Genomic DNA, 144,179 nt, shown 5'->3' with positions numbered 1-144,179 from the left:
TTTCTTTTGATAAGATCCTTTTAAAAGTAGTTTAAATTTTAGTTTAATGCACTTAAAAATAAAATTTATGCCACGTATCAAAAGAAAATGTGGGCTGATTGTTAGTTCAGCCTTTGTGCTTGGGTAAATGAGTCAGAACCTTCCAGCACCTAAGCTTTTCTTAGGTGGTAAACTAAGATTCTTGGAAATCATTATTAACTCCTTCTAGCCACAGGAGTGTTGTTCCAAGAAGCTGCCGTCTGAACGCAATAGAGAAGGTGGGAGAGCGCAGAATGCAAACTGATTTTCTCCTCATTCCCTCAGGGAGCAGTTACTCCCCACGCCCATCAGTTGTCAGGGCTTTAGGATCGATGTCAAATACAGACCTCAGGTTTTTTTCTTTTTTAATTGTCATATTATAACTGCATTTAGGGCCAAAACTATATTAAAAACAACTTTAGGTATTTTGTGATCTTAATGATGGTTGATTCTATTCATGGTTCTATGCTGAGTGCCCTGTATACATTATCTTGTTTCACCCTCACAACAATCCTGTGTGATAGGTACTGTTATTTTCTATTCCCTGTGTACAGTGGAGGCAACTGAGGCTCAGAGAAGTCAAGTAACTCACCCACAGTCACACAGCTAGGGGGAGCTAGAATCACACACCATGCTTCCTGACTCCAAGCTCAGTAGATTTAGTTAGCCGCAGTGGTGCTCTACCTGCCACTTGTCAGATTATGAATTTGAATGTTGAGGTTCTGGTGAGGCAGGTGGCCATGATGATACCATTTTCTGATTATGCAATAATTAAGAGTTTAATCTGATACCATATTTAAGTTTTCTAATTTCCCACAGGACCTATTTTTTCCTCACAAAGAGTTTTTAGCGATCAAGAACATTTCTTCTAGGAAATAAAAGGACTTCTCTTATCTCAGAACAACTGATGGCTAATCAGTATGAGTTTGATTTTCAAATACTTCTATTTAAAATAATTTGAATGCTATTTATGTAGAGAAACCCTGCTTATCTCCCTATCAGTCCCGAGGTAGGATATCCTGGGAGTCAGGGAAGCGGAGCTGCCCAGAGGCCAGCGTGGGAGGAAGCGGAGAGGGGAGGAATTGCCCTGAGGAAGATGCACACTGCAATGTGGGAAAACTTTTTAAAATGCAGCTTCAGCATAGATTCGGAAACCCTAGAGTCCCACTCACTGAAACAATTATCTAGCATCCATCATGTGCTAGGAGCAGCGCTCGCTACTTTTATCGGGTTCCCGTCTTCTTGCTGCCCCCTGCCCCACCCCAAGCGTCCTGAGCCGGTCCTAGCCTGGGGTTCTGCGAAGCCTACGCGAGCCTCACGTGTTCCTTGCCTCTACCCAAAGACGTGCATTATTGGGCTCCTACCGGCGGTGCAGAGGGATGCAGCCAGGCCAGCCCCTGAGCCCAGCACTCTGTAGCAAGGCCATTAAATGGGTTTCCATGACTCCATCCCACCTCTCTGCCTGGTCCCCGGCCTGGTATCACCGGAATTGTGTTTCAGGACAGAAGTGGTTGGGGTGAGTGAGGGAAGAGTCCCGGCAAGAAAATTCCTCAACAGCACTTAGGAGGAATAATAAAAATAGTGAGCGCTTGGAATTTATGACCTGCTGGTACACTACGTTTGTAACTACCAGCCCAGGTAAGGTAATATTATTGCATTTCACAGACGGAGAAACTGAAACTGAGCGAGGCTGTGACGTCCACAGACCTGGGGTTGAAAGTCTAACTTGTCTGACTTCTGTCCGACACTCTTTCTACTGCAGGCCTGTGAAGGTGCGTCTGAGGCTGGAATCCGGGAGCTGCCTGCCTGCCTGCCTGCCCGAGTCCCAGGGTTCGTCAGCTCCAAGCCAGCGCGGGAGGGCTGTGACGGGCTCGGGACCTTCCCCCCCCCCCCCACCCCCGCCTTTCAGGAGAATATAATCTCACTTCCTCCTGGGCTGAACTCCAACAATTATTCCTGCTCTTGGTTGCATTTCTTGATCTCTTCTTGCTTCACAGGTTTAAATTTATATTATCTTTAAAAAACAAAAAACCCTTTCCTTGACCTTGCTGTGCCTTGAAGCACCCTCTTTATTTTCTGTTCTTTGTTGCCCAACCTCTTAAAAGCAGTCTATACCACTAAGGGAGGAATGGGGGCTATTGTTTAATGGGTATAGAGTTTCAGTTTTTACAGAATGAAAGAGTCATAGAGATGGACATTATAAATGTATTTAATTCCACTTAACTGCATACTTATACGTGGTTACAATGATACATTTTGTGTTATGCGGATTTTACTACAATGAAATGTATGCCACAGCTCCTGCTGGGATGAATAGCTGCCCTAGCTCTCGGGAACAGAGGGGTTTCCTGAGAGGCAGGGCTTTCGGTGCTAAAAGTGAAGCAATCCTACACCCTCATTTATTCCTCACTGTGGGGCGGGTTCGCATTTAGCGCTAGGAATCTGCCTTTCTCCATCCACAGAAAGAGACGGAACAGCTAACCTAGTGGGCTTGGTTTAATTCTGCAGCATTTGACGGCTGAATTTCTCCTTGATATTTCTTTTTCTCCTTTCTTTACCCTCAGTAGATGACGGTTTTATGATTTCCTTTCTCTTAACAGCTCCTTTCTGTCTTCTTCATGGACTCCTTCTTCTACTGCCAAAGTCTGTCCTCAAACCACGTGAGGTGAGGCAGGTGTGGGTTCAGGTTCTAGTCCGTTATTGAATAAATGTGAGCTCCTTGGGCATGAAAAGTTATTTCATGCCTCCCATGCTTAGTCTATGTAATCCCCCTGAATCTGCAGAATGGAGTTAATGATACCTGTGTACAGTGTACTGTGAGCATTGGAAAGGAATATTTAGAACGTTTAAGGTAGTTCTTGGCAGAAAGTAAGTCCTCGATGAAGGAAAGTTATAGTTAGTACCTCATTGTCTTTTTTTAAAGTTTTTAAAATGTTTTCTTTTTAAAAAAAGATTTTCTATTTATTTTTAGAGAGAGGGGAAGGGAAGGAGAAAGAGAGGGAAACATCAGTGTGTGGTTGCTTCTCAAGCGCCCCCTACTGGGGACCTGACCTGCAACCCAGGCATGTGCCCCAACTGGGAATCCACCAGCGACCCTTTGATTCCCAGGCCCGCACTCAATCCACAGAGCCACACCAGCTAGGGCCTCATTGTCTCGTAGAGCTCCCACTTTTATTTCTCTGCAGCCTCAAGTTCTTGTTCTAGTTCCATGACCATATTCAGATTGCCACTTTGGCCAGGCTGTCTTCCGCCTCTATCCATTCAACACACTTAAGACCACAGTCATCACCTTCCCAACAGACCCCCTCTCAGTGTCTCTTCCTGCTTCTCGGATTCCCCGGGGTCCAGGTTCCTACACTCCTGACGTCTTTGACTCACTCCTCTCTCTCCTCACCCACATCCAGTCAGCTCCAACCTGATGGATTCTGTCTGAGGCACATTCCTCAGGTGTCCTCCTCGCCTTTGATCCCCGGTGCCACAGCTGGGGCTGCTGCCTCCCATCTCATCTTTGCATTTCGTTGCTATGTCTCTTTAATCTTCTCCTTCATGAAACAGTTCCTCAGTCTGTTGTTGACGTTTATGACCCTGTGGCTTTTGAAGATTCCAGGTCAGTTATTTTGTAGAATGTCCTTCAATTTGGTTTTTTTTGATGTTTCCTTGTGATTAGAGTCATGTTGTACATCTTTGGCAGAAATATCACAAAAGCGATGTGTTCTCATTGTCTATCATAAGATGGGGACAATTTCAAGTTGTCCCGTTATTAATGGTTTTCATTATGTGATTAGAGTGGTGCCCGCCAGCCTTCACTGGAGAGGTCATCTCCTCTCCTTGATAATTAATAACTCTGTAAATATCCCACTCCTCTTTAAACTCTCAACTTATTCATGTGTTTACTTACCTCTGTAGGGGCCCATGATCTCTACTTTATGAGATAGGTTATAATTTGCTACTATCGTTACTCAAGTTTATGTTCACGTTCTGTCCGTGGTGGCCAGGGCAGTGCCTCCAGCTTCCTTCTGAGCCTCCAGGTCCTCATTGTCGTTCGAACACTTTCTTGGTTTCTGGTGTAAGATGTTCCAGGCTCCTCTTGTTCTCCCGCAGTCCTTGCTCTGGAATCAGCCACTTCTCCAAGGAGCCCTCATTTCTTCTGGTGGAGAATAGTGTTTAAAAGTTGAGATCTGAGCACTAGGTGTCTGCATTGCTATTGGCCCCAGCAGCCAGAGGCAGGGAATGTACGTATACCTGCATACACATACGTCTACATTTCTTTTTTGTTGACCTATATACACATGAATAACCATACATTTTTGCCATCATATCTAATTGCAGTCCAACACCACAGAATTTATTCTAGTTTTCTCCCTTTCCATAAAAACTTGGTTCTTATTCTCCTTATTACATTTTTTAAATTTGATCAATACAGTTAGAATGTAATGAATCTCTCATTTCTTCCGTCACCTTTTCCCCTACAAAGGAGCCTTCCTCTCCGGTTTGGGATGTGATTCCCTATGCCAGAAGCTCCCCCTGCACAGACACCCTCCTCACCCCTCCTGGGCTCTGAAGGGAGAGATACCCACACCCTCCCTTCATGTAGGAGTCCCATGTGACTCCTGGACTCCAGCTTTGGCTCCCCACGCTGGGCCACTATGGCCCCCTCTCTCCCTAGTCATGGGGGCCTACCATGCTCCATCCACCTAAAAGGAAAGAGGGGAGAGAAAAGGAGGGGAGGGAAAAAGGAGAAGAAAAAAAAGGAGGAGCAATATGTAATGTTTTCATAAAAAAAAAAGACAAAGTCAAATATGGTGATATGTTCAGACTTGATGAAGCTTGGGTAATTAATGGGTATATGAGTGTTTTTTATAGTATGTGTTTTGCTTTTCAAACTCTATGTGCTGAAGCTTTTTCTTTTTAAGGTTCCAATCAACTACAGCTTAACATCTTGTAAATACAATAAAAATGAACATCTAGAGAAATGAAGACCTATAAGACATAGGCCCCTAAAATTTATAAGTAGAGGCAACGACACGGTGCCCCCGGGACACTCTGTGACAGTGCCTGGTGCCTCCCCTACTTCTGCTCGCGCCTCACGGTCGGCCACGGCAGCACCGCTGCGGACCAGCAGCCGCGCCTGGCTGCACCCTGAGCAGCACCACATTCCGGACTTTTCCATGTCGGACATATGACATTGACAAGTAGAATTAAAAAATAAAATGAAACTGAGGGCCCGGCTTCTACTGTGAAAAGTCGCAGGTGTGCTCCTGAATTCGTGGGTGCCGAGGTGAAGCCGCCAGCTCACCTTTGGCAGGCCTTCATTCCACCGTCAAACATCTTGCCGAAATAATGGCATCTGCAGGCTGGTAAGGCTGCTCGGCCCCTGACTTCTGGGAATCCAGAGAGGAAAAGCGGGAGGGAGAAGACCAGAGAAAGAAACGGCAGGAGAGGGGCAGACAGAGCCCTTAGAAAGCCTCTTTCAAAACGCGAGGACTTCTGCGTGGGGGGGAGTGGGAAGCCCTTGTAGCGATGACACTAGAGAAGCTACATCTGTGTCTCTGCAGCTCCCCGAGACAAGGCCATATTCTCTCCAGTCTCGTTCCCAGTTCCCGGGCCTAAGTCCCTTGGAGAGCCCTGGTGTTCACTCTGAAAACACTGCCTTTGGCTCCGAGGTTTGTAGACAGGCCAAATTCCCGGTGTCTTGTCTTTTGTCATCTCTGTGGAGATTAGACAGATGCTGTTGTTTGGGGGGCCCTTGTAAACAATCCCTATGGAAGAGGACAGATAAGGAACAGATGTGATCGCCACAATCTGAAAAACAAAGCAAAGCAAAACGGAAAGCCAACGTAGGGCACCGTGTTCTCCACTGGCCAATAGGAAGAGGGCTGAGGCCAGGATTCTATCGAGTTTGACTTCTTGGCATGGGGGCTCTGAGGGGCCAGTGGGTGGCCCAGCCCAGAAAGACCCGGGTCTCTTCACTGTTTCCTGGGAAGGTATGTGTTTTTAGGGCAGCCTTTTTGATCTGAAAAATGTGTCAGCTTAATGCCATCTCCCCAGGAGCCCCAAAGACCATTTCTTTAAGTGTAAATTTCCCAGCAAAATACTGACCAGATTTTTTTAAAAAACACATTTAACTTGGACTTTTCCATAATAGTTGCAAGTGTTTTTTTTTTTTTTTTAAATGAACTCTTTAGTGCAGCCATGTGGAAAACATTGTCCTCCTTATTTTGTCTGCTGGAAGACTGCATTATCCTTCATGCTAATGGTGTTGCTATCCACGGCTGACACCTTGAAAGAGGTGGGCCTGACGACTTCCTAAAGGCCACGGTGAGAGGCCTGGACACCATGCCTATGTGGTCTGAGAACAGGGTGTTCAGAAGCCAGCGCTTAGCATTCTGCGTCTGGAGTTGTTTCTCAATCCTTTCCTCCGGGCATTGCTGCTTGCTCTGGGAGACTGTTTTCCTTCCACTGTATAAACTGGGGTTTTTGGCTGCATGTGCTCATTAAGAAAATCCATGTCATTTGCCACAAGTGGAGAAAGAACGTTTCAGTGTTCCTGGAAAACTTTCAGCTGGTTCCCATCCATGCCTAGCTTCTCCCTACAGTTTTCCCTATTCCTCTGCTCCCCTGGAGATGCGGGGCAGAGTTACTTCTGATGCAGCGTGTCTGCAGTGTGCGGCCAGGCAGACTGGCTGGGCGTGGGTAACGGATGAAGTCATTGACGTGGATGACTAACCGACATTGTAAAGTTCTGTAGAGGTGGGGTGAGGGGCTCCTGGGCTGGGTTTCTGTGAGTGTGGCCAAAGACAAGATTTATAACAACCTATCAAGGATTTAATACCCTTGTGCAGACATGCTCCCAATGGAGCTAATTAAATACAGAGGCTTATTCTAAAGCAAAGAAACTCGCTTGGTGTAAAAGTAGAGATGGGGATAGGGTTTTGGGGGGCTGAAACCTAGCCTTTATTTCCACACATTTATTCAGGACAGGATTTTTCCTAACGAAACTCCATTTGGATGTAATTTTTCTGATGCTGTTTGAGCACATTTATTATAATTTCTAATTACAACCGAAAATATGTGATGAGATCCTATGTGGCTATGAATTACCCCCAGTTGAGGAACTGAAGTTATTCCATGGTCCTTAAGATTTTACAATCTGTTTCTGTCTCCTCCTTCTACAGTGATTTTGTGAAAGAAGCCAGCACTGGTACTAAAGCAACGGCACAGTGGGAAACCAACCCTAGTGGAGCAGCAAGTATTAACTTGCTTTCAAAATAATATGACTTTTAAGAGAAAGAAAAGACAAGCCACAGCCCAGGAGAAATGCTTTGCAAAACACATTTGATAAGGGGCTTGTAACCAAAATATTTTAAAAAAAAGAATCCAGAAACTCAGCAATAAAAAAAACCAGTCTAATTTAAAAATGGGCAAAAGATCTGAATAGACACCCATCTATGAAGATAAGCAGATGGAATAAGCATATTAAAAAGTAATCAACAACTATGCCATTAGGGAGTTGCAAATGAAAACAATGACGAGATACCACTGTACACTTAGAATGGTGACTATCCAAAACACTGACAACACCAAGCACCGGCAAGGATGTGGAGTAAGAGGAACTCTCACTCACTGCTGGTGGGAATGCAAAATGGTACAGATACTTTGGAAGACAGTTTGGCAGCTTTTTACGAAGCTAACCATAGTCATACCGTATGAACCAGCAGTCATGCTCCTAGGTATTTGCCCAGCTGGAAACTACATCCACCCAAAAACCTGCACAGAAATGTTTATAGCAGCTTTATTTGTAATTGCCCCAAGCTGGAAACAGCTAAGATGCTTTTTGACAGGTGAATGTGATAAACTGGGATACATCAGATGATAAATAAAAAGAAACGAGCTATCAAGTCATAAAAAGACATGGAGGAATTTAAATGTGTATTTCTAAGTTCAAATCAGTCTATAGATCAGGCTATATACTTTATGATTTCAACTACATGACATTCTGGAAAAAGCAAAAGTATGGAGACAGTAAAAAGCTCAGTGGTTATTTGTGGGGTGGCAAGGCTCTTTGATACGATACTGTCATGGTGGACACGCTATAGTGTGCGTTTTGCAAAACCCATAGAGCTGTACAACAGAAAGAGTGAATTCTAATATAAACCACAGCCCTTATTAATAATACTATATCAAAATTGGTTCATCAGTTTTAACAAAGGCACCACACTCATGTAAGATGTTAATGGGAGGGGAAACCACGTGTGTGCATATATGTGTGTGTGTGTCGCGGCAGAGTGGGCGGGATATATGGGAGCTCTCCGTAGTATTTGCTCAGTTTTTCGGTAAGCCTCAGACTGTTTTAAAAAGTAGTCTATTCATTTAAAAAACCCGGTCTGACTCAAATTGGTCAATTGTCATTATGAAGGAACATTCTGCCTTCCACTGCATCTTGTCTCTGTGCTGGTTTATCGAGGACCTTTGGTTTTCTTGTTCGTCACTATATACCCATCCCACATAGTAGGTGCTCAATAAAGGCTGCTGAATGAATATGCTCACAAAGGTTTAGACATTAAAACTCTGCTCTTATGTTGTTATGCTCTATTTGAACAGATAAACCTTGACCAAATGCAAATCATTGTAATCGCAGTTAATATGTTTGGAATATTTCACGTGTGTCAGGTATTTTTCTAGACCCCTGACACGTAGTAATTAATTTACTTCTTATAATAACCCTCTGCAATAGGTACTTGTTTACGGATGAGGAAACTGGCCATGGAGAGTTTAAGTAATTTGTTCAAGATTATAGGACCAATAGGTGATGCAACCAGGATTTGAACCAGAAAGTCTACCTCCACAGCCTTTTGACAACTCTTCTTAAATAGGAGCGGTGGGAATAGAGATTTATCAACAAATAACCTCCTCCTCCAGGAGATTTCACCTCAGGACAGCTAGGCAGGAAGACTACCGGCCACGACGGGGCCTGGGCTCTTCGCTTCGGGATGCTCACGCGGGCCCAGCCCCCGCTGGCACGGCAGGCTCGTGGGTTGTTCATCCGTGTCCTGGGCTCACTTCTCCCAATACACACCATGGTAGTTGGCATTGAAGACTTGTTAACGTTACTTACTGATTGTTCCTTTGTTTGTCTCCCTACAATTAGACTCAAACTGCTTGAGGTCAGGGATCACTTCCTACACTTCACTCTCTGCCAGCCTGGTGGCTGGTTAATAAGTACTTTGGGATTGACTAACTGTTGGAAGAAGACTGACCGCTCAGTCAGAGAACAAACTTCAGTCCGAATTTCAATAAAAATGGAGCTCAAAAGTTATGTGTGTGTTTGCTTATTTGTTTTTAGGATGTTTGGTAGCAAATTTTTACTTCATTAGAGTTGATTAATTGTGATAGTCATAGTGTCCAGTATTAGCCATATCTTTGATAGCTCTTTAGAGGGCAAAGTGTTCGATCCAACCGTTAACATACAGGTAGAGAAGAGGTGACCTTTAGACCTCAGAGTTCAGAGGTCAAGGGTCAGAAACCACCAGGCCTAGCTCTAGCCAGTGTGGCTCAGTTGGTTGAGGCATCATCCAGTAAACCGAAAGGTCTCAGGTTTGATTCCTGATCAGGGCACATACCTGGGCTGCGGGTTTGGTCCCCAGTGGGGGTGTGTATGAGAGGCAACCAATCAATGCTTCTCTCCCTCCCTCCCTCCCTCCCTACCTCCCTTCTTCTCTCTCTAAAACCAATAAGCATATCCTCTGGTGAGGATAAAAAACAAATCACTAGACCTGGAGGGAGAGGTCCGTTTGGGGGAAATTGGAGATCTGCATTTAACTGATACTGTCACAGACTATGTGACTGGGACAGATCATTTAACTACCCTGAGCCTCAGTTTCCCCATCCATTACACAAAGCTAACTCTACCTGCCTGCCTGCTTCACAGGGAGCTTGTGTCAACCCAGACTCTGGCGAGTGAGAGATCAGAATATTAAACAACTTAAAAGAGAGGCGGTGGTGGAAAGGATGGTGATGAAACACTTCTGCGATTCATTTTATTGTATTCGAAGTGAGAAGCTTATTGTTTGAAGCAGGGCAGCATAGAAACACTTTTGTTTTCTGTGTTAAGATGTGTAAGAGCTTCTAGAAGGGGATTTTGATCATCTGGGTCAAGGATTGCAGGAGGACAAGTGAATGCCCTCTTTTCTCCAATAAATTTCTAAATGAATTTCCCTTTAGTGGGCTTGAAATATTCATAATCATTCCATTGCCATGGAATTATACCATTACAGTGAGAACTCGGTGCGTGCTCGCTGCTAATGGCGATGGTTTTGATAGTATGCCTCCTACTGAGGGCAGATATTTCAACGAGGACTGAACCATTATTCCACAACTTGCATGTTAGTTGATTGAAGAAAGACCAGCAGCAAACAAGCGCTAAGTCATCCATACTCCATTTCACGTTTGTGAGAGACGTCAGAGCGCTTTAGTCGCTGGCAGGCGGCAGGAACAATGGCGAGGTTACCCGAAAGGAGGTTCTCCAAGGAGGTGCAAAGCATCTCCTACAGAATTTCGAAGGTATGCCAGCATGGCATCCTGACTCTGTTTCACCTTTGGAGCCAGAAATCTCATATCAGCAAAGGCTTTGAGAGCTAGAATTAGGATAAATTAGGAGGTGAGCGAGTGGTTGAAACAAGGCTATAAGCACCTTGCCACCTCCCAGGGATGCCGCCACTCGTTCCTGGCAGAGAGAGAGCTCATCCACTGGCCACCCGTCACCATTCCTGCTCCCCACCCCCAGGCAACAGGAAGCAGAAAAACCTTAGCAGAAGTGCCAGAGGCACAGCTTGGCTGCTCACACAATAGATGGTGGAGCACTGTTGGCCTCAGGGCATACATGACCAGCCACTTCCCCCACTGCCTCCTCCACAAAGAGGGGTGGCACTAAAGGTCACCAGTGAAGGAAGCCTCTAACTTAGGAACCGTTTTGATGTTCAAACGTGCGCACTGTCATGCAGTTCTCCAGAGCAGAAGCCCGGGTGGAGATTGAGCTTGTGTGTGTGTGAGTGTGTTTCCAGCCTAAGAAAAGAGGCTTCAGAAAACCACTTTGCAGTTTGGGGAGACACTTTGGCCCTTGGTAGTGTTTGTTAGAGACAATTTAACTGTCTGAGAGTGTGGACTCAAAGTGAGATATAGGAAGTAAGAGAGTAAGAAGTGGGAAGAAAATGTTTGGGGGGAAGGGCACGGTTCTGAGAGGCTGCAACTGCCTGAATCCACACTGGCACCAAGCTCCGGGGCCGTGTGTAGCCAGGCCCACAGAGAGAGGCAAACACTGCAGTGGGGGGCCGTGCCCAGTGCAGCAGCTGGAACAGAACCAAGTTTTGGCACCCCTCGCCCAGGCAAGGTGCCATTATAGATTGGGCCTCCCCATCCGCCTTCCAGCCTTTGGCTAGCCCCTTCAAGGCAGCCCAGGTTCATCGCTGCACCATTACAGCCTCAGGAGATATTTGATGACAAGGGACAAGGGGCTGGGAAGGGTGGAGGCTGTTGGAGACTAGTTTATCTAATCTTTCCAGGCTTCATTGTCATTGCCTATTGAAGGGGATAATAATACCAATTTCTACATAATAATCTGTTGGGGTGAGAGTTGAATACAACGATGTGTGTAAAGCATCCAGCACAGTGCCTCACCTGTAGTATGAGCTCCACAAATGTCAGTTATTGTCTCACATGATACTTCTGCTGGGATTGGTCGCACACGTGCGAGCCACCCCCACTTAATCACCTGGAGCTCAGGAGCAGACTCTGAGGGCATTCATCTTGGTCTGTTTTTAGGAACTGAGAGCTCCTTGAAGGTAGGAACCTGTTCTCACTCTTCTAGATATTGTTCCTAGCAAAGGGCCCGGCACGTGGCAAACAGTGTAGATGGTTACTGTGGTAAATGGGAAGCTGTGTTTGTTGAATGAATGAGTGAATGAATGAATGAACAAAAACCACACTAATGTGAAGAGAGGGAGAATAAAGAGTGATGCCATGTGTCTGATATATATTTTTTTCTTTTTTTTTGCTTGAAATTAATTCTCAAATCTTCTCTGCCGGGATCTTGGCTGACACACTGTGGCTGGGGTTGACTGGATTATTTAATTGCTGTTTTCTGTCTCTAACTACTGTGATTATGACTCAAGTAGTGGATATATTTACCGTGCTATGTAAACAACAATTATTTTAATTACAGTTTGACCTGTACAGTATATTCTAACAGTGCTGACTGTGCATTTGTGTATCTGCACTCTTGAGAGTGGTGAGGAACTCCATGATGAAGGTACAAAGGAATCTCCCCTCTATGCATGTGGTAATTTTAGAATTATAACATGAAGAGTATAATAGCACTGTAATTATAGCAAGTTTGTGGAAAGAAATGGCTTTGAAATAGTATATAGTCTAAGTGTATTGTATTTAGATGATATAAAATCTAATTTTATTGACAATACATGGTTCTCGGTGCCAGGAAAAAGGGTGACGGCAAATTTTCAGGCTTCCTATAAGAGTGTGAGAGCACCTTGGAGATTTAAGTGTGATCGAAGCAACATAATGAGTGAAACGTGCGTAGCCAAGTGTTTGGCATGAAGTACATGCCAGTAAGTGTTAGGTGTCGTCATTTGGCAACCTCTTGTATCTAAGTAAGCGTTTAATGTAAATGACCCACTGTGTGCACTTTTTAAATTACCTCCACAAGGAGCTCAGATTTAACCCATAGCACCTGGTAAACCGTTATGAATCACAGCACATTATTTTTTTTGCACTTGAAATGAACGAGGAAACGTTTTAGACCCTGGAAGGGTGGAGAAAGCTTGGGGCCTCTGGGTGGGACCCAAAGATGCACACCACAGTGCCTGCTTCCAAGGAACTGACAACGACATGAAAGAGACGAGACCCTTGTGGAAGAACAAGCGAACTCCTAGTGAGGCTCACCCTGTGCCAGGCCCCATTCTGAGTGTTCGCTGTACTAACTCACTGCATCTTCACACAGATAAGGAAACTGAGGCATCGGAAATTTATGTAAGGTGTCACGCAGCAGACAGGATTCCGCTCTAGGCTGTCTGATCCCAGGGTGCCCTTCCTGACCCCAACATTAAATTGCCCCCCGAAGTGTGTGCAAATGGCAGTAACACAAGCAGAGTCTTCAGAGAGGGGACGTTCCAGCCAAAAGATGGGAAAAACTTCTTGGAGGACTGACATTTGAAAGGAATTTGGAAAAACTGAGGGAAAGAAATGTCAAGCAAGGGAGACCAGATTCCCAGAGCCTTTGACCGCCCCTCCCCTGCTCCAGTTCTGAGGTAAACTCCTCCTCCGGACTTTTGATGTCAACTGGAGTCCCCTGTTTGTGCCCTTAGGACACCCCTGCAGTTGCCTGTTTGGTTGGGGGCTTTGGTGGGGGTCTCCTCCCAGTAAATATAAGCTCTTTGAGAACAGAAACCTGTCTGGACAGTTCCATATCCTAAACAACTAGGAGACCCTCAAGGGTTTACTGATATGATCTATCACCATCATTTTTTTTTTCCTGAAATTAGATCTTTTACATAACAAAGCAGCTACATTTAATTTAAAATACCATATGCCCTATGGAAACGCTCATTTATATAGTGCTGAGATATGTTGAACATGCAGCTCATTATTTGAAACATACTTTTGTGGCTAACTCAGTAGGATTATTGGAGCCAAAGTAAATCTTTTAAATGTATATACCATGGAGGATGAATGCCTTCCAATTCTCTGGAAAGTTAATATGGCATTTAAGTAAAAATAACAGTAACTCCTGCTCTTGTTCTCATTTGAATACGCTGTACTTTCCCACTCACATGCCGAGGATGCGGAGCTTTGCTAGTCCGGTGGGAAACCTATAGGGGCGGTTGCCAGACGGGTGCTATTTGAGGGCATAGACAATAGAGGGAAATCTCTCATACACTAGAGAGCTGAACACATTTAAGGAATTCACAAAATTACCAATTTATAATAATAAATGTGTTCCCCAAATTCTGACCAGGAGCACTGTTTTTGGTGTTATTAAATTGTGCCCCTATGGTTACCGAAATGGTAGGATATTTGAAGTACATATATATTTTTACACGAATGTTACTGGCTTTAGAATCTCAGACTGCTGTTACTTATGCCTACCCCACTCCCCAGGGCTAACTTACGCCCTTAGAAAAGGCCATTCCTTCTTGGAAGACTAATGTGCTCCTAGTGTGGAGGGCGATTGGATTTCTTTAAAAGATTCATTTCCTGGAGTACCCAAACCTTCCTCCAGAGGCTAAGTCATTTTACCTTCTTTAGGATTAACCCCAACTCTGTCTTTTATCGGGGACCCATCACTCATGGACGCGCGCTGGGCTGCATGCCTCAGTGTGGCTGGTTCACCCCTCAGGGCCTCTCCATGTCCACCTCTGGCCACGTTTCATCCACGCCCCCAGGCAGACTCCTTCCTTCAGTGGGTGTCCAAACTCCACACTCAAAGGTGATATTAAACATTATTTTATTCCTAATCTGAAATAGACTTCAGTCACTTGCTCTTTCTTTTCTTTTCTTTTTTTAGATTTTATTTATTTACAGAGAGGCGAAGGGAGGGAGAAAGAGAGGGAGAGAAACATCAATCTGTGGTTGCCTCTTGCACACCCCATGCTGGGGACTTGGCCTGCAACCCAGGAATGTGCCCTGACTGGGAATCGAACCCGCAACAACAATTTGGTTCACAGGCAGGCGCTCAGTCCACTAGCCACACCAGCCAAGGCTCACTTGCTCTTTCAATAAACATTTGATGAGTGACCAGTATATGCCAAGCACTGTCTGCCAGACACAGGACCTAGAGTGGTGTATGAAGGAGACAGGCTCCCAGTCTTCAAGGACTTAACAGTCCAAAGGGAGAGATGAAAAGAAGATGAAAAAGGAGAAGTAACTTATTACAGCACTGTGACTAGTTCTGTGAATGGAGAAACAGGAGGGAGTGCTCACGAAGAATAAACTTTAAGTCTGAGACAGGAAGGGTAGGAAGGAAGGCTTTGAAGAGGGTGGAGAGAGGGTGGGGCAGAGTGATGTTAGACAGGTTTGGGAGAGCTGGGTGCAGGTCCAGGGGTGGGAAAGAACCGGAATGATTTTAAGAAGGAAAAGAGCAGTGTAGAAAGAAAGAAAGAAAAGAAAGTGATATAGGTAACATTGGAGGGGTACAGGGGGCTACATACAGGAGGTTGGGTTTTGTTTTAAAATCAGTGAGAAGCCATCAAAGGCCAAGTAGTAGGTGACATTGGTCAGATTAATGGACAAGCATACTGCCCATTAAAATGACTGGAATTGAAAAGACAGACAAACATCGAGAGTTGGCAAGGACACAGAGCAAATGGAATGCTCACGCACTGCTGCTGGGGAGAGCGTACGCGGGGCCAGCTGCTCGGGGAATGGGCATATCTCCTGGAGTGTGCACGGCCCCTGACCCAGCAGCTCCACTCCTAGGTGTATTCCCAACAGAAATGCGTACATAGGCTCACCCAAAGTCAGGCATGAGAATGTGCACAGCAGCATTATTCTCGATAGCTAAAAACTGGATACACAGTAGCCACCAACAGTAGGGTGGGTAAATTGTGGGGAATTCATACAATGGAATATTTCCCAGAAATGAAAATAAACAAACTACGACTTACAAGCAAGAACATGAATGAATCTCAGTAACAAAGTGTTGAGTGAGAGGAGCCAGATTCAGAGGAGTACACACTGGATGATTCTATTTACAGAAAGTTTTAAAGAGGCGAAACCAATCTGCGGTGTTGGAAGTTAGGATAGTGGGAATCTCTGGAAGGGGCTAAGTGTGGGGGGTTTTCTGAGATACTGGTTAAGTGTGGTCATTTTATGTGAAATCATCACTGAGTTACATACTTTATGTAAAATCACTGAGTTATACACTATGACTTGTGCTCTTTTTGTATATAGGTGATAGTTCAACAACATGTTTAACTGACATAAAAGATAAGAGTTTACACTTAAGAAGAGCACCCTGACTACTGAATGGAAAGTGGGTTGACTGGAGGCAAGAGATGTAGAAAAGCAATTAAAAGGTGATTCCTTGTGATAGGAGTCTCTTGGGACTAGGTGGGTGCACTGGAGAGAGAGAGAGAGAGAGAACAGGGGGCAGATTTGAGGTACTATTGAAACTGGAAAAGCTGGCGTTCATGCTGCCTGTCACTACCAGAACCGACGAGGAGAGACAAGGATTGAATCTTTATGGGCGCTTTATTCAGGCGGCTGGCGATCTGAGAAGATGGCAGGTTATGTGCCCTAAAACCCGTCTCAACATCCCATCTCAAACTGACCTTTTTATTCGGAGAAGAAAGAATAGGTAAGAGGTTTGGGAAAAAGGTTAATCAGATAAGAGTTAGAGGCAGCAATTTTCCTAGGATTTCTTTATCTGCTGATCAACAATTCTTTTTCAAAACAATTTTTTTAATTGATTTTGTTAGAGAGAGGCAGGGTGGGGAGTGGGAGAGAGAAAGAGAAAGAGAGAGACATCACTTTGTTGTTCCACTTCTTTATGCATTTATTGGTTGATTCTTTTTTTTTCTAGTTTTTTTTAAAATTTTTATTGTTATTCAATTACAGTTGTATGCCTTTTCTCCCCATCCCTCCACCCCACCCCAGGTGAACCCACCTCCCTCCATAATCAATAGAAGAAAAAAGCAAACAAAATATTGGTTGATTCTTATGCTCTGACTGGGGATCGAATTCACAACCTTGGCATATCAGGAAGATGCTCTAACCATCTGAGCTCCCCTGCCAGGGCAGACAAGTCTTTATCTGCGTCGCTGACGTTCCCCCTGGAACACAATGGCTCAGATACATCCTGATGACTCACAGACCCCCTGGTCCACAAATTGCTTGTTGAATTGCTTGTCAACCTCCTGGAGTCACATAGGTCAAGCATTCTGGTTCCTAGAGTAACAGTGATCCGCAGGCATAAATCAGTTAAGCCTATCAATAACACTGAATAATGGGCGGTAAGGGAGAAGGAAGAACAAAGTGAACTCCTAGATTTGGAACTTGGGCAACTGAGAGGATGGTAGTGATGCCATTACCTGAGATGGGAAACACTACAGAAGAATCAAGTTTGAGGGAAAATCTATGGCTTGTGAATCAAGACTTCCTTCCACCTCTGTTGGTGTGAGGCTGATCCTAGGGGAAATGGAGAAAGTCAAAATGACTCAGAACAGCTATAACCTTGCCAATCCTGAAATGAACCCTGAATAGAAAAATGAGGAACATTCCCTTGCAAAATGAGATATTCTCTTCCTAGAATCCCACAGTCTGTGCTCCAATTCCTCGCCACTCCTTTAGCTCTGGATCTAACAAGCAAACTCCCACCCACTACAGGGAGGATTCCAAAGATATCCTTGCCTTCCTCTTTCTCGGCCAGAAAGCTGAAAATTTCTTTCTCTTCTCCTTAGACCACAGATGCAAGCAAAGAAAAAACTTTTACTAGGGAAAAAAAGGAAAGGAACCCAAATCCCACCAGAGACACAGGGGAAGGGAAAATAGAGGGTGTCCTGAGGGGTCTAGGTTCTGACCCAAACAGCAGGATGTTGACAGAGCTGCGGTGCTGGGGCTGCTGGGTGCAGGGAGAGGGGTCCAGGGCCAAGCTGGAGAGAGTCAGGGACCCGTTAGGATGGGCTTTGGGGTGGGCGGTGCCAAGCATTCTGCAACTTGATCTTCTGGTCACTGGGGGACCACTGAAGGGCTTGGATAGTACAGGCAGGTTTGCCTTTAGGTGGGTCCCCAGCAGCGCTGTGAAGGCTGGAGTTGGGCAAAGCAGTTAGGAAGCTGTGGTCAGTCTCAGGGAGAGATGCTGCGTACTTGAAATAGGGCCCTGGAAGCAAGAGGGAAGGAAAGGAAATAGGGTGCAAGGAGAGATTTGGGAGATAAATCTGGAGGTCTTGGGGGTTAAACAGATTCAGCTAGGGAAGGAAAAGGGCTAGTCAAGGATAATGCCCCACGTGGAGGGACGCTTGGAGCTGTGATATCGACAGTGGAGAGAATACAAGAAAAGACACAGGTTTGGAGGAGTGGTTTGAATTGGAGCAGTTGAATGCTGACCTGGTGGGAGCCTAAATCCCACTTCCAGAAACATCCTCATTGTTCCAGACACACCCCCACCCTACCCCCAGGCACAGAATCCCTGACGCCTGGTGTTGTTTGTATGCTAATAGCTTGTTTCTTAATGAGTAGATTTTTCACTTCTGGGAAATCGTTTTCTATTTCTTGTAATTTCTCTGGTGTTGCTTCCTGGTAACCTAGCAAGCACCCAGCCTTGCTCAGAGAAGGTGTTCAATAAGCCTTTTAATTTTTGCAGCATTTATGTGGTGTGAATCATAATGCTAGAAAAAAGGCACAGGAACAGGAAAAGTTACCCGGCTCAGGTTAGAGGAGGAAAAACACACTTTACTTCTGAGTTTCTTGGTTAGCATCTCTATTCCATTCCGTTTCCAAAAACTATTTCTAACTTCAAACGACATGATGCTGGCTGTGGGGAGACCATCGCTGGAAGCCTAGGGGGTCCCCGTTCTTTCCTCACCTGAGCATGGCATCGTGGACACGTCCTCAACCTCTCCCCCTCCATTTGCGTGGTCATGTGGCAGTGAATTTCTGCCCATTCAGCCCGTGGCTGTGAGGGCCATCAGGTAAGCTAGCATATTCAGAAGACACTTTTGGAAAATGACATGGGATTATGGCGTCACCTAAAATGGAACCGAAAAACTGAAATTAACAACAACAAAAAAGGGACCCATTCTTTTGGCGGTCTGTCTGGATATGAACGTATTGGGATAATTGAAATATTTATTTTTCACCTACCTTTTAGGTAATATGTGGACGCAGCTGGCATTTATCCTCTGGAAGGATGTGTGATTGTAACATAAGGATGAGCTCTTTGTCACACAGCTTTAGAAAGAAACTTGTAATGCTCGTGGAGAGGGCTGTGCATTTTAACCAGTCATCTGGGCAAGCCAGTGAATTCAGCAGCACCCATCAATAAGTTCTTCCTCTGTCATCCAGGTGGAGGGGGTGAGGGGGTACAAGGAACTCTTGGGTGGCCAATTCCACTTTCTCAGGTTTTATTGGTGACTTGAGGGAAAGCAAACAGCACTCAGACAGGCAGATAAGATAACCACTATCTGAAGTGGGAGCCTGCAATTTTAAGTTGTTTTTTATTGGAAATACATTAAATCTCATTTAAATGTCAGGCCAAAACTTAGGTATTTGAGCACATAGCTCTAGACAATTTGTTTATTAAGCATGTAGAATAGATATACAATGTGAATTTCTACCTGCAATAATAGACCAGTTTGCACGCCGCTTCGGCAGCACATATAATAATAGACTAGTTTAGTAGGCTAGGTATTAGGTTAAACCTCATGAATTGCTGATATTCTGCTGGTTTTGGACCTACAGGAACAGCAGTTCATACATAAAGTTGTCGAGTGTAGTTCAGATTCTGTCACTGGGAAATTCAGGTGACCCACAGAAATCTTTGACAGAATTCATATTAGTCATTCCTTACTTACTGCATGTATGATAGTCTGGTGTGTTGCTAATTATCTCAAGGAGTGTTGAATTATATCTTAAATCAAATTTACACTCATGTATGTGTTTTTACAAATAAAACCATGCCATTGCACCCTTACTTAGTAGAAGATGGGAAGTCCACACAATCATGGCTGAAATCAACCACAATGGAAATAGGTATCAGATCTGAATTATCAAGGTTCTTCTTCAAGATGCATGCATGTACCTGTTAAGTGTTATTTGTTTCTGTAGGAACATGACTTAACCATAAAAACTTGCCTTTTAATTGGATAAATTACTTGGGTTCATTTGGCCGTAATGTTCCCAAGCAGACATAAACGAGGCTAACCTACAATAATTATACTGGGCATGTCACAGGACTGCCATGGAAAAACTGTTAATAAGACATGTTTCCAACAATGCCTGCTGACTTAAGACTGCTGTTTCCATGGGGGAACCTCAGAAAGCTAAATCTTTTTGCTCCACGATGCATCACAGTCTGAGTCTGTCAAAATACGGTTTTGTGTGTGTGTGGTAAATGCAAAACGTATGGCGCCATTCTTTACCGGCAGCTAAGATTTTTGTTTTACTGTTTGAGAATTTTAGCAATCAATGCAGATTGAACATTACGAGGCACTGATATTGGCTACAGGAGCCAATTTTGGACACTTTAATTTGAGTTGAACTTAAGTTCAGGCCCTGAGTTCTCTCTCTGAAGTCCCCGCGGGCCTGCTGGATTTCTAGCTGCTCTAGAGCTGCGCACCAGGACCAGCCCAGCCTCTGATGGAGCCACAGCGGCGCCTGTTCCCGCGCTGGCCTCTGCGCCTTTGCGCAAGCTGCTCCCTCTGTCAGGAACCCCTCTCTTACTTTTCTTTCCTGGTTATTTCTACTTATTCTACAGGTCTAAGTTCAGACACTGCCCCAGGAAGCCTTCCCCAACCTCTGAAGTTCGGTAAAGCGCCCTGATTCTGTGCGTTCGTGGCTTTCTATGTTATCACCAACCATTTTATGTTGAAATTACCTGTCTACCTAGCACAGAGCCTGACACTGGGTAGGAGATGGAAAATGGCTTTAGTTTTTATTGCATCACACGCCTTCCTCCCCTCCCCCTCCCACTGCCCCATACACACACACAGTGTTCTGAAATGACTCCAGACAGGGTTGGACTTCAAGTGGAATTGCAGGCTTGTTGAGGGCTGGACTGGAACTGAACCGGTTTCTAGGGGTGACTGGGGACTCTGAGAGGAGGGAGAGGCCCTGACCTGGTTCCTCTCCAGAACATTTGGGAACACTTTGGCTTTCTTTCAGGCGCAGATTGTGGACTCTCCCAGGAGGGACCTAGCTAGAGCCTGAGCTGGCCTCGCGCGCCCTCTAGTGGTGTAAAATCATAGCCAGGCATAGCAAGAACTGAACAGAGAGGTCGGGTTTTCTGCAAGGGGGAATCCGCATTAACTATTGAGATGTCTACCACACAGTCAACTTATTTCATAAATACACTTAGGGAAAAATACAATAATTAACTAAATGCACGCACATTTAGACTTGGAGAATCTTGTGGGACCCTTGAAGGTCCTTGCGTTCTTTATTTTGTAGTGCATACTCTAATAGGCTATATGTACCCAGTGAATACTTGAATATGTGCTCAATCAAAGGCAATCACTCTGTCATTGTCAGCCTGTGAAACATTAGCTCAGGGAGCTGGGTGACAGCATGTGTTTCTCTTATCCTCCCAAGACAACTTCACCCCAGGATGACACAGGAATGAGATTTGGGGATGTCAGGAGTCTCGGCTGCGTTCAAATTCCAATCCTAGGGGAACCAAATTGTCTCTTTTGAACAAGTTTCTTAGCTGAGTGTGTTCAATCACTTTGTGATTCAATAATCATAAAATTACAGTTCCTGCGGGACACTACCAACTGTCATTTCAAAAACAGGAGAGGACACTCTGTAACTGCCCCAAACAACACTTCTCATGGGACCTAACTTTCTCAGTCATTTACGAAACAATAGCAGAATATACCCACTGTCCTCAGAATTGCTCACAGTTTTGAATATCACTTCCTCGGGGAAGATTCTCTGAGCTATGGGACCAGCTCTGGCTTCCCACAATAGCCTCCCACAGCCCCAGATGACATCAGAGCCCTTGTTATGCCTGCCATTTAATCAGGGCCTGGTTTGTTTTCCATCTGCTTTCCCCACCAGCAGCTAAGCCTCCTAGTGCAGAGGTCTTGTTTGTTTCTCTGCCACACACCCCAGAGTCTAGCACAATGCTTGGCACAGGAGATGCTGAATAAACATTTGTCAACGCCTGATAAAATCCAGCAACCCAGCGGGTCACTCCATGCGGAGGAGACATGTCACGTGAGGTCACAGAGGGAATCTGATTTTGATTCTTACTTTAGGGGCACGAGGGACCCCTTCACTCAAAATGAGCAGAAGGAACATATGATGAAAGACTCAGAGGTAGCTGGCTGGGAGGGCTGAGATTAGCACCCAGAGGTGGTGGCCATGCGAATGCAGGGAAGGAGAAACTCAGAGTTCTCTGCTTAAATTCCTCAGCCAAGCAGGAACCATCATTTCCAGCTCACGGGCCTGCATTTCTCTGCCAAAGGCCTTGGCTTAAACTCTGGGGATGGTTGACCTAAGGATCATTTTAGTACTTCAGAATGTGAGCATGGAGTTTACGTTTCTGAAGGCATATTTTTGAAGCACTAAAACGAGATGAGACCGTACATATGTTGAAGATATGGAAGCAGCAGGGAGAGAAGGCCAGAAGTGTGCAGACTATAAGAATATAGTAAAGGGCAAGAACAAGAATATAATGAAGAATGAAAATATGAGACCAGGAGAAAGGAGATGGGGAAGAGAATTGCTGTGTTCTTTTTTTGTCTCCTTCAGATTTCCGTTTGTGTCACTGACTATCCAAAGATGAATTGAGCTGAACAAGCGTCATGTCTGAATCCAGTGTTGTAAACACACACACACTTGGAATGCCGCAGGAACGTTGTAAACGCGAGCGCGCCAGCAGGGAGACATCGAAGTCTCGGGAGGCTTCCCGGGGACAGCCTGCAGCTGTGTGCACACTTTCAGCCCTTTCACCCCAGACACTCTTCACTTCTGAGGGAGGGTGGCTGTGTGAATGATTAGAATGAGCAGACCCTTCCTAACTTTCTCCGTTAGGATTGTCCACCAAAGAATGTGCAGCCTAAGCAAAAGTCTTAGAAGGGTTTATCTGAACCCAAATGACAACAGTTGCCAGCAAAGTCTCAATGGATCGAGAAAATGCTCTGGAGAACGGCAGTTCTGTAGCTTATTTAAGGAGGGTTACGTGAAAGCCATTGGTGGAAGATGAATGGAGTGGGAGAAGCAAAGCGGAAGAGTCTCTGGGATGGAATAGAAGGTAAATTGGAGAGACACATACTTTTTTTACACTGGTGGGCAGGGAGAGCAGACAATGAACATTCGCAGCACACAGAGGTGGTGTGCGGGGATCAAGATAGCAGTGAGAGGTCTGTGGCCTTCTGCTCTGCGGCAGTGGTTGTGCTCCCGGAGGTCTGGGAAAAGAGATTACTCTGACATTTCAGAGGTATGTTATCTTAGGTGAAAAGCACCATAGATGGTCTTACCTAAGGTAAAGGTCGACTTTTGTCAAGGAAGCTACAGGCCTTGGACGTGACTTCTGTTATGACCTGCTTTTAGTTAGGACTTTTATGTTCAGACCATCCTATGTGATTATTTTCAGTCTTTGAGTTTGTAAGGCCCACCATGTAGGCCTTCCCTGAGCTCGTCAGGTTTAGTATGTGGCCTCCTTTTGGTTCACAATTCCCCCTTTTGGTCATTAATCAACACCCAGGATGCATTAACCTCTTGGCTGGATAAGGTGGTCCCATGGCACTACCAGTGCTCCTTCCTAGGAAGACTTAGTGTTGGTGTTGGTCTTCCTGAAATGGTGGACCACTGAAGGTGGGGCAAGACCATAACCTTGGATGCAAGTCATGGCCGAATTTTTCTCAAAAGGGCAAGGCGGATAATGGGAGGCAGTCAGGTCTCATGGGCCTTAATTAAGGGAAAAAAACTCACTTTGCGTCATTTCTAACCTGCAAGCTATCATGACTGAAGTTTTGCTGTCTGTCTCACTTCTCTGCATTTTGTGCCTAGTATAATATTTACTTATAGGTCAAGGGCACAACCACGCATCTCTTCAGTTCTCACAATCTGACCGTGAGATGGGTCACCATTTACTGGTGGTATTATTATTATTATTATTTATTATTAATTATTTTAATATGACCCATTTATTTCCCATTGGAAGGACTCGAGTGTCATCCACTATTGATGTGATTCCTGCTAGTTGTGCAGTTGGGAACTGTAACTTTAAGGTTTAATCGAGGCCAAGGCTATAAGAACACAATGGTGTAAGTTACAATTATCATCTAAAATTTTCCAGAGATCAAGAGGACAGTAAGAGCTTCATATGTAAATGTCTTGTGCCTCAGTGGCTAATATGGTGGACTTTTTTTCTTTTTGAATAGCCACTTCAGTTTCCATTGGAATTAACACAGTTAGTAGCCTTTGCTGGGTTAAGGGGTATGTCCCCATTATTGGGTTGTAGCGTTTATACATAAAATTCCTTTCTCAAGATTTCTTTCCACTAACCGTCTACGATTCCCCTTGTCCTTCTTAGTTCATCTGTTTTTACTCATTCAGAAATAACCAACTTATTAGGATAAATTGCTTCCTTTTAACTTCTCTCAAAAATATACACATTCCTTTCCTTCCTTTTGTAATAGCATTTCTTCTAAATTTCAACATAGAAACCACAAGCAGAGTATTGTTGATAATACACAGTTATCTTATACACTTTCAACAATTATTAAGAGGTGGGCTCTAAGCACAAGGTCTGCACAAAGCCCAGAGAACAGGTATAACTATTGTTCTAATATTATTTGCAGACAGGTGAAGACAATAAAACAGTGTTCAACGTCAATCTGTCGTATACAGGCCTTCCTGATGTCGTGGGACAGCTGTCCACCCCTGATGGCAGAGGCTTTCACTTTGAGGGGTCTGTGCTGCTTGCTGTAGGGGGAGGTGAGTGTCAGATGGGACAGACGCCCATTTGCAGTCTGGCACTTTTTTCTTTCTTTTTTTTTTTTTTTGAGAAATGTGAACCTTGTGTTATACCTTTAAGTGTAGCTGCACACGGACTAGTTAGTAATACTTGGTAAGGTCCCTTCCAATGAGGTAGGAGAGAGTCTTTAATTGATATCTTTCCTAATGGACGATTTCTCCTGGTTGTAAGTCACGATCTTTAAGTCTCCATCTCCTAGCCACTGTGAAATAAATCAGCTACTTATTTGTCGATTTCTTTAAGCTGGTTAGTAAGTCCTTGATAGTAATTCAGAAAGTCTCCATTTAGTAAGGTTGGTTCACATGGCCCTTTATCCAGATGCATAGGGTGACCAATGAGTATAAAATAAGGAGAAAGACCATGTTTACCAAAAGGAGTCGATTTCAGGTTGAGGAGCACTATGGGGAGAGCTTTTGGCCAGGGGAGATGAAAAGCTTTTAAATGTTTCTCTAGTTGAGTTTTAATTGTACCACTTGTATGTTTCACCCGTCCAGAAGACTGGGGTAACGAGCCCAGTGGAAATGCTGTTGCACAGCCAAGTCTTACAGACAGCTTGCAGTATTTGCCCCGTGACATGAGTCCTTCAGTCACTATGTAACCGTATGGGAAAACATACAGATCATAACTAACACATATGTGTCTCCTCAGGACGGTGGCATTTGGATAAAATCCAATGACCATACTTCAAATGAACCTAAAGGAAGAGGCAAATATCCTTGGGACCCATGGAGTGATTTTCCAGGGACATGTTTTGGACACACGGAACATCTTCTATATACTTTATGAGCTACAGAAGGAGGTGGTTTCTAGCAATGCAGGGGTTGGCAAAAGTAGGTTTACAGTTGTGAATACACAGCTTACTCTTGTATTATTTATTAATTATGTATTATTTTCCATACAAACAACTGTAAACCTACTTTTGCCCCACCTTGTATTGTTTACTCCATGAAATCATCTTCTAAGGACCTCGATGTGTTAGCTCAAGTGCATATTGAAGTTTAGGTGATTGAGCTCCTCTAGGTAGACGGGTTTCCGACTGGGTCCAAACCAGATCTGCTTGTCTGGGTCAAAGTTTACACCGTCCCCCCCCCTTTTTTTTTTCATATCCTCTTTTCTTCTTCTGTAGCTGTCTGTTGGAACTGTAAGAGACGGTCTTATTGACTTAATAGGAAGCAATGGGCATTCTCAGGTCTGCATAATTTGGCTGTTTAATGCTGCTTGTCTAGCTGCAGCATCAGACACATGATTTCCTTTTTCTTCCATGGTGGCAGCGTTAGAATGTCCTGGAATTTTGATAATTGCCAACTGTCTTGGTTGCTGTTTGGAATCTAACCATTCTGCAACCAGTTTTTCATTCTGTACGGGCTGCTCTGAGGCAGTTAAGAAGCCTCGCTGCTTCCATAACATTCCAAAGTTGTGAGCTACGCCAAAGGCATAGCAACTATCAGTGTAAATATTGGCTATTAGATCTTTGGCTGATTGACAAGCTTGAGTTAGAGTTAGAGCAATCAACTCACCCTGTTGGGCAGATCTTATTCAGTTATGTCCGTCATGGAGGTTACTGCACATCCAGCTTGGTAGTGTCCCGGTACATCTTTCAGATGCCATCCATCTGTAAACCAAATTAAGTCAACTTTGTCGATAAGTTTCCTGTAAATCATTCCGAGGAGCAAGAAGGTGGTCAGTGAGCAACACATGCTTGTTGGATGTCTTCATCCTGCAGAGAAGGCAGCAAAATTGCTGGGTTAAGATTGTTCTATCTTTCTTTTTTGAGAAAACACTAAATGGAGATGACATTTGTGCCTCTGAAGGCCTGGAGGCCCCAGGGGCCTTGGAATGAGAGGTCATGGCTGTTTTTCTGGAGGATTTGGCGGTGGCATTTAGGGAAAGGTCACGACTGGGGTTGAGCCTGGGCCGAGGATGTGGGGTTAACAGAGGCCAGAACAAGGACAAGGAGTGGATTCTCGTCACCAAGCTGGGCTACCTGGTCAAGGACATGGAGATCAAGTCTCTGGAGGAGCTTTATCTCTTCTCCCTGCCCGTCAAGGAATCAGAGATCATTGACTTCTTCCTGGCAGCATCCAGAGCAAGGTTTTGAATATTTTGCTGGTGCAAAAGCAGACCCACGCTGGCCAGATGACCTGGTTCAAGGCATTTATCATTTTGGAGCCTACAATGGACGTGTTGGTCTGGGTGTTGAGTGCTCCAAGGAGGTAGCCACTGCCATCCGTGGTGCCATCATCCTGGCCACGATCTCTATTGTCCCTGTGTGGTGATGCTACTGGGGCAATAAGACTGGCAAGCCCCACACTGTGCCTTGCAAGGTGACCAGCTGCTATGGCTCTGTGCTGGCACACCTCATCCCCAAGCCTAGGGACACTGGCATTGTCTCAGCTCCTGTGTCCAAGAAGCTGCTGCTGATGGTTGGTATTGGCAATAGCTACACCTTAGCCAGGGACAGCACTGTCACCCCGGGCAACTTCACCAAGGCCACCTTTGATGCCCTCTTCAAGACCTACAACTACCTCACTTCGACCTCTGGAAAGACGGTGCTCACCAGGTCTCCCAAGTTCCTGGGTCAGGAACTTACTGACCCAGAATTTCTGTACAAAGGACCCAGGCTTTAGCTGTGGCCACCACATAATTTTATACAAGAAAAATAAAGTGAATTAAGCCTGTTTATTTTTTAAAGACTGTTACATCAAGTTCAAGTAATATTCAATGCAGAAAGCAAGAGTAGGTCACTAGAAGCCAGTCGACTGACAGAAGTGTTGAGCGGGATGAGAGCTCAGTGGGGATTCAACAGAATGAGGAGCATAGACAGAGGAGAGCCCACCACTACATCTTGTGTTTGCTTGTGTCTCAGAAAAAGCGATTTAAATAATTCTTTTTTTAGAGCTTTTACAGCTTGTTTCCCTTCTGGGTTCCATTGAATTGGATCAGATGAATCTGAGTTTAACAACACATATAGAGGCTGGGCTATTAATGAATAATTTGGAATCCAATTGTGACAATGTCCAGTCAGACCTAGGAGCACTCTAAGCTGTTATAATAGTTAAATCGTGTCCTCTTGAGAGTCTAATATGTCCTACAGCATAAAAGTAAATCATTCGTATATTGGATTAGACCGGAATTTCTGGGAAACTCAACATCATTCAAATCAGACTTTAGTATCCGAAAGAAATAGGCAGAAGTCTTTTAGTATCTGAAAGAAATAGAGGGAAGTCTTTGTATGTCCCTGGGGCATTATTGTCCAAGTCAACTCCCAATCTTCCCAGGTGAAAGTGAAGAGGTATTTACTGTTTTGTTTTTGTTGTTGTTTTAAAAATTATTTTATTGTTCAATTACAGTTGTCTGCATTTTCCCCTCATCACTCCCTCCCAAACTCACCTCCCTCCCTTGCTTCCACCCTCCCCATTGGTTTTGTCCATGTGTCCTTTATAGGAATTCCTGAAAATCCTCCCTCCCACCCCTTCCCCCTCCCCTCTGGCTATTGTTAGATTGTTCTCAATTTCAATGTCTCTGGGTATATTTTGTTTGCTTTTTTCTTTTGTTGATTATGTTCCAGTTAAAGGTGAGATCATATGGTATTTGTCCCTCACTGCCTGGCTTATTTCACTTAGCATAATGCTCTCCAGTTCCATCCATGCTGTCACAAAGGGTAGGAGCTCCTTCTTTCTCTCTGCTGTGTAGAATTCCATTGTGTAAATGTACCATAGTTTCTTGATCTACTCATTTACTGATGGGCACTTAGGTTGCTTCCAGTACTTGGCTATTGTAAATCATGCTGCTATGAACATTGGGGTGCATAGGTTCTTTTGGATTGGTGTTTCAGGGTTCTTAGGGTATAATCCCAGCAGCGGAATTGCTGGGTCAAAGGGCAGTTCCATTTTTAGTTTTCTGAGGAAATTCCATACTGTTTTCCACAGTGGCCTCACCAGTCTGCATTCCCACCCACAGTGCACTAGGGTTCCCTTTTCTCCGCATCCTCTCCAACACTGGTTGTTTGTTGCTTTGTTTATGTTGGCCATTCTGACCAGTATGAAGTGGTATCTCATTGTGGTTTTAACGTGCATTTCTCTGATGATTAGTGATGCTGAGCATCTTTTCATATGTCTGTGGACCCTCTGTATGTCTTCCTTGGAGAAGTGTCTGTTCAAGTCTTTTGCCCATTTTTTAATTGGGTTTTTTGTCTTCCTGGAGTAGAGTCTCTTTTGTTTTTTTTTAAACAGAAATGCTGAAAAAGGCACTACATAAATCTTTCATTGAAAAATATTGGTAGTCTGCAGGAAGAGATGATGTAATAGAGTATGTGGGTTGGAATCATAGAATGTCTAGGAATAAATTTTATTTTATTTTTTTTTTAAAAATTATTTATTCTTAGAGAGAGGGGAAGGGAGGGAGAAAGAGAGGGAGAGTGGTTGCTTCTCACGTGCCCCCTACTGGGGACCTGACCCACAACCCAAGCATGTGCCCTGACTGGGAATCGAACTGGCAACCCTTTGGTTTGTAGGCCCACTCCACTGAGCCACACCAGCCAGGGTGGAATAACTATTTTATATATAGCTCTAAAGTTTTGTACAAATCTCTATCCTTCTCCATTAGGTTGTTGTATAGGAAGGATAGGAGAATTACAGGGGCTTAGACATGGAATTATAATCCCCTCTTAAAGTAATCTTGTAAAATGAGCTTAATTCCAGCTAGTGCATCAGGTCTTAAAGGACACTGGTGAATATTAGGTACAGGTACAAAGTATTGTCAATAGTTATTTTAACAGGAGTGGCTGAGTAAGTCTTACTAATATCTGTACTGGGGAAGGGCCAACGTTGCATTGGAACACTTTATAACAAACATCCAGTCAGGCTCGAGATTAGTTTCCTCTTGTGGAAGTTCCTTCAAAATCACTATTTCCCTAATTGATTCAGTGTTTGATTTATTTAGTTCTAAATTCATTTCACCCGCTGGGAAAAGAATATGTGGGCATCATTGATTTATAAAGTCTTACCATATCAGGTAAATTGGGGAGGATTTGACTAGCAAAAATATACGTTGCCCTGTGACATTTCCTCGTTAAAAGGGAACAGATTGATTGGACGCTGGTTGATTAGATATGCCTAGCATTGGTACAGAAGCTTTACTCCAAGGCAGAAGGCAACGTACTTGAAGAAGGTTAAGAATAGACAAAGTAGTCTCATTATCTATTGTACAAGGGCCTTAGTAGTTTCCCCTTTTATGGTAATTTCCATTTCTCCTGAAGTATTAGTAAGGAGAAGGGGAAATTCTCTCTTATGGTCCTTAGAACAGCCCTGTGCTTGGTTCTGTTTATTTTGTGTTTCCAAATCCCAGTTGTTTTCTACAATCATTTTTAAGGCACCTTGGCATTCTATAATAAGAACAAACTCCCCTGTCCCCTGTCTGAGAGACTTTGGGAAGGTCTGATCTGATTTGCTTAATTGCTAGAGCTATAAGTTCATGATTTTGGCACCTTTGTCTCTCTCTCTTTTGAATAGTTTTAGATAGTTGACCAGCTAGAATGGCCAGTTTATTGGTATGCAGGATCAGCCAGTTTAACTTACGTGTTTTAATCAGAATTATAAGCTCTTCATCTAGTCCTTCTAAAAATGCTGATTTAGTAAAGGATCATCTTAATGACCTTTAAAACTATCTGAAGACAGACCTGAGTATTGTTCAAAAGTTTTCTGGAACATTCAAAACCAAGCACTGTTTCATTTGGCTCCCTTGCATTGCTGGGTCTTGGTCTTGGTCTCGGTCCAGTCCATTTTCCAGGGAAAAAATGTCATGTATGGTTTGGAAAAGCCAGTGGGCAAATTCCCTGCATTTATCCTGGTCTACCTCTGTTTTTTGTTTGTGTGTTTGTTTGCTTCTTTTCTTTCTTTTTCTTTACGTTGGAGAGAGAGAGGAGGGGTGGAGAAAGGGAGAGAGAGAGAGAGAGAGAGAGAGAGAGAGAGAGAGAGAGAGACTTGTTGTCCAACTTATTTAGGCATTCAGTGGTTGAATCTTATATGTCCCCTGACCAGGGATCAAACCCACAACCTTGTCCTACCTGGATGGCGATCTACCCAACCGAGCTACCCAACCAGGGCTGTCTCCCTCTGTTCTAAAAAGTCCTCTATAGGAGTTTCTCAGCAGAACTTATATATCTATTTGTTGCTTTCCTCTCAGAAACCAGTAGGCGCATTAATTGGAATAGGTCAGAGCAGCCAGGATCATATGTTATAACAGTTAAACCAAATCTCTTTGTAAACCCATCAGGGTCCTGGAGAGAGTTGGGGACACCTTTAGGTAGATTTCTTAATTCTGTTCTAGTCCATGGAGTGTGTACAATAGCTGGTTCCCCTCTGCCTGACACCAGCTTTTCTCCAAAGTGAGTTGCCAGGGTTTTTTTATTCTGAGTTTCCCCTAGGACAGTAGGGAGCTGCAGTGGAGGAAGTACATGTAGAATAGAGAGAGAGGATAAAGAAGGAAAGAAGAGTAAGTCCAGACAATAAAGTAAAGGGTACAGCAGGGCAGATGAAGAAGAGGGGAGAGGGGGGTGTTGGCATTGAGCAGCTTCGGAAAACTTTAGTTCAGAGATAGTATCTAAACTCTCCTTACCAATTGAGGTAAGCCTCTCATTCATTCAGTTTGATTTTAGAGCCGGCTTTTTTCCCCCTATGGTGTGCACGCATTCTCTCTCTCTCTCTCTCTCTCTCTCTCTCTCTCACACACACACACACACACACACACACACACACATTTAGGTGTTAAAAGAACTCCATTTTGGCCATCTTATTAAGCTGATACCACTTTTTGGTTAAATCTTCCCATTTCTGTGAGTACTTGCAAGCAAAGGCTTCCTGTATGCTGTACATCGCACGTCTGTAGGAGAACTACTGGGAGCAGCGGTTTGAAGCCATGTTGGCCTTGGAGGCACAATTTTCTATGTTAATTCTAGTTTTCTTTTGGGATCTGCAGAGTCTGGACAAATTTCTAGGAGTGTTGTGGAGTGGATTGAAGTGTGCTGCTTATGGGTTGGGCTCCGCTTGAACCCTCTGCTCAGGTGTCTAATGCTACACGAGGCCTCGGAGCGCCAGGGACCAGCCTGCATGTGTGTGTCCTCAGGCTAGCCGGCTCTTTAATCACACTTGTGCTGGAATTCCCTATAAAGCTCTGCTCATTTTGAGGGGTACCCTCAAATGCCTCCACATAGATGTTGAGCCACCTAAGGATACCTAAAATTCGAGCTGGAGGGAGGAAATGCCCTTTATCTTCAGAACCGAATGAGTTTAGACTCTCGTTTATCCAGCAAAAGGCTTTGATCCAGTTGAAGAGCAAAACTTAGAAATCAGCCACCCATTTTTTTCCCTTCCTGCCCCTGAGTTATCTCAACCCTTAGCCTGAGCCTGGATTATCTCTATCCTTAACCTTTAGTGATACCCCAAGGTTTTTTTCCTTAAGAACAGTTTAAATAATGTCTGGGCTTCCTACCTTAAAACAGGGAGGTCCAAAATTCCAAGAAAAACTCACTCAAGTTCACCTGATACAAAGCGAGGAGCTGGGCGCAACGGGCCCCTGCGGGCACCTAGCACCCCGTCCAGGCCCGCAGGGTGGCGCTTGGTGGACTTCTTTGGAATCCCGCCAACTATACGAAGTAAACGTCCATGAAAGAATGTCCAGCCTATTTGAGTCAAAATGATGACAATTGCTGGGAAACAACAGCTCCACGGATGGAGAAAATGATCTAAAGAATGGCAGTTTTCCCCTGGCCGATGTTGGTCAGTGGACTGAGGAACAGGCTGAGAACCAAAAGGTCACCAGTTTGATTTCTGGTAGGGGCACATGCCTGGGTTTCGGGCCAGGCCCCCAGTTGGGGCCCGTATGTCTGTATATCTAGAGATGTTTCTCTCCCTCTCTTTCTCCCTCCCTTCCCCTCTCTCTAAATAAATAAACAAAATCTTAAAAAAGAAAAGAATCGTAGTTTTGCAGGTTGCTTTTTGCATAGAATCAACCCCACTTGGGTCTTTGGGTGATCTGAAATCCAAATGTGGGTACAAATGTATATTTAAGAGTATAAATAAGGTAAAAATCCAGTATTACCAGTTGTGTAATAATTAAGGGTTATGTGGATTTGTGGGGGAGGAACAAGCTTTCCTCTACCCACCAGGTTCTTCTGTCTGGTCTAGTAATCAAATAGACATGAGACAGATTAGTGAAAGAAGATGACCAAATTTAATACCTGTTTGTGTGTGGGAACCCTGTATGAGAGAGAGACCCCACATGCACGAAAGGTTCAGAGAGAGAAGGGAGATCAGGCACAGAAGACATCCTGAGCAAGGGATTGGGTGAGGTGCCTTGGGAGCTTCAAAGGGTCACTCAGGATGATAAGAAGAGCAGATGCTTAGTAAAGAGGAGTTTGCCCTGCCCTGTAGATAGATCAAAAGATGTTATTTCTGATAATCTCCCATTATCAGCAAGGCCTCTCATTCAAGTTCTTCCAGGAAGTCAGTGGAGGGGAAGATGTTTCTTTTGAGGCTGCTGCTCAAGTTGCCTTTAGTGCAAAACAATCTGCTTACCACAGAGACACATCTTGGGCTGATTCCTTCTGACGCCCCCCCAGACTCATTGGTGGTAGGTTCAGGGAGTGGGAGAAAGCAAAGCCGGAAATCCCGGTGATTGGAGAACAAATAAAATGGAGACACAAATACTTCTTTTATACCGGTGGATATGGGATACTTCATTATTAACATTACAGCACGCAGAGATGGTACTCGGGGAACAACGTAACACAGAGGGTTCTGTGGTCTCCTGCTCTGGTGGGGTAGGTATGACGTGAGGGTTCTGGAAAAAGAGATTCCTCTGAGATTCCAAGAATATGTTATCTTAGCTGCAAAAAGACAATAGACAGGCTCAGTGTAGGTAAAGGTTGACCTTAGTCAGGGAAGCTGCAGGCCCAGGACGTGACTACCATCATAAGCTGTTTTTAGTTAGGAATTGTTATGTTCAGACCATCCTATGTGATTATTTTTGGCCTCTGAGTTTGTAAGACCCACCATGCAGGCCTCCTCTGAGCTTGTCTGGTGTGTAGTATGTGACCCCTTTTTCATCCACGAGATCAAGCTTGGCTGCATTTAACAGAAAAACTCAAAGTAAGAGGCTTAACAAGATAGAATTTTATTTATCCTTTATTTCAAGAAGATAGTAGGCTATTAGGGTTTGTTTAGAGGTTCATGGGTCAGGAGCTTTTCATTTTATTACACTATTGCGCACAATTTCCATTTTTAGAGTTGCCTCCTGGTATAAGAAGGCTGCTGAAGCTCCAGTCATACGCCTGCTTTCCATCCAGCAAAAAGAATGGATTGAGAAGAATGTGCCCTTTACTATTAAGAATGCTTCTCGGCAGTTGCACTCATGACTTCTGCTTACATCCCAGTGACCAGAAGTTTTCTTAATGACCACATCTGACTATAAGAGAGATTGTGAAAGAAAGATTTTGTCCTGGGATGGGGGTGGGGGAGGGACAGCAAAAACCCAGAGGCTCAATTACTGAGAAAGGAGAATGATTACATGAGGAGAGTGTGCAATCTTTGTCACTGCCCTCACATGCGTATAGTCCCTGGAAGTGAGCCCCGCCCTGACATCTGCAGTGCAAGGTAGGGGTAGGAAAGTATCCTCAGGACAAGGGTGTGGCTTTACCCCACTGGGGTCTTTGGGTGATCTGAAATCCAAAGGTGGGTACAAATGTAATTTAAGAGTATAAATAAGGTAAAAAATAATCTAGTATTACCAGTCACATAATAATTAAAGCCCTCATGTTTTCATAGAATGTTTGTGATCACTCATCCATAAAATCACCAGATAGGTCTAGCCAAGATTTATGATGTTTTTTTATAATGATATAAAAAACATTTTTAAAATAATATATCATTATATTAATAATTTATAATGAACTTAGATTAAGTTGAGACAGCTCTTTAAATTCAACTAACTCCCATTGTATGAATTCAGAGACAATAGCTGAGTATTCAGGAGATAAAGATTCTTGGTTGTTTCTTCCCAGTATCTTTTGTGCCCACCAGAAAACGCTGGAGTTAGTTAAAATTTTGTTCTGGATGTTCTCCTCATCGTAATCCTTCATTTCTGAGCTTCCCCAAATGTATCACATCTAAGAGTATGCCCTGGAGGGTGTGGCTCAGTGGATTGAGTGCCAGCCTGCGAACCAAAGGGTTGCTGGTTCGATTCCCAGTCAGGGCACATGCCCGGGTTGTGGGTCAGGTCCCCGGTTGGGGGAGTGTGAGAGGCAACTGGTCGAGGTATCTCTCACACATCAATGTTTCTCTCCTTCTCTTACCATTTCTCCAAAAAAAATAAGTACAACCTTAAAAAAAAAAAAAAAAGGTAGACTCATCTTTTGCCTTCCCAAATTTGTGTTCCTTTTGTTCCCCCACTGAGAAAACAACACCAGCTTTGGCCTGAGCCAGGGACTCTACTCTCCCTTGCAGCTCACATTCAGTCAAGACTGCCAGATATTCTCCTTCCTTCTCTCTGCTCTATTTTCTCCAGCCCCATGCCATCAGCGCCAGGGCCAGGAGCCTCCACGCCTCCTAGATCCATGCTGATCTTGTCTAAAATTCAACTCTGACCCAGACCTACTCCTCCTTAAATTAACTCTGGTAGTTTCAAAGAATTAAATCTAGACTCTTTTTTTTTAAAACAAGAATTTCTTTTTCTTTTTTTTTTTTGGTAAGATTTTATTTATTCATTTTTAGACACAGGGGAAGAGAAGGTGAAAGAGAAGGAGAGAAATATCAATGTGTGGTTTCTTCTTACGCACCCCATGCTGGGGATCTGGCCCACACCCCAGGCATGTGCCCTGACTGGGAATTGAACTGGCGACCCTTTAGTTCACAGCCCACGCTCAATCCACTGAGCCATACCAGCCAGGGCTAAATCTAGACTCAACATGGCCTGGACGGCTCCATGATCTGGCCTTTCTCTTGGCCCTCCTCATCTGGACCTTTACACATTCCAAATTCCAGCCATCCCAAACTTCTTTGACATCTGATGACCGCATGCCCTCTTTCACCGTCAAGCCCATGCACATTAGATTCCTCCCCAGCAAGATTCTTATTCCTCTTAGTTTCAGAGAGATGTCTCTTCCCTCTAAGTTGTCCTGTCTGCCGCACAAGTTGGAGTTAGGCTCCTCCTCTGTGCTCTGACATCACTGTGCACCTCTAAATTTGTTCACAGCAGCTATATGTTTAAGCAATTGTTTGCTCTACCTGCCTATACCCCTATGCAGTCAGGGCTGTATCCTTAGCACTTGGGACAGAGTCTTGGGTATATTAGGCTCAGTAAGTATTGTATTCAGCTGGAATACTCCTCTCAGCCCACGGTGCAGATCCCAGCTGTACACATTCTGGAGAGTTTGGGGAGGTTGTGTGGCCCATGACTCAAGACTTTCCTTGGTCTGCCTTCTCTAGCCATCTTTTTCATAGCAGTCTCACAAAGAAATGAGTGTTGTTCTACTGGATGCTCTCTCAAATCTCAGCAGTGAGACTGCAGGCGGGGAAACTCAGGTGGCTAGATGAGAGTATTCTAGCAAATTCCCTGAAGGCAAGAACCATTCGGCCTACTTCTGTATCCCTAATATAGGGCCCGACACAAGGCACATGCTCAATGAGCGTTTCTTGAATCAATGAAGCAACTCTCCAAAGCTGAGAAGAAATTCGGATCAGCACATGACATACATATTTGATGAATCAAAAAGTGGAAAAAGAAACTCTTCTAAAACTAAGATTGGGGGAAGTCATGTTGGGGAGGGTGGCGACATGTGAGATGCATACACGGGACACCTTGCCCTATCAAGTGAATTTTCTAGAAGTCAGGGTGTCTCGTGTGCAACCCTGCAAGACACCCAAGGGTTCCCTCACTGAGCCTCACCTCAGCTTCCTCAAGGCAGAGGCTCTGGCTTTCCTTCTTTCTAAGTTTACTACAGAGTCTCTGATTGATATCGCCAGGCCTGTCTTCTCATTCTCAGTTGCTTTTTCTGACCCTTCCTGGCTTCACCTTCTTCTTGCCTTCCTTCCTGGGCCTGTTTTCTGAGAGGGCCTGACACATTAGGGGGTAGAACCTAGGCACTCCGGTGCCCCCACCCCACCCTTATGAAGTCGAATATGAAATAGAAAACTAGCAGACTTCCCAGGTTTTGAGGCCAATCCAAGAGAACTAGAGATGACTGTGACAGCGACTGTGTCTGTGGAAAAGCCAGAAGAAGAAGGAGAAAGAAAAGATATTAGCTTCTTCCCAGGCTTCATATACATCATCTCATTTAATCATAACAATCCAGACATTATGCCTGTTCGTACAGATGAGGAAACGGGGCTCAGAGAAATGAGCTGTCTTCGTCAGATCACATAGGAACTGGAACCAATGATTGGGCACCACTATATGCAAATGGTTCGGACCCCAGATTTTGTTTGCTCCTCTATTAAATGAGGATAATTATGAACAACCCAGAGAGGAGTCTTGAGGATTCAATAAAATAATACACCGATTAAATAATGTGGCTCATATTCAAACGTATGCACTCTAATTAGTGTCATTGTGGAACCCAGGTTCCAATGGCTTACGGGCTTTGCACTTCACAGTGCCTCTCTGGCAGATTTTTTTAATTTTTTTATTTTATTTTTTTTAAAATCACAGGGCTCTGCTGTGCTTGTACTCCTGGGACTTCCAGAGGACAAGGCCCTTTCTTCAGGCAGGCTGACCTAAACAGAGCCAGTCCCCTCTTTCCCCTCCCAAGCCACAGCTGTGAGTTGGAAAGCTGGATGGCTGAGGCCCCTAATGGAGAGCAGACCTCCCAATCTCCTCAGTCCCTCCCCTCCCCTCACAGTGGTTTTCAAATTAAAAGCACTAAGCGCTAAGGCCTAAAGAGGAGAGGGGAGTAGGAGGCACAAAAACAAGGAAGTGAGGCTCTCTCCCTAGGAGAAGGGTATCAGACGTCCAGATCCAGAGCCACAAGTTTCCCACCTCTGAGGAGCACAGGCCCTTCTAGGCTGGGCGGGCCACAAACCGAGCTTGCCCTCGCTGGTCCTCGTGGAGGTCCGCAGGCCGGCTGTGGTGTTAGCAACCCATGGGGAGGGTGCAGTTGCGCACTTGCCCAGGGAACTGCTTGCTACTTCTCTTCCGAGACAAATCGAGAGAGAGAGAGCGCCCTAAGCAACCCAGAAAAGACGTTGCACCCTTAGGTCCAGCCAGCAACTGGAAGAAGGGGAAGTGTGCAAGGAAGTCTGGAATAACTGTCACCCCAAGTTGCGCACGCCGCGGGAGACCCTGTTGGAGAACTCCTTCTGCCCCTTTTCCAAGACTTGGGTGCCTCTGAATTCTGAGTGTGTGAACAGGCTCAGAACAGACTTGAAGCCTCAGCCGGTTCAGACCCCAGGCAAGGGCTGCGTGCTCACCAGTGTCCCCGCGGGGACCGCACATCTGTGCGCCGCATCCACAAGGCTCCTCCGAGTCTTCCCCGCGAAGGCTCCCTTCGCTGGGCCCGGGGAGGCGGCTCGCAGGCAAGAATGGAAGGGGCTGGGGGAAGGGGCTGCTAGCGCCGTTTTCTTTGGCAAACCACCAAACGGTCCTTTATTTTCAAATCAGGAAGCTAGAACTGTGTGCCCACCCCATCAAAAATCACAAGTTTGTTTACATGTAATTTTCACAACTAACGGCGTTGATAATTGCCACAACCCTAAGTCTACCAAGGCAAAAGGCCCTTCGCTGTTCTCCGGGGAAAGTGGAGTCGGGGGTGGAGCTGACAGCCGCGGAGGAGTGGGGTAGAAACAAAAAGCCAACTCAGCGGGAAACGCCCCCGAGAGCCGTAGGTGTGGCGCGGGGAGCCGCCGCCGGGTTACCACGGGGCGGGGACTGCGGAGCGAGTCCGGGAGGCAGGGAAGGGGGGATTTTGTTTTTGTTTTCAGGGACCATTTTGAGTTGGTTGTAAAACGTTTGAGGATGCCCGCTTTGTGACGGCTGGCTCGACTATATTTCTATTTCATACGCTCGCATCCCATTTCCCGCGGCCCGAGGGCCTAGACGTGCGAGGCCGCGCCAGCCCCGCTGCTTTCCCCAAACTTCCCCGTGTAGCGCAGCCCCAGGGTCGGGCCTCCTCCCCGAGGGTCGCAGCCTTCCCGACTCCCGGTTTGCGGAGAAAACGCTCCTTCTTGACGCCACTATTATTTCTGAAGGAAACAAAAAACGCACAAGAGGTTGAAAACCAAAATCCGGGTGCAGGCTGGGACCTTCGCACAGCAGCGCAGGCCAGCGCCCGTCACCCCTTAGGGAGCCCTTCTAGAGCAGCCTGGTCCCCCACGGTGCCCTGGGCAGAAGCCGAGGAGAAAAGACCCCGCAGTCCACGTTGGCCAGGCCCTGCTTCTTGCCGGCTGCGGCTCCAGGACCACCCAGGACACCCGGCGTCCGGGGAACAATCTGGAAGCATCTCAGAACAACACCGGTGGAGCGAGGCTAGGCTCGCCTCACCGCCCCACCCCCTCTCCCCAGCCGGGCAGACGGCGGGAGCAGACCCGACCTCTCCCCAAGCCTCGGAGCAGCGGAGGAGAGCGCACGGCAGGATCCAAACTCTCCTAGGAGCAGTGGGGAGGGGCGGGCGAGTAGGGGCTGAGGACAGGACTCATTTTAAGGAAGGAACCGCCTCTCTCCGCGGGCCTCCAGCCTGAGGTTACTCCTGACCACTGGGTTTATTTTGATTTTGCAGGGAAGGCAGATGTTGACCTCTCTCCATCTTTGCTCGTCCCAGACGCGGCGACATCTTCCCCCAACCATTTGTTTCCCTGCGCCACCCCCCACCGGCGCCCCATCCCAGGAGTCAGCTCCCCAGGCCTTTAAACCTTCTGGAATGTCACACATGGAAACCTTTAGCAAATGTTTGTTAATGATCATAACAAAGGCATCATTCAAATTAGACAGGTAATTACTACCAGAAGGACAACTGGGTGCTCACTTGCTCATCCACTCGCTCTGCTTTAAGCTCGCGAGGAGTTAGGGCCAGAAGACAGTCTCCGCCTAGCCTCCTTTTCGGGCACCAGCGCCTCCGAAGTGAACTGTGAAGCCACTATTTGTGGACCAGAGCGCTGGGGTCCTGCGTTCAGGAGACCCCGGTACGACAGAACGGGCACTGTCCCGGTAGCAGAGTAGGCCTTCGGGGGGTAGCTCCCGGACTCGCCTTCTACCCTTTTCGGTACTTGATATAAAAACTCAGATCTCAACTTTTCTTAAATAGCCTGAAAGGCCAGTACCCTCCTTTTCCTATTATTCCGCACTCTAATTTTTATGGGGGTGTTAGTCCCCGTTCGTTATCTACAAACATTACGGTATCCTGTTAGCATTCCGAACAAGGGCCTGTTCATATATTTGCCTTCAATGATTTCCTGAAGGAACATGTGGAAGTAATAGTGCGCCGCGCAGTCACCCGAACTGAAGATGCACGAGAGGCGGGCGCGCAGAAGAGCTGAGTAATGGGGCCCCTGGCCCAGCCCCGGGTGTCTTCCCCAGCCTAACACCCTGGCAGCCTGTCCCAGTTAAGCACAGCACCCCTCGGAGTACTTCTCTGTGACCCTTCTCTTCCCACTGTCCCGCGTCCACCTTCCTGATGAAGGAGTAGGTGATGGCTGGCCAACGTTCCAGTCTTAACCTGGCCCAGGGAATTCTTACTGTGGTGGGGTGGAGGTAAAGGATGAACCCCACCCCCAACGTCCCGCAAGAGAATTCAAAATTGGGGCAGGCCAGGAGGTTAATGCGCTCCCCTCCCCCGGCCTCGCTAGGAAGCCCCACTGCGCCCAGGTCTGGTTACTGGAGCGTCAGCGCCCCCTTTCCTTCGCGAGCAGGATCGTTGTCTCGCCTCGCGCCTTGGGAATAGAGTTTGGGGCTCCGCTCTTAACCTTGTGGAGTACGCAGGGTCCCCCCCAAGCGGCGAGAAGGAGCTCCGGTCAGGCCAAAATGGACCCTCCCGGTGAACGCGGAGGTGGCGGGCGCGTCGTGGACGATTTTCCAAACGCCCAAGCCTGAGCCTTTTAATGTGTGTGAGAGAAGCCGGGGCAACCTCCAACCCCGAAAACAAAGACGCGACGAGATAAGTGGCGCGTTAAAGGTCGTTCTGTCGGAGATCGTCCCAAATCTATGTAGACCCTTGATTCTTTCAAACTCGTTTTCAAATCAAACAAGACCCCCCCATCCCCCATCTTCATATTGGGCTCAACAGTTTGTCTAATCTCATTAAAGGATTAGCAACTACACGGCACTTTTCCTAAAAGACCTCAGGTTAAAACGACCCAACGGCTTGGAGACCTCTCCTGAGGGCCCTGTTTCTAGATGGGCTGGGAGTTTCTGCAGAAAGCACACTTCTCGATTCCATCCAGACTTATGTTCTCTCTGGGCATTAAGTACAATTTTACGTGTCCTTTTTCTTCCAAGAGGATACTAAGCAACATAGCAGAGTAGGAAATACCCCCGAAATGAGGAGGTAAACTCATTCGGGAAATGATGGGCAGTTTGTATTTTCACGAACATCTTTCTCTGCAAAGCATCAACACCTCCCCCTTCCTCCACCCCCACCCCATCTGGTCTGCTTCTCCCCGCCCCCCAGTTGTCGCAGTCTGGGGGTTGGGGCTGGACCCCCTGATTGCGTAAGAGCAACAGTGAAGGCACAATCTGAGGGTTGGGAGATTCAGAGAGCACTGGGTTCTTGGAAACTTTTATTTTGAAGAGGCCAAGGGGGGTGGGGCTTCATTTCCTGACAGCTATTTACTTAGAGCAAATGATTAGTTTTAGAAGGATGGACTATAACATTGAATCAATTACAAAACGCGGTTTTTGAGCCCAATTCAGTTGGAGCTAGAGGGAGAGAAACAGAAGAGGGGACTACAGGAGAGGACTGCAGGCCGTGGACACACTTTTTACTACATATGTAGGATTTTCATTTCGAATTGACAGAACAGGAGAAGGTAAGGGAGAAGAAAAAGATGATTTTTGTTTCTAAGAGAAGTCCTTGTCAGGCCCTTTGGGCTAGAAGAAGGGAAGTAACTTCACTCAAACTTTGGCAATGAGGAAAAAACAAAATTGGAGTTGAATTCCAGTGGAATGTCCAGAAAGTAATTTATTTTGAATAAATTTCAGTTGGAAGGAAGATAACCATAGAGTTCGAAAGTCTAAGGATTTAAAAAAAAACATTTTCCAGACCTATTTTTAAAAGCAGTGTTTTTCTAACAACTCTATGGCCTCCCAAAGAAATTGTTTAGGCTCACATTTTTGAGGTTTCTTTTGGGGTTGGGGTGGAATTAGTGCATACTGGGACGAACACCAAGTAATGCTGTGAGTGGGGGCAGAGGTGTTTACCCTCTTTTTGGCAGTGGGTCCTGGAAGACGACAGGTTTTTAATGAGTATTTTTCATTCCTCGCTCGCGGTTTGGTGGGACAACGTTGCCGCTGGTGGCATGGAGTGCGGCTGAAACACCGGGGAAGGTGGGGACAGAAGAGCACCGAGTGGGGCGCGGGAGGGGTTGCGGGGAGGATTGGAGTGAAGGGCTCGGCTGGAGGAGGCTGGACCTTGGGTGCCCGCTGGGCGCAATCGGCGCCGGCCTAGGGCGCGTAATTACTGGACGGCGCAGCGCCGGCTGCGAACCGGGGCCAGATTTCAGAGCAACGGTGGCGGCTGCAAGAGAAGCAGAGGGGGCGCGGACTGGGAGAGGGTTTGGGGAGCTCCCTAGGGGTTTGTGGGGTCAGTGAAGTGTGAGGGAGAGCGGGCGCCAGCCCCGCAGTGCGCTCGGGTTGCGCGCCCTAGCACGGGGGCGACGGAGGCGCGCGCGGGCGGGCAGGCTGTCTGGAGTAATGACAAACACATTTGGCCCCGAGTGAAGAAGTCGTCGTCGCCTCGCATTCCAGCAACTGGGATTTGAGGAATTTCGAACTGCGCTCCAAGGGGCCCTCATTGGCGCTGTAGTCCCCACTACTACCCGTCTTTGCGCGCCCCCTTCCTCGGGGGAACCGTTTTTGGCAAAGCCCGGAGCTCTGCTACTGCCCATTCCGGGCCACGGGAAGGAAAGAAGGAAGATCTCCAGAGCGCCCAACTTCTTGTGGGAAGGTTAGGGATGACTTGGAACGGGGACACTTGGTTCCAGGTAAGACAGAAAGAGGGAGGCGAACCAGCTTCAGCACCCCCCTCGGGGCACCGAAGCCCCGGATCTCCCTCCCACGCCCCTTTCCGCGCGGGAATGCGTGGCACTCGCCGCCTGCACTATCCCTGCGCTGCTTCATCCTCTCCAGCGTGCACTCTTTATTCCGCTCTCTAAGCGGGCCTCCTTGCACTCTGCTGTCTGCGGAGCGGTCTTCCTGCGTCCCTCCTTTCTCTGTCGTCTATCCCCATGGAAATCGGCTTTTACGTTTACACGCGAGATTAATTTTTCCCCGCAGAGCAAGGGGAGAGGACGACGTTCACTTAGCTCGGAACAAGCTGGGAACAACGGTTCTGTTTGGAAAGGGTGGTCGCCGCCAGCTCAGAGCGAGAGGGAGTGTGACCCGATGAGGGGGCCCGGAGTCCCGGCTGCCTGGCCAGATGTGCTGGCGCTGCCAATTGCCTGAAGCTAGCCTCTCCGCGGGGAAGGAAGTTCTGAGCTGTTTGTTACTCGGTTATCCTTCTATCCCGCAGCCAGAGCGCCGGTCCCGCACTTTGTTCCCCTAGCCCCACGAAGACATTAGGATGTACAGAAAGAGTGTTTGGAAGAACTTGCCACTCATCCCCGAGAGGCAAACCCGGGCTGGAGAGGGAGCGAGAATGGCCCTTATCAGGTCCACGCTGCCCCGCGCCTGGCCAGGCTGCCTGGAAAAGCTTGGGGCTGGGCGGTGTGGGAAATGGCTTTTTGGCTTCACAGCCTAATTGCTCAACGTTTTGGACCGGCTCACCGCGGTCGCTCCCCACCAGAACTAGGCAGCTTTTTAGAACAGGAAGAGACATCCAGGGCAAGTGGGCGCGACAATCGTCCACACTGCTCCCGGTACTAACACCCTGGAGCCCAGCGAGCCCCAGGGGCCGCAGGAGGGGAAGAAGAAGCGCCCCGGGCGTGCGCAAACACGCTGCCTCGTTGGCTCTGTTTTTACGCCCCACCCCACCCCCCACCCGGCATCTGACCCACCCTGTCTCTGGTTCTGCTGCTTTGCATCTCTTTCCTTTTCTCCACCCCCCTCGGCTTCCTCTTTTCTACAGTTTTCACGATAAAGGGGGCCGGCCTTTCCTCCACTCCCTGATAGCCAGGCGAGGGCCGGACCAGCCTAGCTTTGACGTCCTGGTAGTCCTTGCTTCGGGGCTCTTGCAGTCTTGCTTTTGGTTTGATCCAAGTGTATCTGGACTCCAGGGTTGGAGTCCTGAGAGCGAGTGGGGAGGCAGAAGAAGGAGGTAGGATGGGGAGTGGGGAGGAGATAGCGGTAAGGAACCCTTAACTGACCCTCTGCCCTGGCACCGGCCTTATATTGACCGAGAAGGACCCTAAGCAGAGCCCCAGCTCCCAGCTCCCGGCCCCAAGTCCGCTTTCCTCCTAGGGCGCGGGCTGGGGAGGGGTGAAAGAGGAGGGGCATCAGGCTAGGCTTTCCAGCTGCAAACGCGTCTGGCGCCGAGGCGGGCCGGGTTTGTGCCTCCTGGGGACCGGCCGTGGGCGGCGCGCAGCGCTGGGACGCGTCCTGGGGACACGGTGGTCAGCGCCTTCCCTCAAACTCCAGCGGTTGGGGGGTGGGGGTGGGGGACTAATTTGGCCTCCGTGGAGCTGCGAGACGGTTACTTTTTGCTGATGGAAAAGTAGCAATTCTGGGTTAAGAGCTAAAAGCCAGCTCGGTGACTGATAGGTGTGGCTCTCAGCGTCCCGGAGCAGCATCAGCTGTCAGGGACGATGCGGGGAAGTCTTGCGGGCTCGTTCCCCCGCACGGGATGCAGGGTAGGGGGGCAAATTGCTTTTGCTCACTGTGTTCTAGTCCGGGCTCAGCTAGTGCTAGTCTTCTGCTGAATTTGCTCAGTGGCATTTCCTTTTGTCAAAAACTGAGCAGTGAGCCAGGGATCGGTTAGAAGTAGAATGGAGGGGATGAAGAACACCTCGGTCGTGGGGCGCTGCCTTCCCTGTGGAAGCGAGTGTGCGTTCTGGTAGCGGCCGCAAAGGCGAGCGCCGAGCAAGGGGTAACTAACTGGTGCAGGCTTGGTTCATACTAGCCGAGGGGGAGCTGTGTCGGAGGGATAGCCGGGGCCTTCTTCTTGTGCAGCTGCTCGTGGCCGTGTCGCTTTCGAGCCCATAGGAGGCGCTGGCGCGCGACTGTAACCCTAAACCCCCGGTTCCTCTCCTTTACACCCCTCCCAGCCCCCCTCCCTCCACCCAGTCCAGCCCCTTCTTGGGTCTCAACTGAAAACAATGCAAACGCCAAACGTCTTGCCTGGGGCGCTTCAGCGGCTGCAGCTCTGAGGCCAGGAGCTCCGCAGCCTAAGGCGCAGAACCCCGGAGCGGACGGTCGTCACTACACTCCCCGGGTGTCCGAGCGTGGAGGTGGCAGGAGTGGGAGCGGCCCTTTCCTTGTGGCCCTTTCGTTGTACGTGTGGGTGTGGCGAGGCAGGGGGCCGGGCAGTGTGAGCTCGGAACCTCCCATGCGAAGGTGGGCGAGCGGGGGTCAGAGCTGCGCTGTCGGGGACCTGGAGCTGGAGCGGCCGACGGGAGAGCTGGCTGGCCAGAGGGTAAGATTTGCAGGGCTGCTGCGCCCTCTAGCGGGCTCCCAGAGTGTGGTCCAACCTTCCTCCAGCCTCCCGCGTCCGAGCGCCGGGCTGAGCCCAAGGCGGCCCCCGAAGACTATCCCGGGTCACCTTTTCTCCTTCTGGGGGCCTCCAATAGGCGCCTCGCAGGCACTAGGTTGGCCTGGGAGGTGCTGGGTGGGCGGTAGGGAGCCAAGGTCTCCGGGTTTGGAGGTGAGGATGGGGCACTGTAATAATTAGTTATGGGAGAAGCAGAGGACCACGGAGGCTGGAAGGTCCCCTGCGCTCATGGTGGGTAGGAGGGACTAGACCACGACTTTTGTTTTCCAACCTCTAGCAAACTTCCCTGCTGCGTAGGTGGCCCGTTGCTGTTTGTTTTGCGACTCCGCATTATTGTGAAAACGGGAACAGTCGTTTCCAGTAGTTCGCGATTCCGGGTCTCCGTGGCTGTCGCGGCCCAGCCCGGCAGGATTAGGGGGGTGACAATGGCATGCGAACAGATTGGGCCGCGCGGGGTCAGCAACGGGAGTCGTGGCCCCAACCCCGCGCGGCCCAGGTGGCCTCCTTCCTGGAGTAGGCGGAAACTCCGAAATGGGAAGAACGTTGACTAAACAAAATTCTGAACCACTGAGCCTCCTCTCGAGTGGCTTTACCTGAACTTTTGAGGCCTGGGATGGCTGTGTCGTCTCCTGGCTCCCGTGGCCCGGCTGCCCCTGCTCGCAGTGAGACAGTGATAGTACCTGTCTCCTGACCCCTGAATTCTTCCGGGCCCCCGCGGAGAGATTCAGAAACAGTTTCTCCATTCCTGCTTCCATTCTTCGGTCTTTGAAAGGACGTCACTACGAAACCTAGAAGTACAATCTAAGAAAGGAAGAGATTGGAAGTTAAGCTTTGGGACATTCTAGCACAGAATTTACGGAGGCCTCCGGAACCTGTGGACCCCTGTCCTTGGACCAACACTGCCATCTGCTGCCCACACTCGAGAACTGCAGTGCCTCTCTCGGAATAGGTTTTGCCGAGATTCTAAGCAAGTCCTGGCAGAAAGATGCATTTTGGGGGGAGGGCGGCCGGTAGGACCAACTGAAAGATGAAAGATGAGACTGAAGATCTTTTCCTATAAAGCTGCAAGAATTGTTGGGAGATCAGCATTTATTTTGTGGATCTTTGTATACTTTCTTTTTTGCTTTCGTTGTTACTTCTTGGCATATCAGGGCAGAATTTTCATTTCCCTTTATGAGGAAAGCCCTAGTGTCCCAGGCTTGATGATCCCCAGCTCGAGGGTACTACAAGCTGCTACACCTAAGGTCGTCCCATTAAGGAGCCGCACCAGCTTGGTTACAATCGAAGGGAAGTGTCATGTTAGTCTCCAAGGTTCAATATGTGATGCAGGGAGAGCAGAAAGGTTTGTGAAGGCGCATTGTCCCATAAAATGCTTCCATGTAGAAATACTCCAGCCCCAACCCACCGCTGGAATGTCTAGTGGAGCTCAGGGAGATCAAAACAGCAAAACACGCTCTGCTGGGATACAGATCCTGGTCAACACATCCTCCCTGAAGGTACCACCGGTGTAGAAAGGCCCTTGGACTGCCTGGCCTGAAGTTGTGAGACTGAGTAGAGCATTTGTCGCAGGGGAAAAAGCAGGACATGTAATTTTCACAGTTAGAATTAACTTAGGAGAGCTGAAATTAACTAAACCTCGGAAATCTGAATCTTGAAGTCGTCAGTGGCTTTTGGGACTGTGAGAGCGTCTCCTGTGGCCTTTAATCAGGCCAGGGTGGGGTGAAACTCAATATTCATGGGCTCTGCAGTGGGCGCAGCGTGCAGTGGGTGAGCGGGAAGCTAGTGTGTGACTTTATGAGACTAATGCTGCACGCTCACTTCTGGAAGTAGGACCCTTGCGTTGTTTGCTCTGTAAACTCTCTAGCTTAGCATGTGTCTTTGGTTGTGGAGCCACACGCAAGGGCTCCTCACTTCTGCTTGCAGGACGAGATGGCAGCCTATTAAAGAGAGAGAGTGATGATTGCAGACAGACACGGTTTTCTGTTTATGCAACTGTGTATTGGCTCAACTGAAAAGAGTCTGAATCGCTACACCAGGCCTGGGCAGAGACTGAGCTCAGATCAGCGCCACATGGCCTCTGGGGCCTGGCTTTCCCAGGAAGAAGTGGAGTAGCCACTCTTGACATCCCTCTCATCGAAAACAGCTGAGGAGTCTGCAGGAAAAAGAGTCAATATGAAAACTAATAGATGTAGTTTCCAAAGCAATTAAACCATATAATTTAATCTGCAATAATGTAGTAAGGCAAGCCAGCAAGTCAGGTGTGATTATCCCTGGTTTACAGATGAAGAGACGGAGGTTCAGAGAGAGGAACGAAGTGTTGGATATGGGGTCAGAGCCTAGTCCAATGTGATTTCTATCATATCTTCTTTTTAAAAAAATATTTTATTATTTTTAGAGAGAGGGCAAGGACAGGGAAAAAGAGGCAGAGAAACATCACTGTGTGGTCACCTCTCAAGCACTTCCTACTGGGGACCTGGCCCACAACCCAGGCATGTGCTCTGACTGGGACTCGAACCAGCAACCCTTTGGTTTGCAGGCTGGCACTCAATCCACTGAGCCATACCAGCTAGGGCTGATGTCTATCATATCTTCTAAGGGAAGGAATGAGAAAGACAAGAGAAAGGTGTGTGTGGGGGGGAGTGGGGGGGGCGGGGATCACAAGTCCTTGCCTAACATCAAATGTTTCTCGAACTTGTGGCAAAGGTTTTTGAGTTGTGATTATAGGGGATTGAGACCGAAGGCCAACATACACAGGTAGTTGGCATGAGAGAAATGATTATGATTTTTTAAGAAAAAGCTTTGGTTGAAAAGTATCGTTTCTCTTCTCAAAGTGATTTGTTCTCGCTGACTCATCTTGTGCCATGTTTCCCATGTTTCTCTGAATTTGTAATGTCAGTTAGTCATATTTGCACATGTGACTTCTGGGTGAGCTTCAGGGGAGTGCTTAGTGATCGAGGATGGGCTTTTACGCCCACAGTAGAAAAGCACCGGGTACAGCAAGTCTCCTGGAGGTTGTCACTGCAGGGCCACGAGCGGGGAAGCCTCCGTTCTCTCTGGTGATTTTCCGTTACCTCCCGGCAGGGCGAACGCTGCTATTACAAGGAAATTGATGAGTAATGACAAGAAACTTAAATCCGCTTGGATTTCTAGCCAGGGAACCACTCTTATCAGAGAAGGGCGTTTGAAATCTTAAGCAAAAACATGTTGACTTCTTAGTATTGGCATCACTATTGCTTATCCCCAGGCCCTGTTTTCATTGCCCACTTTGTATGTCAGTAAGTATCCTACCTGGCAGCTGGTCCAGCATATCTGGATGCACAGAAGGAAATCTGGCGGGGCCTGGCCAGGGCAAAACGATGCTCAGAGCCTGCCCAGTAAAAGCGGCAAACCCCTCTCTTAAGCCAGAGAATGCTTTAAAGATGCGTTGTTGGCAAGCCCTGCTAAAGAAATACAGGATATAAATGTGATAAAACCCAAGACAGCAAGCTGGCTCTGGAGGGCTCCTTTGAAGTTGGCTAAGTGGATTGTCAGTGGGAGGCTGATATATACGCGGACAAACACACCAGCCCTTACTGCTAATTGAGGTAAATCAGGCCGGCCATCCTGGCTCTGGGGCCCATGGTGCCCATTATAGCAGCTGTGTGGAAACCCACCGGGCACATGCCTGGGTCCTCAGGCGCCCTCGGCCAGTCGGGTTCACAGTGCTGCAGTTGCGCTTTTCTCACTGGGGTGAGCAGAGAGGAAAAGCAGGGCCCGATTTGCATTAGGAAATAGTTGGGAGCGGGGGAGGGGAACACAAGGCTGAAACAGTGACCTTCCCTTGAGAGGGACCATATGGTGGATTAGAGAGGGCATGGCTTTTGCACGCACAGACTTTGTGTTAGAATCCTGGCTTTGTCACCAGCTGTGTGACTTCTGGTCATTTGCTAAACCTCTCTGAGCCTCAACTGCCACTTAAATCGGTCACAGGGGTATCATTAACAAACACAACACACACAGGAAAACTTTGGCTTAGTAAATATTGGTTTCTCATTCCTGCCTTGGAGAAAACAGTAATTTTTTCCTTGCCTAACCCGCCCTCTTCCCTGTTACTGGCACTTCATCTTTCTTCCTCCTTCATTATCCGGGGAGAATTCAATGAAGCAGAAATCTGATTTCTGCAAATAGATCACTTCGTCACTTGAAAGCAAAAATTCAGATCAGGCACCACCCAAAACTGTAGGCTGTTATCTCCTGGATCCTCTCCAACCAAACACACATACCCCCCAAACCAAAATCAAGTAACTAGAATAAATACGCATACATCGAATTTCTCCTTTTTTAATTTTGTTTTTTAGGCAGTTTAATTCGGGAATTGTTTACACACATCTTAGTTTCCAAAGTCAGTGATGGACCAGATTCAGTCCCGTGATGTCATTACGGTGCATGTGTTGGGTTTCCAGCCACTCAGGGACCCCGTGCAGCCCAGGCTGCTGCAATTAAAACCTGGGTGCTTGGCAGCCCCGACACCAGCGAGCCCATTTATAGGTCCTCTTTATTGCCTTCAGTGAGACCCCTTCACCAATGACTTCGCGTGGGGAGGGCAGAGGGAGACAAAACAAAGTGAGTGGGGGTGTGCATGAAAAGCCAAAGATCAAGAAAAGGACCTTTTGAGAGAGTTGGCCGAATTAGTGGTTTTCTCACAGGCCAACACGGGACCCTCTTTAACTTTTCTCTTCCTTAATATTGATTATTCTGCCTTCCTTCCTTCCTTCTTGCCCACCACTTTCCCAGCTTGTGTGCTATGCACATTCAGTTTCAGTCTCTTGCTCCATTTCTCCTCATTCCCCAGATTTTGTTGCAGGGAATCAGAGTTTTGAACTTGGTTTCCGTAGGTGCTATTATAGTCTTCACGTGAAAATGAGTCATCGGTCTCCATCAAATGTGGTCCTGTGCTCCACTGCATCCCTCCAGACACAGGCACTTACACTTTCCTCTCCCACGTCCTTTCCCTTCTCTACTGATCTCCCTTCCATGCCCATGTGCTGGGCTTTCTACGCCTTGTTTGGCTCGACTAGCGCAGTAAGTAGGTCCTAGGAGAACAGAAGTGGGCCTAGGAGAACCGAGCCTGGAACGGGCCTCTGCATCACAAAGTGACATTATCCTCTAAGTGACATTGGTTAGTGGGACTTTCAAAAAATTTTAGATCTTAGAGAATGAGATATGTGTTCTAGCCGAGCATCTTTTCTAAAGGCTGTAGAGGATGTGACCTTCGTGTACTTTGTGTAGTGAAACACAGCAAGTGCCAACCCATTTTGAGTGAAAACATCTCAAGTTTGGAAAGTTGAGTAAATACATGTGTTTACTTCTTTGTTTTTCATGCTCTTAATTGAAATAGTGTAAAAGGAACAGTTCTCTTGGACACATTCCATGACCATAAAACGAGACATTTTGGAATTTGAAAACTGTGTGCCATCCAAAGGGTTTTGGCTTCAGATGGCTTCGGTCACGAACTTGGGCCGTTTGACTTGTTCTTCATAGACATCGTATTATTTTAACTGTGAATCTTACACTGGGATTTTTATTTTTTTACTAAAACGATGTTGTTGACATTTTCCGTAGCTCACAACACAAAGAGAGCGAGGCTCACGGGTTGCTTCTGTTGGCTAACACTGTTTCTGTTTGACTTTTGACTTTTCAGTTTTCCAGAGCTATGGGGACTTCCCATCTGGCACTCCTGGTCTTAGGCTGTCTCCTCGCAGGTATGGATCCCAGTCTTCTCGGGGTTTGTTATCCTGGGGGAAGCCTTGTTTTCCACATTCTGGGCTCCAGGGCATAACCAGTCTAAAAGAGTGGAGAGAAGTAGAAAAGTACAGGACGTTATGTACACTGACCACAAACCTTCGTTTCCAATTTCAAAAAGAATGTCCTCCAGGGGCCGTTTTAGTACATGCCAATCCTAGTATTGAAATATTGTTGGGAATACAGTCTAAACCCACTCACTGCCCCCTTCCTTTTCTGGAGACATGGGCTCCCAGCAGAGATGAATCGGAGACATTCAAGAATGTTAAAATAAAAAAGGAAAATTCTTGTCAAGGAAATTATACCTGTTGTAATGTTAGCGAAACGCCCCCCCTTCCCGGGGTCTTTTGTTACTTGGGGGTCTTTATGCCTGCTGCCATTTAGACACTGTGGCTCTCAGTGCCAGAGTTTGGTAAAAAGGAAAGGAATTATTTAATTCAGAGTTATACAGGCTTCGAATAATGGTGGAATTCTGCCGTTAAATCTCACTCCCTTCAGAAACAAAGACACACCCTCAAACACACAGTCCTGTCCCCTGCCTCTGCCCTGCCAGGCCCGTCTGAGCTCGTCAGTCAGAAGTACCACCCTCGGGAGAAAACAGACAGAGGCCTGCAGCTCACTTCTCCTGGGCCTCCCTGGCAGGTCTCCCGTGGTTCCCGGCACCACAGCTGTGCCACTGCGATCTCCAGTTCTTACTCCAAAACCACGTGGAACCATGTGGAACCTCCGCCTGGCCTGCCCGTGAGAGTCCTTTCACCCCTCATTGACCCAAGTGGCCGGCAAGGTCCCACATTGTCTCCATCTCACATGGCGCCTGCCTTTTCGTTTAAATCCTGGACTGGATCCTCCTCCCAGACCGCATTTTGGACTTCTTCCACAATTGGCTGCACCTGCCAGCACTCCCATATTTTCTGCCTTTCTGGGCCACCATAGTTAGTTGGGCAGGTGTGCCCCGGACCACAAACCTTCGAGTTTTTGTGGACTGAGGCATCGCCAAGCTCTCACGCAGGCGCCGTAACGGGAGGAGCTGCCTCCCAGCTACATCACGGGTCCAAGTCATGCCCATCTCCCTGGATCCACACAGGCACAGGTTTTAATATTATTAAAACACTGGCCTAGTTCTTCAGATGCAGCCCGTTACAGTAAGTCACACCTTTCTTAAGAGGAAGATGCTTAAATTGCTAGGAAATCTTAGAACCACCTTTTCCAGCCATTCTTTTGTAAAGGATCTAATAGAATATTTGACTCTTGGGATTCTCACCAACTCTTCTTCACCAAGAGGATGCCATTAGAGCCATTTGTTGAAACACTTATTGGGCTTTTCTTAATTATCATCCAGATATTTGTGCATTGCAGATGTTCACCGTGAAACCAATAGTTTTTCTAGTCTGAGGTGTTTAACTCAAACCTACTAGCATGTTTGGGTCTTATCTATATGGACACTGCAGAGTTGAGCAAGATGAGTGACTTAGTAGTTCTAAACTGCACTAATTATGTGTCATCGACAGAACTTACCGCTTGTATCTTAACAAGCTGCAGGGCTTACCGAGGCACACGGGAAAGATGGGTGGGGTCTGGGCTCTGAGGCAGATTAGAGATCATTAATTACTTGGGTGTTTTCTAACAGCAGGACAAGGAAGACTCACTCCCCCTTCCTACTGAAGAATAGTTTTGGAGGGGAGTAGTGGGACCAAAAAAAAGAGCTATTTTCATTTGTACCGTGTAATGTAAAAATAAAATAGTCAACTCTCTTAAATTAAAAAATGTCAATATCACGAAAGACAAAAAAGCTGAGGAACTAGGACTATAGATGTGCACCATCCTTGAGTGGCCCCTGGATCCACCAACAAAAAGGCTGGTAAAGACATTGGAACAACTGGGGAAAGATATATATGTACACACACACACATACATACATACATACTAGATAGTGGCATTATATTAATGTGAAATTTATTGGGTGTGATCTTTGTGTTTTAGTTATCTAGAAGAATGTCCTTGTTTTTAGGAGGTAACATGTTGACGTATTAAATAAGAATCACAGTGTCTACAAGTAACTCTTAAATAATTCAGGAAAACACACGTGTATATGTGTGAATGAGAGAAAAACCTATGTATGGGAAACTCAAAATCAGCTGAAATAAAATTTGTTTAAAGATTAAGACATAACTCATAATGTGTCTTCTATCAATTTTATAGACAGGGGAAGCTAGACTGAAATTTCAGGTTTAAGGTAAACTCAGACTTTTTCCACTCTTGGGCTTTACTTATTCTTATTTTTGAATGAAAATCCACATGTCCCCCTTTGGTTTCTGGAAGTTGTTAGAGAGAAGGCACGTCTGAGTGTGGTAAGAAGTGAAAGATGTGTAATTCTTGAGCACAAATCTGCTTTGTGCTGGGTTCAGTGAGTCTCCCTGCCCCGTTCTTACTCAGGGAAACCTCTGCAGGGGATGTTGACAATGAAGAACCCATATGTGCTTGAGCCTATACCATCTTGGGATATCTTATAGTCACACATAAGAGTTTGAAATATGGAATTGGAGTCAGACATCCTCTCTCCAAGTGTTTGGGGGCTGTGAGTCTGGGGTGCTTCGTGCAGCTATTGAAGCCTTTGGAGCGACTGTGGCTCTCAGCAGATGTGGTGGCTCTTATAATGGGGGGCCTTTCATGGGCCTCTAGGCTAACGGATTTTTGTGTAGAAATGGTCATTGTTCATGTAAGCGGCCACTGTTGCTTCTCTTGGTTCTCTGGGTGAAACGGACCCTTCTGGCTGCATCCCATTCAGAGCCTGTTTCCTTTTCCAGGGCCGAGCCTAATTTTCTGCCAGCTTTCATTGCCCTCCATCCTCCCAAATGAAAATGAAAAGGTTGTGCAGCTGAATTCATCCTTTTCTCTGAGATGCTTGGGGGAGAGTGAAGTATCCTGGCTGTACCCCATATCTGAGGACAAGAAGGCCAATGTGACCATCAGAAGTGAGGAGAACAACAGTGGCCTTTTTGTGAAAGTGCTCGAAGTGGCCAGTGCCTCGGCGGCTCACACGGGGTTGTACACTTGCTATTACAACCACACGCAGACAGAAGAAAGCGAGGTCGAAGGCAGTCACATCTACATCTACGTGCCAGGTGAGCGGGACCGGCCCCCGGACCAGGCTGGTTGTCGTCACTCCTGTATTCTCTCGTCGAGATTTAAAGAATATAAAAGTAATAAATATTTATTGGAGAAAACTAGGAAAATACAGGTGAACACACAAAATTAAGGCGATCATTTATAATGTCATTATCATGAAATAATTCATTGTTAACATTTTGGAACTGTAGTAAGTTTCAAAAATCATTTTTATTGGGGCATCTCCTTTATCGGTATCACACAAAAATTTCTGAGATGTACTCATTTCTACTCAGTTCAATCGAGTCCTACAAATATTTGCAGCACATTTCCTGTGTGTCAGGCATTGTGCTGTGTGTTGGGGACACTAATTGATTAGGTAGGCGCTATCTTGGAGTTGCTTTTAGATCATTACAATAGCTTACAAATAAACAAGCTGTTTCTCAAATTCACTAATACATGTGTCTACTCTTGATGAATTGGAAGGGATTTTTTTTTTTCTTTTTAATTAAATTTAGAGGCAAATCTCCTAGTCATGATGTTATGTTCTGTCCTCTGAGAAGCAGATGCCAAGGTAGGAGGAGGGTGGGGTTAGGCATGCAAGGGCTTTATTAGGGAGAGGCCTATGTGAGAAAATGGGAGGGACCCCGCATAGCCTGCTAGAATTGTTTGCTTGGTAGGTGTGACCCTGAATGAAGGAGAGCAGGAGGGAAGGTGGGGCAGATGAGTCCTAGACCTCCATGCAAGGCCCCGGCAGTTCTCCAGCTTAAGAAACCTAGTTCCACATGGTCATTGGCTGAAAGCAGTCCAGGGGGCGTGGCGTGGTTGCGATGGACTTCAGAGCTGACCCCTGCAGTTGGAGGAATGTGTGTGGGTGCTCCCTCACTGCCACCACTCTGATGGACTAGCTGTAGCCCTGAGCTGACTGTAGGGGGTAGGCATTTTAAAAAGCATTTCCTAACTGAAAACTTCTGACTGTGTTCTTTAGTTTTGAACAGTCGATTATTTTATTGCCCATGTTTTGTTTTTTAGTAGTTTAAATTTTGATTTCAATTCCTGGCTAATATATGTATTATCAGTATTTTTTTGTTAGGGTATAGGCAATTTTGCATTGTTCATACTTTAAAATAATCTAGCAATATTATGATGACTAATGCTAGTGGGGTGACAGCTTCTGAACATATGTGTGTAGTAAAATTCATACCTAGTAAGAGTAATGCCAATGGGATAAATTTTGTAGGTGTGTGTATATATGTGAAATTAATGCCTAATGTGCTTTTCTTTCTTTTTTAAACCACAGACCCGGATGTAGCCTTCGTACCCCTAGGAATGACAGATTATTTAGTCATCGTGGAGAACGATGATTTTGCCATCATACCTTGTCGCACGACTGATCCTCAGACGCCGGTAACCTTACTCAGCAGGGACGGGGTGGTCCTGGCCGCCTATGACAGCAGACAGGGCTTTAACGGAAGCTTCACTGGTGGGCCCTACATCTGCGAGGCCATCGTCAGAGGGAAGAAGTTCCAGACCATTCCATTTAACATTTATGCATTAAAAGGTAACTGCCCTCTCCCTCCTTCTTTAAATGAGAGCTACAGGCCTATGTTGTACACCTGAAACTAATATAATAGTGTATGTCAACTGTAATAAAATTAAAAAGTACAGTTACAGGCAAATAATCACATGCATGCAGTATTTTTTTTTTTTTTTAATAGTCCCCAGTGATGGTGATCCTGAATTCCGACTTGGGGATTTAGGAGCCTACCTTTCCCATACAGTGTTAGGCTGACCTCTGTGGCCATAGTAACACAAAGCTTAGCCTTACTGAAGGTAAAAGCTTTCTTACCCCTCTTAGATTTCATGTTTCATCAGCTGACTTCAAAATACTATAAGGAATTTTTTTATTGTATAAGCCTCTTACTGTTCTATTCACATTCCTGACTAGAGGCCCTAAAAACAAATACACGCTTGGGGCGGGGGGTGGGTGGATGCCTAGGTTAATTTTAGTACCTAAAGAAAAGTGATTTTGATTTTGAGAAAAGCTTGTAGTTGTAGACTTCATCCCTTTGATGTGAGAGTTTAATGAGAATGGGAAAGTGTAATACACATTTGTGTCAGAGATTGATTGCACACTTGACATGCAGGTAAGGCAGCCGCGAGAGTGCCTGTTTTATGCCAGGCACTGTGTGGGGCTCTCGAAAAGTGCCGAGAATAGCTGGGGGGCAGAGTAGGAGAGGAGGAGAGTGAAGGATGGGGTGGGAGCCCAGTGCCTAGAGGAGTGCTGCGCAGTAGAGGCTGGCTGACTAAATGACTGCACACACCAGCAGAGGCGACTGCAGAGGAGTGCAGTCACAGTGAGCCCAGGTGCTTGGGAATGTGGTGTTCTGCTCAGGTGGGACCTAGTCTTCCTATTATTACTATTTGTGTGTGTGTGTGTGTGTGTTATTTTGTATGATAACTACATGCCAAATTATACATGCCAACTCAAAGTCTAGGCTTCTGACATCCTCAACAGCCTTGATCAAAGTGGTTTGCAGGTTATTTTTCATGATTTTCTTTAAAAAAAACAACCCAAACAGCCCAAACCTCCTAAGATCCTAACTTGACCACAGATATTTAGGTCCTTTTGTTTGTTCTTTTTTAAAATAGCAACGTCAGAACTTGACCTAGAATTGGAAGCTCCTAAAACTGTGTACAAGTCAGGGGAAACCATCGCGCTCACCTGCATCGTCTTCAACAACGAGGTGGTGGACTTCCAGTGGACTTACCCTGGAGAAGTGGTAGGTACTCTCGAGGTTCCTGGCGGTATGGAGAGGAGCAGGGCTCGAGAGACCTGTCTGTCGCTGACAGGGCACGGCACTTTGCTTCTCTAGACCTCAGCTTCCCATCTCCACAGCGGGCACATCTGGCTAGGTGACTGCATGGCCCTTTGAGCAGTGGGTGAGTTTGAGGTGATACTAGCTGGACCAGGACATCCAGCATGTATCAAGGTTGTACCCTGAATCTTCTTGTTTATAAGTCAGAAAGAAATAGGAAGGTTCAATGTATAAAGGACGCATGGACAAAGCCAAAGGGGGGTAGGATCGAGGGTGGGAGGTGGGGATGGCTGGGGTGGGTGGTTTTGGTGGGGGGGAAATGGAGACAATTGTACTTTAACAACAATAAAAAAAAAGAAATAAGAAGGTTCAGTGCCTACAAGATAACAACCAAAATGTTAGAAAAACAAAAGAAAAAGAATGTATTTTAAAATTTACTTATTGGTGAGACAGTCATTTACCCTCACTTTCTTGATTCCGGCGCCTTTGGGTTTCGAGGCATTAGTAATGCTGAGTGCCTGACCCCTTCCATTTCCGCTTTGTTGCCTGCCACCCAGGATACTGTTTCGCCTCCTACCTACCTAGTCTTTCTTTGCATGGCTCACCTTTAGTGGGTAAGCATCACTTGAATCATTCAGCAAAGATTTAGTGGTTTTGCTAAATCCCAAGCAGTCTGCTAGAAGCCAGCCCATGCACAGAGGAGGACGGGAGGAGTGGAGATGGACGTGGGGAGGGGGACCACCGCGCCATCTCTGATTAGCGTGGATTTACACACAGGGTCTCATGCATTCTAATGCCTGTGGTACATGTACTTAAGAGAACTGAGTGTAAAAGGCAGTGGCAGTCCAATGCAGAAATGATGAACAGTGCTTATTACAGCAGCCTTGGAGGACAAAAACCATACATATATTTTTCCCTTCACTCTTGATATGCAGATTTCTGCTTTTGTACATCTTCCCCGAAATATGAAGCTATTTGATTTTTCTGTTCACACTTGATTGCCTTTAATATTTAAAGCATAAAATTTCTTCTTCATTTATTAGAGATAGACACTTTTTCTCCCCAAACCAAAATACATGCTATTTGGCTTCCAAATATACAAATATGTAATCAATTTTTTTTCTGATAATAAAAGTAATACAGCTTTATTCTTAAAACTTTATAAAATATGGAGAAACAGGAAAAGCCATTTCCCAGAGCATCACTGTTAGTATCTTAGGGAGATAAATCCTTTAAGTACTTTGTATACATGATAAATGTTCAATAATTAATAGGTATTATACTTTTAATAGTACTTTGTTATACCCTTTCCCCTTTGGCAATATAGCACAAACACCTTACTAGGTCATTAAATATCCTTTCAAAATGTGATTTTGTAAGGAGGTAGCTTAAAAACAATTTTTTTATCAGATTTTATTTTTTAGAGCAGTATAGTTTTACAGCAAACTTGAGTGGAAGGTACAGGGATTTCTCACACATGCACAGCCTCCCCCATATCACCATCACAGGGTGGCACATTGTCACATCACTGTCACCCACCTATTGTCACCCCCCATCCTCAGTTTATAGGTGGGTTCACTCTTAGGAGCTACCTTTTTAAAGTCAGTTTTCCTTCTTCTGCTGTAGAAGAGCAAAGGCGTCGTAATGCTGGAGGAAATCAAGGACCCATCCCTCAAACTGGTGTACACGCTGATGGTCCCCAAGGCCACGGTGAAAGACAGTGGAGATTACGAATGTGTTGCTCGCCAGGCCACCAGCGAGGTCAAAGAAATGAAGAAAGTCACCATTTCTGTCCATGGTACATTCTGCTTTCTCAAATGTCAGCATCCACGCTGCTCGGGATCCACTGTGCGCTAATCATTATTTAATGGAAACTCTTCCCTGTACAGAGAAAGGGTTCATTGAAATCCAGCCCTACTTCAGCCAGTTGGAAGCCGTCAACCTGCACGAAGTCAAGCACTTTGTGGTGGACGTGCAGGCCTACCCCCCTCCCAGGATATCCTGGCTCAAGGACAACCTGACTCTGATTGAAAACCTCACGGAGATCACCACCGACATTGAAAAGATTCAGGAAATAAGGTAGACGCCCCCGACACCCCCATGCCTTTTCTTTTTATTGTGCGCCCCTGGATAGACAGAGGTCTGTCTGTCCTACAACCCAAATCAGGCGTCAATCTAGAAAATCTAGCCACCTGATTTGGGAGCAACTGGAAATCAAGTACCTTTAATGATAATATTGCAATGCCGTAATAGTATGTTGGTAAGTATTTAATGATGAGATAAGAAGAAAGAAGAACTAAAAATCTCTTGTCTCCCATTGAAAAACAGGCTCCCAGATCCAGCGAGGGGTGGAGGAAAGAAAGTAAAATTGGACCCACTTGGACTGAATGCATTCCTCGATTGCATCATTCATGTTGCATTCAGCCTTGTACAGTGATTACAGTTATAAGGCAATTATGTAAACTGACATAAAATGAATCATCACTGACTTCCTTTGAGGCACATTTGCCCCAGTGAGACCTCCATAGGAAACAAGGGTGGAGCCTGGTCAAATTGGTTAGGAGAAAAGGTAAAAGGAGGAGTGTGTACCCCTGCCCTCTGAGAGCGGTAGACTACTCTCTTAACTGGTGATGGAGGTTTGGGTAAGTCACGCCTCAGCCTCAGTTTCCTCTTCTATAACGTAGGGTCAATAACACTCTATGTCCTTCAAGGCAAGGAATTGGATCAGGTGATATTTCAGGTCTCTTGAAGTTTGAAGCTCTGATTAGCATTCAGGAGCCGAGGGTACACCTCGAAGGACCCAGCTAATGCAGCCCTGTGCCGGCATCAGAAGCCACCTCACAGAGACCAGAGTCAGACCTCTCCTTCAAGCCACCAGGGAGGAGGAGACAGAACCTCTCTCATCAGTTCACTTCCCCTCTGGATTCGCTTTATCCTTTCTGAGCTAAATTCCACATGTAATTGAGAAGCAGTGTCTGGGAAAAGAAATTTTACGACCTCTATAGACGATGATGGAAAATGAAGTGGAATACTGAATCTGGGAGGCTTTCTGATGACCCCGAATGCAGGGGCACAGAGAGGTGGGCAGTGCTGAACCTTCCACTGAGCTCTGAGGCCAGGAGGAATGGGGTGCCCCTGGCACAGCCAAAACTTCAAACACGTGTGTGAGCGCTCTCTGCAATCGAGAGTCCATAGCAGTGACAACTGAGTGGTTCAGGAGAGCTGCCTGTTAGAGTTACTCAGCGTTCCCTCAGCACATACTCTTCTAGGTCCCATTACGGGCCAGAAAGGAACATGGTGGAAGGGGTACCTGGATCCCTGGAGCTCAGAGCTAGTGGCTGAACAGTACAGAAAATGAAGGACAGGAGAACATTTGGTAATCAGCAGCCAGATGTGCCCACAGGCTCTGTCTAGGGGAATCTGGTCCCAGAGCTGGTCTGGTGTGGCGCAGCCGGGGGAAAAACCAGCCCTGCATGCTCTTACCACGTGTTCTAGTGCCCAGCATCTTGGGCTAGAAGACTCTAATATGCAGGATACTTTTGAGGCTACAAAATGCTTCTACACATATCATTTTATTTAATTATTTCTGTCAATGACTCTGTATTAGGCATATAGTTTTTCTATGCTGCACATATGGAAATTGAGACATTTCAATAACGAGAATTTCAGTAATGCCCGGAGCCTGCTCACCTTGAGAACTTCAAGAATGGCCAAGTCCTCCTCACCTTAGTTAGTGCTCTTCTCCACTCGTTGCTTCTCTCTAGTTGCTTTTCCATCCTGTGGTGTTTTATAAGGAAGGACAAATGGGCAAACACTATATCGATGCACACACACACACGTGTGTGTGACTAAGTCATTTATAATACACACATCTAAGAATCTTTTGGGGGAACTTCACTTTGATAAAGTATGAAGAAATATATTTTTTAAGTTGATTTTTTGGAATAAGTGATGGAATCCTGTGCTTTAAAACCATTCAGACATAAAGAAGGTGCATTGTACGAAGCCTATTTCTACTCCTGTCCCCATTTGCCCAATACCCTTCTCCTCCCACCCATAGGGAAATTCTTACTAGTTTTGTTAGGTTCTTATGAAATCTTCCCGAGGTTTTGTTTGTTTGTTTGTTTGTTTGTTTGTTTTTAAAAGCAAATACAAGCAAAAAGGAATGTTATATCCTGGAAACTTCTCCATATCCAAATGTAGAGACAAATGTAGGGAACCTCCTCCCTTTTTTTTCCCATTGGTGTGTCATTGTTTGGCTGAACCACTGAAATGATTGATATTTAGAGGAAGCAAGTGTTTTGTAAACAGGTAAAAATCAAGTTGGTGGGGCGTGTGTACTCCCCTTCAGAAGGCAGGCCTTACGGGAGCTGATGGTGCCTGGAGCCGCACGAGCCATTGTTTGGCCCAGAATGTCTGGGCTTCTGCTTGAGAATTAAGTGTCCACAACTCGGACCTTCGGTATGCGCAAAGTGTGTTGGATCCCGATGATCCAGATGAGAAAAAAAGATGTTTTTATTGTTTTTGTACAAAAATAAAGTTTAAATTGAATGCGGTAATTGCTGAAGCAATTGGAATTTATTTGGCTGCCTCTTGCTGAAACAGAGTCCTTTTCTTTTAAGGTATCGAAGCAAATTAAAGCTGATCCGTGCTAAGGAAGAAGACAGCGGCCACTACACTATTGTAGTTCAAAATGAGGATGACATGAAGAGCTACACCTTTGAACTCTTAACTCAAGGTATGCCCAGGGTGATCTGAAGAGAATGCCTGCTCGGTGAGTGAGTGAACGAGCGTCTCCTGGCGACAGCCTGGTACTTTTCTCCCAGGTCGTGGAGGAAAAAGCAACACTTTTAGGGGAGAAGCAGGGCCTGGAGATATCACACATTAGGGATAGCTTTGCCGGACTTGAGAATTCACGTAATTCTAGGGGGTTCCAGGCTGCTCTGATTGGAAATTTCTAAGCTCTAACAACTTCCTTGCCCCCTACTTCTCATTCTGGTACCTACAAGTTCAGGGAAGAGTGAAATAATGGTTTTTGGTCCAGGTGACCTTAGAGTATTCCAGAGAGTTTGGACCTTTTTGCTTAGCTTCCCTTGTAGACAGGGTACAGTGGCCCTTACCAGAAACCCAAGTCCTTTCACATTCGGGTTCAACACCCATTGACTGAGCACCTACCATGTGCCAGGTACCATCTTGGGTGGGCTCATTTGTGCCTCACAGTAAATCTAGGATACAAGCAGTAGCCTATTTCTACGTTGTTTGACCACAGATTTTAAAGAATCTTTAAAACTTAATAATATCCTGCAGATGCAATCTGGTAAATGTGGCTTTAGATTCCTATTGAGCCGAATCCATTAGTTGGATCCCAAGCTATGTTAATTTTAAGAGCCTCTTTGCCTTTCCAGCCAAATAACCACAGGGGCTTTTTGCTTCCCTTACTCTAGATTTAAAACACCACGGGGCACAAATCCCAAAACACTGCAACTGTGAAAATGCTCTTAGCCAAGTGTGTCTGTGCAACCTGGAGTGTTACTATGCACAGAACCTCCTCTCGGGCGGTTACTTGATTTGTATGTTCAAATGCCCTGGGGGCAAGTTCTGAACTCATGTTCCTTGTTGTAGTTTCCAGAGTTTTGGGTTGGGAACCATTCAATTTTGATTTCTTGCAGTCCCCTCGTCAATTTTGGATTTGGTCGATGACCACCACGGATCTACGGGGGCACAGACCGTGAGATGCACAGCTGCAGGGACGCCGCTTCCTGATATTGAGTGGATGATTTGCAAGGATATTAAGAAGTATGGAAATCAGATGTTCCTTTTGCATTTGCGGCCAGAATGTTTCTTCCTTGATGCAGAGGCCCTGAAATGCATTTTATTCCTTTTGTGTTTGAGATCTTATTTGGCCTCTGAACTATGAGATAGGGTTCTTTACATGGTCCGTGTGTGCAGGTCCATGTGTGTGTACATATGTGCATGTGCACCTGTGTGTTCATGAACATGTGAGCAAAAGGTCCATGGCCTTCATCAGATTCTCCAAGGGTCTCTCATTTAAAAAGAAAATGAATTTAAAGAGCTACTCTTACAAGAGGATTTTTGCTACCCTGGCCCACATTTTCACCTCATAGTTCTTACATGGTGAACTTTACCTGGTGGCTGGACTGGCATGTGAACATAAATGAAAATGCTGCCCATGTGACTGCTCACTACTTTGCATGCCTACCTGCTGTCTGATGGGATTTAACTCACCAGTCCTCCTTCACCCCCCATTCCTGAACCTTCTCCAATGGGCACACGAGCAACACGTTCACCCTTCTGTCCAGGGAGACTGGCTGTGTTCAGAAGCCTTGACTGCCTCTCTTACAGGCTGAGACCTAACCCCTTCCTAAGGGCCAAGGGACCAGATTTGGAATGTGACTGGAGCTATGGTCTAGGTCTCAAATCTCAACCAGGTGGTCATTCAACCCTATGACCCTCGGGGCCTCTTTACAGTGTGGTTAGAGAGAAGGAAGGACTCCAGATCTTTTTGAAGGGGTAGGAAATTGGGAGAGTTAAACATTCTTGAAGTAAAAAACCCTGTCAATTTGCTTCTGGGTTCAGGGTTTGGGGTTGGCGGTTATATTTGATTGGACTTATCTCTGCCTTGCCTTCATAATCAGTTAGCTTTCAATTATCCGCACATAGGTTGTCCAATGTTGGGTGTGTGCAAACAAGTTATAATGTTCATGTGCACATAAAATAAGAAATCGACTTGTAGCACACCAACTGCAGAGCAGGTTAGAACGGCCTGCTGTCCTAGATAATTCTCACTGTTCCGCCCACCTCCTTTACTCTGGATAACTGGCTCTATGTTTGTGTCCTGTTTCTTCCCAGATGTAATAATGAGACTTCGTGGACAATTTTGGCCAGCAACATCTCAAACATCATCACGGAGGTCCACCCCCTGGACAGGAGTGTGGTGGAGGGCCAGGTGACATTCGCCAAAGTGGAGGAGACCATCGCCGTCCGGTGTCTGGCTAAGAATCTCCTTGGGGCGGATAACCGAGAGCTGAAGCTGGTGGCTCCCAGTGAGTTGCTTATCAGTCAGGACAGCTCTAAGTCATCAGCCAAGCCCTTTCTCCCTGAGGTGGAACTTTAAATCCCAGATGGGGGTCCTATATGAACGAAGGTCCCCAGGCTGAAATTCAGCTCTGATTGCTCTTAAAGGCATCTCATCACCTTCTCGTGGCATCTGTATGGGAGTCCTTTCTTCAGATTCAGATCCAGAAGTGCACCTTGCAGAGGCCCCTTGGCTTGTTGCTTGTCTAACTGTATAGCTACCCAGTCCCTCTACTCTGAGTGTGGGAATGGAGGAGGAAGAAGGAGCTTCTGCCTTGATGCTCCTCCTTACAACAGCTGAGTCAGGTTGAATTCCTTGAGTGAAAATTAATGAAGCCAAAAGCAATATATACAAAATGCAACCTTTCAAAATAAACTGAACCTAAGTTTCTGAGCTTATGGTAGCTCTCAATCTCATTTATCAGTCTTTATGTTCTAATTCACATTCTGTCCAGAAGGTTAATGTTGGAGCACCTTTAGAGAATGTATTGCATTCCCCTGATTGAATTTTGTCCCTTTCTTTTCCAAGGGAAGAGTTCGAGTAGTCTCGTGGGTATGAGTAATTGAGAGATGCTGTTGCCCATCCCTAAAATGAGCCAGGCAGCCCTCATGCTTCTTCACGACATTCGGGGATTTCTGTCCCAGTCACAGCCACACTGCCTTCCCGCCCTCCTGTGTGTTCACGCACATTTTCCATCCTGCCTCTCTCTTTCCCCTCTAGCTCTGCGTTCTGAACTCACGGTGGCAGCTGCAGTCCTGGTGCTATTGGTGATTGTGATCATCTCACTGATCGTCCTGGTTGTCATTTGGAAACAGGTAGGTATTTTTCTCAAAGAACTAAAAGTCCTTGAAGCCTTAAAGAACAGGAAGAATAGCAGCCGAGTTCAGTGCTCGGCACAGAGAAGGAGCTCAGTCATTATGTGTTGAGTCACTGTGTCCAGACTTTGCTGCTGCAGTTAAGCTTTGGTGCATTTGGTAATTCACCAGTTACCTGACCTGGTCATTTACAGAAACCGAGGTATGAAATTCGCTGGAGGGTCATTGAATCAATCAGCCCCGATGGACATGAATACATTTATGTGGACCCAATGCAGTTGCCTTATGACTCGAGGTGGGAGTTTCCCAGAGACGGACTAGTGTTGGGTAAGCTTTTCCCGGGGTTATCTCCCAAGATTCCCTTTCAATTTGTACATAACTTTGCTCTTTACAGGCCCATGGAGGAAGGAGGGATCTGAGCTTGTGCTTAATAACAGCTTGGCAATAGAAATTGGCTTTCAGATATATATTTTTTTGTCTTGGAAATGAGTTAATTGGATCACTGCAGTGATTTCCTCAAAATCTCATTTTATAGAAAATTATGGTGAAAGAAAATTTTATAAAAGAAAAAATATGAGGAGACTTGCCAAAGATACCCATCAAAATGGCTTTGCTTTAGAAATGACACAAATTGAAAATGAGATGAATTTCTGTGACTAAAAAGGAACAGATGAGAAATGAATGAGGACAACAACCACAGAATGGCTTTTGATCCAATACATTCTGAGGGTGTATTAGATACTTCTTTAGAATGTATATTGAACATTTAGAATATAGACTATAAAACTATAGGTACATGTTTAAGCAAAACATGTAAAAATAATCAAGCCAGTTTATCACAGACTTTTCAAATATTTTAATCTTGGGCTGAGACCAAATATGTGAAGCTTTAGTCTAGAGGATTTTTCTTAAAAAACCCCATCTCATTCTGAATGAATGAAAATAGGACATAGAAATGAAAGTTACACCTCAAGGCGTGTCACCGTGAATGTTCCAATGGTGTGTACTCTGGAGGATGCCAAAGGTGCTGTTTAATAGTCTACGTGTGATTCCAAAACACAGCCAGGTTAGGTTTTCTTAGAGTTACTTAACCTGAAATCAAACAAGACATCCTGGCTACTCCCAATTCAAAAACTTATACCTGGGAACTAAGCTTATTGTTATTTTTAAAAAATTTCCCCTTGTTTTACAAAAAGGAACAAGGAGCTGAGGAAAGTTAAGCAGTAATAAAATCTGAGGGAAAAGCACTACATCCCCAGTAAGCCAAGAGGCACTCCCATGTCCCTCTGCTCCTGGGCACTCCCAGGGCTTGGGCGGGCAGGGGCTCCCCAGTTTGCAGCGGTGTGGGCGAGGCCCTGCTGGTTGTCAGTGTCCCTTCGGAGCTGCGGCTTTCCCAGTGTGGCGCTAGGTGCTGAGACCAACCCGTCTGGAGTCTCCCTTTTTGACTTTGAGCTCTTTAAGAGTGGGGATGACAACTTGCCTTCATTTTGTTTCTCCCAACACGCAGCAAAGTGTTGGGCTCCCAGAGCAGGTTTACCGTGCTGTTCCCGGTCCAACTGGTAGCCAAGGGGCCAGCCTGAAGTTTACTTCACCACTCACTGGAGTCAGGGACATCTTGAATACTGAAGTACTTGCAGTGGATGAGGACTTACGGATGCAAAAGAAGCCACTGTTTGCATATGAAAAACAGAAGGGCAGAGAAGCAGGGGGCTTGGGCGAGAGCCACAGAAAGCAAGTGCCCTGGAGCCCAGGGTCTGGCCCAGCACGGAGCTGGTAGACAGTGTGCTCCCACCAGGGAGGGCTGCACCCTCCTTTCTCCTGCCTGTGTTTTCCTTTTCCTTGCAAATGTTATTTGACAAAAGCAATTATACTAATTTCCTTCCCTGTGGGCTCAGTTCTGGCTTTGACATGATGACTTGGAGGAATCATTATGCTTCCTCTGTAGAGGAAAAACACCACCCAGCTGTGCGCCCACCAGCGCAGGCTGTGGTAAATAAAGCTGATGAGCCCTGGCTGGCATGGCTCAGTGGGCTGGGTCTCCTCCCGCAAAGCGAAGGGTCACCAGTTTAATTCCGGTCAGGGCACATGCCTCGGTTGCGGGCCAGTTGGGAGCCTGTGAGAGGCAACCAATCCATTGTTTCTCTGGCACATGGATGTTTCCCTCCTTCTCCTTCCCCCTCCCTTCCCCTCTCCCTAAAAATAAATTAAAAAAAAAAAAGCCGATGAGACACCTGACACCTGTGTGTGCTGTGTTCTGGCTGCCCATAGGTCGTATACTGGGATCTGGTGCGTTTGGGAAAGTGGTTGAAGGGACTGCCTATGGATTAAGCCGGTCCCAGCCTGTCATGAAAGTAGCAGTGAAGATGCTTAAACGTAAGTGTTCCTTCCTGGGGATTTTTATTTGAACGTGGGGATATTAAATGAATTGCTCAAACTCACAAAGCCAGTAAATGCCAAATATAGGACTAGCTTTTGTTTCTTCTGACTCTGTTTGGACTCCTGTCAGTTAGGTTTATTGAGATTGTTTTTGTTGCCTGTATGTTGGAAAATCAAGAGTTGTTATTTTTAATGACTTTTTTTTTACCCCAAAGGCTTGGGACCAGTTATTGGAGTCTAGACCAGAGTCACTCTCTCTCTCTTTTAGACTCTTGATAAATAAAAGAATATGCAGTCACAGGAGGAGCCACGTTTTTGGCTTTTTCAGGGCAGTAGGTTGCTCAGAACTGATATGTGATTTATTTCTTTGACAGCCACAGCCAGATCCAGTGAGAAACAAGCTCTCATGTCTGAACTGAAGATAATGACCCACCTGGGGCCACATTTAAATATTGTAAACTTGCTGGGAGCCTGTACCAAGTCAGGTAGGCCTCCTGACCCGGGAGGGAGTTCATAGAACACCTGTGGCTATACAAACGGTCAAACCCAGCCTTTTAAATCCCCACTTTGTACCTCCAAACCTGCCTGCGAATACATCCCTTGAATGGAGTTGACTGGATTCCACTGAATTGAGGAAGGCTCATTGTTTTTGAGCAGCATCTCTTGTCAGTGCAAATACAGCAATTCGTGGCTTATCTGTTCACTTTCAAACCCATTTCCTAACCGATTTTGGTCCCCACAGGCCCCATTTACATCATCACCGAGTACTGCTTCTATGGGGACTTGGTCAACTATTTGCATAAGAACAGGGACAGCTTCCTGAGCCACCACCCAGAGAAGCCAAAGAAAGAGCTGGACATCTTTGGATTGAACCCCACTGATGAAAGCACTCGGAGGTGGGTTCAGAGTGCTGTAAATCATTGTTTTACGAGTCTCACCATGGAGAGAACCCATGTCCGGATAGAATCCATGCCTGCAGATTCTGTGCCAGGAGGCAGCAAGACTCAGAGTCCAACTACCCTGCCCCATCGTCCCATGACACAGTGCTGATGAGGACATAGTGCCTGCTGGTGTTTGAGACCAGGCTGTTGTAGATGGAGCCTTGCTGATAGTTTGAGTGAAAGCCAGGGTTGGAATTGTTCTGGGAGCCGTTTTCCTGTTTATATGTGGTCCACTTAACACCTATCAAAAATGCAGCACTGGCCAGGGACGCCTCAGTGCTTGTGTTTTGAGAGAAACTCCCTGAGGATCCCAAAGCTTGAGATACTGGTGCTTGCTGAACCTGGGCCATAAATCAAACCAATGATAGTAATCCCCTTTGCAGAAACCCACAAATGGCTGTAAAGATCTCTGTAGATCTGAAGTTCTGTCACATCAGGAAGTACAATGAGTTCACTTCATATTAAGTTACTCTATGGACACTGATTGGTGCTAAATTTATTGAGCAGCAGGAATTGTCTGCCAAGCCACATGGTCACGTGGCATAGGTTTGTGACTTGTGAACTGAAAAACAGTCCAGGCACACCTGAACTCAGATAATTTGTGTGTTTGTGTGATTATGGATTCAGGCTCACCTCCCCAAATAGACCACCCCACGGGGAGGGTGCGGATGGGTTTTACTTTTACTCAGCCCCGCCACCCCGAGCCCGCCATGCTGCCTTGCAGACTGTAGGTACCTGGCCATCACTGACTGAACGTTGCAGGATCACTCTGGAGGGGCACCTAAATGAGGTTTCTTTTTCCGTCCTCACAGTTACGTCGTTTTATCTTTCGAGAACAACGGTGACTACATGGACATGAAGCAAGCTGACACCACCCAGTATGTCCCCATGCTGGAAAGGAAAGAGGTTTCTAAATATTCGGACATCCAGAGATCGCTGTATGACCGCCCAGCCTCGTATAAGAAGAAATCTATGTTAGGTAAAAGTGTCTGTGCTGACTCTTTGGGCGTCGTGCTCTTCCGGAGGTTTAATGCGATACTCAGAATTCTCAGGAGAGGGGAGCGCGCCTGGTAAATAGAACTGCCAGGCCTCACGGTCCCTAAGTGCAGGTCTGTACAACGTGCCAGTGACCTCGAAAAGAAGAAAAACAATAAAGACAGACCTGATGTAATGAATTTTTCAGACTTCAAATATAATTGTTTATTCTGATATAATGATCTTTTTATAACATGTCTTTTTTTTTTTTTTAAAGGAAGATAGTATAGATGTTTTTTTATTTTCCCCAATGTCTTAACTTGGCCACATTAAAAGTTGGCAATCCTATATTGTAAAATTTAATTATGTAAATCTCTGATATCTTTGGGTTCAATGGCCCTTGCTTTTAGCTTTGCTAATATCCAATTTGTGATAGAAAGTGGAAAGTGGACCATTTGAGGTTATATTTTCTGACAAGGGTGTTGTTTGAAGGGAGAGCTGTCTGTTTCAAAGCAGATGGGCATGTCGCAGGGCTGAGTTGATTTATAAACTCTAGGGAGCCCAGCCGATGCCCATACCAGATGGACCACCCCACATCTGCTGGGGGGTGGTCCTCCACGGTCCCAGTCTGATCACAGGCTTGCAGTGCGGAGAAGGCTACTAGATGGGACCAATGTCCACTTGTCCTGTGATCTCGCATTATTGGATCTGAGCCCCACACATTGGTCAATGACAAAAAAAATTAAGCTGCTATGGGAATTGTTTTGAAAATTACCAATGCGCTCTCTGAATGCTTTCAGGGTTCTTATGTTGAAGGTACAATCTATTACAAAAAGTGTACCCCTGGCTGGGTAGCTCAGTTGTTTGGAGTGTCATACCATACACCAAACAGTTGTGGGTTCAGTCCCTGGTCAGGGTGTATACCTAGGTTGCAGGTTCGATCCCTGGCTGGGATGCATATGAGAGGCAATTGATGGATGTTTCTCACATCCATGTTTCTCTCTCTCCCCATCCCTCCCTCTCTCCCTCTCTGCCTCCCTTCCTTTCTCTCTGAAATCAATTAAAAACAAAAAACAAAAACCAATGTATCCTCGGGTGAGGATTTAAAAAAAAAAAAAAGAATGTGCTCATTTTGCAAAGCTCACTCAGTACACAATAATATTTTCCATTGCTGCAGTTCCAAGTTCCATTCATTCCCCATTGCCAAATGGGTAAACTTCCAAGCCCTTTTTAAAGATGAGCCAGTGAGGGCTGTCGGAATCAGTGCTTCCTCTCCACTCCTGTACTGTTAAAAATAGTTTACATTGCTTCCCAGGCTGGACCTGGCTCCAGATGTCAGGGGAACCTGATTCATGCTCAGCCCAGGCCCTGTTGGCAGGCAGACCGCCGCTTCCTGGCCTGCCTCTAGCTGGCTGGAGAAATGTGAATGGCTGCAGCTACTCTTCACTTGCCTGAAAATTTCCAAAAAGAACTGAGAACTGTTGGCCTGGATTGCCTCCTTCCTCGAAAACCCTGGGACCCTTCCAGCTGGGACTAACCGGGAAAGTGGACAAGTTACAAAGGGAACTAAACGCAGAGTCGTTGGCACTGATCTTTAAGCTTGCTACCTCTGGTCTGACTGGTGGTTGATTTCATTCACCAAATGAGCCAAGTACTATGAACGTGGCTTTAAAAAGAAAAAAAAAAAAGAAGCAATTCCTAGAAGATGCTTTTTCAAAAGGCCCTCATGTATATTCATCATGGAAGATTTTAGTTTTTATGTTTTAATGGTGCCTGAGCTGATGTGCTAAGGTTAAAAAAAGAAATTTTGGAGGCAAACAACAAAATATGTGCGAGAATCTATTAGGTTGGTTTTTATGGATATATATATATATATATATCTTTTAAAAACATTATTTATTTATTTATTTTTAGAGAGGGGAAAGGGAGGGAGACAGGGAGAGAAACATCTATGTGCGAGAGATTGATAGATTGGCTGCCTCTTCTGCACCCCCTGCTGGAGGCCTGGCCCACAACCCAGGCATGTGCCCTGACTGAGAATCCAACCGGCGACCCTTTGGTTCTCAGGCCGGAACGCAAACCACTGAGCCAGCCAGGGCCACATGTTTACTTCTATCTGAGAAGCTCATTCCTTAAATTCCAAGGCATTTTGTCTAGTGTTTGCGTAGTTTAGATACCCACCTGTGAGGTGTGGAAACGCTATAAGAAAATCACTTTATGGGGCTCTGACTGTTGTGGCACAGTTGGTTGGGTGTCATCCCACAAAACAAAAGGTCACTGGTTTGATTCCCAGTCAGGGCACATGCCTGGGTTGCAGGCTGGGTCCCCGGTTGAGGTGTGTGTAAGAGGCACCTGTCGATGTTTCTGTCTCACATCAATGTTTCTCTTTCTCCCTCCCTTCCCCTCTCTGAAAAAAAAAAAAAATACAATTAAAAAAATAATTTTATGGGGATGTAAAGTACAGCATAGGACATGTAGTCAATAATGTAAATACAATGTGTAGTGCCAGTTGGGTACTGGAAATATCTGGGAGAACACTTTGTAAAGTACATGATTGTCTAAGGGTGTCCAACCTTTTCATGCCTCTGGGCCACAGTGGAAGAAGAAGGACTGTCTGGGGCCACACATCAAATACATTGCGACATGTAATCATGAAAAAATCTCATAATGTTTTAAGCAAATTTACGATTTTGTGTTGGGCTGCATTCACAGCCATCCTGGGCTGCCTGCAGCCCGCGGGCTGCAGGTTGGACACCCCTGGATGCTGTACACCTGAAACTAATACAAAATAATATTGCATTGGGTATAACCTGTAATTGAAGAAATTAAAAAAAACCAGAAAAATAAAAGAAAGTCACTTTAGATGTTCTTTGGACAAGCACCGCTGACGGGCAGTGCCCCCTGCTAAGTGGCACAGGGGTGGGAGTGAGCCTCCTGCTGTGTGACAGCTGACACTCTTACTGGCTTTTCTGCAGAGTCAGAAGTCAAAAACCTCCTTTCTGATGATGGCTCGGAAGGCCTTACTTTGTTGGATTTGCTGAGCTTCACCTACCAAGTTGCCCGAGGAATGGAGTTTTTGGCTTCAAAAAATGTAAGTGCATCCATGGAACGGACGTCTTCAGACTCAGGCCGCAGGTCTGAGCGAGGTGAGCGTGGAAGGTAGCTCTTGGAGAGGCCTGGAGCAATGGCTGCCCCTCTCTTCCTCTTTCCAGAGCAGAGTGGGGAGTCTGACATCATCAGGTGTCTACGCCTCTCCAGAACTTTTTTGCTCTTGGGAGAAGTCGGAATGAGAACCTGGGAAGTGAGCTCTTTCGGCCAGACGAGCCTCTGCGAGGTGTGCCAGGCAGCTCCACGCACCACTGTGGCGTGGCTAGTCTTGCAGGATTGATGCTGTCTAGCAGTGGATAGAGCGACGCTGACGCCATTTATTCTCTTTCCTCTCAGTGTGTCCACCGGGACCTGGCTGCTCGCAACGTCCTCCTGGCCCAAGGGAAAATCGTAAAGATCTGTGACTTTGGCCTAGCCAGGGACATCATGCATGATTCGAACTATGTATCGAAAGGCAGCGTAAGTGTTTCCCCCTCCCCCCATTGGGCATGCTTACCCTCCCTCACTTGAACCTCTGAAATCAGGTGGTGTTTCCAGCCATTCGGGTGCCCATCATTGCAGCATGGAGTCCACAAGACCCACGAATGGGCTCCCGGGGTCAGTGTGAAAAGCACAGGCTCCGCAGCAGACTGCCCAGCCATGCACCCGAGCTCCGGGACTTAACTGGTGTGGCAGTTGGGGCAAGTTACTTGACCATTCTGTACCACAGTTTCCCTCTCTGTAGCAGGGAAGTGACAATGATGCCTAGCTCCTGAGTTGCTGTGAGGGATTAAATCAGTGAATCCATGTAAAATGCTTAGGACAGGGCTTGGCACACACAGCACCCTGTCAGCATTAGCTATTAATGTGTAAATTTGCTCAAGGGTGTACATGCATGCATTTCCAAGGAGAGCATCTCTAACTTCTAGCAAATTTTCAAATGGCATCTATACCCCTAAAATGTGAAAACCATTTGAGCTCATATATCTTAGAAGCACAATTTTCTTAAAGATAGTCATTCTATCTTACACTTTAACCTTTCTGTCCACCCCTTTGACATCTAAGCAGATGGAGTAGCTGGGGATATGCCTGCCACCTGTAGGTACAAATCCAGATCTCCCCACCACACAGACCATGAGATGGCCCACGGGGTTGCTGCGGCCACCTGCAGAAGGACACTGGGCTATGCCCATGCTCTGTGTGTTTCATGGGCTCTGCGACCATGACCTGTAGCTTTAGGCCTCTTGAAAAAAAGTGGACTTTGGTGGAGCCAAGGTCTGTTCAAAAAGGTTGGGGATCTCTGTTATGTGCCCAGCAGTGTCAGAGGGTTGAAGGATGCTGATGTGGCTGTTTGACATGTCTGCCCAGGTTAGTGTTTCCACGGAAGGCTGGACAACCTCACAAAAGGAGGCTGCACAACGATCCTAGTGTCAGACTCTTCACAGTGTTTCTTTGGTTCAAAATGTAATTGGCTCTCAGATCCCTGGATCTGTTCTTAATTTTGTTCCTAGGACCGCTTTAAACTAGGGCACAGGTCCAGTCAGGACTCAACACTTTTTGGGGTAAAAATTCAAGATTATATACTTTTGGATGTTATTCTTTGGAAGAACATCAGAAGGAACACTGACCATCCATCACTCATCAAATATTTATTGAGCACCCACCGGGTGAACAGCAGCGAACAGCACACAGAAGACACTCGTGTGGGCCAACGATATTACTGCGAGTTATTCTTAGCCCAGTGGAAAGAGAACCTCTTCCTATTTCTGCTGCTGTGGATCATCAGTGCAGCCACTGGGTTTAACATCCGTCCCTCTTCCCTGCAGACCTTCCTCCCCGTGAAGTGGATGGCTCCTGAGAGCATCTTCGACAACCTCTACACCACGCTGAGCGACGTCTGGTCTTACGGCATTCTGCTCTGGGAGATCTTTTCCCTTGGTATGTGCCTGACAGCTCTGCTTGTTTGGGTGGCTCTGGAACAATGTCGGAAGGGAAATGCTGTGTTTTTCCAAGCTCCAGGAGACAATCAGGGTTGAGATGCCTGGTGCGAGTCAAGTGCACTGCGGCCAATTTATAGCACACTTTGTGCCCGTGTGATGTCTGGTGTGTGCCTGTGCAGAATGAGGCGGGGGTCCTGGGGAGCTGTGCCCTCACCCCTGACCTTTGCCCTCATTCCTGGCCTTTGCCCTTCCTCTTCTATGGGCTACACCAGAGTAACTTTTTTCCAGTGGGAGTGCTCCTGAGACACCCACTCACCAGCTGCTTTTTCACCTCAGACGTTGGGTTAAGTGGGTTCCCCAGGGGAGAGTTGCTCTTCCTCACCTCATGGTGGTAGATGCTCAGGTGAAAGGCAGTGTGGCAAGGAAAAGCGTGTGGCTCCCCTTCCTGGTCATCATTCTGGAGGAGCAACACCCCCTAGTTGTTCAGTCAGTCAGTCACCAGCTGCCGAACAACACAGGCGCCCCATGCTCCCCGGTGAGGGCTCTAAGAGCAGGCTGATTCTCGACCCAGACTGCCGGACGGTTCCTCCCGGGAGATAAAACTCACGCACTTAGTGATAAACTATTTGGGCCTCATTAAAAATCCTGATGAAAGTGCAGACAAAGGAAAAAGGAGCCCTGGAGTTGCTTTGGAAGGCTTCAGAGAGGAAACCAAACTTGACCTGGCCTTGGCCATAAACATGTGTTTCATGAATTTACTGTTACTCTGATACCATGGTGAAGGGCATCTTCTCTCTGCCTGGCGTCCTTTTTCTCAGTTCTCCCTCCTTGGACCTCACTGTGGGTCATCCCAGGGTGCATAGTTCATTAAAAGCAAAGAATTATCTCAGTATTTCCAGCTCCAACTCTGACTTTTGCTTTAATTTCTGGTGAAAATGACTTTTTGTGACCTCAGTGACTCAAAATTTCTTTTGGTTTTCCATTTTGCTTTGTATGTATATAGATCCAGTTGTCAGAAACATTGAAAAATACTTTTGAGCCTTTTTTAGAGATGTAGAATTTTTGCCCAGGGGGTTTGGACTTGACCAACCTAGAAGTCCTGCTAAGAATTAAGGTTTGGGTGGGGAGGTAACACTTCTTCCTTTCCCTGAAAGAACCAGTACTTCATGGTGGGTATCCCCTAGTGTTTTCTAAATGTGCTGTATCACCCCAAGTGTTTCAAAAATGTACCAGGCATTTGTTAAGTCGGGTTGCTTTCTTCCTTGGCTTTAAGGGGGCACACCCTACCCTGGCATGATGGTGGATTCTACTTTCTACAATAAGATCAAGAGTGGGTACCGGATGGCCAAGCCTGACCACGCCACCAGGGAAATGTGAGCCTCTCCCCATCCCGTGGGCCCTGTGTTCCTGCCCAGTGGGTCTGTGGGGGAGGTGGGGGCCATAGGGGCTGTGGGGTGGTAGCTTCCACTCCTCCCAAGTCTCACTCTGAGTTCTGTGCTCCTCCAGCTACGAGATCATGGTCAAGTGCTGGAACAGTGAGCCCGAGAAGAGACCGTCCTTTTACCACCTGAGAGAGATTGTGGAGAACCTGTTGCCTGGACAATATAAAAAGGTTCGTCTGTGGGACAACATGGATGGACCTAGAGTGTATTATGTTAAATGAAACAAATAAGGCAGAGAAAGACAAATACCATATGATTTCACTTGCATGTGGAGTCTAAAATAAACAAAACAGCAGCAAACTCATAGATACAGAGAACATTTTGATGTTTGCTGAATGGGACGGGGTTTGGGGGGCTGGGTACCAAAGCAAAGGGATTAAGATGTGCAAATTGACAAATATAAAAACAGTCACAGGGGTGTAAGGTGCAGCATAGGGAATGTAATTGGTAATATTGTAATAACGATGTATGGTGTCAGATGGGTCCTAGATGTATCCGATGATCACTTTATAAATTATATAAATGTCTAATCACTATGTTGTACATCTGAAACTAATATGTCAACTATATGTCATTATATATATGACATATATTATGACATAAAATATGTCATAGTGTATGTCAACTGTAATTAAAAAATTAAAAAATATTTAAAGAATGAAAGGTTTGTCTGGGCCTCTGAAGATGGGTGGAAAGGAATGAGCCCAGGGAGACGATAGCTGGCGGCTACGCGAGCGAGCAGCACTGCTCGCTGCTGTTTTAAGGGAACGTCTTCAAAGGAGGAAAAAGACGGTGTGGTCCAGCGGCTGGTGTTTCGAGGAGGGCTCCCCAGGGCCCTGCTGGCAGTGGCGAATGAAAACCCTCTTCCCGCAGGGCTCCTCTTTCATCTTCAGGGTGCAACACCTGTAAGCACTTTATTCTCCAGATGTTTGAGTGTCTGAAGCTACTGTGCGGTTAGAAGTCTCAGGGCATCCACAGCCGTTACGTCGCTAATTCGAATGCACTTAAATCCATGCAAAATTGGCTTTTGCCAGCTGACTGGAAGGAGCAACCTCAGCTGTTATCTGTGGCTCCAGCTGGGTTTTTGTGGAATAGGAAACATTGTTCAAAGGAACAAATGTAATTTCATGGAACAAAGCAGGATATGTTAACGAATGAAAAAACTTTCTGCCGAGATGCTGAGAAGGAAACCCAGACACACTTGTATAATAAAATCAATTTCCTAGATTCAAATTAGAGTCACCGTGTAGACTTTTCACACTTTTTGCTTCTCTTCCTTCTTCTCGAGGAGGAGCAGTGTTCGGAGGCTGCACGCTGAACTGGAAGTGAAATACTTTTGTCTGTTGGTTATTTCGCTGCCCATGACAAGTCCCCTAAGTGAGGCAGTGGGGAAGCAGAAGGAAATTCACTGTATGTCAGTCAAAGACACCCTGGTTGGTAAACACGTTTCATGGAAAGACACTGGAATTAGTGTTGAAAGTACGGTCTCTTTAGATCAAAGGTTGTCAGTTATGAGTTAAATTCCTTCAATGTTTTGGAATCAGGCAGGCGTCAGGTATGGCACTCCTTATGGAAGTCCTCGTCACCTCTTACCAGGACCCATTCAAGCCTGGGAGAGACTCCTGCGATGAGGCCAGCTGGGTCCCTGCTAGTCCCAGAGCAGGCAGGGGTCTTTGTGGGGAGGGACACAGGCATAGCTACTGACTCAGAGAAGTGGCTTGTAAGGCCTGCCAGCAGAAGATTTCTGCCATTGGTGGCCTTTTTTTCCCGTTTAAAAATTTTTTTTCAATTACAGTTGACAATTTGTATATGATACATATATGTATAAAACGAACATGATTTTGTATTAGTTTCAGGCATACTGCATCATGGTTAGACACTTGCATAATTTATGAAATGATCCCACACATAAGTGTGGTTCCCACGGCACCATACATCGTTATTTATTATAATATTAGTGACTCGTTTCCCTCCGCTGTACTTACATCCCTGTGCTGACTCGGTGACCACCAATTTGTGCTTCTTAATCCCCTTCCTTTTTTCACCCTCCACCTGCCCCGCCCCCCCCCCCCCCCCCCCCCCGACTCGGGCAACCATCAGTTTGTTCTCTGTATCTGTGAGTCTGTTGTTCATTTACAATATTTTGTTCTATAGATTTCATATATTCAGGATTGTCCAGCCTGTGGCCACATGCAGCTGAGGATGGCTATGAATGTGGCACAACACAAAATTGTAAATTTACTTAAAACATGAGATTTTTTTGTGTGATTATGTGTTGCGGTGTATTTAACATATTGCCCAAGACAACTGTTCTTCCAGTGTGGCCCAGAGATGCCAAAAGGTTGGACACCCCTGAATCATATGGTATTTGTCTGTCTGACTTATTTTACTGAGTACAATACTCTCTAGGTTCATTCATGTTGTTGCAAATAGAAAGATTTCTTCTTTTTTTTTATGGCTGAGTACTATCACGTGGTATATATGTACCACATGTTTATCCAATTGTCTGTTGATGGGCTCTTGGGATGCTCCCATATTTGGGCTAGTGAAAATAAGTCTGGTTCTATGTGCACTTGAAAAGAATGTATGTATATTCTGTTGCTTTGCACTAAAAGTATCAATTAAATCCATCTGGTCTAATGTGTTATTTCAGGCCACTGTTTCCTTCATTTTCTGTCTGGAAGATCTATCCATTGATGGCAATGGGGTGTTAAAGTCCCCTACTGTCAATCTCTCTTTTTATGTCCATCAATATTTGCTTTATATATTTACTTCTCTATTAAGTACATAAATATTTACAAAGTTTATATCCTCTTGTTGAATTGATCTTTATATTATCGATGCCCTCCTTTGTCTTTTATTATAGCTTTTGTTTTAAAATCTCTTTGGTCTGATATTAAGTACTGCTACCCCAATGTTTTGGGGTTTTTTTGATTTCCATTTGCATGAAATACCCATTTCCTTTACTTTAAGTTTGCGTGTCTTCTGATCTGCAATGGGCCTCTTATAGACAGCATATGTGTGTATCTTGTTATCTTTTAAAAATTATATTTTATTGATTATGCTATTACAGTTGTCCTGATTTCCCCCCCATGATCCCCCACTACCTAGCACCCCCCACTCCCTCAGGCAACCCCCCACCATTGTTCATGCCCCCGGGTCGTGTGTATAAGTCCCTCAGCTTCTCCATTTCCTATACTGTACTTTACATCCCCATGGCTATTCTGTAACTACCTATTTGTACTTCTTAATCTCCTTACCTCTTTACCCATTCCCCAACTCCTTACTCCCAATCTGGCAGCCATCAAAAAACTCTCCACATCCATGATTCTGTCTCTGTTCTTGTTGTTTGCTTAGTTTGTTTTTTAGATTCAATTGTTGATAGATACATATTTTTGTCATTTTATTGTTCACAGTTTTATCTTCTTTCTCTTAAATAAATCCCTTTAACATTTCATATAATAGTGGTTTGGTGATGATGAACTCCTTCAGTTTTTTCTTGTCTGGGAAGCTCTTTATCTGCCCTTTGATTCTAAATGATAACTTTGCTGGGTAGAGCAATCTTGACTGGTAGGTCCCTGCTTTTCATGACTTTGAATCTTTCTTGCCAATCCCTTCTAGCCTGCAGAGTTTCTTTAGAGAAATCAGCTGACAGACTTATGGTAACTCCCCCATGAGTAACTAACTTCTTTTGCTGCTTTTGAGATTCTCTCTTTATCTTTAACTTTTGGCATTTTAATTATGATGTGTCTTGGCGTGGGCCTCCTTGTATCCATCTTGTTTAGGACTCTCTGTGCTTCCTGGACCTGGATGTTTGTTTCCTTCATCAAATTAGGGAAGTTTTCTTTCATTAATTTTTCAAATAGATTTCCAATTTCTTGCTCTTTCTTTTCTCTTTCTGACACCCCTATGATGCGAATGTTGGAACGCTTGAAGTTGTCCCAGAGGCTGCTCACATGATCCTTGTTTTTTGCATTCTTTTTCTTCTTGTTGTTCTTTTGCTTCCTTATATTCCAAATCATTTATTTGATTCTCGGCTTCCTCCACTCTGTTGTTTCCTTGTAAATCGTTCTTTATTTCAGTTAGTGTTTGCTTTGATTCTGACTGGATCTCTTTTGTGCTGTTGAGGTCCTCACTAAGTTCCTTTAGCATCCTAATAACCAGTGTTTTGAACTCTGTGTCTGATAGATTGCTTATCTCCATTTGTTTGTTCTTTTTCTAGAGTTTTGAGTTGTTCTTTCATTTGGGCCATGTTTTTCTGTCTCCTCATTTTGGCAGCCTCCCTGTATTTTTTTCTATGTATTAGGTAGAGCTGCTCTGACTCTCTGTCTGGTAGTGTGGCCTAATGTGGTAGGTTTCCTGTAGGGTCCGGTGGCACAGCCTCCCCTATCACCCAAGCTGGCTACTCAGGGTGTGCCATTTGTGTGGGCTAAGTATACCCTCCTCTTGTATTCAGCCTTGGTTGCTGTTGGCAGATCAGTGGGAGGGATTTACCCAGACCAGTTAGCTGCAAGGATTGGCTGTGACCACTTACCATCAACCTCTGCCCTCTGTGGAAGATCAGCTGTGCAGGGGCAGGGTGGTGGTGCTCTGACATGGTCTGTAACTGTTCACAGGGTGTGCTGGCCCTGGTTTCCCAGGTGGTGCAGGCCAAGGTCAACCTCCACCTTTGTTTTGCCTGGGGCCATACTGTCTGAGCTATTAAGCAATCTGAGATGGCTGCAACCTGTGCTGGGCTTGGAGATTTTCAGGTGAAGCCAAGCTGTGAACCTAGGCTGGCTGCTGCTAGTGCTGGGCCTGGGGCTCACTGAGGCCAGCTGTTGCTTGTTTGAGAGAGCCATTCATATGGAAAAGCAGCATGGCTTGGCCTGTAAGTTGGTTGGGGTGGAGCCTCTGGGGATCTCCAAGGCAGGCCAAACAGTGTTAGCCAGGTTGATGGAGTCTCAGATATGGCATCAGCTTGATGGCTCTGTGGGGGGAGGGCTTAGGAAAGGGACAATGGCCTCTGTTCACCTTGATGCCAGACACTTCAGTTTTTCCTTGTATGACCCTGGTGCCTTTCAACCTGCCACCCCCGTGCTGGAACTCAGAGGTAGTCTGAGTAGGTGAGCCCATGTGTGGGTTCTTTAAGAGGAACTGCTTGGGGCTCCAGAAGGTTCTTCCACCAACTCAATCCCCACTGGTTTTTGCAGCCAGAAGTTGTGGGGACTTACCTTCCTGGCACTGAAACCTTGGGCTTGGGGGACCTGTTATGAGACTGGGACTCCTCACTCCTGAGATATCTCCACTGAATATTTATTTACCACATGTGGGTGAGGGACCAGCACATTCCATGTCTGCGTCCTTCCTACCAGTCTGGATGGATGTAGTTTCTTTAATTCTATAGTTGTCAGACTTCCATTCAACTCGATTTCTGATGGTTCTAAGTGATGGTTGTTCTATATTTTAGTTTTAAATTTTATGTGGTTGTGCAAATGGGCAAGCCCTGGCTGCCTACACTGCCATCTTGACCAGAAGTCCCTGTATCTTTTCTTTTTAAATTAAACTTTTGATCTTTTTTTTAAAAAATATTTATTTATTTTTAGAGAGAGGGGAAGGGAAGGAAGGAGAAAGAGAGGAAGAGAAACATCAGTGTGTGGTTACCTCTCGCATGCCCCTACTAGGGACCTGGCCTGCAACCCAGGCATGTGCCCTGACTGGGAATCAAACCTGCAACCCTTTGGTTCACAGGCCGGCACTCAATCCAGTGAGCCACACCAGCCAGATGGTGTCTTGTTTTCTTATCTATTCAGGTTCCCTATATGGTTTGATTGGAACATTTAGTTCATTTACATTTAAATGGTCATTGATAGGTACATAGTTACTGCCATTTTATTATTCATATTTATGTTCTTTTTTTTCCTTAAAAACATTTCTTTAACATTTCTTGTAATACTGGTTTGGTGGTGATGAGCTTTTAATTTCTCGTTGTCTGAGAATTTCATCTGTCCTTGTGTTTCAAATGATAGCCTTTCTAGGTAGAGCAGACTTGGTTGTAGGTCCTTGCTTTTTCATCACTTTGAATATTTTGTGCCAGTTCCTTCTGGCCTGCAAAGTTTTTGTGGAGAAATCTGCAGACAGTCTTATGGGAGTTCTCTTATAGATTCTTATAGATAACTGTCTTTCTCTTGCTGCTTTTAAGATTCTTGCTGTCTTTAACCTTAACACTTTTAGTTGCATGCCAGGGGCACCTCTGCTGCTGAGATATACCTTCTGATTTTTAACTACCACACGTGGGAATGGGGGCAGCCTGTTTTGCATCTCTGCCCCTCCTACATGGCTGCTTCCTTATATCCTGAGTCACAGGACTTCTGTTTTGTCTCAGATGATTCTCCAGGTTAATAATGTAGTTGTAATGTGGATGTGGTCATTGGAAGTGGTAGCTCTTTCTTCATGTCCCACATCCCTGGGACATGACATCTGACTCTGACTCTCCTTCGGTGGTATAAATCCCACATCTGTGAGGTAATTTGAAAACAGTTAAAAAGTGTGTGCATATATATGTATGTGTGTGTGTGTGTATGATTAACTGTGGGAACTGAATGTCTGCAGAGTTATGAGAAGATTCACCTGGATTTCCTGAAGAGCGACCATCCCGCTGTGGCACGCATGCGAGTGGATGCTGACAACGCTTACATTGGCGTCACCTACAAAAATGAGGAAGACAAACTGAAGGACTGGGAGGGTGGCCTGGACGAGCAGAGGCTGAGTGCTGACAGTGGCTACATCATCCCTCTGCCTGACATCGATCCTGTTCCTGAGGAGGAAGACCTGGGCAAGAGGAACAGACACAGGTAGATGTGGGCATGGCCTCTGCTTCCAGCAGAGCTCCCCTGCTCCTGCCCCCGCAGCACTCCTGACGGAGAGAGGGGAGCCGTTGCCTGTTGCCCAGATGATCAGGCTCTGGTGGTAAATCTGTTTTAGGGGAGAACTGGGTAGAATCCCCAAGGGGTCTGGTTAGTGTTGAAAATGCTTCCCAGGTGATCTTAATATGCGCCCCCTGGGGCTGGGGGAGGTGTAGGGGAGGGAAGGATGTACTTCCTTGGTGGAGAATCTTTGACCTAAGTCTTCAGGTAATTTGATCAAACTGACACAGTACCTAAGATTATTGAGGTACTATAAGCCTCTCCTGCTGTTTTCGTATCTCGTCGTCCTGAAAGGTGAGAGAGGGGCTAGACTGGGCTGTTCAACTCTACATAGTGGTTTGTAACCCTAGCTGCAAGTTGGAATTACCTGGGGAATTTTAAAAAATACTGATATACAAGCCTCACCCAGAACAAAAACTTAGAATCTCTGGGCATGGGCCCAAGCATGGCCTAGCTGATTTGTTTTTTTCTTTTTAACTTTGTATTATGAAAGAGTTCTAACATGCACAGTTGAAACAGTGTAGTGAATATACTGTATCTCAGGTAGCCCTCACTCACCTGCAATGGGTACAACCTCACGGCCAGTCTGCATGCATACTGTGTTGACCCATCCTCCTCTGCCCACTCTGGGTTATTCTGAGGCACATCTGAGCCATCGTATCATTTCAGCCATAAATATTCTAGTATGCACCTCTAAGTGATAAAGGCTCTGTTTTTAAAAATAACTAGAGCTATTAAAAATAACTATAATACCATTAGCTCATCCCCTAAATTGACAATAAATTACTATCTAGTAGTTAGTTTTCCAATTTCTTTTTCCTCTGACAAATATTATGTTACATTTGGTTTGTTCTGTTCAAAACCCAAGTAAGAGTCACACAGAGCATTTAGTTGATATGTCTCTGTAAGTTTGTCCTGCCTCTTTTTGCCCCCTTGTATGTTATTTGTAAAGAATCAGAGCATTTGCCTGTAGAGTTCTCACACTTACAATTCTGCTGGTTGCATCCTGCAGTGTGTTTTACCTTGTGCTCTTGTCTCTCATTTTTGTTGCAAACAGCTATTTTGTCTTGAGGCTTGATCTAACTCAGGTTAGATTGTGAGGCAAGCATGCCTCAAAGATGGTGCTATGTCCTTCTGTCAGGAGGTTTCTACTGTCCTGTTGTCTTTTTGTGATGTTAGCAGCCATTGGTGATCATTACCTAGGCCCATTAATTTATTACCAAGAGCTGCACACGCACAACCAGGACTAGAACTGTTGGCTGACGCTGTCCAGAGGGAATGCCCCAATTCCTCGCTCTGTTTGCCGAGCCCTCGAACGGAGCCAGGAGAAGGTGACAGTGGCCCCTGGTTCAAGGTCCAAGTTGCTGTGAGTCTCCTTCCCCCCTCTTCCTTCATGCCATTGTTGTCCCTTCTTCCTCATTCAGTTGATTATGTACAATTATTTAGTCAGAAGCACAGGCATTATTATTTTGGAGGCTTATGATTGTGACCTCTCTCAGTCAACTGAAGTATAAGGTCTAGACAGCCCTTGTTTGCCTGCATGTACCCGGTGATTTTAAAAGAATGGTTTTTGTTTTTGTTTGGGAATGTGTGGTTTATATGAGATTTGGAGATGGGCAAAGTAGTCTGTCTGACTTACCTTCCTAATTATCCTTAGCTCAGGACAATTTTAAAAATGTGTCTATCTTCCTTTAGCAAGTAGCGTTTGTCCGAGTTGTGGGGCTCTGTGGTAGAACTTCACCGGGGCAGGGGCGGCTCAGCAGTGGGTCTCGGCACATCCCGCAGGTCTGTCATCTACCTGGTTACGGTGCTTTGTGTTTGGGGCTCTGAAGAATGTTTCAGTTGTGGAAAGGATGCTGCATCTAAATAAAGTTACAAAGTCACATTGGGGTAAATAGCATAAGGAAGGTATCCCCAGAATTTTTTAGGGGTACAGGAGGCTAGACTGCAGAATTTGACACATACTCAATAGAGAGAACGATTCTAGTCATTAAGTAGTTGTTGTGTTGGGTAAGTAGAACTTCTACTAGGGTGACACATTTGATCTTTGAATTGCACAAACGGAGTCCCAGATGACTACACGAGGTCGGGTGAGACTGTGACAGTGGGCTGAGCTTGGTGCACGTCTTAGCCAGCTCAGGTTGCCATAACACAGGACACAGTTTCAGGAGGCTTCAGCATCAGAAATTTATTGTCTCACAGTTCTGGAGGCTGGAAGTTTAAGATCAAAGTGTTGGCAGGTTTGGTTTCTCCTGAGGCCTCTCACCTTGGCTTGCAGATGGCCTCCTTCTTGGGTCCTCACCTGGCCTTCTTCTGTGTTCAGGTGCTTGTGGCGTCTCATCCTCTTCTTACAAGAACACTAGTCCCGTTGGATTAAGGCCTCACTTTTATGACCTCACTTAGCCTTAATTGCCTCTTTTAAAGGTTCTATCTCCAGGTATAATCATACTAAGATTTCAAATTCAGCATATGAATTTTGGGGAGGGGCACGAGTTAGCCCACAGAAGAGAAGGAGCATCCCTGAACTGGGATGCTCTGGGTGTGGCAGGCAGGAGTGGCTCTGAGGAACCCAATGTCAGGCTCAGGATGCTGGGCCCTGGGCAGGGTGTGGGCAGGTGGAGGACAAGGGCTTGCCGTGGAGAGCCCAGGGTTCTAGGTCGGAGCCTATCAGGAGCCAGCCTTGGGCTATGAGGTGGGCACTGTGTCTTAGGAATAGGAGAGATCCTAGCCTTCAGCTCTGGGTTCCACTCTGCGGCCTGAGGAGCAGCCAGGGTGATCTCGGCTGAGTTTCTATGGGAGTCAGCTTCAGTGCCCACACACCTGCCTTCTGTCTGTGAGACGGGCTATCAGCGAGAAGCATGTGCCAGGCCCCTAACAGCCAGTTTCAGGGGGATTAACTCTACTGCAGGACTCAGCTGTCCAACTTGCCCCCTAGGAGGGGGCCAGCAGTCCAAATCACAGCATCCAAGGTAGTGTCATAAATGCAGGTCCCAGCTGAGTTGGGATTAATATCCAAGGGTTGACTCCGGCCTCTAGCCATTGGCCAAGGCCCCAGGAACAGAGCATGGCCTATCAGGGGAGAGGGGATGTCAGAACTAGATGGTCATCAAGACCAGCCAGGTGGGCTGGGGTTCCCAGTGAGGCTCTAGCACTAGGCTGTCAGTGGGGTGTGAGGTGGAGTACAAACTAGTAACCAAGGCAAAAGCTCATCGTAGGGAAGGGCTCAATCTGTGGGGTTGTGAAAGGAAGCCTCAGTCCAGTAGCCCCATAGGTTTTAAGAGCTGTCCAGGCCACGGGGGTTTAGGATAGATGGCAGCAGACTGTTCCCCACAGGCTCCCACTGGGCCAGGCTCAGTTCTCGGCTTGCAAGTGATATGGAGAGGAGGGGAGGGAGACTGAGGAGTCAGGCTGGGCCGACAGGCAGGAAACAGCTGAATGAAAGGATTGAGAGCCCTTGTCGGATGTGTATAAGAGCCTCCTTCCGGCCGGCCGGCCAATAGTGTGGTTTCTATGCTGTTTATCCAGCACAGTGCTGCGGCCTCACAGTGAGGAGGACAAACCCTTCCTGCCTGGCAGCTGATGATCTGCTTGAAGCCAAAAGATACACATAAAAGTTTAGCAACACAAGGCAGGATAGCCATAAAACAGTGAGTTCAGACAAGGAAGGACAGACAGGGAATCATGACAGGCTGGAGATTTTAGGGAAGATTATTTTCTGAAAGTTTTTTGTGAAAACTTTTAAATGCCCAGAAAAATTGAGAGAATACATGTCCCACTTAGACTGAGCAGTAGTTAACATTTTGCCACCTTTGGTTTTATGTAACTGTGTGTGCATAATAGCTATCGTGTCTTTCACATGCATACATACTCATACTTTTTTTTTCCTTGCAAAATCCTTTGAAACTAAATCATTTGAAACTCTGGCACACATTCCTTAAGAATAAAGATACTATCCTATATAACCACAATAGCATGGTCACACATAAGAAATGAACAATTTCCTGATATCTGATATCCAGGCCCTACACTAACAATAATAACAGTGAACATTTATTGAGCACCTGTTACTGTTCTAGGCACTGTGCTCAGTGCTTTATGGTTATTGCCTCATTTAGTCACCTGGACAAGCAGAAGTATCATTGGCACTATCGTCATCCTATCTTATAGGCAAGGGGACAAGGGGGTTATGTGAATGGTGTGAAGTCCCACAGTTAGAGTATTAAACCATTCCAGACCTAAGGCTTTCTGACTCCAGAACATTCCCTCTAAGCCATGGCTCTACTAAGGGCTTTCACGTGGGCCTTCAAGGCTCAGGGGAATTGAGTATGAAGAGGAGGGGAAGGAGGGCCTTCCTGGGCAGCAGGTGACATCCTGAGAACACAGCTTAGACATTCAGGAAGTTTCAGGCAGAGCACGTGACCGGGCTGGCTGCAGTTTGCCCCCGATTTCACAATCCCTCTGCTTTTCCTTCCCCATGCTTTTGATCAGACATTGCTTGTTTTCTCTTGCTCTACAATTGAGTCGGAAAAGTAGTTAATTGTCTTAGCTTGTTAGCAACTCTGATGAAAGATTTCGCAGAAGAGAAGGAACGTGGAAGTGTGGCGATGCCCTGTGGACCTTGGTTTTCCCTGTGGCCCACTGCAGTGTGGTGGGCAATGAGTAGCCATCCGGCTTGGTGGTAGAATCTTGCCCAACTGGGTCGTCCACTTTTGAATGCAAAGGATCTTGCAGGAAGAGGTCCTTTACCTTTGAGGGACCTCCCTAGAGACACCACTACGGTCAGGTCAGTCCGTACTTGGCTGTAACCTTTCTTGTCTTTCCCTCTCCAGCTCACAGACCTCTGAAGAGAGTGCCATTGAGACAGGTTCCAGCAGCTCTACGTTCATCAAGAGAGAGGATGAGACCATTGAGGACATCGACATGATGGATGACATTGGCATAGACTCCTCAGACCTGGTGGAGGACAGCTTCCTTTAACTGGTGGGTCTGAGGGGTACCTTCCACTCCTGGAGCCACTGTGGATCCTTTTAAGAAAAAACCACTTTATTGCAATGCAAAGTTTGAGAGGAGGACTTGGATGATGTGTAATGAGAAGTTCCTGGCCAAGGGCATCAGGGAACCTTCTCCGGATGAGTGAATGGGATATTTTGAAGTGAACTTTTTCAGCGTTGCCTCTTGCAATGCTTCAGTAGCATCTCAGCGTGTGAAGCGTGGAGGTAGATGGACAAGGAAGTAGAGGAGCACGGAAGATGAACTTTGTGCTTCAAGGCATTGGTGCGATTCCAACATACACAATTTTTGTTGCAACAAAACTCCAGCATTGTAATTATGTAAATAACTCTAACCAAGGATGTGTTTAGATTTGTATTAACTATCTTCTCTGGACCTCTGAAGAGACCGACCACTCAACCCATCCGTGTACTTCCCGCTTGAAACCTGGTGTCAGCTGCTGTTGAACTTTCTTACGAAGTACATGCAAAACCACTTTTGAACCTTAAAAGGTACTGGTACTACATCATTTTACTTTTTTGTTTAGTGTTAAAGAGATAAAGGCTAATGATTAACCAACCTTGTTTAATAGATTTGGGTCATTTAGAAGCCCGACAACTCATTTTTCTATTGTAATCTATGTTTATAATAATACTACTGTTATCGGTAATGCTAAATGTGTAATATGTAACACGTTTTCCCTACAGAGAAAGCACAATTTTTAAAACATCCTTACTAAGTAGGTGACACGTTTGACAGTTTTTGACATTTATATCAAATAACATCTGTTTCTCTATAAAGTATGGTAATAGCTTTAGTGGATTAAATTTAGTTGAAGTTAGAGAAGAAAGTAAAAGCGGTATCTTCCAGGAAGTCAGAGTTTTTAACTGTGTACTGAGTAGGTTCCTGGATTGTTGTACTAAAAACAGTGAACTGCCCTCAGAAGGAATGGGTTTCGAAACAAACAAGCAAAACCCCTGAATCCTTCATGTTCTCAATATGAAGGCATAAGCCTATGGCTAACATGACTTCTCATGTTATTACCAGCGGAAAATGTAATCATCAGCAGAAAGATGCCATTGGCAGAGGTCTTTTCATGCCTAGTGGTAACTTTGGATCCCAACATACGTATTTTTAAAATTCTATGAACCCTAAAAGAGTCAGAAGAATGTCCTGAACGTGAGCCCCCTTTCTTCATCTCTTACCCCAAGGAGAAATAGTCTGAAACTCTGAGACCATAAAGGCATTGCTCACTGAAGGCTGCGTGTGCCTCTGTTTGGATCTTTGGTTCCCAAATGGAACTGGCAACCAGGACCCCCAGATGCTAAGTTCCCATCCCAGTATTTTTATAAATGCCCCTGCTCTTGTGATTAGCTGGTTTGGGAAATGCTGGCTTAGGTTATAGGAAACTGCCATGGGAAAAAAAATCTTTTTAAATTAGGAACTGGGCCAGAAATCAACCACGTGGGAAGCCTACTATTTAAATCTTTGGCTTCGGGTCAGTGCCATTTAACACCGCATATCTAGCAATTGGTATCCTTACTTTAACTTTTCGGTGTTAGAAGACCTACATGCTCAGCCTCAGACGAAAGTAAAGACCCTGCTTCCCACTGCATGGGGGAACGGACCCTCTTCCCCCGGGTCTCCAAAGTGCATGTACAAAATGATGCAATTCAGTGTGCCAAATCTCTAGAACCAGGTCAATATTTTGGTGGAAATACAATCAAAAAGTTTTACTGGTATTTTGGGGTTAAATGGGAGGACAAGCTGTCACACCCACCGAAACTGTCAAAGAGGCGGGTGTGGGTTCGTTGGCATGCTCTGCGATACTGCTTAATTGCTGACACCGTATGAATGAAACATGGGCTGTGATTACTGCAATCACTGTGTGTGCTCCTGGCAGGTGATGCTTTGGAAGACATAAAAGCAATAACAAGGTACTTGACTACCTACTGGTGTAATCTCAATGCAAGCTCCAAGTTTCTTATTCACCTTTTTCATAGTATGAAGACTGAGCCAGATTGGCCAATTGAAAAAAAAAAAAAACAAAAACACCTGACTAGGTTCTGTTGAGCCAATTAGACTTGAAATACGTTTGTGTTTCTAGAATCACAGCTCAAGCATTCTGTGTATCACTCATTCTCCCTTGTACAGCCCTCGTTTTTTGGTACTTTGCATTTTGATGTTCCTTTGAGTCTCGTGTGACATAGTCGGGCTGGATGAAGATTCTCAGACCAGCAGGTTCCAGTCCTAATGACGGTTCCAGTCCTAATGAAGGTCCCACCTGAGCTGGTGTGTAATTGCATTTTTTAAAAAGTGTTTTCAGCGTATCATAGATTTGGTTCCTGTATGGCCTCCTGCAAAGTCCCCAGATGAAAATTTGGCAATCCTTCCTATTTTCTGTGTTTATGAAGACAATCAAAGCTGGCCTCAGAGACACAATTTGTGACTTTTAAAATGATCAATGATGTCCTTAAAATGTGGTCTGCCAATCTGTAACGAAATGGTCCTATTTTTGTGAAGAGGGACATAAGATAAGATGATGTTATACATCAATATGTATATATGTATTTCTATATAGACTTGGAGAATACTGCCAAAACATTTATGACAAGCTGTATCACTGCCTTTGTTTATATTTTTTTAACTGTGATATTCCCCACAGGCACATTAACTGTTGCACTTTTGAATGTCCAAAATTTATATTTTAGAAATAATAAAGAGAAAAATACGTAAGTGTTCCCAAAACTGTGGTGTGGTGAATGTGTGAGAAGAACTAACTCAATCGTAAGGGTCGACCGATGCAAAATGTATTACAAATCCCCGTCCATGTTTTTGTTTTTAAACATGTAAATGAAGATCTTTATATTTCAATAAATGAGATATATATAATTTAAAGTTATGCTAAGGTTCCAGCATTTTTGTCTTTAGTTTAATCCTATGAATTAAAGCAATCATGTTCAATTTTTTTTCTTAGCAACATTCCAGTAGGACTCTGTATTAAGGTTTTGATGAAACCAACAGAAAATTTAAGGCTTAAAAAGTATTTCAGCTCATCAGTTCTCAGACCCAGCATTTGACTTAAAGATAATTGGCACTTGGCTCATCTTTGATGCCATCTTTACTTGTTTGTTTGTTATCTTAGCATATTGTTATTTTTAAATTTAAATTTTATTCTTCAGTTAGTTTCCTTTCAATATTATTTTATATTGCATTCAGGTGGACAGCATAGTGGCTAGACAGTCATATAGTGTTCACATGGTGTCCCCCGATATTTCCAGTACCCATCCTATACCCCGCGTATTTATTACAATATTGCTGCCTGTATTCCCTATGCTGTCCTTTACCTTCCCATGGCTATTTTGTAACTACCAGTTTGTACTTCTTAATCCCTTCACCTCTTTCACTTAGCCCTCCAACCCCTCCTTTCTGGAGACCACCAGTCCACTCTCTGTGTCCATCACAGCGTATCACTGTGTGATGTTTCCTACCCTGTGCAAAGAGCACAGGGCAGCGTTCCCTCTGGACGGCACTCAGACGTTACAGAAGTGCGTCAAGTGCAAAGTTAAGGATGTGTTCCACCATGCCTTCTTCCCTGCCCCCGTCCTGTTTCCCAGGGACAGACGTGCATCATCCGGTGTGCGTTCTCTTATCCTTCCAGCCCCCTTTCTGTGCATGTGATCACGTACGTGCACAGGCACACCTCGGAGATGTCGCGGGTTCTGTTCCAACCACCGCAACAAAGCAGGTGTCGCGATAAAGCGAGTGGTCATCTTTTTGCTGGTGCAGGGTCTTGCTTTCAGTTTGTAAAGCATAACATTTGGGAAGTGGAATAAAGCTATTTTTGCTTCATATTTACCTAGGTAGGATTGTGCTTTAGGTTGTTCTTTGTCATATGCTTTTCTTTTTAAAGATTCTTTATTTTTTAGAGCAGTTTTAGGTTCACAGAAAAGTTGAGAGGGAGGTACAGAGATGTCCCAACCCCTGCCCCCGCACATGCACAGCCTCCCCCCCCATCACCAGCCCCCCCAGAGTGGTGCACCTGTTACAGTCGATGGCACGTCATTATCACCAGGGGCCCCGTGCTTTTTATTTCCAACGCTGCCTTTTGAAGGTTTACGTGCGAAGTGTGTGTAGATAGACCTCCCTCATTTCCTGTCAGCTGCGCAGTGTCCCACTATGTAACTGTGTTGTAACTGTGCCTTCACGTTCCCACAGCTGCTTTCATAGTTTCCAGTTACTTGCTATTCAAATGACTTCATGATCATTCTAGTACAGAGTAGTGTTTTGTTAGCACAGATTCCTAGAAATAAAATCACTAGGCCCAAGGGTGTGCAGAGATGAATTGCTGTTGAGTCCAAGTCTTCAGATATGATTGGCACAGTGAATTCTTGAACATCCGCCGGTGAATCACCTGCTTTGCAGATTATCTGCAGCCCCAGGCTCTTCCCTGCCTCACATAGCTCACCGGGATGTGGTATGTGTGGGAGTGCGTGGGCCTTTGTGTTCTGAAGCATGCCCAATCAAATGACTTTGGGAATTTAACACATGATCCAACTCACCTTCTTTTCAACGCCTGGATAACGGAAATTGGTTACGTTGTTAATAATGGGAATATAGCACCCTATCCCAACCTAACTCCTGTTACCCAAGTTCAAGTAGTCTGCGAATTCAAACACACCTCCATGGAGTTAAGAGCTGGAAGGAGCTGCTGAAGGTTGGGTATTGGCTTGGCCTCTCTTCCAGCCCGAGGAAGGAGACAGATCATCCTGCTGATTGAACAACGGAGGCCTAACCTAGCATCAAATCCATGCTTCAAGCCTGCGGAGAGATCTTTTTGTTCTCTCTAATGTGCAATTTTACCTCTTAGTATAATGTGGACAATTCTGCTCTTCTCTGATGTATAATTTTACCTTTTAATATCACACAGACAATTTTGCATCCTTTGTCTCCTCTGTTACCAGTAGAGTGTTTTAACATTTTTTTGAAGATCCTCTTTCCATTGACTAATTTTTGATGCTTAGCATAGTGCTTTGAAGCTGGGAAGACATTTCATAGATGAGGAAACCAAGTGACTTGTGAAAAGTGCACGGCTGACTAATGAGAGCACCGAAATCAGAGATTTCAAATACACGAGCTCTGTGTACTGCGGTAAACCATGGAAAAGCAAGGGCTGGTGGGAAACGTCTGCTCAGACGCGCAGTAGGTTGCTTTGCTCCTTGAGATGTTTCGAAAGACAAGCAATGGACTGGTCGGCTTGCAGAACTTTCTCATGCATTTGTAATAGGAACAATTTCTTTTCAGGCTATACCACAACAGTTCTAATAATGGACATTGTGATTTTAATAGTTATGTGCTTCATAAAATGCTGTTCAGGAAAATGGCTTAGAATACCTGAATCCATCATAAACTAGGCAATTTTCCCTGGGATAACAGAGCGATAGAAATGCTTCATTATCTCAGACACCAAACACATATATGAATTAAACTGAACCACATTGTTACAGCAAAATCAATATACTGTGTTTGTAACGGGAACAATTTTTCCTCAATTAAAATATATATGAAAATACATATGTGGCCTTAATTAACATTCTGTTCTGCCTGGTTAAATAGCTAGCACTGTGTCCTAAAGAATAATGAATGCATCCCCCCAAATGTATACATACATGGCTGATGTTTCCATCACTCACGTTTTAGTCTACATGTAAAGTGATGGAGACATCAAGGACACATTGTCTCACATGGCAGGGGGAGCATATTTGCTCGCTGTTTCTGGTTTGTAGGCTAATTGGAATTTTAAAAAGATTTGCCACATTATCCTGGCAGATGGTATTTTGCGCTATCGTTATTCGTGGGCATTAATGACTTCCCTCTGGAGCCTGTGTATCCTGTCTACTTTGAATTGCATTACATTTCATGCCGACTGCTCCACACAGAATCGGACCCAGTCTTTCCTAGGTGGTGATGAGGCTGCACTCTGTCCAGCTGGTCAAAGCTGGACACTTGATTAGGAATTACGTAGCTCTTTGAAGTGATGAAAATGGTTTTCTTCTCTGTCCCGAATATCCCAGCCCATTTCTCATTTTTCTCAGCTTGCTCTCCCACAGGGTGGCGCATCCTGTCTGGTGCCTGAAGACAATCGCAGAGTTGGACGCGTCTTTCGTCAGCCTGAGATTATTAGACACCCTTTCTTTGTCCCTCGGAAGGGAGGGGTTTGGTTTCCTAAATGGGGAAAACGCCTGAGATCAGGATGTAATGATCCTGCCTCAGAAAATTATTTTTTAATTAATTCCTTCAACAAAATTTATTAGAGAACAGCCTCTTCTTTGTTTACTTGATCTCTCAAATGCCTAAATCTCTAAAAAGCCTAAACGAGGCAGCTGGCAGAGTTGATTCTAACGAGTTAATCACCTGAGGGGAGCATTACGTCACAGAGCAGAACAGCACAGAGCAGAAAATCCTGGTGGGTGGAAGCCACAGTCCTGACTTGGGAGCAACAAAGAGTCAGAAGAGTGGGTTGCAGAATGTAGCTTATCGGAGCCTTCGGATAAACCTGAAGCTTTTCTGCGACCAAAGGACACAGCGTGCTGTTGGAACAATTGAGAATGAGGAGCTAAGGCTGCTGTAGCCCTTACCTGGTGGTCTTGCTACCTGCAATCCCTGTCCTTGATTGCTTCTAGATACTTCCATGGCCACCTTCATATACATTCTCCCCAACTATTATCCCTCTGTTTTTCAATGTTATTTAGCGAGGCACTATTTTAGGTTCTGGGACAACAGGCAAGATCTCCACATCATGGAAGATAGGGACATTCTCTCTACGGCAGAGGGCATATTTGGGTGATAGTAAAATAAAGACAATGTCTCCTGCTGGCACAAAGTTTGGTCAGATTTGCTTGTAGCCTATTGTATAAGATTGGGGCTCCTTACTTAGGTTTCTTCAGCTGTGCCACAGCTAAAGGAACCACCCTGGCCACTTTGCATTGACCCCATAGAGCTTGGGGAACAAGGAGAATGGACATGAATATAAAGTTCTTGCTTTTGGTCTACTGTGAGTAGTAAAGTCCTTTCTTTCTGACCCTCGTGGCTTCTGACAGCATCCATGAGCGTGTGTGGGGCTAACTTGTTACCTTACAAATAGGAAAAAACCCTCAGATCCTTCACAGTTCTTGACATTAACTCAAGAAAGAACCAGTCAAGTAAGATCTCTTTCATCTTTTTCCTTCTTCCCAAATGATACTCCCCTTCATCCTGGAGGGACCAGTGGCAACAAAGTAAGCAGGAAAGTCATGGAATAAAAAAGCTCTAGTTGGGGAAATAGAGAAGAAATTGACCACATTCGTCTCTACCACTGCAGCCTTTTCTTCTTCCATAGGTAAAAGGTGGAGAAATAGAAATTAAAACTTCACATGACGTTCAGAGTTTATGGTTGCTATATGGAGGGAACAGTGAACCCTTTATTACTGAAGCAAAGTCAGAAGTGTCAATGGGTGTATTCTAAATTTCATCCAAAGGGACAGGAAGAATGAACTCTACAGAATAGCTATGTAGGGGAAGTTGTGAGACAATAATTACTTAAGGTTATTTTCTGTTGTTTACATATTCAACCTACCATTACACCTCAACTCTACAAAAAATAGGAAGACAAATGGCAATTTCCCTTTCCTGGCGGGAACACTGAGTTTTTGGTGCTGCCATTGACCTCCCGTCAGGATTCCTTGTTCCCAGCGTGCGGCTGCGGTGATGGGAGAGCCTCAGGAGTGTGGGTAGTGAGTTAACACCATCCCCCAGGGTAAAGTTGTGACCCTCCAGTTTTGATCCTTCCAGATTGAAGCATGAAGTGATATTTTGACATACTTTCCTAAAAGACATTTATTTAGCCATCGACAACCATTCACATGTATTATATTAAGTTCTTGGCTACTAATATAACTAATGTTCAGTGAACATGGTGGGAAATTTGACTTATACTTCAAAAATATATTCCTCTTCTTCATTTTTGTATGAGAAATACACATTCTCACATCTCTGATGTTGGACTTGGCCACGTGACTTCCTTTGAATAACGAATGATAATACAACACGAGACAGCAGATACTTGCAGTTTGCTTGTGTTGAAGGACATAATGCCCTGGACATCTGAACAATATTGAGTCTTCCAATCCATGGACATAGCCTGTCTCTTCATTTACTTCAGTCTTTATTTTATCTCAGCAAGTATCTTAGAAAGTATTGACCTTCATAAGTGATGCAAACTTTTTGCAACAAACTACAAAATTGCATGAGGATGTCTGTAATTTCAAGTTTTAGTATTCTTTCTTCACTGAGCTTCTAAGACACCCACCTCTCTTGGTTTTCCTCCTTCACTACTGGTTACTTTTTCCTCAGTCTCTGTGCTGATCCTTCTCTTCCCCTGGCTTCTGTTTACGCTGGAGTGCCCCAGGACTAAGTCGCTGGGCTTCACTTCTTGTTGTTGTTCTCATCTAACCTCATGGCTCCAAATACCGTCTATATGCCGACAACTCCTAAATGTATATTTCTAGCCAACTCTTCTGTCCTGAACTACAGGTTCGCGTATCCAATTGCCCACTCAACATCTTCATTTGGATGTCGGTTAGTGACCTCTTAACTTTAAAACTTGGCTCCCGCTTTTCCCCTCCAGCTTGACCCGCACTTAGTGTCCCTCATCTCAGCTGAGGGCAACTCTAGTCTTCTAATTGCTTATGCCCCCAACCTTGAGTCATCCTTGACAACCCTCTTTCTCACACTCTGCAGCTAATATGTCAACACTTTGGTTCCACCTTAAGCATATCCCAAGTGTACCGAGAATCAGACCACTTCTCTGTCCCTCCCCTGCTCCCGCCCTGGGCCAGGCCACCGTCCCCTTTCCCCTGGATTACTGCAGCAGCTTCCTAAAGAGCCTACCTTGCTTTGCTCTGTCCCTTCCCCACAACAATTTTCAATACAGCAGCCAGAGTGGCCCTTTTCAAATGAAATCAGATCCTGGTTACCCGTTTGCTCGAAACCCCATAATGACCCCATAATTTTACTTAGAGTAAGACATAAAGTGATTAAAATAGCTTTCAAGGCCCTTGAAGATCCAACCTCTGTTTCACCTCCTTCTTCTTCCATTACTCCCTTTGCTCACTCCCTTCTTCCTTCACTGGCCTCATCGCTATTTCTGGGCAATGATGTGTCCTCAGTGCTTAGAACAGTGCCTGGTCCAGAGTAAGAGCTCAGTAAGTATTTGCTGCAGGATTGTACGAGTCACCCATCCACAGAGGGAGTTATGGGGGCTCTAGGGCAGCAGACTAATTGAAAAAGCAACACTCAAGTTTCTGGCAACTCCTGAGGCCAGACCCAGTGTTGACCCCTAGCTCCTGCCCTAGTGTGTCTGTCCAAACGCCTGTGATGTATCAGCTGTGCTCCTCCCTAGTGAAGGGGCAGCTATCATAATAGTGAATTTACAGGAGGTTTTTAGTAGGGACATGTATGAAAAATACTGAAATAGAGCTTCTCATGAATCTCGAAAAATCAGTCTGTTGAATGCACTCATTTACCATCCTACATCTCTTTTAGACTTATGGGAAGAATTACACTCCTTATTTTAAATTCAGCCCAGGGGTTTGCTCGCAAACTTCCCAAGCCTGATGTGAGGCAAAAGAAAGAAGAGCCAGAGGAAGAGGAATTTCTGATCCTGAGCGCTATTGGAATTAAATACATGGGTGGTCTTGGGTGGTGGCTATTTTTGCATGAAATACACATGTGTATTTGTTGAACTTGAGGTGAACTTCTCAGAAATAATGGACTTTTACCTCACCAAGAGTGAGCATTTGTTCCACTTCTGGTATGAATAAACAAACATTGTTTAGTCTCAACTCCTCTTCAAATTCAGGACTCTGGTGAGGTTTTGATGGGGGCTACTTGGCAAAGAACCCAGTCCCCGCACAGAGGCGTGCTTCAGCGTGGAGGGCAGCCCCTAATAGTCTGCATCACGATTATGCTGCAGCTGAGGGCTGGCCACTTGATAGAGCCTCTCTGTGTTAACGATGCTAGAATGGAAATTCTTTAAAAAAAAATCATTGGCATGATGTTTTATTTTTATTTATTTTTCAATTACAGTTTATATTCAATGTTTTTGTTTATTGGGTTCAGATGCACAGCATAGTGGTTAGACGATCATGTATTTTACAGAGTGGTCCCCTCGATACTTCAAGTGCCCACCTGGCCCCAGACAAAGTTGTTTACGACATTACTGACTCTGGTCCCTGTGCTGCAATATACGTCTCTGTGGCCATTCTGTAACCACCACTTCTCTATCCCTGCGGCTGTGCTGCAGGGTGCGATCAGGAGCTATGCACAGAGTCGGGACTCCTGAGTGTCTCCTTACATCTTATACCCTCGCACCTCACTTGCCTCACCCTGACTGTGGCCCTGCGGTAATCTGTTCTCATTCGGAACTGAGTGAAGTCAGCATTAAATGCTTCAGGAAACTGAGACTCTCCTGATGCTGAGTTTCTTTATATGGAGTCGTTATCTTGATTCTGTTACCCTGATGGTTTCGGACAAGCCTTTTTTTGTTAGCATCTTGAAACTATAGAGGGCTCTTTGCGGAAACTCTTTTATTTCTTGGAATAACAATAATACCATTTAGCTGCTGGAAAAAGCTATTTTTCTTCCATCCCCACCCACCCCAGATTGTCTTCCTTTCCTTCCCAAAACATCATTTATTCTATTTTTGTTGCCAAATCATTGTGTTTAGAACAACAACAACAAGTAAGAATCTGGTGGGAAGGTTTTATAAACTAGCAACTGGACTTAAAAGTTTAACGCTCGAGTTCTGTTTAGTTGAACTGCTGAAAAGTTCTGAGTAGGATGATCATAAATCCAGTCTTTTATATGTGTACACACACACACATACTTTCAGAGAGTCCTTTGTACTGATTTTTCTTTCTCAAAGATAGAATTTTTATATGGTACTGCATTAGCTGAGGCCGACTAACCGAGCTCCTTGTAGCTCTGCATCTGTTGCTTTGGTCAGATCACGGAATTTGCCTGGGTTATGGTAACACCCCCACACCTGGACGAGAATGATGCCCATGGATATGATTCATTGACTATAATGTCAGGAAAAAAACTAGAAGTTGATCTTTTTTTTGGCAAAAGGCATTAGCAGGCTAGATTCTTCAGGGCTAATGATAATGAGCACGCTTATAACATGCAAAGGTTGTTGTCACATGTCTTTAAAAAGCCCCCTAAAATCACATGAAGTAACTCTTCTTATTATTCTCATGTTTTAGACGAGCAAAAGAAAGTGGTAACACGTTCGGAATTATAAAGGAGGATCTGTGTTTGGGTCTTAATTTATAAAGGGGACTGCGTGGCAACACGAAGAGGTTAATGCCATTGAAAGAACAATTCCTGAGAGGAGGGGACACACCACAGCATTCAGGGTCACACGGGGAGTTCGTGACATGACTTTTGTGAACCGGAGAAAGCTGATTGCAGGGGTGATGTAAATAACTTTGGGCTTGTTTGGCCCTGTGATTAATGAATACAAATAGACACAGATAGTCTAAGAAGATTCAATTAGAGCAAAGTGGCATCAAGCAGAAGCCTGACTCCAGATGAAAAGCTCTTTCCATGAGACCATTTAAAGTTGTAATCAGATTCTCCCTCTCCCGATCTCCAAACCCCTCACCCTGTTCTGAGCCTTCTGCATTGGCCGCATCTGTACTGACGTTACCAGACACTAGGCTCTTTGAGTTGGAAACCTGACCCACTCACTGTGTTTCAATTCTACTCCCAAATACCTCTTCGGTTTGTTCTTTTTTCTTTCTGCCTACTCCCCTTGCCGTAGCCAGACTGCCTTAACTTGACTTCTTATTCTCCCAGTCCATCATGTTGCCCTATACCTATCCCCAACCGAGCTTCACCCTGTTTCTAGAACGATCCTTTGTAAATGACAGACTTGATTACATCACTTCCTTGCTTACATGGCTCATGTCTCCCTATCACCTTCAAATTTTTAACAGAATATAAGGTTCTTTCGTGAAAGAACCTTTGACCCTTGCCTATCGCCTAGTTGTCTGTCCTACAAAACTATGATGCTATGTCCGTCTCTTCACCTGAGCCACAGTCACAGGGCTGGTACATAGACAGACCTAATTAAATGGTTGAAGAATGGAGATAGGTAGACAGATAGATAAAGATTTTTAACGAAAGTGGTTGTCTTAAAGAATTGAATTTCACTGATGTACAGGAAATGAACTCATTGCTAGTTTTATTTTGGTAACTTTTTATTCCAAGGTCTGTAAAATTCTCGTGCTTAGCAGAGGATTTTAATGCGTTTAAAATATCAGTTTCTTCTAGTCAAATGTCTTGCAGCTGAGAAGGGGCCTGGAACAGCAGCACTAGACTGCAGATTGTTTCAAGTACCACTAGGGGTTGCTAGAGAGCAATAGAAGCCCTAAAGAAATTTAAGTTTCCCCTTCTGACCACATCATTTTCTTAGTTTTGGTAGGAAGTAAGATGTTTCCCTCCATTCAGGGTTTTATTTACTTCGTGGATATGGAGTTACCCCATGTCTGTCTGCTTGTAATAGTTTTCACTATACCGGTCCTTCGAAGTGCTTCATCTGTCTTCTCTACTGTTTGGAGGGATTCCTAACGTGCTTTATTATTCCTCAACTCCTTGAATGCAATCTGAATTAATGTGGTTTTCAGTTGAAAGAAAGAAGGTGGGCCCACCTATGTACCAGGGAATCAGCGAGCACATCCGGCATCTTTGTGTCAAGTGCTAAAGGACGCCTCTCTTTCACAGATGAGCAAACTGCAAACGTGCCACAGCTTCCAAGCTGGCCCGGCCTGATCCCAGGTCTGGTTGCTAAGCTCAGGCTGGATTTCAGCCCCCATTCACACCCTTGGTCAGGCAGCCTGGAGACAGAACTCTGGAATTAGTGGACTAAAGGGAGCTGAGAATGACATGAAGTTCATACACACACACACACACACACTTATTTTTTGGAAACTTTGTGAGGGAACCTTGTATAGAATGGGCGTGCTCCCCAAGAAGCTGTAACACTTGTGCTTTCTAAATTGTTTGAACTATTTTAACGTTTGCAGTTATTTGGTTATAGTCGTTAGATCTTAATCATAATGAGCACTATTTTTGTAGTTCTTTTCAGTCTGTGGAATTAACATCTCCTTGTGATTCAAAGTTGCTCAATTGCTAATAGACTCCCCAAGTGATATATTTGAGATGATGTACTTTGGCTGTTACACTGCTAGTTCAAGACACTGCAAGGAACATGGGAAATTTCCCAGATGATATATGAAAGAGTATGTTGCCCCTTCATGCATCACTTTAAACTGCTTTATTCTTTCCCATGCATTCCCACAGTCTCTTTCTTGAATTCACTGTCATGTCGCATTATCACACGAATGATCTATCAGTTAGATTTCATTTGGCTGCATAAATCACACAATCCAAATATCAGCCGCTTATACAATACAGAGGTTCATTTTTATTTCACTTTAAAGCAGCCTGCAAGTCACCTAGGCTACTGTGGTAGCTCTACAGTCATCAGAGGCCCAGAAACTATCTTTCTGCCCATCCCCTCACCCTTTGTGCATGGCTTCCATGTTCCAGATTAACTCGTGGTCTAAGACGGCCACTGGAGCCCCAGCCATCAGGCCCAAGTTCCAGGGAGAAAGTAACAGAAGAAAGACAAGCAAAAGGGTACGTGACTCCTTACTGAGTCAGCCCCCTTAGGAGGACTTTTTTGGATGCCTCAGTCAACAACTTCCACTTGTATCCCATTAGCCATCCTCATCTGCAAGGGATGCTGAGAAATGTTTTCTAGCTGGACATGCTGAGACCCTTAACCATACAGGTGTCTGTTATTAAGGCAGAAGAGAGAATGAAAATGGGGTAAACAACTAGCAGCCTCTACCAGATGAGAATTCGATTGTCTGTCGTCCAGGAGAACACGGAGATTAGAAGACAGAATGCAGGAGGAGCTACCCCACACAGAGTTGGTGCACTGTCTCCACACAGTCGCTGAATGGCTATCTACTCAATGGCCGCAAGGCGGAGTCCCTCTGCCTCTCTCTCTTGAACTCATGCGGCATCACTTACCATCCACGTGCTCTAAATTTCCAGTGCTTTCCTTTCTCCTGGGCTCCAGACTCACACAGCCAATTACTGCCTTAATTAATAGCTTCTCCTGGAAGACACATAAGACCCTGAAATTCAAGTGGTTCCCCCAATGAGCCCAGAGACCTGCTCCTCCTCTACTGCCCATGCACCAGCTGCTTAAACCCCAGACCTGGGGGTCATTCCTGACTCCATCTCCTGGCTCCTTACACTCTCCAAGTTCTGCTTCCTAAGTCACCCTCTTTATCTCCATGATCACCACTAAGGTCAAGTCTGTATCACCTCTCACCTAGACAGCCACCGCAGCCTCTTTACTGGTATCGCCTTATCCATATTTCCCTCCTTCCCACCCATGCTTCACACAGCAGCCAGAGAAATTATTATTTAAAGAGATACAAAACTGATGATGACACTCTATAGCTTTCTACTAATCAATGGCTTCTTACTGCCCTTAGGGAAAAGTTCAATTCCATAACAAGGGCTAAAAGGCCCTGAGTGATCATTCTCCCCTTCACTGGGGCCCAGCCACGATGGTCTTGCTAATGAGCTAAATTCTTTTTCATCTCAGGCCTTGGCCCATGCAGCTCTCGCTGCCAGGAATGCCCTTTCCTCGAATCCCCACCTCTTCATTTAGTGACTCACCATGCTTTCTTCGAGGTATCAAATCCATGCACCCCAAACCATGCCAGGTTGCTGTCAGCTCCCATAGCTCCCTGCATTTGTCCTTTGAATTATTCATCAGAATTATTCATCAGCCTTCAAATTATTTGCTGAGTTGTAAGTTCCTTAAAGCCAGGCCCCCTCTGTCGTGTTCCTTTCTGTAGCCCCCGTGCATGGCAAAGAGCTCGGCATAGAACTCAGCATAAATTCACATACACAACCCTTCGTTCATTTACTCATCAACTTAAACCATTTGTTCACATCCCTGTCTTCATTTATCATTCAGTGGGGGGGGAAAGACTTAGTAAAATGAGTACCCCAAAAGTTACTTCATAAGAATTCTGATCAGGGATATAAGTAAAAAGGGTGTGTGAGTGTGTGCAAAAGGGGGATCTGACCTTGCCTTGGGGGGGGGTGAGGAAAAGAATGGAGAGTTTTCTATCAAGGACACAAAGAAGAATTTTTGCCTTCTCAACTCTAACCCTCCTCTGCACCCCGACCCCTTGCCTTATACTGGACCAGTAAATATAAAACCCAGTGCGAGACAAGTTCAGTTGAAACATGTTTTAACCCATTAGTTAGCATAGTGCTATTTTCTTAGAGCTTCTGATTTTGGAAATATAATCCAGGAATCTTTTTTGTTTTTTTTTAAAATATTTTATTTATTTACTTTTAGAGAGAGGGGAGGGAGGGAGAAAGAGGTGGAGAGAAATATTGATGTGTGAGAGAAACATCGACTGTCTACCTGTTGCACGCCTCCAACTGGGGACCCAGCCCACCATCCAGGCATGTACCCTGACCAGGAATCAAACAAGTGACCCTTTAGTTCACAGGCCAGTGCTCAATCCCCTGAGCCAGCCAGGGCTAATCCAGGAATCTTTATGCTGCCAATTTCTCTGCTTCTCCTTTTTTTCTGCCCAGTTTTCCTACCCTCAGACTCTCTGCCATCTCAGGCTGACTCTGCTCTTGTTGGAAGCTGTGTGGAGCAAGGCTCCACACACCAAGTCAAACCTGCCCCTACTCACCATCCCCACAGCTCTGAATTAGGTCAGCATGGATGAGTGAGGCTGTGGTCCTTCTGAGCTTGTGGCCTGTGATGGCCCCAGGATAATGCGCAAGAGGGCCTGCAAGGTGGCAAGGCAGCTGGAAGAAGGTCCTAGGGACTAATCTTAAAGCTCTCTGCTGCCTAGGATAAATAAAAATAGAAATTTATAAAATTGCTTTGATTCCGTTTATATAAAATTGAAGGACAATATACATAACGAAAGAATAAGAACACCAAGGAGAGCTTGAGAGCAGCTCTGCTGAAGATCACGGGGCGGTGAGCCACCACCTACCTCTCCTCCCCGCCAGCCGTCCTTTCACGCCAGCTTTCCCCGACAACCTGCCGGCATCTTCGTGATGCTTCGAGCACTTGTTGGCAGCCAGGCACTGTGGTCCCTGAGAGAGCCTATGACCAACGATGAAGTTCCCAGCTGCAATCTGGAACTCAGATTTCATTTTGTCAGCCTTGATCTTTGGACACCCTGATTTCTTGAGGGCGAACCTCCACCCCCTGCCCCCCACTTATTCACAATGGAAGGATTTCATGTGAGATCTCTGGCCAGGGGTCATGGGGGAGTCCATTGAGATCCAGGCCCAGGCTTTTTACTGGAGTAGGTGGGTTATCCCTAAGCAAGGAAGTAACTCTCCAGGGAAGACCTTGGAGAATTCTTTACCTCCTGTCCAAAGCAGCAAGTTGGCCACAAGGGGGAAGCATCACACAGAGCTGGTGCTCTGGCCAAACCTGCTCTTTGTTCTGGCTGTTCCATTGTCACCCACAAAAGGAAGGTAGGTGAGACCCAGCACAGGCGATTGTTGTTCCCCTGTGACCTTGCCCGCCTGTGGTCCTACCGCGACCATGCAGCCAAGGGACACTCAGTGAACAGTGATTGACACTGATGAATAGGATGAATAGGAATTGAGGATTGAATTTTCTAGTGAAATTAAGCAAATCCCTGGAAAAGGTAAGTATAGGTGGAAAATTCTCAGACTCAGAAGAGTCATCATATGCTGAAAACCGGGAATTGGAAAATCTGGCTCCCACGCTGGTCTGCAGTGCACTCACTAGTCACGTGCTCTTGGGCGAGTCTCTTAGCCGCATCTTTCATGTGGCCCCCATCACCTCTTCTGTCAACAGGACAGAGCTGGCCCCAGCGTGAAGCCGTAGATTATGGGCAAAGTGCTCAGAAAAATGCTAAAGCAGGAGGTGAGCAAAGGAAATGCAGCTGGTTACTCCTCCACACAGATGTGAACTTGCTGAGGTGGGCAGTGTGTGTGTGTGTGACTCAATATGGCGCTGCTTAGTTTAAATCTTAGCTCGATTTAATGATTTAAACCATCGTCTCATCAGGCTAGGGTGCCACTGTCTTGGCGAGCCAGGACTTTCCCAGTTTTAACACTGGAAGTCACGTGCCAGAATGCCCCTCAGTCTCTTTGGGATCCTTGCTTAGGCTTTTAACACCCCCTGCTCCCCTCTCCACTCTATGAAGGCCATAGCGAATGGAGGACAGGTGTGGCTCACCTGACTCAGCACTGAAGAGGAGCCCTGGTCTTGGGATCCCTGTGGACTTCTCTGGATCCTATCTGCCTCTCTTAAGGGTAGCCTTAGAAACTGGGCAAGGAGGACGAGGCAGCTTCAGAGAAGGCGCCCACTGCTGGAGTCTCTGGCTCCTGTTTAAGACCTTTGATCCCAGAGTCTCTACCTACTCTGTCCCCTTAGCTTTGCCCTAAAGCAGGTCACCAGCCCTTGATGCTCCTGCAGGACCTCTCTCTAGGCTTGGGCACTTCTGAGTCACCTGCTGCCTATGGGGAGGACTTGGGGAGCTGGCAGCACTTCCTTGGACTCACTGATTATCCATCCACCTCTACCACACATCCCTCACTGCCCTTGTCCTATCGCTGGTGGCAGCATCAGGTGTGGGATTCTCTCCCGCAGGAGGCCAGGGGATGTGTGCACTGGCCCGGGTGTGTTCAGTCTTCTTCATTCCCATCTGGGTGTTTATGGCTGCCTGTGGTAGGAGAAACTCCGAGATGACCCTAGGATTTCTGGCCCTGGGTGCACTCACACCTTTTTCTGGTGCTAAATAAAACACGAACCCAGGGGCTGCTGCGGAGGAGTTTTGCAGCTCAGGTGACCCCAATGGAGGCAGAATACTATTGTAACCACTATGTCTGGTGTTAGAGGGGTGTTAGACTTACCGGGGTGATCACTTCATAAGCTATATAAGTATCTAATCACCATGTTATGCATCTGAAACTAATATATGTCAACTATAATTGAAAATGTTTTTAATTATTAAAATAAGAGAGAAAGGCAGATAACCCGAGTGAGCCAGACTTAATCACCGGAGCCCTTTTAGGTCTGGAGGGCACAGCCAGAGATGTCAGAGAGACTGGCGCTTGAGCCTGCGGTGGGCACGTGGGGAGGAGCTGGGGCAGCCTTTCGCTGCTGACAGTCATCACGAGACAATGGGACTCCGATCTACAATTGCAAGGAAAAAATTGTGTGAATAACTGAAATGAGCTTTGATCCTCCAGGTAGACATACAGCCGGCCTTGACCTCTTCCTCATGAGAGGCAGAGGTGAGGATGCAGCTAAAACATGCTGGACTCCTGACCCATGAAAACTAATACATTTATATTGTTTTCCACTAACTTATTACTAAGCTACTAACTTATTACACAGCGTAGAAAACAAACACAATGTGTTTCCTTAGGGTAAGGGCCTTAAAGGAGGGAGGGAAAGCACCTCCAATCTTCCTTCCTTCTCAACCCTCTTCTCTTTTCTCCTCTCTACGGTTCTCCCATTGGAGGAGGCCGGCTGTTCCTCCCCTGCGGTCAGGCCTGTGGCCTTCCTTTGGTGGGAAGAACTATCTTCTCTACAGTTCTCAGGAAATCTGTGATCAGAAACCTCTGGACATGAAATGACTTCTGCTCTGGATGTTCTAGAACAAGTTGGAACGGAAGACAACCAAGGAGTGATGTGGTTGTTTGCCATTCCCCAAATGTTTTCCCCATTATATGCTGCAAGGATGTAACTAGTACATATGACTACTGTGATGAAATGCTGGTGGTTTTTCTGAACAATGAGGAAAAGAATTTTGACTACTTAACCCAGCGCAGAGCGTCTGGTTCTTTATATTCTCTCCCAAATCAATTCATTTCACAAATATCATCTCAACTCCCTGTTATAGTCAGTGCTGTTGTGGCTTGAAATACGCGGTGACAACATCGATCTAGTATTGGCAGGTCATCTACCCACATCTCTGAAATTCACGCCCATTACTAATGGCACTCAGCAGTGTTGGGGTTTATCAGAAGGCACGGTACTCAAGTAGTGTTTTATACCAGAGGGTCTATTTATTTATTTATTTATTTATTTAACAGATTTTATGTATTTGTTTTTAGAGAGGGGGAAGAGAGGGAGAAAGAGAGGGAGAGAAACATTAATGTGAGAGAGAAACATCGATTGGTTTGCCTTTCACATACCCCTAATTTAGGACTTGGCCCACAACCCAGGCATGCGCCCTGACCAGGAAGTGAACCAGAGAGCTTTCGGTTTGTGGGACGAGCCCACTCCAGTCAGGGTTGGAGGGTTAGTTTTATTCAGAGACTGAGAGAGTATAAGCTAAGTGCTTTTGATATGTAATTTAAAACTTATTTGTAATATTTAAAAGAAGCTGTGATCAGTTTTAGAGGAGAATGAAACATATCCATGAATCTTCAAGCTCAAAACAAGTGATTTCACAGAACTTATAGGCTTCTTTTAGTCTCTGAGGCAGAATTCAGGGGCCATATGACCATTCTCTTCTACCACTGGCAACCCATTGGGCAATGGTTCTAGAAGACCATTGCCCAACCATATGGAGCAAATGGAAAGGGGAGGGAGAAAAGGGGGAGGTGCCACCTGGGAGTGTAGGGAAGAATGATTGATGGTGGTGAGGTCCATTGCCAAGGGGGGAGCACTGAAGAACAAGACCCAGGGCTACTGGGGTTAAAGTCATAGAGTCATAGAAAGCTTTAATTATCATAGAGTTTGAATAGAAAGCTTTAATTATCCACTAGTTTTTGGATGTGTAAATGTGCTATGCTTTTTTTGTGTTAGGGCAACATTATTTCAAATCCTCAACCAGACACACAGTCCCCTTTGGGAGGATTGGGATTTTTAGAGTTGGAATGCCAAAAGAAGTAAGGACTCAAATTTGAGGTTTTGACAGGCAAAATGGACTTTCAATTTCAGCAATAGTAGTTGAGAAAACCACACACTGAGCTGCCAGAGCCAGGCACTTGAGAGAAAAATAACATTTTTACAAATTCTAAAAAGTTTTCTTTAAATATCAAGTACTAGAGCTTGGAGGACTGAGCATAATTTTTTTTCCCTATAAACTAAAGAGTTAGAAGAATGTAGGTTATGACAAATTCAACTTCCTGCCATACAGGGAGGCAATTACAAACTTTCTAAACTAAATAGAGGAATTTAGGGCAAAAGAGAGAAGAGAGCCAGACAAAGTAAAGAATCCTGGGAGAATGTGGGCAATGGGCACTTTCTCTGTAGGCAGGTTTGGGGGTGAGAAGACAAAGTTTTTACCCCATATTTTGAGGGAAGGGAGTTTGTGAAATATCCATTGTCTATACAAGGACTAACTTAAATATTTAAATTTTGTGAGATATTCCACATCTGAAATTGTATAATTGTAAATCTTCTTATACCCATTGGGTGGATATTTTAAAAATCTAGATTTTTAGCTCTGCTGAGATTTTCTGACTTTCTTCTGGTTGTTGAATATTTGCCGTATTGGGGTTACAAGAAAAATTCAGGGAGGCGTGAGGTGGGATCAGGATTCTTCTCCTCACAACTCCCTTCTCTATCACAGATTGAAGCGAGGGGTGTCAGCTTCAGCAGATAACTTCTGCAGACTCCTGTGAGAACTCTGAGTCTCATGAGCTTTTAGATTTTCTTCTTGGCACTTGGAGGGTAATTAAAGGAAGCAAAACAGTGACCAGCAGTAACAAAATCCTAGTGACTCACAGGAAGTGTCAATAAACTCCTCATATTGTACATTCATTTTTTAAAAAGAGCTGAGGTACTGTTTATATACCATATACTTCACCCATCTAAAGGGTACAATCAATGGCTGTTAGTATATTCACAGTTTTGCTCAGCCATTACCACGGTCAATTTTAGAACATTTTCATCATCCCAAAAGGAAGCCCCGTATGCCTGAGCTATTCCCCCCTTTCTCCCCAGAGCCTTGCTTCATCAGTCCTGGCAACGACTGATCTGCCTTCTGTCTCTATAGATTTCCATTTGGACATTTTATATTTATGGAATCATATAATATGTGCTCTTTTGTGTCAGGCTTTTTTCACTTGTCTTAATGTTTTCAAGGTTCATCCATGTTATAGCGTGTATCAGAACTTCATTTCTTTTTACGACCAAGTAATATTCCATTGTATTGATATGCCACCTCTTGTTTTCCATGTGTCAGCTGAGGGGCGTCTGGGTTGTTTCCACCTATACTTCTTTCTGTGTGTTCGGTAGTGTGTGGAGTTCTAGCACAGGCACCTAACAATGAGACCTACTTCCCTCTCCTGGAAACATGGGTGGATGAAGAAAACCTGGTCTATCTGGGATTCAGACAAACCATGTTCTGTATGTGTTGAGGTGATGCCAGAGAGAGAGGCCACTGGCTTGGAGAGGTCCTTGTGGTGGTAGGTCAAGGGGGTGTCCAGGACAAAAGCTTAGAGATGGCTCACCTTCCCTTAGAGGTGAGCAGGCTCAGGAGACCTGACTCACATTTACCCAACTTCTTAGAAATCCTAACCCAGCCCACCAAACTGCCTGATAAGTCAGGAAGTTAATTTGTGAATTCACAAAGTCCCTCAACAGAACTGGAGGCCGCAGTTGGCTGGTTCCTACATGATCTCCATGTGGGAAGGTCTATATGAGACGTCTGACTCTCAGAAGGTTGTCTCGTGAGGACAACCTAACTATGCTCCCTGAAGGCACAGGGCACTCGGTAACTTTAAGAAATTGACATCGAAGCCCTAATAGCTGTATTTATGTGCTAGATAAGCATTCTTCTGGTCAGGACACCCTGTGTTTCAATACGTAGTTCTGGAGAAACACTGACCAGCTCCTGCTGTTTTCACCATTCCCTCCTCATTTCAAGTGGACCGCTGGCTTTCCCTGTATGCTGAGATTTTGTAATACGGGCACTTGCTCAGAATGGTAACACCTGAACTTGTTAAGACTGTGCACCGCTATGATCAAAACTTTCTGAGTGTCCTCCCCACGTATGTTTATTTATAAATTACATGCATGTTCCACTACCAATTTATATATTAAAATTAAAATTTATTTATTTCTCTAAATTAAACTGAATTTAAATTGAAATGTTAGTCCTTTTTCTTATACCTCAAATTCTCTTATCCTCCCCATTTACACAAGGTTGTTTTAGAATTTTTTTGATTTTGCACTAATTCCATCCCAGTTCTAAAGTTGCACTTTAATCATCTGAGCTTTTAGTTGGGTTTACTCCCGTTTAGGTTTACCAGACTTGCAAACCCATGTTCCAATGTAGTATGTTTAGATGAGATCAGAAGGGGCTACTTTATTGTTTTGTATCTATTCTATTACTTTCAGTTTTAGCTGAGGTGATATCTTCTGTTCATCTCCCAAGATTCCAGGACAGCCTGCTGCAGCTTTCCAAGCACGGACTAAAATCTTGCAGAGGAGCTGACGTTCTGCATTTAGGCTTGTCCGAGAAGAGAAATGGTGGGAGATGAGTGTCTGGGGGAATCACTCCTAGCAGTACTCTGGATTAATGGCACCAAGATGGTGAAATTGGAGTTGGTAATAGAACTTGGGAATTGGCAAGAATAATTGAGAGGCCACAATTAGCCTTTTGGAAGCGGACACTGAACCCTCACTGCCTAACTGTGCTCCCTGATGTATCAATTGGACTGTAGATATGCTCAGAGGAACTGAAGTAAAGCTCGATCCCCAGAGCGGAGAGCATGAAGGTTCCAGAAAGTTCTCTGGTCCTAATTGAGGGACACCAGTATATTAGGGTTTTAGTGCCCTAGAGGGAGCACTTTGGGCTCAAAATAAAGGATGGGATGGGCTTCGGTTGAAAAGGAACCTGCTTCCTGAGAGAGCAGGCTTGCTCAAAGAGGGATTCTATCCTCCGGCTACATCAGTGGTTCTAGAGGCTGGGAGAAAATGGCAATCATCCTAGGAACCCTTAAAATGACTGATGCCTGAGTCTCCCCCTCAGAGATTCTGCTTCCATTTGTCTGGGCTGAGGATTGGCCATTGATGTGTGTTCGATAAGCCTTCTTCTGGTCAGGATGCCAAACGAGAAGTTTATACGAAGTTTATATACATAAACTTCAGATGAGTCTACTATGCAGCCAAAGTTGGGAACTGTTGGGCCAGAGGGTGGAAGAATGGAGTGGCCTCTGGAGTTACAGGAGGAACACTAGACAAGAGAGGAGGGGCCCGGAATAGCCTTAATCATTCTAGAAGACTGAACTGCAGGACCTCCCATGGCCTCCTTCATAAGGCTTCTTCATAGACACTGTGAAGAGAATATTCAGAAAGAGGAGGAAATGGGGGAGAGGCTGGAGTTCCTATAGTGCCTCAGGAAGGTGGCCAGGGGTCCACGTTGTGGAGCCTTGTGTTTGGGGCTGCCGCCAGGCTTGGTTACGATAATAGCTGTGACTCAATAACTCCTTTGCGGGTACAGTGCAGGAGGCAGAGACGCTGCTCTGTAAATGACATCTCTGTGTCCTTTCCTTCTCACTCTGCTCCTGCCTCTCTGCACTGGGTTTATCCATTTGTTTATTCATTAGTACTTCCGCCTACCATCGCATTTCCCTTCAAGTCTGCCATTTTCCAGGCACAGGACAGAAGGTGAGGGGGTGGCTTTCTCTGACCTAGAAATATCTGGGAGAATTTTGTATAGGTCTTCGGGTAGGTGTGAGAGGGAATATTCTGGAGCTGTGTTTTTCAAAGTGTGCTTCTTACACGCTGGTTCCTCAAGATGTTCTCCTCCGTGTCCACGCAAGCTTGGGAAATGCAGTGGGCTCCGTGCCCTTGTTGAATTCCACACTGCCCCTTAGAGAAAATGCTCTGAGATCTCCCACAGAAACCTGTTTGTTTTTCTGTAATCTTCATGTCCCAACTCATCTGGCCATGGAATTGTTTTTTTCTGCTCAGCATATTAACATCTTGCCTCTTTCTCATGACACACTTTTGGGAAACTGCCCCAGAAACTACAATCAGTGGCTTCATTCACAAAGGACAAAGGAGGCAGCTGCATCCTGCACACACGAAACGGGGCAAGGACCCCAGTTGGGCCCTGGCCTCTCACTGTAATTGTGCCCTTTTTCCACCCCCTCTGTCACCCCCCCTTCCTGTTGCCATGGCAATGCCCCTGGGGAGTTAGGACCAGGCCTTCTATTTTATTTCTACACCCCTCCTCCCCACCCCCTTTGTGTCTAGAAGAACATCGAACATGCAGTAGGTGATGTGTTGAAACATTGACTGATTGAGAGTTTGGGGGGGTTTCATTTGGCCATCTGCAGGTGGGCTGGGGCAGAGGGGAAGGAGTCCCGTGGTTTGCTTCTAAATATCTGGGTAGAAGGGCCAGGCAAGAGGGTGGGAGAGTGCACATCCGGGAGCTCACACAGCCTTGGCGTTGCCTGTTTTGTTTTTTCTTTAAATGCTATGATCACAAATATTTCATAAATTAGGAATGACTAAGGGCACATCAAAAAAAGAAAACATTTTGATTTCCTGGTATGTTTGGTTCAGGGGTGAATTTTTCTTTCAGTAAACTTCCTGGTCATGTTGCTTGCTATGATGTTGTTTTTGTTATAAATAATTTTCTTTTAAGTTTTAGAAGAAAAGGATATTGCACTTTCTTCTCTGTCTCTAACTGGTATTCGTAATTTCAAAGCCCCAAACCAGCACACATATCCTGGCCGCACAGGATACATGGCCGGACAGGACAAGTGAAATGGGCAGTGGGGGGAGTCTGACGGGACAGGGTGTGTGCAGCGGAGGTGCTGGTCCCAGAAATCTGGCCTCCTAACTGCCGTGCACAGAAGCCCCACACGTAGCGTCGTTTCTAAATTACAGAGCCAATTTGGTATCTTTGGGAAAACCTGGGTACCATACATATTTCTAAAATTGATAACTACCTTTAAAAAAATCTACTTATTGCAAAGTCAAAAGCAGCCTTCCAAGAGAAAGGGAAAACAAACAAAAATTCTATTCAGTGTCTGAGTGCATGAAAGACCTGGTTATTTCCAGTCTGTCTGCTGCCCCAGCCCAGGGCTCAGGCGCTTCATGAATGAAAGGTTTGTGGGCATCTGCTTGGTGCAAACTGAGTGCCTGGGAAAGCCTCGCACTACTGGCTCTGTCCCCAACTGGCTGAGAAGGCTTCCCAGGGTCTGAAAGTACCAATTCTTAAAGCGTGAGCGTGGGTGGAGGATTATAACTTAAATCAACTGGTTCTCATTTTCTTAAGTGATGAGGAGTGTGTGTGTGTGTGTGTGTGTGTGTGTGTGTGTGGTGGCCTAATGTGTTCCCTGGCAACACATCTGTGGAGTAACTACTATGTGGTGAGAACTTTATATCTGTAATATATACAAACCAATATATATCTATATAGAGATAGAGATCTGAAATAAATACATAGTTATATATCTGGTATTTATATGTATTTAGTAAATATAAAAGGGCAATATATAAAATTGATCTATATTAATATATAAATGGATATAAAAATATCGATATGTATGTATATGTAGATGTATCTATACACAGATCTATATCAATTTAAATTAAAATAAATATATCTACATACACATATATATCAATTTCTATCTATCCATTTAATGTACACCAGATATATAAATATTTGATATATAACTATAGATCAATTTCAGATATACATCTGAATATACACCAATATGTATGAATATGTATCAATATATCTCTATTTTCTATCTCTATGTAAAACTGTATTTTATTTTTATGGCTTTGTTTTAATACTGATAAGGAGAAAGGAAACGGATGCTGAAAGTGGGTAAGGAATGAAGCTTGTCTAGGGCATGCAGTGGTGAGTGGTGAGCGGCGGGGCCCATTCCCAGGTCAGAACGGTCTGATCCAAAGTGTCCTTTCCCCATGGCCTCCCCCACCCCCGTATGTTCCACCATGACCTTAAGAACCACCAGAAATTTGTGGACTAAGGCTGGGATGAGGCTGCAAACATGGACCAATGGATACTGTGGTGATTCCTCCCTGCCCCCCTGAAATTTTCCATCTTAAACCCCACTTCCCTGCTGCAACCTCCTGTCCTCTTGCTGACTTCTTTAGGCCTCGTGCACCATGCATGGGAGCTGCTCTTTGACCCCAGCCTCGCCCTCCCATCCATCAATCCCCCGTCCTATCAGATTGCCCCCATATTTCCCTGATCCATCTTCCCAGCTCTTCTCTTGCAAAGACAGTCAACTTCTTCTGTCACCCCTCTGTCCTTCCTGTCTGGTGATTCTGGAAAAACCCAGCCCTAACCACCTGCCATCTCTGTGCCTGCTTCCCAACTGTTGAGAAAAGTCTGGAAGCAGGATTCGGGAGAAAATCTCACAGGTTGGTATCATCTCAAATATGTTCACTTTGATAATGTTCAATAATCTCAATGATGCCCAGTAATCTTATTGTGTCTCTCTAATCAGCTTACTCTCCTTTGCTCCACAAATGCCTGACCTCCCCATTCCTTCAACCTCTCCTCCCTGCGCCCCCTCTGGGTTAATAACCTAGCTTTATAACTACTAGAGAAAATAGATACTATCCAAGAGGAACGCCAGTATCTTCTCACCACTAAATCCACACCCCTCCTGCACCTGCACTTCCCTGGCAACACTGGCAATCTGCTGCTGTCCACTCAGCCAGGGCTGAGGACCGGGGGCCTCAGTTCTCTATGGCCTCCTCTCCATGTGACTGTGTTCCAAGGGCAGATCCCAAGAGAGAATGGTAATTGGAGCTGCATTGCCTTGTATGACCCACCTCAAAGGCCACACCGCATCTTTTTGAAGGTGCTGGCTTGGTTAAGGCAGACACAGAGCCCTGGCCTGGGGTAAAGGAAGGAGACAGGGACTCCACTTCTTGAAGGAAGAGAATGTGGGGTAGACACAATGTCCTGACCACTTAAGGAAAATAAAGGGTCTGGTTTAAATTTCGCCTCCCTCCCTAGATTAGGTGCCCCAATAACAGTCAAGGTACCACCTCTCCTCCTTGGTGGCTCTTATCACACTTTTACATTACACACTTATTTCTGTGGCATTTTTGTTCACCACCTATTATTGTTCATTGCCCATCCCTGGCAGAGACTGTAAGCTTCTTGAGGAATAGGACTGTGTTTTTCTTATTCACCACCGATGTGCAGCACCAATCATAGTACCTGACACGTAGTGAGTGCTAAGTGAACACTTGAAAAATGGACAATCTAATGCTAAGTCAGATATGCCCCCCCAAATAACCCATGAATTCACATGGTGTTTGAATGGGTTTATCTTGCACACATACATTAAATGACTACAAACGGAGAGGAATAGGACGCACACCGCAGCGATGATTTTGTAAATGGCTAAAAACTTCCTGGCGTCAATCCCATTGTTGTTGGGAGATATTCAACGCAGAAAACACCACAGAGTCAGGTACTTTTCCAAAGGAGGCTCTTTTTAAACCGGAGGCTCTTTTTAAACTTTCATTTGAGAGGCCATTGGCCCGAGCAGCCTGGTTATCACCCAGGGGGCTGATGTAGCTCTGGTCAACCAGAGGGGATCTGGCAATAGCACAGAAAGAACTCTTCTTTCTGACTTTTAAAAATGGCTCACCTTCAACCAGAGACTTTAGACATCAAATCAAACAAAAGAAGTGTAAGCAATTCACTGAAATTCAGAATCCTAAACTGTGAGAGAAACAATTGGTACTGTTTTGGGGGGTGAGATGAAGGCACTGGTGAGGAAGCGTCCTGGGGGACGGGAATCTGGTGGGGTGGTAGGTGGGGGACTAGTATGGATTAAGGACAAGCTTTTTGCCAGGTGCTTTACACACATTATTTCAGCCGAGCCTTGCCACAGTGCTGTGAGGTAGGTGGTAGCATCCCCGTGTAACAAATGAGGCAACCAGGAAGTTCAATACCTTGACCCAGATGATGCAGCTCACAGGTGGAAGCACCCCGACCTGCAGTGCTTCCAAACCTGTGCACTTACTCCGGTACCGGGCATGCAGCATCAATCGGAAGGGCTCAGTGAGCTTTTACCGTGGGGTCTCATGTATGCTAAGCACCGAGCAAATGGTGGCCCTACAGGGACCACGCATTCTTCCTCCACTTGTCGATATGAATGTGACATGGACTTCAATCTTCCAAACCTCAAAATTACCCGAACTGGTATTTCTGAATGATAGTTTTCCAAACTGCAGCAAAAGCCTCAACAATCTTCTTATCCGATGACTCTGTAGTTCTGCAAGCAGACAGAGGTGATGAGAGTTGTGCACAAGGAGGGTCGTTGTAGTGTTATCCACAAGCAAAGAAAGAAAGGAAAGAAGGAAGGGAAGAAGGGAGGAAGGGAGAAATTATTCAGTTATATGATTATGACATGGTTAATTTGATCATTCTTTTGTTTCATTTATGTCTCCCCCCAGAAGACAGAGAGTCTATTGTGTGTAAAACATAATTCTAGGCCCTAGGTATAAAGAAGTACTGAATCAAAATTTAAAATATGTCCCTGCCTGCCTGATGCTTACTTTCTAGTGGAGGGAGACTAACCATAAGTAAATGAAAGAGCAGATGCTGTATTTGATGTCATGTCCTCCCTTATTCTATTGTCTCATTAATCCTTTATGAGAAAAGCAGAAGAAATAAGGGAAATGAGAACGATAGGGGACAGGAGGGATCCCCTCTTTTAAGCTGGGTGCCGAGGGGGGATTTTATTGCTGATGCTTGAATGAAGGAACAAGACACACAGGTATCTAGGGGGAAAGAATTCCGGGTGGAGGGAACAGTAAACACAGAGACATCTTACTAGGAGGCAGGAATCAAGAGTTCAGATTGGCCATTTGAAAGCTGAGATGCCTACATAGCAGGCCTGACATGGAAAAAAATACAATAAAAAACTAAAAAAAATAATAATGGTATAAAACAGGGTTTCTTCACCTCCATGCCGCCAACATTTGGGGCCAGATATTCTTTGCTGTACGGTGTTTTCCTGTGCATTGTAGGTTATTGAGCAGCATCCTTAAACAAACAAAAAAAAGTATCAGCTGGTGTCCAACAGACACTGGCCAATTAGAAAGGGTTTTCAACTATTTAGAGCTAATGTCACTTATAAACAAATGGTAAGACTGTGCGGGAGCATGCGAGTGAGTGTCTACTAGACAGAGGTCCAAGTGGAGATCTGTGATTCTGGAGCTCAGAAGTAGATCAGGGCTGGCGCTAAGAGGTGGGAATTATCCACATGCAGACAGTAATACAGGGCGTGGGCTTGATGAAATCGCCACGTGAGTGGGTGTAGAGATAGACAAGTGAAAAGGTTGAGAACGGAGCCAACAGTAGGGTTGGGGAGAGCAAGAGTGTGCAAAGGTGAGAAGCGGCCATCGAGGCAGGAGTAAAACCAAGAGAGGAGGGTGTCCTAGAAGCCAAAGGAAGAAAGTGTTTCAAGGAGCCATCAATGTGTCGAGCGCTGCAGGGTTAGGAAGAGCCCTGAGGGCTGATCCTTGGATTGGAAATACGAAGGTCTTTGGTTTGACAAGAACAGTTTTAGTGGGGTGGCAGTGATGCATGCCTGCTTGGAATGTGTTGAGACAACGGGAGCCAGAGAGTCTAAACTTCGTGAGGGCGGCGTCACAAGAAGGGGAGGGATGTGGACGCAGCACAGGTTTGGCCATCATTTGCTTCTTTGTTTCAGGTGGGAGAAATTACAGTGTGTTTGTTCACTGAGGACATGACCTGGTGGGAGTGGGGGGGTGGGGGGACCATTGATAAGAAGCTAATTGCAGGACAAACCTTTGAGGAAGTTGGGTGGAGTACAGGATGAAGGCCGTGGTGGCAGGAATGCCGACGGTCTTTGTTTGCACCAGAGAAAGCAGACCACGAGAGCACAGAGGTGGGGTTGGTAGCCTTGGTGGGGGAGAATGTGGAAAGTCTTCTTATTGCTTCAACTTGCTCAGTGAAATATAAAGCAAGATCATTATATTTGGAAGGAGCTACTCCAAGATGCTACAAGTGTTTCTCTTTGATAAGTGGAACTACAGGCATTAAAATTTTTTTCTTTTGTAGCTTTGATTTTTCTCTAAGAAGCATGTAATAATATAGATTTTTTTCTTACCAATAATAGATGTCATCTCCAAGTGCCCTCCTTTTCTGCTGATCGTGAAGGCAATCCTACCCGGTCCTGCCACTTACCAGTTGCATATCCTTGAACCAGATACTTACGTTTCTTTGTGTCTTGGTTTCTTTATTAGGACAATGAGGGTGATAATGTTTGCGCTGTGTAGTGCATTGGGTTGGAAAGGTATTAAATGAGAAAATGTATGCAAAAATAATCTGAAAAGAATCAGAGTGGCATAGAGATAAAATTCTTACATTGTATTTTGTTTTCTGGTCTTTGGGATCAGAATAGGCTGGAATCATAAGTTCCCCTCTCACAAGCTACTGAACAGTCTTAAGAGCAAGGATTACTTTTCTGATTAAGTCCGTGTCCTTTATCAAGCTTCTGATGAAGGTTGAAAGCTTTGTGCTCCACCCTGGAAAACCAAGTATGAAACACATTTCCTTTGCTGTTATGTAAGTTAACTTTATTATTTGATAATCTAAGTTAAAATGTTTCCTACTGAGCCAGGTTTTACTTTTTGGCTTCAGATATATTAATTGAGACATCTACCCCACATTTTTACATTTGTATTCAAAACCACCAGGAGAATATATAGCAATAATTATTCTTTTGTTATTTTTTTTTAAATTACTGGGATTGCATTGTCAGATATAAGTAGCACCTGGGTCCTGCTGGCTTATCAGCATTAGACACATACATAGAAATCTACTAAATTAAAAAAAAAATCACAAGATGAAGATAAAACCACTTATTTAAGGCACTTTGTATAAATTAAGTAATGATAGTAGAGTCACATAACTCTTCCTCAAGTGTAATTCTGAACTGCTCTTGTGTTTCTTGGCATTTGAATATTTCATTGTCAGCCCCGAGGATTAGAAAATGAAAAGACGGTACTGAGTTTTTGCTGTTAGACTATGTGTACTATTGAAGATAAATGTTCATTAATCTTTGCTTTCAACTTATTTACATCCCCTCCTTTTTAATTGTAGGACAGTGTAACCCCACATTAAAGGACATTTTGAAAAATGAGGAAAACACAAACATCTCATCATCTGAACATAAATACTTTCCCTTCTGTGTCTTCCAAGTTCATCTTTGTCCTTTGTATGGTTGTAATTATAGTATGTGTACAATCTTGAATATGAATTTTTGGAGTTGCATTTACCAGAGGGTGTTTTTTAGATACATAATAATTGCCCAAGTTATATTTCTACCTTTTGCCAAAACTTGATTGTGTTAGAGAACCCCTGAGATTAGGAGATCTTGGGAGTCTTCTTTGTGGGGGTCAGGAGCCGGATCTGCTGTGGTGGAGGCCGGTATCTTCTCAGATGGTCCTTGATTACAATTTTGAGTATTTATTTGGCTTCTATTTTGATGATTACAACTGTCTCAGGGCAATTTCATCAATGAAATGTAATGCACTACGGCTGCCATCTATTTCACATGCCGTCATGTTTCAAGGTTGTGGTAGGTTAATTGCAGATGTGATCCCAGTTTTTCACCCCTCCTGTATCCACATACTTTGCAACATGACTGCAGCTATTCCCATCAAAAGTTTGGATCTGTCCCCCATCCCCAGGACGTGGGCTGGACTCCTGTTATGCTTTGGCCAATGGAATGCAGCAGAAGTTTAGGCCTCATAGATTTCACGCCCATCCACACTACCCTGGGCTAGCCTGATGGAGCATGAGAGACTCTGAGGATTAAACCAAGTCAGCCCAACGGAGGCCCAGCCCCCAGCCAACCACCTCTTGACCGCAGATGCACAGGTTAGTCCATCCAGGTGAACTGAGCTGGCCCAGGAGAGCAGAACCACCCAGCCAAGAAATCATACACTGTTGCTATTTTAAGCCATTGAACTGTGGGGATTTATTGTACAGCATTATTTTGGTAGTATGAAATGGACACAAAGTGCTATCACATTTTGACATTTTGGATAATTCTAATTTTTGCCCTTGGGTTTCCACAGTAATAACAAATTGCAGATTTGGAGTGAGGGGCACACAGGCTTTGTTCCAGGGTCATTACCCATCTTGCATGAAAGGCCCCAGATTTGCGGAGACCACAGATTGACAGAGGAGGACCTCAAAGCCCCACTGGAGGCTCCGGCGGAGACAACCTGCCTGAGGGCTCTCATGCTGCTTTCTTCAGTGGGGTGAGTGTGAGGTAGGACTGCCTTTATTTTATTTTCCCCTTTTAAATCCAAATCTATCAAGCCTATAATCTCTTCTTAATTGATTTTCAAGTAAGCAGAAACTGGGGAAAATAAATGAAAGTTCAAGTGGTATTGCTAAAGGAGAAATGATCTCTATAGCTGCAAGGTAATGTCTAATTAACCTCAGAAACAGGCCAGAGCCCTGGTAATGAAAGTGCCCAATTCACAAGGAACTAACGAAACCACTGGAAATTTAAGCAATTTATCCTTTTGTGGGGGAGATGCTGATGTTGTTGTTATTTATTTTCATTCAAATTTTAAATGATTTAGGGTATGTACACACCTTTACTTTAGATGCAGTGTTTCCCAGTAAAGCACATGTGTAACAAACTTCTCGTGTGAAACCACATCGGTGCATGGGCTCAGGTGTCTGGCAGGTTAAGTATGTGCCCAGACAGAGCGACAGCCCTTCAGCAAACAGCAAGAATACCACCAACCAGTCTCGTTTGCTGTACGGCATCAACTTCCTGATTTCTTATTAATACGCTCTGACAAGGAGGTAGATTAATTTGAGCAACAAAGAGAATGGGCCAAATCTATTTTTCCATTTTTACACATTCCTTTTATAAATTCCATTGTAAACACACACACATTTTTTTTAACAAAATACAGATAAACGGGGGGAAGAAAAATAGAGCCTTGTAATCCTACCACCCAAAGTGGTTCATAGATAACCACTATGAACAGTTTGGAGTATTTATTTCCAGTAAAAACATTTTTTTTCCTACACAAATTTGGAAATTCAAATAAATAAACAAATAGAAAACACTCATATAAAACCTAAATGAAAATAAGGGCAGAGTCAGATACTCAAGTGCATTTAGAAGACAAGTGCATGGCCATTCCCTCTTCTAAAGAATGAGGGCCTCCTGGTGTCACTGGGTGGGTGATAGGGAGAGCAGCGTGAAATTGAGGACAGGCAGGTGCAGGTCAGGACTTGGCAGGGAGCAAAATTCATTATTAATAACAATACACAGGGCAGACATCAACACAGAACTTCTTAAGTGCCAGGTACTGTTCTGATCACTTCCTATGTATTAACCCGTTTAAACTCCCCAGCACCCCTGAGAGTAAGGTGTTGGTATCATCCTCATTCACACAGGAGGAAATGTTAAGTGACTTGCCCAAGGATGGAGCCAGGATTGAAATTCATGCCCTCTGTTTACGGTGCCCTGGCTCTTAAACTCAATGTGATCATTTTACTATTTTCTTTATTATCATTATTTATCTGGGCCCCCAACAGGACTTCAATAGGCACCTTGGCCATTTGGAAGGAGCCCTCTTGGCACAGCTGTGGAGAATTTCACCTCGCGCTTGCCATTATTTATTGGCTTAAAAGCATGCTCCTTTGAAACTGAAATCTGACTGTCATCCGTCACCATTCATTTGTGTTATCGCCTATCAGTGCCTTTTTTCTTCCCCCTTTTCTTTCGGAAGGCAATAAATTATATTCAAATGGCAGTCATGGAGGAAAGTTTCCTTTCTTCCCTTATCAACAGCCCTGATCGATGGGCGGTGCGAAGGCCCCAGGGAAGCAGCATCTGCTCTAACTCAGGGATCCCTGCTCCAGTTCAGGATGGAATTAACAGACACAGAACAGTTTGCTGCTCAACATTTGTTCAAGTCTGGCACATGCACACATCATTAGCAACTATATTTGAGAAGCAAGATCAAGGAGGTAAGGAGAAGAGGGGATCTCATTAAAGGGATATTCCAGAAAGAGGAAATTCAGAACATTTAGGTGAAACTTCACAGCTAAAATAAATGACCTAGAGAGCAGAGCAAATAGCCAGGTGCAGGTGGAAGGTGTTGACAGACAATTTGGATAATTTTGCCCCTGCAACTTCCAACACAGAGTCATTTCACGCAGTGAATTCCCCAGAGTGGCTGCCTCTTTTACTTAGCTGTCTCTACCACTAAAATAAAACCTTTATGAGGGTAAAGATTTACTGTCCTGTTCACTGCTGAAGTCTGGGCTCATAACAGATAAAATTAAATATTCATGGGGTAAGTGAATGTATACTTGTTCAAGGCTTGGCTTGACCTGGGCTAGGCGGAGAAGGCCTGAGATGTTCGGCAGAAATCAGAAGCAATATGCATGCCAGAAGAATGGCATCTTCTCACTAAAACTGTTAATTACAGTGCCTAGAATCAGCGATGAAATATTATTATAAGGCCCACCATTACTGTAGGCAATGGAGGAGATACAATAGAAGAGGCAGCTAGCAATGGCATTATGGAACAGTGTTCTTTGGGCAACTTCTCACATTTGCTGGCCACTCTCTAGCCCATAAAGCAGGTTCACACATATCAGTAGGCCTGTAGGCTGATCAAGGATAGAGCCTAAGTCTTATTTCCCTTCTTGGTCACTGCAGTGTTTAGCACATAGTAGGTGCCTTCTGAACTTCTATGGGGTAAGAGTTATTATTTGGTCCTCAGGATAGCTCACGAGGGTAAGCAGGACAGAGGACGTCCCCATGGAATAGGCCTAGAGACTGAGGCTCAGGGGGCTGAGGGGCGGGCTGCACGTCAGAGAGCAAAGGTGCAGTGCATGGGGGAGGGGCCAGTGGCTTCCAGGGTCCTGCCCCGGTGTTTCTCACATCACCCCATACCCTGCTCAGCTCTTTAGCTACCTTGTCTCTGAACCCAAGCTCTCAGACAGCCCAGTGGTCCATGTGAGTATCATTTGCCCCTCTGAAGCAGCCTAAATCTTCTCTTCAGGAAGTAACTTCAGAACCTGAGACAGTCCATCCGTTTCTTGCTCTTTCAGTAAACGTGGAGATGCATCCTTTAAAAAAATGCCGTTCCTGCTCTTGCGAATATGAGTTCTTGCGAATATGTATTTTTAGTTATTAGTTTTAGTAAAAACTAATATTTAGTAAATATTAGTGACACCTTCGCTTTAAAAAGAGTTCTACTTGATGGGCGCATGATGCAGCGCGCAGATGACGTTTTATTGAGTTGTACTCTTGAAACCTGTATGGTTTTGCAAACCAATAAATTCTACCCAATAAATACAATTTAAAAAATTGATTGGCCATACTACCATTAGAAAACAGCTGTGACTGCACCCACCCCACACCATCATTAAGCACATGTGAGTTCTGTGTCTTCCTCTGTCCTGAGCCAATGTCCAGGACTGTGGAATGTTGGGAGCTCCCTCCTTTCCGTTGGCACAGGAGAAATGGCCCCTCCAGGGCATCCTCTTCCCACTCAACAACCTGCCGCTTGCCTCCTGCCCTGACCTTGAAGTGGGTTTGGTTTGTCCGCTTAGCTAGCCTTCACTCCTTCCTCACTTCCCAGGTTCCATTCCACAATTCCTGGGACTAGAGGCTTCTTCAGATCCCCAGTCAGCTGGGACCTTGACTTTCCCATCTTCATCCAGCCCCCTTTCCTAGGGCTGGACCCAGCTTCCTGAACCTTGTGTGATCTATGCCAGATATGACACTCAAACGTCTGCGAAGAAGCCTACTCTCTACCCCACACACTTGGCTAGGACCCTGGAGCCCCAGCATGACACTGGCCTGCAGTTCCCCATGGCCCTGCCCTTGGAGCTGGGCTGCTGAGCCTTCCTGGAAAGGTTTGCCCTCTGCTGTCGTAGCTGCTTTTCTCTCATTTCCACCTTGAGCAGGTCCTGGAATTCCCAATGTTGTGACCAAGACTAGCTGGGTTGTAACAAGATTTGGCACAGAGGGTGCTGAAATAATGAGAAAAAACTGAAGGGATAGAAATGATGTGTTCCATAAGATTTATTCGCTTGTCCATTCATTCATAAATTTACTGAAATAATCCTGAAATGGATAGCAACATAGTCCCACACTTGTGGTAGGTATTTAGTGTTTGTGGGATTGCACAGACTGGGGACAGGTATGGAAGTGGGTCTCCCTGGGCTTCTGACAACCAGGTGGAGGAGAATGGGGATGCAGAGACCCTTACTCCACTTCCACTCGACTCAGGGTGAGGGTCCCCTCCGGGCTCAGGAAGGACAGAATGCGTTGTATTTAGTGTATCAGATACACGACCCTGGGGATAATGATCATGTCAAGATCTTTTTTTGCTCTGGCTTCCAGTTTCCATGAAGCAGGTAACCCTGGCCTTCTTCTGTTCTCTATTGCTCCTTCTGCCACCTTCTCCACATCCAACTGCTCACAGAAAGGATACGGCCAGTGTTGCTCTAAGTTTATGGAGCCAGGCCTCCCAATGTGATTTGGTGATGACCTTGTGCTGCTTGGGGCTGGTGGTGAGTTTAATTCTGGGAGGCAGCAGCATTAGAAAGCCTAAGCCCTAAGCCATGTTCTTCTTTATTAGCTATATTATAACAAAGAACACTTTCTTCTCCATTTCCCAGATACCCATGTCTACCTATCAATTAGTTCTCAACTCCATTGGGAAACAGGGATGTTGCTCATTGGGCCTCCTCAAAATCCACCACATAGTTCCAATCTCACAGGGTCGGGGTAAGGATTAAACGAATCTTTAAGGTAGGTCTTGGCCATTGTTATTATTAATGATAATAACAATAGTATCGGTAATCTAATTCCTTGATACACCTAGGTGAGAAAAAAAAATAACACTATTAAGAGTGTATGTCCATATTTTGGCCAAGGGAAGGAGTGGGCAAAAATGCACACAGCACAGTGGGACCTGGGAAAAAGGAGTGGGTCCTCTGGGATCGGCCACACCAAAGTCTAGAGAGGCCCGACAGCTTCCCTGAGAGAAGTCTCAGACCTGGTTGGCTGACGCTCAAGTAGCGAATCCTGGAAAGAAGCATTCTACCACTGTCATCTGCAAAACCAGGAGCAGGGAGGAGTTCAGTTTCTTGTCTGTTTTCCGTTTCTTGCTCCTGGAGGAAAAATGGAGAGATGGAGAATGCAGGCCAGAGACCTCAGACCATAAGCCTGGGGCTGTCTGAGTCTGTGGGGAGGGAGATTCCTTCTTCGTTTGTTCACTCAAAGTCCCGTAGATGGGCAGTCAATCTCGTCTCATTATTTATAATTAAATCATTGATTGAATAGCTCCTGTGTACCTCAGCTCACTCTATTTCATGTTTTTTAACTTGCCGAGGGAATATCTCTAAAGGCGATGTCAGTAACTCCCTAGCAGCTTATGTAGGATCCCTTTCTTGTTTTCCAAGTTATTTAAAATACAACAGTTGGGAGAGTTATCAAGCATTTTAAAGTTATTATTGGGTGTTTCTTACCATTTGCCTGAGGATGGCAACATTTACAGGGATCTTCCTAATTTCCCAGTGGCTCCCCAAATGCACACTAGGACTTTCATTGCCAGTTTGAAGGAAATGTAATGATCCTAAGATGGGGTACACATGGTGAAGAGAGACAGATTATGAAAATGTAAATGTTCCGTTTTACATTATTAGTGAAGACAGCTAAAGAGCGCACACACCTTTTGCAGTGTCTGTGGCAAGAGAAGTGGGTTAAAGGGGAGAGAGGGCACTCCTGCCCTCCGATTGTTCATTTCCAGGGCATTCCAGCCTCATGCATGGTCCCCAATAGAACCATGGATGGTCTACAATGGAACAGTAAGTATTAAAGGGGGGACCCCTTATCCATTCTCTGTAGTTTCTCTGACCACTTGACTTTTTTCTCTCTTGAGCAAGATGGTTGGGGTGGCATAGGGAAGACATTCACAGGTCTGACAGTGCATGCCATTGAACCCCTGAGCACCTCAGCACTGTCTCATTTATGGGGATCTCTGCTGCTGGCCTAAGCTAGCCTCTTCGATTATAATGAACCTCCCAGACAGTCCGTCACCAGTGACCTCTTCAATGAGGTGGTTTACTCAGAGTGGGTGTTTACATTCTCAAATGCCAAAACTTTAAAGCTCATATCATTTCTTAACTGGTTTTCTTTGGGGCCATCTTAAAATTATCCTCTCAAGGGAATAGCAAAAGCCTTAAGTATTTGACCCAGTGTTTCTACCTCAAGAATGTCAGTAAGGATCTGGGAAAAGGTTATAACTCAATATTTATCTCAGCACTGATAGAAAAATCAGGATTAACCTAGTTATCCATCAATAGGGAATAGGTTAAATAATTTATGATGGATCCATATGACGGAAAATTGTAGAGCCATTAAAAACATCATAGGATTATATTTATGTACATAGAAATATGTTCAGAGTGACTAAGTGAAAACAAGGGAAGATGTAAAGCAACACTCAGAATATGATAATAATGAAAGCCACCATTTACCAAGTGCTTACTGTGTGCCAGGCAACATGCTATGTACTTTCCCTGCATTATCCTAACTAATCCTTGCAATATACCAGGGAGGTAGGAGCTATACTTCTCATTTTTGAGATGAGAAAACTGAGGCTTGAGGGATTAAGTTACCGGCTGCTACAGACTGAATGTTTGTGTCTCCCGAAATTCACAAGCTGAAACCTCATCCCCGATGTGATGGTATTGGGAGATGGGGCCTTTGGGAGGAGATTGGATCGTGAAGGTAGAGTCCTTAAATAAGAGAGGAGTATGCAGGGCCCTTGTAAGAGACCCCAGAGAACTCCCTTGTCCCTTCCATCAGGTGAGGACATAGCAAAAAGATATCTATGAACCAGGAAGGGGCTCCCATCAGACACTGATTTTGCTAGAGCCTTGATCTTGGACTTCCCAGCCTCCAGAACTGTGAGAAGTAAACGTCTGTTGTTCAAGCCATCCAGTCTGTGGTATTCTGTTATGGAAGCCTGATTGGACTAAGTTGCATGCTCAAGGTCACATGCAAACCTGGGATTCAAGCTCCGATTCCCACAGTCTGTGTTTCTTTGGCTTAAAATGCACACATGCTCAGAGACAGAAGGGCACCCGAAAAGAAAATAACACAACGTTCACGGTAATTAAATCCAGGATGGTGGGATCACAGATGATTTTAATTTTCTTATCTTTGCCTATTTGTATATTCCAGTTTATCCTTAGTGAATAGGTATTCTTTTCCTTCCTTCCTTCCCTCCTCCCCTCCTTCCTTTCTCTGTCTTTTGCTTTCTCTCTTTTTCTTGTTCTGTCCTTTATGGATTCGACAAATATTTGTGGAAAGCTTTCTGCATTCCAGGTGCTGTCCTAGTCCTGGAAATAGAGTGGGAACAAAACCAAAAATCCTTGCTCTCCTGGAGCTTACATACTACTGGAGGAGAGGCAGACAATTTACCAAATTAAAGTACATAGCAAACCAGAATGTGATAAGTGCAATGGGAAAAATAAAAAGGGGAAGGCCCATAGGCAGTGCCAGGAGGAGACTGTGCAGTGATTTTGAATAGGGTGGGTCAGTGTTCCTCACTGAGAATGAACATTTCAGTAAATGAGAGAAGTGAAGGAGTTGGCCATGCAGAGAAGTGGGGAGAAAGCTGCTGGAGTCGGTCATTGAGAGGACATGACCCCTGGTTGACCCGAGAGCAGGGTGGGAAGGGGCAATCAGAATCTCCCCCACCTCCTTCCCGCCCCCGGAATAAACGCCCGCACAACGTTCTCGCAGCGGGAGCCATTTTCAGGGACGCAGCCCCGAGACCACAGGCGTGGTGGGGACTGTCTGGACTAAACGCGTGGCTGAACCCCGCTAAGGCCTCTCTCGATCAGCTTTAAGATGCTGGCGGGCAGGTGCGGAGTTCCACTGGTGTTGAGGATTGCCGCCCGAGACAAGCCTCCAGGTAAGTTTCCTTGCTTATTAACGCTTGCCGATCTCAGAGCCGTTGCTTCCAAACCTAACCCTGCAGTGAACGTGGAAGTGCATATATTCTCTACAATTAGTGTTTTGGGTTCCTTTGGGTATATCCCCAAGAAGTGGAATCACTGGGTCGAAATGCAGATCCATTTTTAATTTTTTGAGGGAACTCCATGCTGCTTTCAGCAGTGGCTGCACCCATCTGCATTCCCACCAACAATGCACTAGGGCTCCCCTTTCTCCACATCCTTGCCAGCACTTGTTTGCTGTTTTATTGATGACAGCCATTCTGACAGGTGTGAGGTATTATCTCATTGTGGTTTTAATTTGCCTTTCCCTGATGATTAGTGGTGCTGAGCACCTTTTCATATAATTGATGGCCATCTGTGTGTCCTCTGAAGAAATGTCTATTCAATTCCTTTGCCCATTTTATTTTTTATTTTTTTAGGAACTAAAAAGGAAATTTATTGAGGGCAAGAGGATTCAAGCAATATAAAAATCAAAATTTTATCTGGCTTTAATTGGCTTTCTTTCTCTTGTTGAATGGGGGTGGAATTTTATTTGTACATTTTCTAAGGGCCCCAATCTGCTTATGAAACTCTTACATGGGGCAAGCTGTGGCCTTTGCCTATTTCACAATTGGATTATTTGGTTTTTGGGTGTTAAGTTGTATATAGGGTCCAGCACAAATAACACCCCTTTTTTATTACAAAATCATTAGCATGTAATTCTGTAATATAACAATATCACACTCGAGCACCCTATATGACATTTAGGTGAAATGTTCAAATTAAAACTAGAAATTATTACACTTATCTTATTACCCTTCCAACCACACTCAAACAGGCCTTACTTCTGCTGGACCCTGTATTTTGGATATTAACCCCTATCTGATGTGTCATTTGTGAATATATTCTCCTATTTAAGAGGTTATCTTTTTGTTTTGTTGATGGTTTCCTTTGCTGTGCAAAAAATTTTGAGTTTGATGTGGTCCCACTATGATTCCAAGTGTTTGACCTGAGCAATGGGAAGGACGGAGCTGCCACTGACTGAGGTGGGGAGGAACACTGGGGAAGCAAGTTTGAGGGCAGGGCCACGCCGGGTTCATGTGAGAGGTCTGGACTGGATAGAAGGGATATGTAGCACTAATTGCTTATTTAATTTTAAAAGAGGCAGAAAAGAGTCAATGGTTAAGATTACTGAGGGATTAATGGTGTTACAATAACCACAGGAAAAGGAAGCAAGAAAGGATTGCCAAGGGGTCAGAGGACCTTGAGGTCATGGATTTATTCTAGGAGGTCATGTGTTCTCACGTTCGAGACTTAGGGCCAAGTGTATCTTATATGTCCATGAGGGTTAGTGGGTACTTCGGATTTTTTCTGTTAGATGAGGTCGCCAGGGTATCTCTGGACCTTTAGAACCAAAGCAATGGGCTAGAGCTAAGCCTCTGATCTTCACAGCTTTGACTTAATATTGAGTTATTTACTACTCTACATTGGCTTTAATTATCCAACGTTTGGTTTTACCCCACCAGATGGCAAGGTTTGGAGAAGAATCTGATACCTGAATAACCTTGCCTATCTGGTTTATAAAACTGAAAAAATAATTTTCTGTGGTTGTGAAAATTCCATTGTGCTTTACCTACAATTCTTGGCTCTAGCCTGAGCCGAAAAGTGTTTTGCTAAAGCACAGCTATATATAGAAACTTCTCATCTGTCTGAAGATATAAACAACCTCAGGAAGTTTGGAATATGTTGCTAAGACTGTTCTCTTGGTTTCCTTGTCACAGATTTTCTTGCCATTCTGCTGGGGATGTGCTGCTTTCTATCTGGTGTGTGGTTTCCGCTGTTCCTCTCCTCCTAAACTTTCAGCAGAAGGTTTTTACTTCACTGCTTTCCCAGAGAGGGAGCACATCTTTCAGAGTCTGGAAGACAGTTAAACCTCTGTTTCAGAGTGGAGGTGAGGTGACAGGGGAGAGAGAGGAGAAGCCCTGCCTTCAAATTAATGAAAATTCCAAATTAAAGAATTTTTACCTATTTCTTTTAAGAGAATACAATAATAAGAACTAAGTTAACAAACGTTCTTTAAGCAGAGTCCTGCTGGAATGTACTTTAATATGTGTAAAAAATATATAATGTGTGCACACTATTGCTAAAATACTTTTCAAAAATAGCCTGAAAAGAGACTTTCCTTAAGAGTTGCCATATTATTAACTAAATTGGTACATTCAGAAAAATGCAATTTCACAAAACCTGTGTTAATGGATTCCAGTCAGTGGCGATGGCATTCCTTGGGTGCCACAGGACTTGCCCACGTCCCTAACCATGTGATCCCTGAGGCAGGGTTGGGTGTTCAAACTGAAGGTTAAGAAATGTAGAAATAATTAATCAAAAAGGGAATTTTTGTTGCTTTTTTATATTTATGCTATAGATCCATGAAATCATAAGATTATTTTACCTTCTTCAGTTCAAAGAAACTAAACATTTCTATTTTTGTTTTTTCATCTGATCTGCTCAAAGAAACACGAGTAGAATTGCCTACACTATATTTCTAAGAAATGGAGTCTTTATTGTCTTATCACATCCTTAGCAAAACAACCACCAAATTTGTCCCTATTCCTTTAAAACAAAATGTTTGTGGACATTTAGGAGGCTTCTAGAACCTGTCCAATAGAAATGTGGCTATGATAGAAATGTTCTATATCTGCTTTATATCATGTGGTAGCCACAAGCCATATGTGGCTTTTGGGCACTTGAAATATGATTAGTGCTGATAAGCTGAATTGTAAATTTCAATTAATTTTAATTTTAGTCACCACATGTGGCTAGTGGCAACTGCATCAGACGACTTCGCTTCTAGACAACATACTAAGGAACTAGAATTCTGTATAAACTTAAGGCCACACCTTCCCTTCCTCCTGCCCATCTCTCCTGTACTTCCATCTTTCTTCTTTAAACATGCTCTCAGTGCCTACCACATTCAGGCTCTGTGCTTGCTACCAGGAGTACAGATTAAAGACCTACTTCTGTCCTCAGGGAATTAACAAAGGTTGAAACGACAGTGACGGGATGTAGGAAGAACAGGTGTGCCATCAGGGCCCAGTGAGCCTGTGAGTATGGTTTTCTCCCCCAAATATATTCATATCACAGGTGTCCATTTTTGCTACATCTTAATTTTTAATGTTGACTATCGATCAAAATCAAAAGTACCTCAGTGAGGTTTATTAAAAAAAGTAAATGAAAGCTGATTGACTTTGGGATCCTAGGGATGGGGTGAGAGCGAAGCCATGAGGAAACAGAAATGGAACTGGGAGGGAGAGAAGGGGAAGCTCCAGCAGGAGGCATAACGTGGTAGTTTAAATAACAGAGGATGGTGAAAGCAAGGGAAGCACTGGTGCAGGAAGGCTTGGGGGTGTGAGGATGGGGATTCTGAAGGGAAGCCTTAGTGCCTGGGTTACAGTTTGTCTTGGCTTAGGGATTATGCTGAGAAAACTTGCCAGGAAGGTCCTTGACTCTTTTGTATACAGAGATGCCAAGAAAGGATTCTAGTGAACCCAGAATAGGCAGGAAATGAAACAGAGGCTAATGACATGCTGGCCAGCCAGGCAGGATGCCTGAGTCATGTTCGTGATTGTCCCTGGAACATACTGTGAACTCCAACTGTGATTAACTATATATATGCATTCCCTGCCTCAGACTCCAGTGCTGTCCTTGTTCCTTATACTCTAATGGCTGTGTGAGTGTGACACTTCCAGTGAGTCATCTCTGAAGAGGACGAGTGAAGTGTTCTGCCTTGGGCTCATTTTTATGGAATGAGGGGATGTAAAAGAAAAGACCTGGATTCTTGTGACAAAGTTAAAACAAAGACACTATCCAGTACTTGAGCAATCATGATGAAAGAGGGGACAGGTCTAAGACAACAGATGTCATGTTGAAGGTTTTTGGGGCACTTAGGGTTTCAGGTGTTATTTGTTAATTCTATTCCTGTATTTATTCATTATTTAATATGCCAGTAACATGGGGACAGTAGGGAAGAAGACTTACAATGCATTGGTAGAGAGAGATGTTAAGGAAATAACTATAAAAAATTTTAAAAATGTTTTAAATTTTTGATGTAAGCACTGAATGAAAGTTATGGGGTACATTTTAAAAGAATTTGACCTAATCTAGCAATCATGGAAGGATTCTCTGAGGTGGCATGGTGTTGACTAGTTGTTTAGGATGAGTTGGAAAATACTTTTTTAAAAATATATTTATTGATTATGCTATTACAGTTGTCCCATTTTCCCCCCCTTCACTCCACTCCATCCTGCCCACCCCCTCCCTCCCACATTCCCCCCATATAGTTCATGTCCATCGGTCATACTTATAAGTTCTTTGGCTTCTACATTTCCTACACTATTCTTACCCTCCCCCTGTCTATTTTCCACCTATTATTTATGCTACTTATTCTCTGTACCTTTCCCTCCGTCTCCCCCTCCCACTCCCCTGTTGATAAGCCTCCATGTGAGCTCCATTTCTGTGGTTCCATTCCTGTTCTGGTTGTTTGCTTAGTTTGCTTTTGTTTTTGTTTTAGGTGTGGTTGTTTATAACTGTGAGTTTGCTGTCATTCTTACTGTTCATATTTTTTATCTTCTTTTTCTTAGATAAGTCCCTTTAACATTTCATATAATAAGGGCTTGGTGAGGATGAACTCCTTGAACTTGACCTTATCTGAGAAGCACTTTATCTGCCCTTCCATTCTAAATGATAGCTTTGCTGGATAGAGCAATCTTGGATGTAGGTCCTTGCCTTTCATGACTTGGAATACTTCTTTCCAGCCCCTTCTTGCCTGTAAGGTCTCTTTGGAGAAATCAGCTGACAGTCTTATGGGAAGTCCTTTGTAGGTAACTGTGTCCTTTTCTCTTGCTGCTTCTAAGACTCTCTCCTGTTTAATCTGAGGCAATGTAATTATGATGTGCCTTGGTGTGTTCCTCCTTGGGTCCAGCTTCTTTGGGACTCTCTGAGCTTCCTAGACTTCCTGGAAGTCTATTTCTTTTGCCAGATTAGGGAAGTTCTCCTTCACTATTTGTTCAAATAAGTTTTCAATTTTTTGTTCTTCCTCTTCTCCTTCTGGCACCCCTATAATTCGGATGTTGGAACGTTTCAAGATGTCCTGGAGGTTCCTAAGCCTCTCCTCATTTTTCCGAATTCTTGTTTCTTCATTCTTTTCTGGTTGGATGTTTCTGTCTTCCTATTGGTCCACACCGTTGATTTGAGTCCCAGTTTCCTTTGCCTCACTATTGGTTCCCTGTACATTTTCCTTTGTCTCTCTTAGCATAACCTTCATTTTTTCATCTAGTTTTCGACCAAATTCAACCAATTCTGTGAGCTTCTTGATTACCAGTGTTTTGAACTGTGCATTTGATAGGTTGGCTATCTGTTTGCTGCTTAGTTGAATTATTTCTGGAGCTTTGAAGTGTTCTGTCATTTGGGCCATTTTTTTTTTTTTTTTTGTCCTGGTGCTTCTGTTACTTAGAGGGGCAGAGCTTTAGGTGTTCCTGGGGCAGGGTAATGCTGGTAGCTGCGCTGTGACCTTGTATGTGGGGGAGGGGCCGAGAGGGAGTAATGGCGCCTGCTCCACTCTCTGACAGATTTCAGTCACTCCCTCCGCTACCCACAATCAAATTGGGCCCCTCTGGTGCTGGTTCCCGAGTGGGTGGGCCTGTGCATGCCCTAGGTCCCTGTGGGTCTCTCCAATGACCTCTCCTGTGAGGCTGGGAGTTTCTCCTGCTGCCGCCCCAACCCCCACAAGTGTTTTCAATCAGAGGTTTGAGGCTTCATTTCCTCGAGCTGGAGCCCTGGGTTACGAGGTCTGCTTCGCTCCCCGTCCACCGTTCCTCCGGGTTTATCTCGCCGTTCGTCCGGGTTTATCTGTGCGCGAATGTGGGGTCACGGGGTGCTACCCGCCGCTCTGCCTGCCCTGCTGTCCGCCACTCTGAGTCCGGCCCTCTCGGTTTATCTGCGCGAATGTGGGGTCGCAGGGTCTGCTAGTGGTCAGACTGCCTGCCCCGTTTGTCCCACACTCCGCCAGTCTCGGTCCCCCCACAGCAACACGAGTCCTCTCCACCCTGGCTGCCCGTCTCCGCCCCTCCTACCGGTCTGGATGAATGTTTATTTTTTATCTCCTTGGTGTCGGACTTCCTTGCCGTTTGATTTTCTGTCAGTTCTGGTTGTGCGAGGAGGCACAGTGTGTCTACCTATGCTGCCATCTTGGTTCTCTGAATACTTTTTAAGCAGAGGAAACCATGCTTCCATCCTGACCCTTTTTGCAACTGACACTAGGTAGCTCTTTATTTAATTACTTGTTTACAGCCCTGTCTCCCCTTCTATATGATCTGCCCCAAGAGATCAGGAGGTGTATTTGTCTTGGTCACTGTAGCACGTTCAGTGTCCAGCCCAGTGCCTTGCACATATCAGGTACTCAATGAAAATCTATTGGGTGTATATAATATGTATAACATGTGGAGAAACTCAGAAGTGAGAAGGAATTTGAAACATTTGAGAGTCTGCATGGAGGCTGGTGTGGGAGAGCATAGAGTGAGAGGTGGAGAGGTTCAAAATAGGGACATAGAAGTCACTCTGGTCTCTGTGGCTATGGGAAGGATTTGGGGTTCTGTCCTAAGAACAGTGGGAAACAACTGAAAGTTATTAAGTAAAAAAAATGATGAGATTTTGCAATTTGCAATGATATTTGCAATTTAAAGATATTATTCTGGCTTCTGTATGATTAGTAGATTGAAAGCAAGAGTGGGCACGGGTGTCCAATGTTAGGATGTTTATGTTGTGGTCCAGGTGAAATAATAGTATCTTGGACTAGGAAGATGGAGAGAAGTGGATGGATACAAGAGGTTAACTAATTGGGTTAACTAAAGTAACCCAATTGAAAATGGTCAAGTGATCTATATACATTTCTTTGAAGAAAATATGCAAATAACCAATAAAGCACATGCAGAGATGCTCAACATTATTGGCCATTGAGGATATGCAAACCAAAACTACAATGAGATACACCTCACAACCATTGGGATGGCAAGAATAAAAAAGGGAGATAATAAAAGTGTTCACAATTATAAGGAGAAATTGGAAGCCTTATACATAGCTGATCAGCATGTAAATGGTGCAGCCACTTTAGAAAGCACTCAGGCAGTTCCTCAGAAGAGTTATAGTATCGCCCAGAAATTCTATTCCTAGGTACACATTCAAGAGAAATGAAAACGTATGTCCACATAAAAGTTGTACACAGATGTTCATAACTACATTATTCATAATAACCCAAATGTAACAATCCAAATGTTCATCAGCTGATGAACTGGTAAATAAAATATGGGGAGTGATCACCATTGAAAAATAAGTTTTTTTACATTGGTAGGAAAATCTCAGACATTCCACGCAGCAACATCCTCACAGACACGTCCCCTAAAGCAAGGGACATAAAGGAAAGAATAAACAAATGGGACCTCATCAAAATAAAAAGCTTCTGCATGGCTAAAGAAAACGGCATTAAAATGCAAAGAGAACCAACAGTATGGGAAAACATATTTGCCAATGATACCTCAGACAAGGGCCTGATCTCCAAAATATTTAAAAAACTCACATGGCTCCACTCCAGAAAGACAAACAACCCAATTAAAAAATGGGCAAAGGACTTGAACAGACATTTCTCCAAGGAAGACATACAGAGGGCCCAGAGACATGTGAAAAGGTGCTCAGCATCACTAGCCATCAGAGAGATGCAAATTAAAACCTCAATGAGGTACCATCTCACACCAGTCAGAGTGGCCAACATAAACAAATCCACAAACAAATGTTGGAGAGGATGTGGAGAAAAGGGAACCCTAGTGCATTGTTGGTGGGAATGCAGACTGGTGCAGCCACTGTGGAAAACAGTGTGGAATTCCCTCAGAAAACTAAAAATGGAACTGCCCTTTGACCCAGCAATTCCGCTGCTGGGATTATACCCTAAGAACCCTGAAACACCAATCCAAAAGAACCTGTGCACCCCAATGTTCATAGCAGCACGATTTACAATAGCCAAGTATTGGAAGCAACCTAAGTGTCCATCAGCAAATGAGTGTATCAAAAGACTATGGTACATTTACACAATGGAATTCTACGCAGCAGAGAGAAAGAGGAGCTTATACCCTTTGCAACAGCATGGATGGAACTAGAGAGCATTATGCTAAGTGAAATAAGCCAGGTGGTGAGGGACAAATACCATATGATCTCACCTTTAACTGGAACATAATCAACAAAAGAAAAAAAGGAAACAAAATATACCCAGAGACATTGAAGTTAAGAACAATCTAACAATAGCCAGACGGGAGTGGGGAGGGGATAATGGGGAGAGATGTTTTCAGGAACTACTATAAAGGACACATGGACAAAACCAAGGGGGAGAGTGGAGGTGGAGGAGGGAGGTGGGTTTGTCTGGGATGGGGTGGAGGGGTGGGGAGAAAATGCAGACAACTGTAATTGAACAATAAAAAAAAAAGTTTTTTTAAATCCTATTTCCCCAAAGAACACTGATTTAGACAATCACTTCCAGGTGAGAAAGCCTTTGTGGAAGTATAGGAGTCCAACAGAGAAGTTCCTGCACACTGGGATGCAGGGGTGGCTCAATATTTGAAAATCAATAAATGTGAAACACCATATTAAGGGAATGAAAGAAAAATCATATGAGCAGCTCAGTAGATGCAGAAAAAGTATTTGAAAATTTTCAACATTATCTCACGTTAAAACCTCTTATGGTGACTACAGTTAATGGTACTGTAGTATATTTGAAAGTTGCTAAGAGAGTAGTTCTTGAAAATTCTCATCACAAGAAAAACAATTGTAACTCTTCAGCGATGGATGTTACCTGGGCTTATTGTCATCACTTCTTGTGATGATCATTTTGCAATATATTTATATCAAACCATTATGCTGCACACATGAAACTAATATAATTTATATGCAATTATATCTCAATTTTTAAAACTCTAAAAATATTGGGTATAGAAGAAACATACCTGAATGTAATAAAAGCCATATATGACCAACTCACAGCTAACATCATGCTCAACAGTGAAAGGTTGAAAGCTTTTCCTTTAAGATCGGGAATAGGGCAAGAGTGTCCACTCCCACCACTCTTATTCAACGTAGTACTGAAAGTCCTAACCAAAGTAATTAGGCAAGAAAAAAAAATAAAGGCATCCAAATTGGAAGGGAGGAAGTAAAATTGTCTCTGATTGCAGATGATACGATCTTATATATAGAAAATTTTAAAGATTGCACAACAGATCTTGTTAGAAGTAATTAACAAATTCATTAAAGTTGCAGCATACAAAATCAAACACAAAAATCAGTTGCATTTCTATATACTAACAATGAAATATTGAAAAAAGAAATAAAGAAAATCCCATTTATAAGAGCTTCAAGAAAAATGAAATACTTAGGAATAAATTTAACCAAGGGAGTGAAAGATCTCTACGCTGAAAACTGTAAGACTTTGATGAAAAAAATTGAAGAACACACAAACACATGGGAAGATATTGATGTTCATGGTTGGGAAGAATTGGTATTGTTAAAACACTCATACTACCCAAAAACCATCTATAGATTAATCCAATCTTTGTCAAAATTCCAATGGCACTTTCACAGAAATAGAAAAAAAATCTGAAATTCATATGGAACCACAAAACACTCCAAATAGCCAAAGCAATCCTGTGAAAGAAACAAGGCTGGAGACAATATACTTCCTTCAAACTACAGTAATTAAAACAGTATGTTACTGGCATAAAATAGACACAGAGACCAATGCAACAGAACTAGGAGCCCAGAAATACACCCATGTATATATGGTCAACTAATATTTGACAAGGAAGCCAAGAATCCTCAGGGAGAAAGGATAGTCTCTTTAATAAATGGTGTGGGGAAAACCAGATATCTGCATGGAAAAGAATGAAATTGAAACCCTATATTACACCACTCGCAAAAATTAACTCAAAATGAATTAAAGACACAAATGTAAGAACTGAAACCATAAAATTTGTAGAAGAAAACATAGGAGAAAAAGCCCCTTGACATTGGCAATTATTTTTTGGACATGACACCGAAAACACAAGCCACAAAAGAAAAAAAAATAAGCAAGTGGGACTATATCAAGATAAAAAGCTTCTGCACTGCAAAAGAAAAAAAACAACAAAATGAAAGGCAACCTGCAGAATGGGTGAAAATATTTTCAAACCTTCTATTTGATAAGTGGTTAATATCTAAAATATGTAAGGAACTCATACAACTCAATAGCAAAAACCCAAATAATCTAATTAAAAGTGGGCAGAGAATCCGACTAGACATCTTTCTAAAGAAGACCTTTAAATGGGCAACAGGTACAGAAAAAGATGCTCAACACCACTAGTCATCAGGAAAACAAAAGTCAAAACCACAGTGAAATATTACCTCACACCTATTAGAATAACTGTCATCAAAAAGATAAGAGACAACGTGTTGGCCAGGTTGTGGAGAGAGGGAACCCTTGTGTGGTGTTAGTGGGAATGTACATTGCTGCAGCCACTGTGATAAATAGTGTGGAGGTTCCTCAGAAATTAAAAATAGTACCCTATCATCCAGCAATCTTGTTTCTGGATATATCTCCTAAGGAAGTGAAAGCACTCTCTAGAAGAGATACGTACATCCCCAAGTTCATTACAGCATTATTTACAATACCCAAGACGTGGAAGCAGCCTGAGTGTCCACTGATGGATGAATGAAGACGGAAAACGTGATGTATGTATATATGAAATACTAGTTGGCCATAAGAAGAAGGAAATCTTGCCAGTTTTAATAACATGGATGGACCTCGAGGGCACTGTGCTACGTGAAATAACTCAGAGAAAGACAATACTATGTAATCTCACTACTATAGGATCTCACTTATATGGGGAATCTAAAAAAACATGGCCTGAGGGGGAAAGGGCACAGGCAGCAGGGATGGGACAGCAGAGAAGAGAAGATGCAGGTGACCAGGCTGAGGGCTTTGGAAGTGTGTTTCTAAGAGCCTCAGCAGAGTGGTTTCCCACATGGAGCCTCTAGTTTGGGTACAGAATGTTTAGGCTGTGAGACAATCCCCGCAATAGCTGTAGCTTATTATATTATTTACTTAAACTGCCGTCCACTGAGAGGAACAAATCTGAGTTTGCCTGGAAGCATTTCAACTTTAAAGACCTTCCTATCTGCCATGTCATTAGGGGACCAGCATGGCAGCCATTAGATTAATTTAATAGACTTTTATATAGCATTTATCAACATGCGTATAGCAGCGCTACCATACAGAAATGCCAGCAGGGGAGGTACAGAGCATGTAACTAGTGAGACTGAGATCAGTGGGAAACATCAGGCTTGAAGGCTCCTGATCTGTGTGAAATAATAATAGCTTCCCCCAGGGTCCCAATGACATGGCAGATGAGAGGGCCTTTAAAGTTTAACGGCCCCCACCGGAGAAGCTAGACAGTTTCATGCCCAGGGCGAACAGTCAGAGGAGGGACAGAGCACTCGTAGGCAGGCTCATGGATGAAAAAGAAATGTCTTTCTATGAGTGGCGTTTGGGATGAGTTTGTTGTAGTTCATCTCTTTTTCTGTCCTGAGGCCTGGGGATGCTCTGTGATGTTTACATGACTTGGAAGAGAGGGTAGGGGAGAGTCAGGGGCTCTTGGAGTGGAGCAGCAGGGACTGACAGTGATGAGACAAGTGTAACGGGACGACCAAGTCCAGGGGTCCAGTGATGCCTGGGGGAGTCAGTGGTGGGCAAAAGGAGAAGAAAGGAAGGAGGAGTCAGCAAAGGGTGAGGGTAACTTAGGATGGGATGACCCACAGCAGGAGTTAGCAGTGAAAATGGGACACTTTTTGAATTGAGACCAGTTGGAGGGGCCCTTCAGAGGTTTAGGACTTGCCTGGCAATAAGTGAGAGTGAAAAATAGTTCAGGCTTGGAGTGCTAAACAGGAAGCCCTGTTCCTTCAGTGGCCACAGCATCCTTGCCTCTTGAAGATCTCTCAGAGACCTTCTGGTTAAACCTGAGGTCCTCAGGGGTGCCATGTCCCAGAACTATCAGGGGCAGAAATCCTAGGTCCCAACTCTGATTGCTTTCTATTCTGGGGGAGGAGGAGGCTCTGGTTGTGCAAGTCAGCCCATGTTCGGATGAGGGTCGGGCTTCAGGGTGACTTGTCAGCAGGCTCTCTGGACAACAGACCCTGGCCACATTCTTAAGCTGTTTTATTGGTGGCGAGGTCTGATATTCCAATCTCCATCTGAACATGGATGGGGAGGATGGGTGTTATTTTTTGGGTCTCCTTAAACCCTGTTATCTGTTGCATGGACCCAGAACCATGAGACACTGACAAGGCTGAGTTGGAGAACAAAAAGAACAAGTGGAAAGTGGGCCTTCCAAAGCAGCCTTGTTTCAGGTAGTTGTAGGCCTTAGTCTCAGTAGGCATGGAATTTCTTTCCGGGTAGGGCTTCGCTCCTACAGAAACCATTCACAGGGAGTGGCTGGTGTTGTTCCGGCACAGGTCTTAATGAACACATGCTTTTCAGTGTCAGTGTGCGGGGATGCTGCCACTCGACTGGAGGCCCTGGTTTGCAGGCAAGGCTGTGCCACAAATTAGGTCATTTTAGGCATGAGCAGGCAGAACAATACTTGCTGCCTTTGTTGTGTCTCTCAGCTGTGGCCATGGGCAGAGATTGCAAACTGAAAAAAAAAAGAAAACAAAGAGAAAAGCTAAATTTCATGTACACTACTGGAGATGTTACCCACAATTATCTAGCTTGTCTGTTGTCTCCAAACATGTGGTTTCATATTGAGTCTGGATTCATTGATTATATAAACTCTGACTGTGGCTCTATGGTTTCACCCACACAAGGGTGGTGGGTTTTGTTGATAAATAGACACCCTCCCCCCAACAAAAAAAGAAAAAAAAATAAGAATCCATAGAAGGGGAATGTGTCATCTTTTTGAGATGAGGCAGAGGGGCAATTAAATAACATTATTGCATACTTGAAGTCCAAGGGATCAATCACAAGGACCCATGCCTGAAACTTTCTGTTTCTGGGAGTCAGATTGTTCTGCAAATCAGGGAGAAACTAGAGTGGCATGAAAAATGTGCTCATTGTTACCAGCAGCACAGGAACGCGGGAAGAATAAAAGTGAAATACAGGAGAGCAGGCTGACAAGCTGGAGGAAGAGAAAGTTCCCTCGGAAAAAGATTGACACCTTTCACATGCAGAAAGGAAGAAAATCTAGAAGCCTCAGACAGAGAAATGGGGAAAGGAGGTGCATCCAGGTGTAATGACTCTTAACAAGGGATTAGGGAAGGGGCGCATGTTTCCGTTGTCAGAAGGTGTGAAAACGTGGATTGGGAGCAGTGAAATCTAACGGATGAAGAGAGACAAGAGAAACGAGCACAAGGCTTCTGCAAAGGAAGCTAAAACCAAAAAGCAGGGAGAAGCAGCCTCTTAGAGATGCTGATAGAGTCCACAGTAAGAGCTGTCATCAGGGAGCCACCCTTGAAGACTGAGACAACTGTCCAAAGTCATTACCTCATATGGGATAGATTTGAGATGAACTGATTAGAAAGATTAACACAAAACATTCTGATGCTATTGGTATGCATCGATGATTATGCAAAGAAGCATTTGGGTTTTGCCAGTTACCTATGGATTCCTGACCAATACATTTGTAGAATTATAACATTCAAGGAAGCCTAGCAAAGATGCAACCTATCAAAGGGAGGCAGGCAGGCCTGGGTTAGATCTTAGTCTGGTGGAGAACAGCTCCTGGAGGGGACCATCCTACCCAGGGAGTCACAATGGACAACATTTGGACAATCATTGTTTTTGCCAGTCTTACAACTTACTGCTTTTATGTCTCTCACTGGGGGGAGACCAAATGTGAGAAATATGTTAGAAAATACAGTGGGGGCCACAGGAGAGGGAAAGGAAGGAAAGAAGATGTTTGAACTCTGCAAATGTGCTAGGTCTTTGCAGAGGATGGGAAAGGTGATCAGCCTCAGCAGTAGGTTAGATTGTTAAAACTCACTTTTCTGAGGCAGGAGTGGGGGAATAGGAGAGGGAGATGGAACACTTGGTGCATGTCCCTCCACTACAAGGAAACAAAGCACAGAGGTTTTTGCTTCTGGAACCAGCCAAACCTGAGGAAACTGCATCCTGAGAAGCATGTGGCAGAGGTTTGGGCTTTACTTAGCTGCCCAAGGGCACAGGGTCTGGACTCAGAACCTGCATGTTCAACTCAGGGATCTGCCAAGGGTGGTTCTCTGCTGGAAGCAAACCTGAAGGCAAGGGGGCCAGTTCCCCAGGAAGCAGGTTTTATCAGCCTCAGCAATTCTGCAGCAAGCGACATTCAAAGTGCTGTTGTGACTTCGTGCTGACTCCCTCAGTTCTAAGAGATTCTGGGGCTGGTGTCCCTAAGAATCTACACTCTGTGCATGTCTAAGATGCCAGAAATTCAGGACTCAAAGAGAAATGGACACTCAGAGATGGTGAATATGCTGCGAGGAAAAGAAAGGGCTCACGTAAGACCCAGTGCCTGAGATGGCCACCACCGCACTGTCTAAGGTCTCTTTCAGAGCACACATATTTTCCCCCAGATGTGGTCAATAAATTGTGTCGTAATTAAGCCCTACACAAAAAGGGTCTCCCAAATGAACTTGAGTTCCAGCTCTGGGCATCTGGGAAGGCTCCTGGGAAGACCAGTTCCACAATTTTCTGTTTTGTCCTCAGATGCCAAGTCTTCACTATGGTCTTTGGCAACATCACACACTAATTTGAGAAACCTAAGTTTTCCTGGAACAGCCCAGAGTGCTTTTGTTTCTTAAATTTTGTGGGTATGAAACTAGTATTATAATAATATGTGTCACATTAAATCTTCAGATTCCCTCAAAAGATGACATTCATGAAAGACTTTGAAACTTAGCAAAATTATATCCATCCCTCTGACAGGAAGATACGGGAATGATGCAGAAAGAACCTAAATCCCCATCCCTTCCCCCTTTTTTGCATCAAGAACTCTGACTTCAAACTAAGAATTTTGGACTTTGGATCACAAGGGTTTTGCTTTAGATGTTTAATTTCCTTTGGATTTCAATTTGCAAGAGGATTTAGTCCTTGGACTTACATTTCTCTCTAAGAATTTCATAATAAAGAGGTGTTTTATTATTGGAATATCTTTATGTTGTCAATACGTCTAATTTCAGACCCTTAGCTATATCAGATGACATGTTTTGATATGGGAAGTAGAAGAGAGAGTAAATTTTCAGCCTTGGATTAATGCACTATTCGGTCTTCATACCAGTTCCATTCACTTGTGAACCTCATGGTGGCTAAAGTACATCTCCACCTGTGGACCCAGGTGGATCCATAAGGGAATGGTGGTGAGTGGTACTGGGGGAGGCCTCATGGAGGTGAAATCAGGACTTGCTACAGGACACTGTATTCCTCTTCCCAGGTGTCTGTATTGGGAACTTCTACTGGAGTAACATTCCTAGCTCCTCTCTGCTCTGTGTGAATGGTGAATTGGGAGCAGGCTCAGCTCTCTCCAGGTTCTCTCTCTTGGGCTCTGCAGAGAAGGTTATTCTGGAATGGATGCCCAGCCACAAACTAAGTGTAGCAGGGCAGGCTGTGTCCATGCAAGGGGCGCCATGCGGTCCAGCACTACCTATGGCTGGGGTGGGTTAGCTGAGTTCAAGGAAGCGGAATTAGCTGTCCAATTTAGCCAAACATTGAGGCCACATCCTTCAATATACCATATTTTTTGGACTATAATATGCACTTCACCCCCAAATTTGGGAGGAAAATGGGGGTGCGTCTTATAGTCCGAATGTAGCTTACCTGGCTCGTGGGGGAGGGGGAGCAGTGGTGGAGTGGGGTCCCAGGAGGCAGGAGCAGGGTCGCCGCTGCAGGAGGTCTTATGGTCTGGTGTGTCTTATAGTCCAAAAAATACAGTAGCTTTTGATCAGTGAACTCCATCTGTCTGACTTAAGTCTTTAGTTTGTGATTTCTGCAGAAAAATCATAGTGTGACTGACCCTGGTGTGTCTGGCTCTGATGCACCATAAGTAGAGGAACATGGAGATTAGGGTAAAGGAAACATTCCCCAAA

The 144,179-nt window shown here is 45.0% G+C and overlaps 1 protein-coding gene and 1 pseudogene across 4 annotated transcripts; both read left to right on the top strand.

Annotated features, from left to right (window-relative positions):
• Nucleotides 1–26,723: 26,723 nt before the first annotated feature.
• LOC128780775 (small ribosomal subunit protein uS5 pseudogene) lies at nucleotides 26,724–27,371 on the top strand (annotated as a pseudogene).
• Nucleotides 27,372–41,570: 14,199 nt separating this feature from the next.
• PDGFRA (platelet derived growth factor receptor alpha) lies at nucleotides 41,571–90,742 on the top strand. 4 transcript variants are annotated; one of them, XM_024573907.3, is made up of 23 exons: nucleotides 41,571–41,736; nucleotides 51,250–51,310; nucleotides 54,155–54,472; nucleotides 55,756–56,016; nucleotides 57,108–57,238; nucleotides 58,901–59,072; nucleotides 59,164–59,353; nucleotides 61,897–62,012; nucleotides 62,944–63,070; nucleotides 64,145–64,338; nucleotides 65,091–65,185; nucleotides 65,380–65,512; nucleotides 67,454–67,558; nucleotides 67,936–68,046; nucleotides 68,304–68,457; nucleotides 69,315–69,481; nucleotides 72,453–72,568; nucleotides 72,922–73,044; nucleotides 74,391–74,502; nucleotides 75,778–75,877; nucleotides 76,011–76,116; nucleotides 82,538–82,779; nucleotides 87,681–90,742. In XM_024573907.3, the coding sequence occupies exons 2-23, from the start codon at nucleotides 51,262–51,264 to the stop codon at nucleotides 87,826–87,828; spliced, it is 3,270 nt and encodes a 1,089-aa protein (XP_024429675.1). In that variant the 5' UTR covers nucleotides 41,571–41,736; nucleotides 51,250–51,261; the 3' UTR covers nucleotides 87,829–90,742. The 4 variants fall into 4 exon arrangements, with proteins under 4 accessions (XP_024429675.1, XP_045038927.1, XP_045038929.1 ...); XM_045182992.3 differs by lacking the exon at nucleotides 41,571–41,736 and adding an exon at nucleotides 42,599–42,909; XM_045182994.3 differs by lacking the exon at nucleotides 41,571–41,736 and adding an exon at nucleotides 44,106–44,180.
• Nucleotides 90,743–144,179: the final 53,437 nt, after the last annotated feature.

This window comes from Desmodus rotundus, chromosome 4 (assembly GCF_022682495.2).
Source record: "Desmodus rotundus isolate HL8 chromosome 4, HLdesRot8A.1, whole genome shotgun sequence".
Classification (NCBI taxonomy): domain Eukaryota; kingdom Metazoa; phylum Chordata; class Mammalia; order Chiroptera; family Phyllostomidae; genus Desmodus; species Desmodus rotundus.
Note: the sequence above shows the minus strand (reverse complement) of the source record. Positions and strands in the feature narration are given on the sequence as shown.

Excerpts from the sequence above, each read along its gene's own strand:
- PDGFRA (XM_024573908.3), top strand. The coding sequence starts at position 45,408 with ATGCGAAGGTGGGCGAGCGGGGGTCAGAGCTGCGCTGTCGGGGACCTG. Across the intron at positions 57,239-58,900 it reads GGACTTACCCTGGAGAAGTG|AAGAGCAAAGGCGTCGTAAT; the intron begins GTAGGTACTCTC and ends CTTCTGCTGTAG. Across the intron at positions 59,354-61,896 it reads GAAAAGATTCAGGAAATAAG|GTATCGAAGCAAATTAAAGC; the intron begins GTAGACGCCCCC and ends TTTTCTTTTAAG.